Source organism: Strongylocentrotus purpuratus, unplaced genomic scaffold (assembly GCF_000002235.5).
Source record: "Strongylocentrotus purpuratus isolate Spur 01 unplaced genomic scaffold, Spur_5.0 spur5_scaffold_21, whole genome shotgun sequence".
Classification (NCBI taxonomy): domain Eukaryota; kingdom Metazoa; phylum Echinodermata; class Echinoidea; order Camarodonta; family Strongylocentrotidae; genus Strongylocentrotus; species Strongylocentrotus purpuratus.
In genome coordinates this window covers 11611080-11755258 of record NW_022145607.1, presented here as the reverse complement: position 1 = coordinate 11755258, position 144179 = coordinate 11611080, and the positions used below count along the sequence as shown (strand labels likewise).

The window sequence follows — 144179 nt, the reverse complement described above, 5'->3', positions numbered from 1 at the left end:
GTGAATCTTGAATCTTGAATCTTGAATCTTGAATCTTGAATCTTGAATCTCAAATCTCAAATCTTTCACCAAGGGTTAAAAAAAGTCATGCCATCTCTTGCTTGGACGTTTTTAGGATATGGGAAGCAGATTTAATACACGGAATGAAGTCTAAATCTAAATAAACTGCCTATAAAAACAAGTGTACATGACATTTTTAAACTACCACTATTCGAAAATAATCGCCCATTTCGAGCAACAAGATGGTTTCTTGGTAAATTCATACTCAAGTGCATGTAGAAACAGTAAATGTTACTATTAAAAAGAGTGTCCTTAAAATAGTTGCTCGCTTGCTTCTTCTTCTTCTCCTGTTGTAAGTTCATTCCACCCATGGTGTATTTTTGTACTGCTGCTTGAGTGCCAAGTGCTGAAGTATCAACAGTGAATTTTTAAAAAGAGCTACATATTACAAGGAACTACGTGCACTGTGTGTTTTACCCGTAATCATCATCGACAACGTCGTTTGAGAATAATTGTAGTGCCATGTGAAACTAAGTGACATGTATCATCCTGGAATATCCTTTATTGATATTTTCATGAAATGTTCACAGAAGGTCCAGCCCTTCCGGGCTGTATACGTAGATATCACCCCCAGCGTCTTCATGGATTGCAATGCGATTCGAGCTCAACCAGAGAAAGGATGGGTAAGTCACCCCCGTCCTACTGAAACTCAAGATCCTTTGCGCAGATAACTCTCCACATGATGAAATGACATCAACAGCAAAGTCGTCATGTTCGCGGTCCCTGTAAAAGACTGGGATAAAATTATTTGCCTTGTTTAGGGCGATTCCATACACATCCTTGTCGTGCAGGTGTATGGTATGGACGATAGCTCCAGAGATAGTCAAGATGCGGATATCCTTATTATCGGGACTGCAACTTGTCCTGATGGCAATATTTCCGTCTGTCATGGCATGCATCTCATGAATTATCACATCCCCAGCAAGCTCAGTTTGTATCTCTGTAACGCTCCAATCATTGAGGTTGATCAGATGGATATTAGAAGAACCATAGGCAGCTGCCATAAGTGTACCGTCTGTAGCGACGGTTAGCAAAATATTCGCAGTTTGTGGAACTGCCAATTGAATTTCTTTGAAGATTTCCCATTCAAATTGCCTAAATTTTTTGATGATTACGATTTTTCCATTACGGGTGCCACACGCAACTAAGTGGCCTTCCGGTCCGTATTCTCTAAGATAGACACAACGGTATATGGTGAACGACGCACCCCTTGTCCCACTAATAACTCGAGTTGTTTCTTTATTTGCCAAGTCGGTGACAAAAATATGACCAGTACGAGTGTCCTTAAGAGCCACACTCTGTCTATCTACTGACCCAATTAGGTGATGACCATCGCCTCTATTTGTTTCGATGGTTTCAATTAGTTGCCACTCTTCTGCTATTGCTTCCATTGTACCTTTTTCCAAATACTATCACAGCTTCTTAAAGTATTATATATATATCTATATATATATATCTATTTATTTGAGAGAGAACCTATAAATGTTTTTTTAAGATAATCGCGAGCTAGCTTGTTCAGACTTGCATATATATGTTTATTTTCAAAGAACATGTTAAAAGATATCATTGAAGATTAGGGATCATGTGTACAAAGTGCATCAGAGGGTTGTTTCACAAAGATCCTAAGTCGAACTTAACTCTAAGTTGGACTTAAACATTATGGAGATATATTTGTAGTCTTAAAATAAAATACATTTAAGATTTTTCATAAATTCCACATCAAGAACATAAAATCTCCTTGATAATAGAAAATATGAATGATTTGAATCAACATTGTATGCCTTTTATAATAACTTTTACAAAATATTTTAAGAGATGCTAAAAGCTTTCCATAACTGTTAAGTCCAAATTTAAAGATAAGTTCCACTTAGGATCTTTGTGAAACACCCCCCCCCCCCCAGGTTGGTTATGAGGAGGTAACGACACTCCCAATGGGAAAGGGTAGCGCCAAATAAGGACATTTAATTATAAAAGGGACACTACCATTACCGGTGGGTGGAAAAGTCTGATACATTTTGTAGTGAGATATGACTATTCAAAAATTGTTAGTGTGAACTGTATGTAGCGGCACTATGAAGTTAAAGTTATTGATTGGAATTGAATTCACTTCATAATACAAATGTTGTGCTGCTGCAGATTAGTCTTTAGCGCTGAAGATATCAGGACTTTAACGATTATAACATGAAATTTAAAACCTTTATAACAGAAAATAATCCCTCACTTTTTTAATGGTATTTCATGATAAAGGTGGTCAATTGTCCCTCAACCAATGGAATCACATTTGCCTCTATGCGTCATGCAAATCTCGTCTATGAAGATATAAAATTAAATTAATTCAAGAGGAAATTGGGGTATGAATGTAAGACAAAAAGGGCACCTTCTCAATAAATTATCAAGGGGCAAGTCTAAGGTACTTGTTCAGTTGGTGTCCCGTATACGTCACCAAGCGTATCCAGACACCAACCCCCTGGACATCCACCCCCGGATAACCACCCCAGTCAAGTACCCCTAAGGACAACTACCCCCTAGGGCAACCACCCCAAGACAACTTCCCCTAGGACAACTACTCCCGGACAACTACCCCCGGACTAGTACCCCTAGGATATTTGTCCGGGGGTAGTTGTCCTAGAGGAAGGTTGTCGTAGTGGATAGGTGTCCGGGGGTAGTTGTCCTATAGGGGGTAGTTGTGCTAAGGGTAGTTGTCTGGGGGTAGTTGTCCAGGGGATAGTTGTTCCGGGGGTAGTCGTCCTAGAGGGTGGTTGCCCTAGGGGGTAGTTGTCCTAGGGGGTAGTTGTCCTAGGGGTAGTTGACTAGGGGTGGTTATCCGAAGGGTAGATGTCCAGGGGGTAGCTGCCCTAGAACCGCTCATCGCAGATTGGGCATGATATATATTTTAAAAAAGGTAAGTAGGTATATCTGCCACATCTAACACTCTTGAATCGCCACCCGAGCATTTCTACTATTCAGAAATGTTTGAATAGCGATTTGTTTTTTGTCATGACAAGTCTGAGAGACCAAACAAAAAACTAATTTGAAGTATTACTTTTGTCACATGAGTCGTTGTCAAGCGAGCAGAATAACAATAAAAATAGAAAAAAGTAAATAAAATTACAATTTCGTTTTATAAAGTGTTTCAAAACCTTGTTATCAGATTACCTCAGAGCTTTATAATTTTCTTTTCAATGATTAGGTAAACATTTCCCTTTCAATAGTGTTTAAAGTTCAAGGTCCGTCATGCTCTGAATTGCTCTTAAACAGCACAGTTTATGAGATAGCTATGAATAGCACCAAAGTCTGGCCTAGGAATTCAGAAGCGACAGACAAATTTACCTCGATGAACCAACCCCGAAGCCACGTGAAATATAAACACGACATTTCTTGTCATAATTATTCGTCCAGGTATCTGAGCCTGTCACCAGCTTAGCCTGCGGACGTCAGCGTTAGCCACACAGCTATGCTTCCTTTTTAAATACATTCAAGATTCCCCTCGATCTTGCATGTTTTACTCTTTAGATGCATTTTCAAACACTTTTGTTAAAAGGGGTAATTTTTAATAGTTCCCTTGTTATTTCCATTGTCCACTTTAAGTCCCTTGTATCCTTCGCCAGTTTGTAAACATTTTGTCAATATGCCAAAGTTAAGGGCAAGATTTTACTTGTTATATAAGCGGGTCCTTAAATTGCACGAGTTAAGCCAAAGGGCCTTTGTGATAGTGATGGTTATTTTATCTTGCCATGAAGACAGCTAGGAAAGCAATAAATGCTTGTTAGTAAGCAACCAGAAGACCGACGGCTTAAAGTCCTCTCCGAGGGACCTGATAATGAGTATTAATGCCTTACCAAAGGACACTAGCCCATCGACTTGGTTTCGAACCCGGGTCACCGGATAACGAGACCACTGCTCTACCGACTGAGCTATCGCGCCTCATTTTTCACTGTATTTTAAAAGATACCTAAATTAAGATGAAAATGAAAGGGGGCAGGTAAAGTAATTGGGGCAAAGTCATGCAGAGGCTATAGAGTTTGGAGGGAAAACGATGGAACATGAGATAAACGTAAGAAAGTGACAGAGAGAGAGAGAGAGGGGGGGGGACAGAGGAGAGGGAGGGATGAGTGAGAGTAACAGAAGAACAGAACACGACGTGGACAGAGAGGCAAAGGCCTACTGATACAGATACGACAGAGGGAGACATTTTTCTTATCATTCTGATCACGCATAATAGATTTGCAAAAACAAAAACTATCATAGTCAAATGTACTGTAGGAATGAAACGTTGTTTTACTTTGTTTTCATTTCACACACATAATTTTTGATTTGTTTCGAAAATGTGAAAAGCAAAACTTGGCAAGACCATAACACTCCTGAATATGAATAGATACTGTATATTAAAGTTTTTGGCTTGCGAGGACTAACTCATTTAAATCACTTTATATTCCCTCGCATACAGAGTAACATACTGAATTTGTCGGTTCAAACAGTTAAAAACAAGTAAAACCCACAGCCCTTGGATTGAGACTCGAGTGAATGACCAACTCAGTACACCGAGACACCGAGACACCTCAATGCAAATACATTTCTGTGAAAGGCTTTAATTTCAATTTTCCTTAAATTCAATCAATAAATTAAAATCCAGAAAGCCTTAATCAATATTTTCCTATTGATATTGCGGTTAAACTACATGTAGGTTAATGATATATGTTTATTTTGCAAACGAGTATTATTTTTAAACTGTTTTGTATAACCGTTATGCTTTTTGATGTAAATATGTTCATGTTTATTCAGGGCCCCGTGGAAGACCACTACTTATTGGTGAATAGGCTACCCTGTCAAAAGATTAGAAATAAATAAATAAATACATTTATTTTAGCATTAACAAAAACGCTCCTACTATCAATATTCAAATTTGTAATTACAACACTGTACTAATATAACAAATAAATGAATATGAATGGTTTGTACTTGACGATTTACGCTACTGGTGGGTGGGTTCTCAAACTATTTCCTAGAAGGTCCAGAGGTGATTTCCATGAAAGCTATAAGGTCGGAACAGGCGCGAACGCAGGATTTTTTTCAAGGGGGGGGGGGGGGGGTTAACATTTTTAAATCGGGCCGAAAATTTCGCAACGACTCAGCCAGCCGCTGAATAAGCGAGGGGGGGGGGGGGTAAGAGGACACTTTTTTTTTTCCCCAAAAAAAATTGCAACGACTTAGCCAGCCGCTAAGTAAGCGCGGGGGGGGGGGGGGGGGAGAAGAGGACACTCCGTTGGGGGGGGGGGGGGGGGGTAAGGTCAACCTATTAGGTCAGCCATTGGTATAATTTTTTTATTTAAAAAAAAAACAAATACCAAAGGGGGGGGGGTGGGTTTCTCCAAAATACACATATACAAATTACCGCGGGGGGGTTAACCCCCCACCCCCCCCCCCCTGCGTACGCGCCTGGATCCGAAATATTGGAATGCCATTCGCCCAAAAATTCTTACGGTCAATCGTATACTAAAAATGAAGTAGAACAATGTACAATTGCTGGAAAGTCGGACGCAACTCAATTATTTCTCAATTTTGTTTCAGACTCAGAAAATCTTCTCCTTAAAGGTACTATTTCCCATTTGCAGGCCAAAAAAATGAAAAAGTTAAATTCCAACTGCATTTGAAAGATAATACTAATTTAGAACTTCCCTAAAAAAGGTGGGGCTTAAAAATGTCTTCAAGTGGGAAAATAACGACTTTTAGTTGTCAAATCGACTTTAGGGCTATAGAGCCCAAAAGTAATAGTCTTGATTTTCAGACAATAATTGTACCGAATGGTCATACGTTTTATGCTGCGCAAAGATTCAATCAGTTTAATCTTGGCCATCACAAGAAGTGGGTTATTGATGTAGAAAAATGCTCATGTACCATTTACAACTCTTTTCATATATGTTATTACCAAAGAAGAAAAAAAACCAGTCAGTCACTCAATAGTGTCTGACAGTGAAGTCTAGCAAGTAAACGGGTTTCCTTGCATAATTTGAATATGAGGACACTGCTAACGTTTAGATTTCACAGATAGGACATATATACATGACACATTCATATATAATTCCTGCAAAGTTCTACAGCATTTGAGGTTGGCTGCAAAAGGGACATAGTACCTTAAGTTTACGATCATGACATGTATATATGTATATTCACTAAACTGGTGTATTGGCCAAACATACGCCCATACGCCCATCTATAGCGCACTTACGTCACAATCTCCGATGAAGACAAAAAATGGCGGCAGCCAGATACCGGTAGGATCGTGATGAGATGATCTTTTATAATTTGATTTTTCAAAAAAAATGATGATCAAGATCTGAGATTTTCTTAGTGATTTCAAATGACTCATAATATATTTTTCGAATGCACAATTATTATTTTTTGATTTTCATTCTCTTTTAAATTAAGGAAATGTTAAACTCTGTCCCGTGTGGTCCGGATTGGCGTGCCTTGCGATCCGGACTTTGAGAAGCCCTTGTATAGAGTTATTTGTGTGTGTGTGCGCGCGTGTGTGGTGGAGGGGGGGGGGGAACATTTTTATTTCTGAAGGGCATAATGTTTATGATCGAATATCTTTTTATTTCGGTAAAAAACCGCTTGATAAAGGCATGACCCGGACTTCAGTTGTTGAAGTTAAAGAAAAAGAAGCATGGGCGGCATGATACATTTCAGAACGTGGAAAGGGGGGGGGGGGGGGGGAGAAGATGGACCGGCATCTCCAGAATGATATACAATGGGCAGGATAAAAAAATGAGGTCGTCTTAAATAATAGCACTAAATCTGTACACATACATTATTTATACTCCATACAGTTTATTAATAAAACAAGGAAGAGAATATAACACGTTGATATCTAATAACAACAATTATACTGTCAACGCTTAATTGCACTTTCGAACTTCTATTGAGATTGATAACTAAAACTTAACTTAAGTCTTATGAAACCCGTCAATCATTTCGCTTTCGAGTGCTAAACAAGAACCCACTATTATTAGTAGTACTACATCCAGATAAATATTGGTCTGCGGGGATAAGGGACCCATATTTTCGACTCCAGAAATGATGATAATGTTTACTATGGATTATTCAAATTTCTCCCTTGTTGGAAAGAACAAGACAATATCAACTGTTCAACTTGTGCTAGAGTCTTCAAGGTATCGTGTTTTCTTTATTTTGTAGACATTATGTGCATTGAATTTGAGTATGCAAGTGATAGTAGAAATGAATCGTTCCTTTTTCCTAACATTTCATCAGAACAATGTATGATTTGTTATGTTAAGTGCCGAGATTGTTTCTCTCTCGTCTGTCTGTAATGCATAATGTTGTTTTCACTTTTAAAACTTCGATTCTCCTCTCTCTCTCTCTCCTCTCCTCTTCTCTCTCTCTCTCTCTCTCCCTCTCTCTCTCTCCCTCTCTCTCTCTCCCCCATCCCTCTCTCTCTATCTTTCTCTCTATATCTCCTCTCTCTCTCTCTCTCTCTCTCTCTCTCTCTCTCTCTCCTTGTTTTGCTGTCTCGCTCTATCTCTGTTCCTTCACCCCCAATATATCCCTCTCCGAATGCGCCTTTTTTTTCTCTCCCTGCTTCATCCCTCTATCTTCTCTCTATTATTTTAATCTGTAACCCTCTTTATTGCTCCACCCCTCTCTCCTCCATCGAACAGTCTCATTATCATCATGCTGGGAGCAATACTCTTCAACATCCTCGTCATCACCACCATCCTACGTGTACGGAGTCTGAGACAGAACTATCATAACATGTTGGTCCTCAACCTATCTTTTGCGGATCTGGGTGTAGCGCTTACCAGTATGACGTTCTCACTGGTATCTGTCTTTGATAGTGGACATTTCTTAACAACACATGATGGAGTATGCAAAGTGAGTTTATTGACCATAGGTATCGCATAGGCCTAGGATTCTTTAGACCTACGTACAAATTCCTTACACTGGCATATTACTGATCCAGAGGGGGTGGCGTCGGGACGCCACAACCAATCATGGGCTACTCAATCTAAATCGCCGCCATCTCATATGAAATTGTTGCTACATCTCTCATAGAAAACCACACCATCTCCCACAAAAATTGGCGCCATTTACAGCCATGAAATCGGCATCATCCCATACGAAATGGGCTCTACCTCCCATACAGTTGGCGCCATCGCTCATTATCCCGGTATTAGCCTTTACATCCTTACATCCTACGGAAAAAAAATGTCTTGCCAATTCAGTGCCGCAGCGAACTCGGACCACGATCCATGTGATCAAAAGTCTGGTGACGTATCTCTCAGACCACGACACCTTTACATATCTCTACGTCTCCCATAGGCGCCATCTAACTTCAAATGGGCAAAACGTGGGCTCAATTTCACGTAGATTTATTTTTATACGTGAATATATTTCATCGTTATCTGTCATTTTCCTCGTATAGGTTATCTCTGTTTCATTGTTTATTAAGACTCAATGTATTCAAGAAGACAAGGGCCCCACACTTGCCATTTCAAGTTTATTCCACTTCTCGGACTCTTTACCGTCACCATGCTCTGTTAATGTTAAGTAAAAGTCCTCGTTATAGAAGAATTAATTAAGAAGTGGTAATTAACTAAAGCTCACCGAACACTTTACGATCTGCCTACGATCCGCTTATAGTTAAAATAGTTAAATTTACAATAGCATTTGATATGAACATTCATATTGCAAAATTCGAATGATCGAGGATCTGAATGGTCATTATGGTTAATAAAAAATAGAATACAAGGGGGCTTAACCCTATCTTAACCGGGCTATTTCAGACCAGGTTTTTACCAAGGGGGGGGGGGGGGGGGGGGGGAGATCTCGCCGCGAAAATTTGCATGGAGGCCAATTGAAGTGTATAAAATACTATGGTAATTTCAATTGTTTGAACAAATTACTCATTTGCATATTTATGGTAATTTATGCAAATAAGGTCCTAACATTCACATTTTTACCCATAAATCATATATTCTTCATATTTAAGCATTCTTTTTCATTACATATATTCGTTAGACCATTTGGAATAATAATACGACCAAAAAAATGGAAGAGACAGGTTATTCCTTATGTTATAAGTTGTTTCAATAATTTCTTCATGTATTTCGTCATGTATTTCATTGTTTTTTTAACTTATATATTTTATTGTTTCTGTTGTTTTATTTAATTTCTTACTACAATTCTACAATTTTGACCCCCAAACAAACACCTAAACTGGTAATAAGACCAAATAACCAATGTTTTATCTCTTTCTAGGAAAAATGATATTTCCATATGTATTGTACACAAATCACAAAAATGAGCGATTTCCTGACTGACATGCAAAGAAAAAAGTTTTTTTTAAAAGATTTGTAAGACTCGAAAGTAAAAGAAGTAATGAAAGGAAAACTTTATAATCTGACGCGGTTCCGGAGTAGTCGCTAAATTACTACAGGGTGGGGTCGAATTGACCCCCCCCCCCCCCCCCCCCCCCCCCCCCGTTGACATGCAATACAATTCCGATTGTTAGTATTTTTATTATTATTTAGAACATAAAGCACGGAGATAATTTTAGTTGGGATTCTCATATCTAAAATAATTGCTATTTGTTTGAAAATCGGATCGAAGGAGATGTGTATAGTATGCAGTGGGCCTAATAAATGTAAGATTAAACTTTGGTATTTCCACCTTCAGGCGAACGGATTCTTCTCCACCATGTTCTCCTACACAAACTTCCCCGTTATTCTCTCCATCGCCACTGACCGTTTCCTTATCGTCGTTTTATCCAAGCGTTTCCCTCCAAATCGACGTCGTGTCTTCGTCATGATTGTCGTGTGCTGGCTCGTAGGAATAATCATCGCGTCCATCGCATCGGCCGGTTTAGTGATAGACTACGAATACGACCAAAGTACGAAACACTGCACTCGTATCTGGGGAATAGATATGTTCCGCATCATAAGCAGTGTCTTATATTTAGGAGTAACCATCCCAGGTCTGATCGCAATATACGTCATCATCGCGTACTTCATTCGGAAGGAGGGCTTGAGTCTTCAACGTCACCAGCTGTCTTCATCGATGTCCACGTTGAGGTCGCTGTCGAATGTGCCGAATAGAAGTGTGATGGACTCAGGTGAAGTGAGTGTCCTTACATTGCCTATTATGAATCCCTTTTTTCTATCCCCCCTCTCTTTCACTCTCTTTTACAATTTGCCTTCTCTTCTTTCCCTTCCTAATGGTATAGATCTTTAACATTTCGTCCTTACATATTTCCGTAGTTGCACACACAATCGTTTCTTTTCTTGACTTATGATATTCTAAGCTGAATAGTAAGTTATCTAGATATACGTTCTTTATTCAACTAAGCGCACTTATTCCTGTTGGGAAATTGTTATTGGTGGTCTTTCAAGGACCATTTTACTGTATTGAATAAGAGACAGCTTTCGATAGTAAAGAAAAATTAGATGTGGTTTCAGTACGACATACTAGACTGCACACAAAGTAATAATATATATATGCAGCTATGATCAGAATATAAGGTGTTTTAATTAATAATAACATAATTATTAGCTGCAATGATTTGTAATAACAATTGAAGTATCGACAATTTTATTATTGTCATTAATTTGATTGGAGTATTATCTTATCTCTGATTGTTAGTATGTCGCTTATTTTCTTTGACTGCAATCATCATTTCCTGCTCTTTACCTCACATACCCTTTCCTATTTAATAGTGTTCGTTCTTTTCTTTCGCTTTCCCCATCTCTCGTCTTTACTTCCCTTTGAGAAATTTCTTGCCTATCGAAATCATTTAATTGACTCTCACTGACTGTAGTCTATACTGACGCTATTTATATACTCCATGTTACTTACCACACCATTCTCATATGATATAAACACTACTTATCTTTAAAGGTATTTAAAGACCTGTATTGGAAACGCCCCAATTTCAAAAAATGAAATGGAAGCTCTTATTACCAATCATGTGAAAGAATATGTTTTGACTAATACATGATGATAACAATTTTGCTGGGAAACCGCCTACTAATTGATATATTTGGTAAATTAGTTTATCTACATGGTCTGTGAGAGATAAACGCACGTGTCGCGCACGTGTGCGTATAGTCCCATATACATCTTTCTGTGTACAGTGCTTGTAACTTTACGAAGACTGGGCCATATTTCTTATCATTTTGATGATTCCAGAACCTTGCAGTACACACCAATACTTATATGCTAGATGATCAACCTTTTCTGATCGATTCCACAACATTTCTTTCACAATGCAATCGCATGACCATAACTGGTTTTTACCTTTAATCTATTTCCACTTGATTAATATTTCTGAAATGTTAATTATCTCATATATATATATATATATATTATTTCATTGAACTATGTATCATATTTGAAAAAACCGTATGTGCCCTGCTCTGGCATATCCATTGTTCTGGGGCATGTATGCTATATTGTGATATATCTCTGTATAATTATGATCTGTAAGTACCACTGCCTACTTTTATTATGAAATAAATGCATTACAAATGACGGGGAGGGGGCAAGATGTAAATTATATATGAGAGAAGTTATAATTGGGTCATAATCGTGGCCTACAGTATACGAGGTATACCTCTGTATTGAATTCTAAATGATTCGGCTTGTTTCTGCTAGGTACGAACTTTAAAGGGAGTGTATCATGGCAAATACTGGTTAACGCCATCTGCGTCTTGTTTTTGACAACTGCATGTAAACGAATGGACTTGATTAATTGGGTCAGCGCGTGCTAGCACTCGCGAAACAGACCGAAGTTCTCCTCATGCTTTGGTTTCGCGTATGTTGCACGCACGTATGTTGGTCGCGTCGTCCGTAGTCGTACTATACCGATTGGCCCTGGGTAGGGCCACGGGAAAGACATAGCCTCGTCATGATACACTCCCTTTAATGTCAAACTTCTTTATATTCAGTGCGTTCTACATGTATATTGAACACAAATCGTCGTGTGCCCGGCAGAAGGGCGTAAACGCCTGTGCGCACGAAAAACCGGGATTCGAGAAAATCGCGTTTGAAGATTATGCTCCTTTTTGCACGACACATTCCTCAAGTAATTACTGTCCAAAAGTTTTCTAAATTTAACCAAATGATAACATATCTATTCAAGAATTATCGACCTAAATATTATAAGAAATGGTGCTAAACTTTTAAAGATATAAGCACTTTTTCCGTTCACGCCCTTCTGCTGGGAACAAATTTACGCTAAAGCGGTGTTTTTCTTCCCGGCAGAAGGGCGTAAACGGTGTTTACGCCCTTCTGCCGGGAAGGAAAACAACAGTTTAGCGTAAATTTGTTCCCAGCAGAAGGGCGTGAACGCGCTCAGCGCGTAGTAATGCAATGGAAGAAATGAACAATACTTAGAATTATTAATAAATTAGACTAAAAACTAAGATTATGATAAAGTAGCTTTAAATAAAATATGTTGGATTTTATTCTTCAAAATCTGCATGTCATTCGGTACCATAGATCAATGTGAATGCGAACAGAAATAGATAGTTGTTCCCCAAGTATTTATCGAAAATCGTAAGGTCCATATCTTTCCAACAAACTTCCTTTAAATATTCAATCAAGTAGTTAATTGCCTCTATTTAAAGTATGTTGCCGATCGTTATTTCACACTGTCTTGTTGTGTCTGTTCATGGGGGGGGGGGGGGGGTGACTGGTTTAAACCTCCCATACGTTTTTTCTTCTTTTTCTTCCTTAATATTTAGTTGTTGTTGTTTTGTTTTTGTTCCCAACTCTAGTATTCATTTGTTTTTGTGCTAGATTCACAAAAAAGATAATGGATAAATAAATGTTGTAATGTATTCGTTTAGAGTATCCATTAATTTGTTTAATTATTATACTATTATGTAGTTCTGTGTTAAATTTGTGTTTTGTAATAAATGTGATGTTATTTTATGTACCTGTTTATGTAGGGCTTCCTTGGAAAGCAGGCTATTATGCTGCATAGGAGGGCTGGGAGTTTATCTCATTTGAGCTTGATATATTAGATTCGAGTGGTCTTTATTTTTAATTAAAATTATAATCATGATTATTATAATTCTTTATTAGTAATAATAATGTTTTATTAGTAATAATGTTATATCACTATCATCATCCTCATCGTCAGAAAAATAATTATCACATTATCATCATTATCATCAAGCATATATACACAAATGAAGTACAAAAATGACACAAACATGCAATCTCTATTGTTTTTAAAGAAATTGGATATGAATAACTTGCATATTATTCACTTTATTACTTTTTTGATTTCTGGAAAATGGGCCAATCACGCAATGTCAACCAATAACCTGAAGCAAATGTCTTATTTTCAAACATTATATCAAAGCAATTTATCATCTATTTTAATCATTGTCTATTGTTAGATCTGCATTGTGGATTGCATTATTAAATCATTAATTAACACTATTCTATTTTTTCCATTTCTCATTTTTAACTCTTTATTTTCTTTTAAATGAACAAATGAAGTAAAGAAATTCTGTAAATCCATTCATTTTAACATTATGATAACTGTTTTCTGTAATGTTTCTGCTCTTATTTACAATTCGTTTTCACCTCATGCTTATGGATCACAGTCACCTCATATTCACAAATCAATCTCTCCTAATTTTTCAGGAAAATGTACATGCAAATAGTGTTAGCTTTTAGACGAGTAAACAGGTGAAACCGTAAAGACAGAAGGAAAATCCTGTTAGATATGCACAAAATGCAAATTTACAAGTCTTGCATAGTCCTTCATTTATGGAAAGGAACATAACCGGTATGATATTTTCTCATTAGTAAATAGCTCTGACAATTACACTTTAAGATCTTGAGCAAATGTAGATTCAAGGCATGAAACAAACACTCGGTTCTCAAGGTAGCACTTCTATGAGCTGGATATATTGTTTATGATTTCATAAACACTGAGCTCAATATCCTTACTGGTGTGTCCTAGAATATTTCTACACAATACCTTTACATCAACCAGATATGTTTTGTCTCTTTAAACAAATCTTACAAGACTTCCTTCGCTCTTGAAAACAAAGAGAGAAAACAAGTACCCAGTTCTCCACAATTATTGATTATCATACATGCATTTCTGCAGAATGGGAAAAAATGAAATATACGGAAGACATTGAAGAAATTTGTCTTCTGTGAATTGAATGACTATTCTTACATGAGACATTTATACTCCTGCCTGTTAACATTTCACGAATATTTATAATTCCTCTTCTATTTCATTAACAAAATTTAACTCATACAATAGACAACCTAATCATAAGATACTATCAACTTCAGATTTATATTTCAGTAAATATTACTCAAATAAATAATTATGATTCCAAATACTTCACAAGCACCTTGTCAACAAATATATTTCATGAACCTGATTATTACATATTGTAGAGTGAAAGTGTGGACTTGTCAAATTATCAATCTTACTCATGAATTTGCACGGTAGTTCAGGTAAAAAAAAAAGAGAAGGGTAAGTTGTATTTCCTCTGAACATGACTTCAAAAATTTACTGTAAAGAAAGCAAACAGCGACACTCCCAGGAAACATCTAATTATGTAGCAGTACCAATAGCAACAATACCAGCTTCCAAAACCTTCATACATGTAGTTCTCTAGAGGTAATAAATATTTTAGGCCGAATGATTGAAACACAAAAAATTCCTTTATTGAGGAATTTCTTTTTATCCGTTGCTCCGACAGGACTTAACGATACACACTCCCGTCTATAACATGTACTTAGGACTCAGTCCCTTCACATATTATTTTGGGGTATTTGTACAACATTCAGGTAAAATCACCAATTCATATCACATTTGCATCTCTTGAAAGCATGTGCAGACTGTGCCAAGTTAAAGTATTAAATATGATCAAGGTGAAAGTTCAAAGGTCAATGGACTCTCCATTAAACCACTATGTTCTGTCAATAATTAACTACAACTTTGAGGTAGTATAACCATATTCGTACTACTTGAATATCTTTTGAATGCCCTTTTCAAGTGGGAATATAATGGATGAAAGGTCAAAGGTCCTTGATCACTCTTTTAAAACCTGCATTTTATACTATTAGCCTACAAGAATCCTGTCATGGATCACCTATCTTGCTTCCATCAAGTGCATTTCCATTTCACAACTGGTAGGCACAGATCTGTTTAATCTTCTGGATATTCTACTGCCATTTCCGAGGCTGGGCAGCCCTTTATCCTTGCCTTGCTCTTCTGTAAAAAAAACCCACAAAAGACACATGGTATACGTAAAACAGTTAGCACGCATCTTATTTTGACCGTCTATAACTGACTTGTACAGTGTACTAATCTTTCTTTACAATCTATCATTACATCCATTTTTACTGTATGCATATCCAAGTGATTATAATTAGCCTTTTTCAGTACGTACATTCTAAATTTTCTTCAGATAATTTCATTTATACCTGACATCTAACATTCATTTAATATTTTACCTGATGCTCAAAGTCGAGGTAACAACTTACCCAGTAGTGATATCTAGGCCCTGTCTTACAAAGAGTTGCAATTGATCCAAATCAATCGCAAGTCCTCTAATCAATCGCAAGTTTGCAATCTCTAATGTACATAGTTGCGATTGAGATCATCACAAATAAATTGCGATTAATATAAACTCTTTGTAAGACAGGACCCAGATGGGCACATTAATTCTAAATACCAGTACATTTTGTGTTACTACAAAATACAATACCAGATTTATACATCTAATTATTTTCTCAATCTTTCATAAATACTGCTTATGTGTTCATTAAAACAAATTGTATCATTCAGAAATTTTTATTTAGCTCAAGCGTTCACTGAAATGTTCCTCTTATTGTTCTGCTTCTATTAAAACCAACTTAACATCAGGGTGGACTTCCCCTTTATGATATTTTCATGTTCATGTTAAACACATATTCCCCTTTAATGGTTTATTTCAAGAAACAAAGAAAACATTATTTTCCTCATCAAACTTAACAGCGGCATTTTACATCACTGCTCTGATGGTTATTTTTTATCTTATTTGTGGCTTTAAAAAATAGAAATAGAAATAGAAATAACATGTGTACCTCGTCATAATCAAGCTCCATTGGCTTTTCATTGCAAAGATGAGATTATGTGACAATGGTAACAGCAGTGTAAAGCTGAGATGAGCTGCCAGGAGAAACTGCTCTGCTGGTGTTAACCTATCGAACCAAACATACATTAGATATTTATATCATAAGTCTCAATAATCCCTGTGATATGTAATTTCTGTTTTTCTTTTTTAATCTCTATGTTATGACATTAAATAGGTTACTGTGGATAAAGAAATAGAAAAATTAACAAATAAAAAAGTAAGTTTATACAGCTGATTACATTTTTAAGACAAGTGAAGCATTTTGTTCAAATTTTGAGATTGCAAAGATTCAAAATTACCAGAAATCCATCTATATTGATGAGGGTGTCACTGGGAACTCCGGTGATGTTCATCTTCAGGGAAGTGTTGGGCTAGGAGTACTTGCAACATCTGAATACAGTGATAGCTGGCTGATCTGGAAAAAAGAAATAAAAACACAACGTATTACAAATATAATCAGTTTTTTCAAAAATTGTCATTGTTTATTTGTGTGTTCTTTTTTTTCTGGAATAGTAAGAGGGTTTTGTTCTATCAGAATAAAGGAATAAAATATACCACCTATTGAACATATAAAACTCATTTTTCAGCATATTAATCATTTACAAAGTCACATCTAGGGACTAAATAGATGTTTTTTTTAAAGTTTTTTTAATACCAATCTTTAAAAAAAATTAAAGAAATTACCTGCTCCTTTCCATTTCCTCCTCCTCATCATCATCAGAGGTGGAAGTGGCAACACTGTCATCAATAGTCAACACAACCCCATGCCATGTCACCTTCCCCTTGGCATGCTGACTTGAGTTCCCATCTTTGGTCTTGAATTGATCATTGGACTTTATTTCTCCAATGACAACCACATTTTGCTCCCATCTTCCCATTCGACAAGAATGTCACTTGTTAGGTCCATGTTGATCTGTGAGACAAATTTTAAATATAGCTTTATACATTATAATATGGCTGGAAATGCTATAATCTAAACCTAGGCAAACCTGAGAACATAATTTAGGGAATGAATATCAAATATCTGTATAACATATATGTATCATCGTATAAAAAAAAGTGTCATCATATATTGAAATATGGTACAATACACATTTCAAAAAATATTTATGGATTTGGGTTAACAAAATTGAAATTAGATTTCATAGATCTAGAGGTCTACATAAGTTTTTTTCCTCATTTCTTGGTCCTGATTGCGAACTGGATCCCCCTTACAGAATGCGCATATTCTTATGTCGAGAAGTGTTATGTTTTCCTGTATGCTTGACTGTGCCTGTTGTAAATCATAGTGTATGGTAATACATGTACAATGATGTGATGCTAGTAAAGACTTCATTACTGTGTCTTGTTTTGACTCGATTGAGATCACTCACTTTAATATTCACTTACATCAGTAGTAGCAGGCACTGGCACTATTGGTCACTGTCATGTCTATGATTATGTTTGGATTCATTTATGAAATGAAATGTCCTGGGATATTTCCATTTGAGCTAGTAGTTAGTTAGTTATTAGACTAACGATAGACTTGGGGCTTTCCACTGCTACACGGCATGAGGTCTAACTAACTGTAATGAGTTTCACTCACAATCATAGCCTAGGTCTAGGCCTAGATCTATGTGATTTGTGTTCTATTTTAAATGTAATAAAACAACTTTCCTGAGAATTCAAAGAAATGCACAATATTAATTTATCCAGAGACTAGTTCACATATGAATCGTTTAAGTTTGGTCCCAGACGTAAACAATCATATCTGATAGATACACGACCGACAATAACTCAACACACACAAACACATACATGACAGACACAAACCAAAAACAAACAAAAAAGTGAACTAGTGGGACCGATCTAACAAAATCGGTACAATCAGTCAGATATATTAGCTGATTCTCAACATTATGCCCACATTCAATCAACATAATGTAATAGTAACATTTTTTTGTCTCAAAATGATGACAAATTTAACTTTTTTCTTGGTTTTTAAAACAAATAATTGCAAACACTTACCAAATTCGGGAGTCACAGCAGATTACAAAAGTCCAATGGCAACCGTCCGCCGCGTATAAATTACGTCACGCGCGCGTTCACGACCTTCTGCTGGGAAGACTTTTGATATTTGGCTGCCTACGCCATTTTCATATTGGTGTATTACGTAACAATTACGTAATTATATGAATTAAAAAGCACATCATTCGAAAGGTCTTGAGAAGATCTACACATTTTTACCGAAATTTGAAAATCAAAAATTTCCCCAAATTTTGAGTTAACGCCCTTCTGCCGGGCACACGACGAAATGTATGTTTGAATCAATGGCCAGCTAAAAAATAATGACAATCACACCCTCTTGATTAGGAATCAGAAACACGAATAACGCTTCCCCAACCAGCACCAATGAGACGACTGTCGGATTCGGCTGAAGACGACGGAAACATCAGCGTCAGTACGGAGGCTCACAGCGTCAAGAATGTCAACGCAACGGCAACGGACAGGAAGATCAAGATGAAACGTCGGCGTCAGCGGCATGTAGCCCACAAACGCGTCATTCTCGTGGGTAGGTAGTTTGATTGTTTGCACATTGCACACAATGCGTCATACTGGTGACGTAAGACTTCTGACGCGGGCTCGGACGTGCCATACGAGAGTGACAATGTACAAAGAGTGAATGCAAAATTAAAAGGGCAAATACTGCTTTAAAATTATTTGTGTGTAGTCAATAACCTCCACATCTTTGATTGGCGCTGTTAATAACACAATTAGCACAATCAACGTGTCGGAAATGATAAAGAGGTTTCATTTCAGTTTTGGTTTCACCCACCCAATATTCAACAGTCTATGGCTTATTTAGCAATGAACTTAACAACTATCATTAGATTTGCACGTCGACAAATGGACTGCAACGTCACACGTAGCATTCACTATGTCGACGTGGAAATCTTAAAGTCCCTAATGTTGAATGACATCTTTTATGCCCGTTGTACATGGTGGCTGGCGTAGGACTGCGTGAGCTACGGGACTTTGGTGCGCTATTTGAGATTGGTACGGTCAACAAATTGAGTGCAAAATGTATATTCTTTTGAATTACTGGCCGATCCGCGAATTACATTAGCTTAGGAAATAGCGCAAGTGAAAGACATGTTGTTTACAACGTCATTTTTATCATTGGATATTGAAAGCTAGTATAGTCTCAATTTTAACTGTCCGTTTACACTGGCATCTCCTATATATCCCTCTTATTCCTTGACTTCAGGTGCACTGCTTGTTTTCACGACGATCATCTGTTGGACTCCTTACTTGATGTATCACTCAAACTACATCCGGGTCAGTGAGGGGGAGGGTCACTGGTTTGGTGTTTTGACGATGTGGCTGGGATACTGTAACGCCCTCTTCGATCCACTCATATATGCTTTCCTCAACAGACGTGTGAGGGCGGAATTATGGAAACTGAAGAGGAAAACATTTGCATGCTGCAACTCCTGAATATTTAGTGTGTTTAAAAAAGAACACAAGTGGAAAGAGTAAGAAAAAAGCAAGGATGGATGATTCACGTTTGTTCTTATGTTTACATGTTTTTATCTACTTTACACGATCAATGCAACTTATATTTTAATCACAGTGCAAATCGGCGGTTATGACGAATTAAATAAATATCCTTTACCACTGGACATGTAAGTAAAACAAACAAAAAGGATAAAGGGACAGCAAATTTCCAGTACAGGCTCACAAACCAGCCAACGTAGTACAGAATAAATACTGAGCAGTGCAATCAAAGAAAAAACAGATGAAAGTGTCAAAGGTCGAATTTCCATTTTTTTCAAATGGGCGATTAATTTCCTTTACCCTTTAAAGGTACTATGTCCCTTTTGCAGCCAACCTCAAATTCTGTAGAACTTTGAAGGAATTATGAATATGTCATGTATGTCCTATCTGTGAAATGTAAACGCTAGCAGTGTCCTCATATTCAAATTATGCAAGGAAACCCGTTTACTTGCTAGACTTCACTGTCAAACACTATTGAGTGACTGACTGGCTTTTTTTCTTCTTTGGTAATAACATACATGAACAGAGTTGTAAAGGGTACATGAGCATTTGTCTACATCAATAACCCACTTCTTGTGATGGCCAAGATTAAACTGATTGAATCTTTGCGCAGCATAAAACGTATGACCATTCGGTACGATTGTCTGAAAATCAAGACTATTACTTTTGGGCTCTATAGCCCTAAAGTCGATTTAACAACTAATAGTCATTATTTTCCCACTTGAAGACATTTTCAAGCCCCACCTTTTTTAGGGAAGTTCTAAATAAGTATTATCTTTCAAATGCAGTTGGAATTTAGCTTTTTCATTTTTTTGCCCTGCAAATGGGACATAGTACCTTTAAGCAAGCAATGGAGTTTCCCCTGAGTTTTTAAATGTCTTGAAAGAATTGAAGATGGGTTTGTACATACAACAAAATACATAGATAAATATTCGTTACATCAATTTAAAAAAAAATGGAAGGAAACACTCTAAAATAGAGGGTAATTCGTAGATAAACCACAGAACGAAAATAATTACGAGGGTGTGGTTTGGCCGAAAGGGTGCGTTGACTAGTCTTCCTTATCAGTCATTTATAATAGAATATAAGGAATATAAATTTTAGTCGTTTAAATTCAAATAATCACAATGGAAACAGATACAAAATTATAAACAATGCGTCCCAGAAAAAACGAAACCGAGAGTTATCGATGTTTTATCATAACTTAATCACAATTATAATTGATAAATGACACATATTTGGAAAGCTTAGATCCTCTTTCATTTGATGCAACTCATATAGTGCATATTTCACGCATGAGTGATTAAAATGAATTTGAAGAGAGGGAAGCAAAAAGTTATTTGACGGACGGTATCTGCATTTCAAAGAGAAAATCACATTTCTAGAAAGTCGAGTTTCTGTCCTTTCATATGACACCTTAATAAGGGAAAAATGAGCAAGAAATTACCAAGTTCTGTTTGTTTAAGGTAGTGCTTGCATTTCCATAATTTTATCAAACGAATTCGTTTTCACTGGCTGCAGACAACAGACTTAACTCCGTTTCGCTGACAATCAGCCATGCATGAAGTCTTTCATCTACGGCTAAAGTCTTTTGTCCACGATATGCGCGTATCGCTATTATAAAGGCCTCCATAGATAAATACCGTATAGGTGGCATGCGCAATGTTTATGAAATTTAATTCCTGTGAACTTACCTTTTCTTTGAATGGAATTGTATATGTGATTTAATTCACGTTTTTATTATTGTTATGTTCTTTTGGGTTAAAAATACAAACCACGTTTACTCCTTTGCTGCTTTTTTTTTGAGGGGGGGGGGGGGCGTTTTTTTTTTTTGGGGGGGGGGGGGGCAAAAATGCGTTTTGTCTTTCAAATGCCCTTGGAATTCAAACTTTTCATTTTGTTGGCCTGTTAATGTGACATAGTACCTTTGAGAGGATTAGAGCTTGTTTGATAAGTTTGTATGAATGCGCCTATAATAATTACAATAATAATAACAATACTAATAGTAATACTTCTATTACAACTATTAAAAAAATTATGATAGTTAAAATAATAACAATAATATATTCGATTTTTAAGGCGCCGAATCAACTTGAAATCAAATACTCGAGGCAAAATGGTGAGACAAAAACACAAAAAGAGATCACATAAAAGTATTTGCATTATACACAAAGGGAAAAAAGTAAAATAGAACATACAGAAATGACAGAATAATTAATTATATGCCGAATTAAATAAATATGTTTTAAAGATTACTTTTAAACACTTTAACTTGTCTTCTCTTATGAATCGCCTATTTAAAGTATGTGGCTTGTTACTGAAATATTAAAGAAAAATGTATGTGTAGCACGATAAGGGTTAATACAAGAATATTGTTATAATAATGTTATTTAATTGTTGTGTTAATGAATGAACATGGGAATACAATTTCAGATATTCTCGCATTCTTAATTGTGTGTACGTGTTCATACGTGGCAATTGGGTTCATGACATACTATATGTGTGTTATATATTCATATTTTTTTTTAATGGGGAACGCGAAACACTTTCTTTCTCGAAAGGGTGCCGTGACTATATAACAAGGTTGAAAAACGCTGGTTAACATGGAATCGCCTCTATAATTTGTTCACCCCCGAACAAAAACTTTCACAAAGACTGCGCTATGGCTCAGTTGGAGAGCAGTGAACATAGGGTTCGAAACCAAATCGATGTCTATAGTAGTGCCCTTTCATAAAGCATTTAATCCTTATTAATACCAAGTCCCTCGGAGAGCACTTAATGCCGCCGATCCCCTGGTTTCTTATTACAAGCAGTATCATTCAAGTAAACCATATTATTAAACCATCAGCCGCTACCATGAGTGTATAGAGAAATGAGTGTTTGGGGGTATTGTGAATGAATATTGTAAAAGCGTGTTCACTGATCCACGCAACATAACTCTTATTTTTTTTTAGCTACGAGGAAGCAAGGTTGCACTGGCAATACAAATACATGGAAGAAAGTATTCCCTTTTCGTTATGTTTATTGGGTACTGATGAAGCTGACTGTACACTTGCAAAGTGTAGTCAAGCACAAAACGATGAATCGGAATATGAATGACATAAAAGAGAATTGGTAATATTGCACGGAGTTTAAATGGTCATATAATGAATAAGAACGAACATGAATAAATGCGACGGACATGATGAATAAAAGCTTACGACTGAATGGAAATGACATCGAAAGTCCAATGAAGATGAAGAGATGTGAAAAACGAAGGAAGGGGCTCACGCGATGATGGTGCGGAGGCTTGAAGAGGCGGAGATGTAGCTTCATTGTCGTGGCTGAAGAGCCGTGAAGAATCTCGACGCTGACTCTCGTGATGAAAATGATGAAAAAGCTCTAAGGCGAGAAAAGAAGAGAAGAAATGTGGCGCTCAATGACAAAGCAGTGAATCGCTTGATGTCGGAGGCGAAGAGTAGAAATGTAGACATCAAAGTCGGTGGTGAAGATGAGCAATGAGTCGCTGGATGAATGATCCGGACTTTGATGGAGAAATTCATCAGAGTTACAGTGATTCGAACTCGTTGATGAAATAATAGACGAACTACGATGAGTCGAGCTCGTGTATGTAAAGAGCAACCGGAACGAAGAAACTGGCAGCTCCCAGTGGAGAATCAAGCGCCATGTCGGGAATGATTAAAACTTCCAACTGGGAGACGGCCAGCCCGATGGAGACGGCAGAAAAAAGTATATGTGCCATAAAATAGGCGAAAGGCACAGAAGAATCTCGAGTGTGGAGAGAGGATCACAGAGACGTGTGGACTCGACTGAAGATGCAGGAGTTGTTGACTCGACCGAGGTGGAAGCGGGAGTTAAAGAAAAACCTCGTGGCGTTAAAAATACGCGTGGTGAACAGTGCGGAAACACGATGCGCGATTGGAAAGAAATTCACACGTGGTCCGAATAACTGAATATAAATAAGTAGCGTGATGGAAAATAACTGTGAACATGAATGTACGATAAAAGTAAGGCGAATGTAAGAGCCGCTACAAGTACTAACCACGGAGTAACGGAGTTTTATCTTGCAATGCTTCTTCAGATGATGATCTAAGGTGAAGGATCTTTCCATGGAGTAGGCTAAGCAAAAGAACTACGATGCTAAATATATCTACACATCCGAGGAAAAGAAAAGCTGTGCCCATGGAACCAGTTAGGTCAAATATTCGTCCTGTAGAATCGAATAAAAGAAAATGAAATGTGAGAGACTTGATCCGGCGTTGATGTTATATAACAGCACATTTTAAATGTGACTTAAAGGTATCATGTCCCATTTACAGGCCAACACAAATGAAAAAGTTAAATTCCAACGGCATTTGAAAGACAATACTAATTTAGAACTTCCCTCATAACGAAAGGGCTTGAAAATGACTTTTAATAGGAAAGTAACGACCATTAGTTGTTGAATCGACTTAAGTGATTACAATCACCTAAGTAATAGTTTAATTTGGATCTGTAGGACTAATGCCCTAACCACTTGACCACGGAGACGGATTGAGTGGTTTCAACTACAGGCCTACTCTAGATACAAGCTACGACAGACAGCCTATTCAAGCTCTTAGTAATTAATTTACACTTGTTTTGTTGACGGTCAGGGGTGTATTGAACAATGACAAGCCCCATACCTAGTTAGATCCTTGGTGGATTCATGTATCAAAATTCGATTAAAACCTTTGCAGAAACTGCCAAAAAGGTTGGTTATCAATGGGGAATATTTATTTAAGGTACGCAGCCAATCTTCTTCTCTCATTTCCTAGCTTACCTATCAACCATCCACCTGTTATTTCACCTAGCCCGAAACAAATCATGGCGACAGGAAGAACCGTTGGCGAAAAAGATGACGGAACTACGTCTACCACCGTGGTATACTTGACGATCGTCTTCGCTCCAAATGCTAGACCATTGAGGGCAGCAAAGACGCATAGCGTCGAGAAACGAGACGCTATCCCATTCAAACAAAGCGGTAACGCACCAATGATACCGAAAAGAATGAATAAATTAATTGAAGCAAAAATATCTTTATTTAGATAGTTCAAGAGTCCTGGCATAATGAGTCCTATGATGTTTCCTATTCCATCAAGAAGAGAGAGAAACACAGCAATTGATTCATCAAATCCTTTCGCTTCTGCATTTGAAATAACGAAGACGGTCCAACCAACAAACGATATGCCATGGAGATACGCAGCTAGTAATGCATACATGATTATAGGATATTCACTGAAGACGCCAATACCCGCTCCTTGACGAGCAGCCCTAAACAGTTCCACCGCCTTGCGGGAACACCGACATGGGAATGAATCGCTTTGTGAAGCGTGGTGTTGCACTCTGTCGCCATTTCCCACACGTTGTAAATCGCTCGTTGAATAATCTTTCTTGTACGAGGCATCACGAGTCTGAGGTGTTTCTCGAAGATCACATAGAGAAGGTGGCGATTCACTTTGCAATATGGCTTTTTCAAACAATGCCCCAGATACAACCACGTGTAGGTTTATTGCCCCGAGGATGAGGAGAGCACCTCGCCAAGTGTAGGCCTCCAGGAGTTTCTGGGTGAGCAGAGGTAATATCATCATTCCCACCCCGCCACCCATTAAGCCGACTGAGAAAGGCAACATGTATTTGTCCCCAAAGGCATACATCACTGACACCATGGCCGGGAAGACGGCCATTGATAATCCAAGCCCTGCATAAAAAGGATGTTATCGTCAATCACTCATAGCGTTTGCACACGAGGCGTCGCACAGTGGGCCAAGGAGGGACCAAAGTGCGCCAAATGTCATTTCTGGTGATTTATTTAATTTCCTGATCCGAACACGATTTCAATGTACAGTAAAATAGGTATTGAATTGACCTTCTGATAATTTCTTGTAGGTTTTAGTATGTAATCTTTTTCATCATTTATTTATCAATTTACATTATTAAAAAAGGTTGGCCCCTTTCAATAAAAATTGGTTTTCAATGGGATCCTTTACAAAGGTACATGAACATATTGATAAAGAGGTAAATCAAATTAAAAAAACAAGATGTAAACACACACACACAAACAATGACAGGGTAATAATATACAAAATAAACAACAGAAATTAGGAAGTTTAGGGACATTATATAATATGAAACAAAATAATGAACGTATGTATACCAACAAACTGGCTGAATCGTTAGTTCAAACCTAAAGAAATTGATACAAATATAAAAATGATACATCTGGTTGAATTAATTTCAGAATATCAAATCCCTTGTTCCGTCTTTGGACAATTACTTAGTCCGCGTTTAAATTTCGCCAAATCCCCTGAAAATCTAATTTCAAGTGGCAATTCGTTTCACATATTAACTGCCGCATTCTTTTGTTTAAAGCAAAATCGTGTTTATTTAGCTTATAAAGAATCTCTTACCTGAGAAGAAAAGACAGACTGCAAAGTAGATAGGTTTGGTAACTGCAGAGCATATCATAAGGCCTAGAGAGCCTATCAATCCACCAAGCATAGATAGGGAGCGAGGGGAATACCGGTCAAGAAGAGCCTTTACAACAATACCTGTATTAGAGATAAACAACATTGCTCCATTCCTTTTAATACTACAAATGCTATTGTTGGTTAAGATTTTGTTGCAATACCTGTAGTTAGAGAATTGATGCCATTCATTATCCTCAAATGACAAATCCTTGTTTTATTTTTGGCTGGTCTGCTAGTAGCTGGATAGCGCATATCACATTATGATATAACATCCCTATGCGCTTCCAAAGAAGTTTCGATGTTATTACCCCGGCTTTAGCTATACGAGGGGGTTGTAGATAGTGCGTTTGTAATGTTATATTTTTGTAATATTTTGTGTTTTATTTCTATGTTTGATTATTTCTGGACCTCTAGGAAGAACAGAGCCATTTTAATAATGGCTCTGAATAGAGCTTTCCAGCCATTTTTTAATTCTTGATTTGTATTATTTGTAAATTGTATTCTTGTATGTATTGAATTTTTTATACAGAAAATAAAACCAAACCAAACCAAGCCATAACCAGCGCAAAGTGCATTTCAAGTAACACATCCTGTCAGGTGACCATTTAGTACCTGGGTGGAGAGTGACAAATGTGGATTTATGTCTTGCCAAAAGGCGTGAGTGCCGGGCTGGGATTCGAACCTTCAACCCTTGGATCGAGAGTCAAGTGAACGTTTACTACTATAATATACCACCACACATCTAGCCTTTGTCCACCCTTTGTGTATGATATGAATTTTCTTAGGTTCGAAATTCCACCAATGGCAGGGAAATTTATTATCGAGCCACTGCCCAATGGGAACCAGATATTTCCGGTATTAAACCTATGGAAATGAGAGACACCAGTATCCATTGGGTAAGCTATATGGCCTAGTGAGAGAGAAATTTGTTACACGCACGCACATACGCAATCAAAGGCTCATACCAGTTCCCTCCCATATACAATGATAATGCGCATGTCACAACTATCTATCTCAATACGCTATGGATTAAGATATTTAAGACAATTGAATCAATCAAATTCTGTCTGTTAATTACCTGACATAATGATGACTGCATGGTACAGTCCAATGTACATCCCTAGTCTTCCTGTGGTGGATTCGAGGTCTCTGACAATATGACTGAGAAGGACAGCGAAAGACTTAATCGTCCCTACTTCCAGAAATTGTACCAACCAACCACCAAGAACGATAAGGAATTTGTTTGCCATCTTTTCCTTCAATCCGTCTCTTTGCCTCCTCGATATCCGAAGCTTGATCCGAAGCAGTATGGTTGCCGAGCTGGGCTGTCGACTATACTCACTACCTTGTTGATGTACTCAATTTCCTTGCAAAGAAGGCTGAAACCACAACCTGCATGTCTACAGTGATCTACACTGACTTCAAGACAGCATTCGATCACGTGAGCCATACACCTGCTATCATTGGCGGATCCAGGGGAGGCCCTCCCGCCCCCCCCCCCCCCACAACCAATGAGAAAGCTTGTTGTATTGTGTGGATAAAGCTGAATTTCCGCCGTTCTTTTATTTGCTGGCCTAGCATGCTTTTCGTTTGCAAAGGTGGTGGGAGGAGGGGCGTTAATGGGATATAAGGGAGTGGGATAAAATGGTATAACAGGTGGGGCTGCTGGGTTAGAGGGGGGGGGGGGGCGTTAATGGGATATAAAGGAGTGTACATTACATACTTTGATTTAAAAGGTTTTATTAATTATGAGCATGGGCAGGATCGTTTGAGAGTGATGAAAAGAGGGTGGGCTTAGTGATGTAGCGAATGGTTATGGGTTTAGTGTAGGGGTGGGGGTTGTTGGGGTGAGGGGGTTTAGAGGGAAAAAAGGAGTATATATCATACCTACTTTGTTTTAAGGTTTTTTAAATTTAATTATGAACAGTAGATAGGATTGTTTGAGGGTGATGAGAAGATGAACCATGTAACCTGGATGGTCAGAGGCTACCGGGGGTGGGGGTGGCTGAGAGGGGCGTTAATGGGATATAAAGTAGTGTATATTACCTACTTCGTTTTAAGGGGTTTTCTTAATTTTGAATAGAGGGCAGGATTGTTTCAGGTTGTTGAGAGGGATTTGGGCAGATTCGTGTAGCATATGTGGTTAGGGGCTAGTGTAGGGGGTGGGGTTGTTGGGGGGGGGGTGCTGCGGTAAGGGGAAATAAATTACCTTCATCTTTCTAAGGGGTTTTATCAATTTTGAACAGTGGTTAGGATTGTTTTAGGGTGATGGGAAAGGGGAGGGCATAACCATACACCCTCGATGGTTTGGGGCTAGCGGAGAGAAGGGGGCACGGGGAGGGGCGTTAATGGGATATAAGGGAGTGGGAAAATGAGATACTAGTAGGGGTGCCTGGGAGGGGCGTTTAAAAATGTGATATAAATGACTGAGTTACAAAGGAATAATGGGATATAAAGGAGTGAGAGGGGGCCGGGGAGAAGGGTTGGGTGCCGGAGGGGCGTTAATTGGTTATAAAGGAGTGTATATTACCTTTCTTAGGGGATTTATTGATATTGAACAGTAGATAGGATTTTTTTAAGGTGATGGGAAGGGGGAGGGCATAGTCATGTAGCCTCGATGGTTTGGGGATTGCGGGGGGGGGGGGAGGGGGGTCGTGAGATTAAAGGGAGTGGGATAATGGGATACTAGGTGCCGGGAAGGGGCGTTAATGGGGATATAAAGTATTAATTGGATATAAAACAGTGGGAGGGGTCGGGGAGGGGGAGGGGTGTTAATGGGTTATAAAGAAGTGTATATTACATTAATTATGAACAATGGATAGGATTGTTTGAGGGTGATGTGAAGGAGTTTGGCTTAGTGATGTGGCCTGGCTGGTTTGGGGCTAGTGGAGGAAGATGGGGGTTGTTGGAGCGCGGGGTAGAGTCTATGATAGAAGGAAGGTTTGCTCGCTCTAATACCTCTTTGTTGGTCACCTTGTCCTTCCAAGTTCCAACTGATTCTCATAATTGCTCGGAGGTGTCTCATCATGAACGCGTGAAGTTTCTTTACTTGACTTTTGTAGAGAGTCCAGCTTTCCGCACCGTATAAGAGAGTGGATAGAACGATAGCCCTGTAGATTTTGCACTTCACGTAGGGGCCAACAAACATCCTTGTTTTACACCGTTACTTATATAGGGAAGCCTAGGTCACATATAAACCGGGCCCCGTACGATTTTCCCTACCCGGCGGCTTGCCGTGGATTTAGAGACCGTACGGGAACCGTCCGATTTTCATTTCTACGGCATGTGTGGTCACATATTCTGCGGTGCCCGTGAGGTGCCCGGAGAAAATTGGTCGAGTGAAATGCAAGGCGCCCGTAAGGGTGTCGGCAGGGTGCCGGCCGAGTGCCGGCCGGTAACCTTACGGGCTCCGTCCGATGAGCAGGTGTACCGATGACTCCCGTAAGGTGCCCTGCCGGGGCCCGGCCGGTGTCCTCAAGGCGCCCGGCCGGGTGCCGTGCGGTGCACTGAACTACAGAGTGAGTAAAAAAAATGTCCCACTTTTTAAAAGTTGTATTGTTTGAAGTATGAATATTTTAATCATGGGTTTCATGATAAATCTTGATAGAGTTATCCTCTCAGTACATTAAGGTATCATTTTCATTTGAATCTCTGCATGCATCACTGAATATCAGACAATCTTACAAGATTGCCAGATCTTACTTACGCCAAGTTACTGGGTGAGGAATAAAACAGTGCATTGAAAAATGACAGTCAGACACGCGCACACGCACACACGCACACACACATACACACACGCACGCAAAACACACATAACACACACGGTGACAATTGTTTCATAATTACCCCTTTTCTGATTGAGCATTGATTTTTATCAAGGTCGCTGAATGTTTAAGTGGCATAACCCTAAAAATCTGTCCCTTTTGTACACATTCACTACCACCATCATGTCATCATCATCATCAGTGTCATCATCTTAATCTTCATCATCATCATCATCATTTTCATCATCTTCATCATCATCATCATGAAGCACAACATCCACAATATCATGAAACTCATGATTAAATATTCATACTTCAAACAATACAACTTTTAAAAAGTGGGACATTTTTTCTGACTCACTCTGTATGTGTCTTCTGGTACATTTCGAGATGCCGCCGTGAGGGACCCGCACGGGCAATATTCATTTTAAATGGCCCCCGGACGGCAGACGCCTGTTGTTTTGCATATCATCCGGGGCTCTTGAGGGGCCCGTGAGGGCGCCGTAGGGTACACGTACGGTACCCTTGAGCACCGCAAGGCGCCCGTAAAGATTTTTCATGAGAATTGACCCCCAAAATCGTGAGGGGCCGTCCGGGCACCGTCCGGAGCAGGCGGGGGACCTGTAAAGTGCCCTACGGGCCCTTTGCGGGCTTTCTACGGCCTCACGGTCAGATAAAAACGCCTGGAGAATTGGGAGCAGCCAACTCAGCACCACGGCGCCCGTACGGCTTAAAAAAACTGTATCGGCGCCTGTAAGGACCACTATTTTTTCTTGTTTTCATGAGAAAATATTTTCAGCATATAAGCGGGGGGTGGGGTGGGGAGCACTTAAATTGTTTCTTTTTTTAAGGTAAAATTGTGGTTAACATCTTTTTCCCTCCTTTTTTGTCAGGGGTGACGTGGGCGGGCACGCCCCTTCCCCCTCCGTGGATCCGCACCTGCCCTCCACTAAGCCCGCAACCATCGAGGCTACATAACAATACCCAACTTCTTCTCATCACCCTCTAACAAACCTGCCCTCTATTCATAATCTAGAAAACCCCTCAAAAAAGGAGCTAATATACAGTGCTTGTTAAACCTTAAACCCCCTCCCCCTCTCCACCAGCCAATAACCATCGCGGCTACATGACTATGCCCGCCTCCTTCTCAAATAAATTTCATAGATTTTTGAATATTTTTTAGAACAATTTTGTCAGACTTGCTAAGCTCCACCCGAAAAAATGCTCCAGATCTCATTCACCTGTAGCTGCACCAGAGCTAAACACCTGTTACAGTATAGACCATACAATACCAACATAGGAGTTGCTATGTCAGACGTGCTGTAGCATAACCAGGAAAGGAAAGATAATGTGGAGATATTGCATGAAAGAATGCAATTCTTATTAAAGTTGCGACCATGTGCTGAGCTGGAGGAAGTTACTGTACATACCTTTTACAAACATTTTATATTGAACATATTGTTCAATAAAACGCTAGTGGATAAAACTGCCTAAAATTGCAATAAATATGAACTGAGAACACATTATTTGATTATTTTTTATTCAAACTTATAAACATTGTCACCGTCATCATTCTGGCATTCACCCGCTTTATTCACTTTTTTGTCTGTGTATTAACTACAGCTAGATTTCGTATCGTTTGATATATTGAGTAGATACCACAACCTGCCGGTCTTTACCGACAAAGTCACCGCATTCTTGTAAATTGAACGAATAAATCAACCTCAAATAATTGATTTATCATCGCTCTATAATTAATTATTTCCCATTTGAACCTACCTGCATTCGTATACATTACGAGTGAACAAGTAGCAGGTATCTTAAATGTTCGTTTTGATCAATTTCCTCCCCACTTCGTTTCCCTGTTTGATACTGAAATAATGTTCAATTTTTCTTAATCAAAGCAAAAAATCATATTCATATTTTCTTTATGCAATAGAGAGAGGGAATGGAAAAATATGGTAAAGTTTATTTCCACTCCAAAAATAATTTGATTTTAATAGATGCAGAAAAACAAGAGAAACAGAGCAAACAAAATGTTAGTAAAATCGGATAACTAATAGGGAAGTAATGATTTTTTTTTAAAGTATGAAAAACAATGGAACTTAGAAAATCACTACCCAAATTGCCAATTTGGTTATCAGTTTGTGACGTCCCCCTCCCCCTCCGTGGATCCGCACCTGCCCTCCACTAAGCCCGCAACCATTGAGGCGACATGACAATACCCAACTCCTTCTCATCACCCTCTAACAAGCGTGCCCTCTATTCATAATCTAGAAAACCCCTCAAAAAAGAAAAGAAAAGGAATTAGGGAAGATCAGTTACGATTTTCATTGGTTCTTCTATCATCATTGTACAACTATCATTGTACTATTTGTATATTCATTTATTCCTGTTTGATAACAAACATGAATATAAACTCATAACAGCAACAAAATTAAATGTAGAAGGAAACTATCTTGCTGGGAGCAAGAAGCGCAAAAAATGATCATGCATTTGCATGTATAATGTAAGTGTATCATTAATATAATTCATATTGTTTAATTACATCTTGTGAAATAGTAGGCATTCAAGCTTTTGGGATTTTTTTTTGGTGTATTTGTATGAAAGAAAGCGTTTGGAGCTTATAATGCACATGTTGCAATTTCAGGTGCAACTTAGTGTTCAAATATGGGACACGTATATGACTAAATTACTTGTCTGTTGCCTTACGAAAAAGTTTATATTTAGTCAGGCCTGAATTGAGTCGCAAAACAATGAGTGGTGTTAAAATGATTTTTTTTTTTTTTTAATGATATTCGAAATTCCCCAATAACCAATACGATTGGAGAGCGAGTACTCGTTTTGTTTTTCTTCAAAACTTACTCAACTATAAATAGCTGACCCGATACTTGAGCCTCTCACAAAACGCAAGTATAGGCCTGATGTGTCGCTGGACCTTTTTCAGTGGGGAGGTGGGGGGGGGGGGTATAGAGGCCACCAATTACCGACAAAATTAAATGTTCAAATATCTACCTAGTATAAACCCGGGGCCGAAGCCCGGCCAAAATGTCCTTTTCGTAACAAAAGAAAAAGGTCGACCCGTATTGACTTTACACACCGGACTTTTACTGAAAAGGGGGGTGCTGAAAAAGGCTCGTATACAAAAGAAAAAGGTCGAGCCGTATTGACTTTACACACCGGACTTTTGTTGAAAAGGGGGGGGGGGTCGGTTGGAACACGCACATGCGTAATCTAAATAACACTGAGTGGGGGGGGGGGGGGCGGGGCCGAAGGCTAAATTGTTATGCGCAAATTGTCATTTTCGTCGACGACATAAATATACAAATTATTTCGTCAACTAAGTAAGCATCATAGCTATATATTTTAATGCAGGCGCGTAGCTAGGATCTTATTTTAGGGAGGGGCGGTATTGAGCAAGCGAATCACTTAAAGAGCGCGCAAAGCGCTCCCTAAGTGGGGGAGGGGATGGGTGAAAGGCCTCCCGCGCGAAGCGCGGTAGCTTAGACGTTTCATCAAATTATTATGAAAAGAAGACGATTTGTTGTACCGTTCTCGACTCTTAATCCTTGTCTGAATTCAGTCTCCCCATCCCACGCGAAGCGCGGAAGCTTAGACGTTTCATTAAATTATTATAGAAAGAAGACGATTTGTTGTACCGACTCTAAATCATTGTCTGAATTTTCAAAAATGTTTCTTTGTCCGATAAAAAGTCACAGTTCGAAGGGGAAAAAAATTGCTGGCCGACCGACATAAAAAAATACCACCGAATTCAACCCACCCCCCCCCCCCACCCCCTTTAGCGACGCCCCTGAATGTAGAGTGGCCTGAGCGGGTAGGCACAGGGCGTGGTTCTAAATTTACAGAGACACTTCGATGAAGACACCCATATTTCATGATTGCGTGAGTTGAACTGCCATGGGCTTTCAACTTTAAACCTCCAGTGTTTATTTTGCATATATAAATATCATAGGTAGCAAATAAAGGATGACTAACAGAGAAATGAAAACAAACAGATAGGAGAGGATGATCAAGCATAATGATGTGCACCAATCTACAAATGTGAATTACTAAGTAGCCTCTTCACACTACATCTCTATAGTAACAAAGCATTTTGTAGCCTTACTTTTAAGCAGTTGAAGAAATTAATAAAAGTAGGCCTACTTGAAGAAATCGTTGAATTGTAAGATATTCAGTTTATTTTATTAAGTAAGACAAAGTACTAGGTGTTAAAATAACACACATTTAACACCTTTGGAAAAAATAATACCCCAAGAACGTGAAAAACAAAATTGTTATTGTCATACATGCCTATAAGCGGACATATTTAAAAACTGAAATGTGGCATCACCCAAAAACATAATTCTGAGATCCTCCTTTGTCTTTAATTTGCACCTGGAAATAAATTCTTTGTTCCTCGTCTATGTCAGCGCGGAGAAAAATGTCAGACTTTTCTTTTTTTGAGGTGCACATGCAGCCTCAGACAAAATATGTACTAAAGAAGTTTTGTCTTCTTGTGTTCCTGGAAACAAAGTTTTGGGCAATAGTTTTCAAGTCCAGTTTATCTATACGAGATTTATATATGTGTAATATTAAGCTTTGGTTGAGCTTTCTTTGGGTCATTGTACTCATCAGATAAGTTTTGATCCATTTCAAGACAGAGAATGTTCTCTCGCAAGTTGCCGTTGTAACCGGGATTGTAAGGTAAATGAGAAGAAGGATGTGCACCTCTGAGAATGATCTCTTATAGATTGGACTGTTGTTGAAAATCTCACAGATTGTTTTAATGTATTTGACAGGTTTCCTCTCATCGTCACACACGTCTTGGAGGCTTGTTAACTGCCGAGTTAATGCTACCCCGGCTCCCTACTCCGAGAACGGACGAACCGCATGCGTGTTACCAAAATGTCCTTTCGTAACAAAAGAAAAGGGTCGACCCGTATTGACTTTACACACCGGACTTTTGCTGAAAAGAGAGGGGGGGGGTGCTGAAAAAGGCTCGTATAACAAAAGAAAAAGGTCGACCCGTATTGACTTTACACACTGGACTTTTGCTGAAAGGGGGGGGGGGGTCGATTGGAACACGCATACCCTAAATAACACTGAGTGGGGGGGGGGGGGCGAGAATGCTACAAAGTCAATATCTCCGGCATACACTTCCCTCAACTCATCAGCACGAACAAAATATTAGGGGGGGGGGCTCATGATAACCGAGCCGGGCCGAAATATTGGGGGGGGGGGGTGCTCAATGATATCCGAGCCCCTCAAAAATATCGGGGGGGGGGGGCTCCGTGATGTTATCCGAGACCCACCAAAGACAATTGGGGGCTGATGATATCTGAGCCCCACCAACATATGGGGGGGGGGGGGTGCTCAATGATATCTGAGTCCCGCCAAAATATTTGGGGTTTCAATGATATCCGAGATCCACCAAATATATTTTGTGGGTCAATGATATGCGAGATCCGATGCCTGAGCCCCTCCCCCTCCTCCCCAAATAAATATTTATAAAATGTTTATATTTGAATGGTAAGTCTGTAGGTATACATGAGTTTCATGCCTAGAATATAATGATTGGGGAGGAGGGGGTTAATGATATCCGAGCCCCGCAATAAGTATCGGGGGCGGCTCAATGACATCTGGGGGCTCAATGGTATCTTAGCCCCAAGGACTCAATGATATCTAAGCCCCACCAAAAAATTGGGGGGGGGGGTCAATGATATATATAAGCCCCGCTAAAAATATTGAGGGGGGGGGGCTCAAGAGCCCCCCCAATATTTTTTTTTTTTTTTTTTTTTGGGGGGGGGGGTAGGGCTGTGCCTTCAAGCCCCCCCCCCCTCCGGTTCCTAAGCCTACGTACAGTTCAATGAAGTCTACTTTTTGAAACTTAAAGGGATTGGGTAACTTTGTCTCAGGTTCTGAAACAAAATCCTGGAATGATAGTTAGGGCTAGTTCTGATCGGAAAACGACCCAAATATCGGAGTATGGCTAGCTGCCCCGGGCCTTGTCCTATATACGGATCAGGGAAAAAAAAATACTTAAACAATTTCGGGGGCTTCTTTTATGACTTTCGGGGGCTCTTTTGGCATTTCGGGGGCTAATTCACCCGAGCCCCCGTGTATCCCCCCCCCCCCTGATACAGATACGTGAGTGCCCTGATGGGTCCACTTCTAACTCGTGTTTTAGCCCTTCTTTCTTTACTTTTTCCTTTCCTTTCTTTTTCTTTCCTTTCCTTTCTTATTTTTTCAAAGGGGGGGGGGGGGGCGGGTCCGTCGCCCCCCGTATATCCGCGCCTGGGTGACACCCACATAAACTAACCTTATTTATTACCGAACAAAAACAATGAAGAAAGAGCCCCTCGACACCATAGGTGTATTCAGCCAGTTGCTACCCACCCCCACCAAAATAAACTTTTAAAGTGATTTTTTTTGTTTGTTCTAATTTGATACCATTGATTTACAGATGTTGGTGAAATGGCCTAATTTTCCAGGATTTTTCCTCACTTTTTAGTAAATTATACTTTTTATGCGTTTCCTGGAGAATGACAAATATCAAAATTTACAATCAGGCAAAAAATGTGCCTACATGTCAGCTCCCGCGGAACGGCGGGTTTGGGGGCTCAAGGCCCCCTCCCCCACACTTTTGAAAAAGTATATCAAAGAGAATTAAATAAAAATAAATAGAAAAGAAAGTATGCTCATGTGACCGTAATTAAATGCCCCGGTACCCCTGAGCTTCCGGGGCTCTGCCCCCTGGACCCCAACTTGGGCTCTAAGGCTGGCCCCTGGATGCTAATCTGACCTTAATTTTAATGCCTAAAACTCCTGCGCTTCCGGGGCCCAGCCCCTTGGACCATACGCTAATTATGTCAAGAATAAGGTATTAAAATATGCTCATCTGACCGTAATTAAATGCCCCTACCCCCTGAGCATCCGCCAATTTGTGCTACGCTCTACCTTATCTTAAATACTCTAGCCTCCCCCACTCACTTTCGACCCCATTTTTAATCACTTTTATTTCCCATTTAATAACTTCATTAAACCTCGAAACGCCCCCAAATACTTGGGGCGGGGCCTGTATCACGAGTATATACTAGTAGTGAGTTGGTTGAAGTACGAAGCCACGTACAAAAGTATAATCGATTACAACAGTTGTGGTGCCGATATCACGAGTATGCCTTCATGGAATAAAGGTTTTAAGGAAAATATTCACTTCTACTTCCAAAAGGACTGGCCCATTTGCTTTAAATTTGTTTAGAGAGTTATTATTATGTAATTTCTAGAAAAGAAGTCAACCACATGATTTACAATGAGTCTAAATACATTGATTTGCCGAGTTGCTTCCTTTTATCAAATATACACGTAAAACAATAGGGGGACAGACTGTGCGGATAGCAAACCGCATGGATCGTCCCTCTGACGATCCGTGCGAGCAGAAAACCCGCATATTATGTCTGACGGACAAACGAAACTGGTAGGACAAACGGCGCGGTCACACCGGCCGACTGACATACATCTCACCGACTTCAAACTTCTGCATTGATATAGTACACGATTATCGAGCAAGAATATCGACACAGCGGACCAACACAGCAACATAATTATCTATGCGTATCTATCTTACTCCCTCGACGTGACGACTCCAACCAACATCCCCCTTCTCTCTTTCTTACTCCACGCCTCTTCTCTCAGAATCTTACCCCCTCTTTTTCTCCTCTCTTTCATCCCCCGTTTCTTAATGTTGTTTCCTTTTTCTCTTTTTTTCTTTTTTTTCTTCTTTTCTTTCTTTTCTTTTCCCCCTTTCTTTCCCCTTCCCTTTTCCCGACAGCAGCGCAATTTTACCGACAATACCCTGACAGGCCGGGGGGGGGGGGAGTGTCACACCCATAGGCGTTGGAAGTGGGGGTGGGGGGCAAATGGCATGTTTGCCTCCCAAAGCGCCCTCCTCTTAAAAAATAATAAAAGGAAAGCAGTAAAGAAGTAAAGATGGTTCGTATTTTTTAACCAAAAGAACATTAAACAAAAACTTGAATTGAATCACATATAAATTATATTCCATTCAAAGAAAAGGAAAGTTAAGAGGAATTAAATTTCGTATACATTCTGGAAAATCGTCATAAATCCTCAAATCTGAAAAAAAAAAAAAAAACTATACTGTGATGTAGCTGAATAATTTGTGAAACATATGAGGATATAGCTGTAACGGTGATCTAAGTAATTTCCATCGCCATTTTTTATTGGCATTGCAAAAAATTTGGAATTTAATGTTTATATTTGGTGTAAATATGATCTATAAATATATAATTAAAAAAATGCCAACAAAATGAACAGTTTGACTTTCCTATAAATATATAATTAGCTGAAAAGACCTAATTTGCATACTTCATGAATATTCTTTTTTTTTCTTCATAAAATATATATTTCCATACCTGTCTGATATACATAGGTTTCATTGATGTATCATGTTCGGTTTTGATTTGATTACATATGCGCATATTAATTAGGCGGACTTACTTATCTTTACAACTTTTTCATATCTGCAGATTCGCAAAAATGGCAAAAATGACTTATTTTGTTGGCTTCTGTTTTCAAAACGGCAATAGATATATGAATCTTATTTTTTTGTATTTTTTACCATAAAGATGATATTTTAGTGTCTGATAATTTAATTTATTATTTGTGTCCAAGAAAGTGATGAATTAAGTTGTCAACTTTGTCGAATTTGGGCATTTTTGCCAATTTGACCATTTCTGGCAGGTTTTTCGGTGATTTTGCGATATTAAAAAAATGGTATAAAATCACAACGCATTGACCGATTTCAATTCTGTTTTTTGTTTTTTGACGATTTTATAAAGCTTGATCATTTGCAATCATCAAATAACATGTGTTTGTTGTACTTATTTTTGGTGTGCTATACCTAGTCATAGGTATGTGCGAAGGTTTGCGAATCAGTAAAAATACATTTCATACTAGAGTCACCAAAATCGTCTGCTTTTCAACTTTGCTGCTCCCCATTGGAGATGCTTTTATTTAAGACACACTCTTACATAGCACACCATCCAAACAAAACCCAAGAGAGGGAAACCCCATCTTTGTCAATGACCGAAAATGCTTACGCAGTCGTTATTGTTAAAACAGCTGAATGTTCTCATAAAGATGCTCATACTCAGAAGGCGGCGACTATCATTGGATCAAAGAAAGAATCACGTTGAATGTCTATCCGTAATAGGTCCATGCTATACCAGCCATGTGGATCAATGTCTGACTAAGGGTGTTATTGTCATGGCAGGGGTTCGAACCCCGAACTCTTTAGTCCATATTTTATGAATGGAATATAAATACATTTCTTTGCTTTGATTTATTGTGTAGACGTCAGCATACTAATGCAGATAACACAAATCATAACATATTATTTATAGCGTAATATTATATTAATATTTTGTATTTCGATTCTTTCTCTTTCTTTTTCGCTCTCCCTCTCTCACTCTTTCCTTGTTTTAGCTTCTGCTCTTTCAGGTTTTCTCCCTCCCGTTTTGCACTATGCATTTTTAATTCTGGGTATGACCAAGTATTTATCGCTGATCTTAATAAAAACATGATCATGTGTAAAATCTGGAAAATCTTGAATTCTGTACAAGGTATGAAATATCGGAAAGAAAATTACCACACCACACATTAAACCAAACCACAGAATTTTTTAATTTTTAATTATCATTTATCAGTTGTTGAGAATGATCACAATCAAAAATCTAAGATCTGCACTATTTAAAAGCCAAAATATCAACATTATCTACTAAATATGACATATGTTTCACTAAAGCTTCTGACTTACATGCCTGAACTATTCAAAAGCATGGCAGTACACTTTGGAAGATGTAATATTATAATACGGTGCTTTTTTCAGGACCTTAATGTTATCATTATTGTAATGATTATCAATGTTACTATAAATATCGATTTTAACCGTTTCCATTTGAGCGAACATGTATTCCTTTATATTTCAATTTGTGTGATATTTATTTTTCTCGTTTACAGGTTTACAAATATTCCTATTGGAATCACAATGGCTTTATAGTAATAATGACCCTGTCACTGTTTGTTTTTATATCCCATTTTTCATATCTACTTTCTTATCTTATACAAAAATCGAATTAAGTTATTGATTCCATGTAACCTTTGATCAATAACTAGATTGTTTAAACATTCAGGTATTATATTTCTTATATAAAATTTGTTTTTGTTTTTAAACGCCCATTGTTTAAGCTATATATTCATGTCTTTACATGTCTGCTTTTATGGGGAGTTATTTCACATGATATACAGCCAGACCAAATCGTCTTAAACATTTCACATGTATGTTACCTTAATCAAGAGTATGACGTTCTTATCGACCCTAAATGGCGATTCTGAACGAACAATGTTTACAAAGTATGAATTTGTATGCGTATTATAAGCTTGAGCAAGGCACATTTTCGAGTGGTCACGCTTTCCCATCTTTGCGATGCTCCTCTGCAACGTGCAGGGTAACTCTGCGAACCCATTCGATAGTGTGGTTTGCTCAATGTTGTCCCACCAAGAAATGTCCCAACATTCTAACATAGAATTGAACAAAATCGTTGTTTTGACAAAAGCCTCTTTCGAAACTAGGCTTCCTAATTCGAGATTGAAGGTTTTCCTTAATACCATGTGCCAAACTTAATATATCATTTCGTTGCAAATTCCTGCTTACGCGCCATTTAGAGGAATTGAGGAAAGGGAAATAAATTAATATGGAATTAACTTATGTTACATTAAGCACTCACTACATGAGAACATTTTTGTTTTTGTTTTCGGTGTTTGTTCACCAAATAAATGAGGAAAAAGGGAATATTCGCCCATTTCGGGCAGCAAGATGGTTTCTTGGTAACTTTATGGTTTAGCAAGTACACGAAGACATAGTAAATGTCACTATGAAAGTGTGCTTAAAATAGAAGTCCGCATGCTTTTCATACTGCTGCTTGAGTCCCTCAAGTATCAAGAAACTCAAGATCCTTTGCGCAGACAACTCTCCACTTGATGAAAAAAATACATCCACAGCAAATTCATCATTAGAGCAGTCCCTATACAAAACTATAATGGAATTATATGCCTTGTTTACGGTGATGCCATGCATGCACATCCTTGTCACGCAGGTGCAGGGTATGGACGATGGCTCCAGAAACATTCAAGATGCAGATATCCTGGCAGTATGTCCATCTGCATTGGCATGCATCTCATGAATTATCACAGCCCAAGCAGGATCAGCTCCTCTCTCTATAACGCTCCCATCATTCGGGTTGATCAGATGGACATTAGAAGAAACATAGGCAGCTGCCATTAGTGTACCATCTGTAGCGACAGTTAGCACAATACTCGCAGTTTGACGATCTGCCAATTTGAATTTCGTGGATGACTTCTCATTCGCATTGCCTGAAGTTTTTGATGATTATGATCTGTCCATTACGGGTGCCACATGCGACTAAATGGCCTTCCGTTCCAAGTCTTGCGAGAGAGACACAGCGGTATATGATGAGCTCGTTCAGACGCGCTGCATCCCTTGTCGTACTAATCACTCGAATTAATTCTTTATTTGCCAAGTTGCTGGCAAAAATATGACCACTCCGAATGTCGTTAAGAGCCATAGTCTGTCCACCTACTGACCCAATGAGGTGATGACCGGAGCCTCTACTTGTTTGGATGGTTTCAATTAGTTGCCACTCTTCTACTATTCCTGCCATTGTACCTTTTTCCAAATACTACCACAGCTCGTTAAAGCAAATAATATATATATATATCTATTCATTCGAGAGAGAACCTATAAATGTTATTTCAAATAATCACATGCTAGCTTGTTCAGACTTGCATGTATTTACACATGTTTATTTTGAAAGGACAAATTAAAAGATATCATTGGAGATGAGGAAGTGTGTGTACAAAGTGCACCAGGTTGGATATGCGGAGGTAAGGTCTTTCATGTATAAAGGGGCACCCATATTAATGATGGGTGGAAAAGTCTGATAATTTATTTTAATGAACAAGGATGTACATAAAGGCCCGAATTCACAAAGGAGGTTTGTCGACAAACCTTGGTTTTCGTACGTCATATGACGCGTTTTTACGCGTTTTTTACAAACCTGGTTTGTAAAAAACAAAAGACGTTTGGCGAAACAAAAGGAGGTTTGTCGACAAACCTCCTTTGTGAATTCGGGCCAAATCGTTTGCCGGTTGACTTCGAATGTTGTGCTGTTATAGATGTGCTTTTGGTTTAAAGCTCTGTAGATATTAATATATCTACGGTTAAAACGTGGAATATAAACCTATTTACCAGAAAACATTCCCTTATTTCGTAATGGTATTTATGATAAAAGTGGTCAATTGTCCCTCACCAAACGAATTACTTTTGCCTCTATCCGTCATGCAAATTCGTCTAAGACGATATGAAATGAAATTCATCTAGAGGGAATTTGGTCATAAATATAGTACACATTAGTCATTTTTTTCAATAAAATATCAAAGGGCACGTCTTAGATATTTTTGCATTAGATGTCCCGTACTTCACCAAGTATTGAAGAGTTCTGGACATATATTGATATCAACTATGGCTTTCCACTTCTTAATTACATGTAGGTGTGACAAAAGCTCAGGTATGGTTATAAACTTAATAAAATGACTAAAAAACTGAAACTTTAAATGTGGTCTGTGACGTTTGGGACAAAGAGCCTGTAATTGCACTTTACGGTGACATGTCATTGTCAAGAAAATCAATTCGTCGCAGTTCATCAAAAGGGCCCTCCTTGTCAGAATAATGAAGGTGTTTGCCCACTTCTTTATCGCCAAAGGGGCGTGGTATCAGAAAGAAAGGTTAAGGCGGTTCAACGGCCACATCTAACCCTCCGGGCCACCACCCTTGCATTGATACCATAACAAATGTTAAAATAGTGATGATTTTTTAACATAGTTTTACTTCATGTTGTGACAAGTCTGAGAGACCAAACAAACAAATATTTGAAGTATTACTATTGTCACATGAGTCGTTAGCAAGCAAACAGAATAACAAGAAAGAGACAAAATAGAAAAAAAGTAAATAGATAAAGGCATTGTTATCAAGTTACTTCAGAACGTTATCATTTCTTTCGATGAGTAGTTAAACATTAACATTTTAACAGTGTTTACAGTTCAAGGTCCATCGTGTCGTTGTGAATTTCTCATTAAAAGCGCAATTATGAGATATAAGATAGGGATTGCACCGAAATCGTGCAGCGACAGGCCAAATGTATAACTAAGATGGTGTTAAAATATTAAATAGATATTTAACAAAAATATTTAAATAAAAGTACTTAATTATTTTGCTCCAATGTTGAAAATGTTTTTCTTTTTTAAAACTTACTTTAAGATATAATTTAAACAAAACGATTGTTATTTATGCCCGCGTCACACTGTCCCGAAGTTGACATAAGATGGACACGCGATGAAGGAAAATTTCAAATTCAGCTCTGATCGTAAACACATCGGGCTATATCGGGCCATTCGTGAGGGCATCTAGGGCAAACGTATGATCGCCGGTGGATTTTTCAGGCTCCGGCAGTAACTTCGTGAGCGATGGCAAAATCTTTTTGCGTGCCAAAGAATTGTCCGAAGACATTGCGAAGGTTCGCTTTCGGTTTGTATACGTGTGTCCATGTTGCCCTTCGTAAGGCCATCGTGAGAGCATCTTGTCCCCGTTTTCCCCAATAGACCGTAGTGTTATGAAAACCGCTTGGCAAACGGTTTTCAAAATTTGTAATTCCAATAAATATCTTGATAATCAGACAGGCGATCAGCTTGTAAATGTCATGGGGTTCCTGACTGACCTAAAGGTTTATAATTATCATTGCAGCATGAGCTAAATCCAGAATTTTGTTTCAGAATCTGAGACAAAGTTACCGGATCCCTTTAAACATACCGTTTACATGGCAACTGTCTTATTTTGTTTCCTGAAATGTTTCAAATTTTAAACATAACGAAACAGACTTCTGAGGTTATTGGAAGCTTACTATTTGCTTCATGTTGTTGAAAATCATAATATATCCTGAAAAATTCCAATATTTCTTGATTCGTTTTCATTACAATAGCCCTTCATCTACCTTATGGCAACCAGAAAGATCATTATACCCGAAGGTCATAGAATTGAATTGATTCGATTAATTTATTTACCACTCATGGGTTGATATGCCCTTGTCAGATAATAGGCCTAGCTGTTTTTCTAATAATAATACTGATACGATTCCGCTTCTATATAGCGCCCAATACATCGATACAACGGTGTGTGTGTGTGTGTGTGTGTGTGTGTGTGTGTGTGTGTCTAAGCGCTTTACAGATATTACCCCGGTCAAGCCAAAGAATAAAATGAAATATTGAAAAAAGTCAGAAAACATTGGAACTGGAATGAATAAGAGATAATGCGTTCATGTAAACAAGTGCATTTTGTCCATGTTAATCATCTCATCCAGTACTAAATACCCAAGCAAAACTCTAGTGAGGTGCATAAAAAGGTGAACTTGAAGACATTAACTTATGACATTTTGTATTGTCATGATTGTATTCTCAGGATTATATTCTCTACTTTTCTATTTTTCCTGTGTTATTCTATTTAAAATGTATTTTTTTTTATAATGTTCCCTTGTATTGATTATATTCATATATATATATATATATATATATATATATATTTTTTAATATTTTTTTTTTTTTTGGGGGGGGGGGGGTGGTTAAAAACAACCACTTCTTTAACATACCGTTTCCATGGCAATGGCTGAATTTTGTTTCTTGAAATGATTCAAATTTTAATCATAATCAAACAGACATCTGAAGTTATTAGAAGCTTACTATTTGCTTCATGTTGTTGAAAATCATCGGTCTTGAGCATGTTCATCAGGTCTGAATGATACATAAAGGTGTGTGCCATCTGCATAGCAGTGGCATGATATCTCGGGGAAATTCGTTTGAACATCATTGAAATGAGATTAGCAGTGTACAGAGTTAAATATCAAAGGACCCATCCGAGAACCTTGTGGACCTCCAAAAGGCACTGGGAAATCATCAGAGATCACATCATCTATTTTGATCTTTTGATATCTATTCGCCAAGTAGGCGTACGAATCTTTCCATTGAAACAGGTCTTTAAAGTTTCTAATAAGCCAGAATGATCTATGGTGTCGAATGCACTACTTAGATCTAATAAAAATAAAAGAGTGACTTTCCGGGAATCCATAATCATCAATAGATCACTCTTTATTCTTAGCAGTGCAGTTTCAGTACTATGGAATTGTCTATATGCAGACTGAGTACATGGCAAAAGTGAGTTGCTATTGAGGTGATCGATAATTTGCCGGGTAAAAGCACCCTTAACCAACTTCGATATCTATTTCAGATTGCTTATACATGTAGGTCTTAAAATCTGCGTCAAGACCAGGTTTTGTCAATAATGGTGTGATGAGGGCATTTTTCCATTGCATTGGAAAATGACCAGTCGAGAGAGAAAGATTAATCAATGATGTGAACACAGGAATTAATAGGTCGATACATTGTAGAAGAAGTTTCGTGGGCATGGGATCTAATGAGCATGACATTTCACTGAGGGTTAAGTATAAGTTTTCAACCTGGTGCTCAGAAAGAGATTTGTAATTGCTCAAAACATCGACATTATGGTAAGTTGCTAATAGAGAATAAGTCCTGGGTTCATTCATTGCATCTAATCTTGTTTCAATATTCTAGTGGATTTTTACGACTTTGTCACAAAAATAATAATAATAGCAATCAAAATATACTATTTTTCACATAATTGCCGAATCAAGTTCTGTTTTAAAGCACACCAGATACTTTTATGTGGTGATCAGATTCTGAACAGATTCAACGCTATCACTGCATATGATAGCGCATAAGCCGTGAAATTTGCCCATGAACATCGTTAACCAAAAACACAACGGTTGCTCAAAGCAATCAAAATAAGTATCATACCATATTTCTGTTCGTATTCATTACATGTCAATAATATATTGAATAATTTACGTTCTTGCGAATCTTGCACAGCATGTTATAAATCACCCGGTTTATAACGGGTTTTTTTTAATGGTGGTGGGGGGGGGGGGGGGGGGGAGGGTACATGTATTTTGAAGATAAACCAAACTTTATGGTTATATTTGATTGTATTTGGGTTACTTGCGTACTTGATGGATATTTAACTTAATCATTTTGTACACAAATTACAGCGTTTGTAAATATATATTTAAGATAATCCAAACTTAAAGGATATTATTTCAAAGCAATTTGATTTGATTTGAGTTGTCTGACAAACAAAATGCTCTTACCCCCACCACCATATACAATCTACCTATTAACATGCTTTAGATAAAGTGCTGTGACCCCCCCCCCCCCCCCCCCCCCACCCCCCCCCCCCCCCCCCAAAGAGCTACGCGCCTGAGCTGAACATCGGCGTTCTTGATATATCACTCTCTTCCCGGCGGCATCCTCGTCTAGGGTTAATTGCTTTTAAAAATGTAGGCCAGGATACGCCACTACATGAGAGGTTCTTCTTCTCCCATTTCAAATAATCAAGAACACAAAATAATTCATAATAAATCTTTTCGTATAATTGTTTCTATCACCCCTTTCACAGATCACATCATAGAAAATTTATATTTGTTTGTGTATGTGGGTTTTTTTCGGGGTGTGTTTTTGTCCATTTAATCCACCTAGTAAGAATGTACTGCCCGCCCCCCCCCCCCTTCCTCCTACCCGCCAATAACATTCCCCACGCAATTTCTGGACTCAGGATACGTCACTACGTGAGAGGTTCTTTATCTCTCCCGTAACGAACCATCAAGAACACGAAATCAGTTATAATACATCATTTTCCATATAAGTTTTTCTATCACCCCTGTCACAGAACAAATCACCGTCTATGGCTTAGAGCTGTGTCAACGACGATGATGATCGGATGTTAATATCGATCAAGCACACTAGCTGTCGTTCGTCACGGATCGTTAGTAGAATATTGTTATGTGAACAGTGGGTGAATACGATTGGTGATCTAAAAAAGTCAAGACTTTTTGTCATTCTCCTCGTCATCATCTTCGGAAGTGGATCATGGTTGACGACGTCAGGAGTCTGGTCTGAAATACCTGTCCTGGTTGCCCTAGGCCTGCCCGAAAAGAACCAGATCACTTCTTACATCACCATCCTCGTTCAAAGTGGATTCTTCGTTGGCGTTGTTCCATTCTTGATCTGTAACAAGTTTCTCGCATCCACCCGCTTCTATAGACCAGAGATCCCCTTTATCTACCCGGTCACCTTCATAGGAACCATTGGGACATTTTTGTTGATATTCTTCTGGGACTCAAAGACATATTTGTCCGGTCAACCCCACAGCGTGGCTTTCATGATCATTATATTTTTCGTCGCGACGGTTGATATGATAATGGATACCACTTGCATGGGGTATATATCTCTCCTGAAGCCGGAGTATTTGAATTGGTTGTTGATTGGTCAAGGAATGGGTTTCATTCTTCCTGCATGGGTTGTACTTATCCAGCATTCAGGGGGTAGTAAAGAAACATGCGTCGCTAATTTTACATTCATGAACGAAACTGTAGTCGGAAATTCATCATTGTCGTATAGCTGTATCTCTTGGCGTGAAGTAGCTTCCGAATTTCTTTTTGGACCCGAACAATTTTTTGCTTTTCTGTTCGCGATGATGCTTTCATGTCACATCTCATTCATTTGCCTGAATACCTTGCCTTGCGCCAGACGGGAATGCACGCCTCAGCGAGACGGTCACCATCTTAAAAAAGATGGCTGCGGAGGGCTTTTCCGATCACGGGACACCTCTTCGGGAGAAATGAACGAACTTGTGGGTTTGACACAAATTCCCGAGGCAGAGGGAATTGCCAGGTCGGGACCAAACAAGGGGGACTTTGAGATGAGAGAACTTACGAATTGGCAGGTTGCATTCCTCTATACAATGGCCATTATAAACGGCATCATGTACGGCATCCTATCTCCTAAACAAGGGTATTCCGCCAGCGCATACGGAAGCCAGACGTATGGCTTGCTGATGCCTCTCCGATAAATAACCAGTGCTCTCGCTTATCTACTCTTTCTACTGAAACCTATATACAGCTATAAAGTGGTAGTTGGGACCTTTTTATTAGGGTTCCTGTCGAGTCTGTACTGCATTCTTGTGGCCGCAATGAGTCTGTATCCTCCATTTAGTGGACTTCTCATAGGAAAAGTACTAATTGTAAGTATTATCTATCACTTTATATACTTGACTACCTACCATCCCCTCCACCCCCTTCCTTTCATCCTGCATTTCCTTTTTTTCCCACCCCTTCCTTCTCTTTTCCCTGTAGCTCCTCCGATTTTGCCTCTTCCAGACCTCCTTTCCTCCTCCCCTTCCTCCTCCTCCTCCTCATTCTCTTAAATCATTCATTCCCCCACTCCTCTTCAACATCCCCCCCCCCTCCTCCCCTAAGCCTTTTCCTTATTCACCTCATATTTCCCCTCCTCATCCTACTTTACTACTCCATCTTTCACCCTTTCATCTGAACTTCTAACCCTTCTCCATTCACTTCCTCAACTCCCTCTTATATACCCCCCTTTCACTTTTTTGTTGTTGCTTTGTTGAACATATTGTTGATCATCTCTGGGATTCATAGACAATAATAGATTATTATTCCCAAAGTCAGACTCTTATCTACCGAAATATGTTTTACTGTAGCTGCTTTGAAAATATAGAACAATGTCCAACTTTTCATCACAGAATTAACCTATCTTGCTAATTTCAAAAGATCCTATAGGACACACTTCTTCCCTCAGTATAATGATTTAATTATTTCATGAGTTTTTTGTATCTCTTCAAATTTTGTAAGCGCTATGGTATTTTATTTTAACGCTTCTAAATGAACGATATTATTATTATAATCATTATTATTATTATTAGTCTTATTATTATTATTATTGTTATTATTATTATTATTATTATCATTTTTATTATTATTATTATCAATATTATCATGACCATTATCATTATTAAAATTATCATGTTATCATAATTACAATTATCATTGTTATTATTATTATTGTTATTATTATTATTATTATTAATTTTATTATTATTATTGTTATTATCATTATCATTATTATGATTATGATTATGATTATCATTATTATTATTATCATTATTATCATTATTATTGTTGTCATCATTATTACCATTTTTATTATTATTACTGATGCTATTATTATCATCATGTTTTATGTAATTCTTCTTGAATATTCCTCTTCTTTAGTCGCCTCTTTAAACTCATTCTTCTTACATAATTTCTTTTTCTTTTTTTTTATCTCGATCCCCACCTTATTCTACACATTAAAAAAAGAAATGATTTACGTTCCTTTCTTTTTTAATTCTTTTTTCTCCCCAGGTTGTTGCTTGGACAGGCTCCGGTGTGTTCCATAACTACTCCCGCGCGTCTTATACCTGGATATTACGTCACAGCCCAGACAATCGAAATCATTTGATCCAGTCCAGTGCACTGGGTGAGGTTGGGGTGACCATAGCCACCATAATCATGTTCCTTCTCGTCAACGTTTTCAACGTTTTTCAGGCATACGACGATCAGGAGCAGTGTCCAGTGCAACCAACTCGTACCAGATCCTAATAGCAGGTACTTGTAATTTCACACGGGCCTTCGTTGCGATTTGCGATCAACTTTTCCTACCTTGGACTACATTTCCAAATGACGCATAAGCATATGAAAAACTAAAAGGTGGTCTGATTGCTCAGATGTAGTCATGTGGTCTCGAAGCAGGGGCGGAGGGGGATTTAAAGTGAAGTTAAGGCGGTAGTGCCCTTTGGCTAGTTAATGTTTCTCATGAACAAGTTCACCCCTCCCCGGCATGACTTATAATAATACTAATTTTGATTACCAAGGTGTTACATACATGTATAACTAGTTAATGAGACTGCCTACTGTTTAGTATGACATCTTACTAAAAGTAGGCCATAGCCGAAATGAAACGAGACAGAGAATCAGAGTGAAGTAGTTTAATCAAGACAGTTACTGTCTGTTTGTGCGCAGATCAGATGCGCTCATACATTTTTTCATTTCTTTTCATTGTTTTTCATATTTCTCATGTTTAATTCAAACATTTCAAAATAAAGTACAAGTTTGTTTGTATGTGAACAATCAATGATACATAATAAATAACATGCATATTCACCTGTTCTACACTTTTTTACATAATAGCAGTGAAGGGATGTTCCTTTGTCTACCACAGCAATTGTTGAGGGTAGAATGAGGAACCGTATATTTTGTCCTCTTTCTTTGTCCGTCATGTTCATAGTGTATTAGATATGATTTTAATCTGCAAGTCCCCCTTTTGAATGACTAACTACAAATATTGAAACTGTAACTTTTGCACTTTTGTTCGAATAATATTCAGCAAACGTATGACCTGAGTAAGAACAAATTAGGTATAAAAGTTATTTCACACGATGTAATTTTCAATAATGATGATAGTGGATTCTTGTATACCATCCATGCAGATAAATGTCTTGCTAAAGGATGTTTGTATCATGACATGGATTCGAATCCCGAACCCTTTGGTCCGGTTATTCAACCGTAGAGTCTCAGAGGCTGTTCACACCGGCACAGATAGCGCGCGCTAGACCGCGCTATCTCCGCGGTTTGGAAGGTACAACGTCGTTTCGGTCCGCCCAACAGCGAGCCACGGCGAGCCAACACTGGAGCACCTCTTGGGGGTGGTCCACGAGAGATAGCGCGGGCTAGCGCGCGCTAGAAAAAAGGGGGTGCTACGATAGACCGCGCTATCTCATTGCGGTGTGAACAGCCTCTCAGTCAGCATCGGCGGCTCTTCCCTCCATAATATCCGTCAGCGCGTTTAAGAAACTATCCAACTTTTTCTCGACTCCATTAAATCGATCTCGAAGAAGCCGCTGATCGGCTCGTATCTCCGCTAATTCTATGTTCCTCTTCTCGCACTCCTCCGCTGCTTTGCTCTCCATCACCTTCAAGCGATGCGTCATGTCTGAGAAGAATCGGTTGTTGGAATCATCTTCCTGAGTCATGTCGACCTGTAGACAAGAAAAGTAAACATTGATTTAAAAAAATAAAGATTCTCTTGAGAGATGTTATGTAAGGTCTTTTTAATAGGCCTACTTCAACTTAAAGTCGCACCATGACTATGATATAGGCAGTGTGATAGACTTTACAGTTAGCCTGCTGTATAAATATTAAAAGTGCCTTTGCCTTGCTTTGAGAACTGTCACATTGAATAGTAAAAGGCTATTTTTGTAATGTAACCAAATTTGATGCAAACGTGTTTGTGAAGTGCCTCAATACAAACTATTTCATTCACCTGATAAGAATAATAGTATTTCAATAGACAGAATCCGAACTGCATACATTAGTAGTTGCCAGGTAGGACGAACATAATTGCTTGTCCTACCCAGCGACACTAGTATGCAGCTTGCATTCTGACTATTGAAATTCTATTCTTATCGCGTGAATGAAATGATTTGTATTGAGGCACTTCACAAAGACGTATGTATTTAATTTGGTTACATTACGAAAATAGCCTATTGTGGTGATGCCCAGTGTTCATACCTAAAATTGACAGCATGCTTGGCAGCAATTTCAAGAATTTGAAAAATACTCTCTAATGCAAAGGATGGTGTCGCACCAGTGAAGGAAAGTAGTCCACCTAATATTTTACCACAAATAGCGATCAAAATCAGAAAGAAGAAAAGAGGAGTAGGGGGGGGGGGGGTCGAATGACCAGTACACCCCTTCCCGGTTTCTTGTTTTCCTTCTTAATCCACTGTGGAATTAAGCAATCTGGTGGCTGCCCCTGCCCCTTCCCATTCTTTCTCACGCACTCTCGACCCACGCTGTCTGCCCCTGCTTGAATTATAATCCTTTACCATGTTAGCCGTTTCCTCAGCTCGTGCAATTGCTTTCTTGACATGTTGAGAGTAACCGCGGTAGGCCCGATAGTACTTGCTAAGCCCCGTCAGCTCCTCATCCATGTCGATTACCTTCCGGCAGATCACTGCTGATCTCCAAATCCGCATCGGTAAGGCCTGCTGGACCGTCATCACCAACTCGGCCTGCATGCAGAGGGTAGACATGGTAAAGGGGACCAATAAATCACAAACGTTTTAATCGTTTGGAGATCGATATATTCATTAATGACCCTACGAGAGACGAGACGAAGATACATTAACAATTGTAAACTGGTTAAGGAACGAAAGGCATATTTGAGAAAGCTAATTTCACAGCAAGGCCATCACAGATAATTATCTACAAACTGAATTGATAACAGAATTACATAATTGGAGAAGAAAGCTACATGAGAACAAATTTGAAGCCAAATGATTATATTAACATGTATGGGACACTCATTCTATCTTGCAGGAAAGGATAAGCATGACTAATAATACATGTATTGATCACCAATGGCAAACGAACATTATTGGCAGGTCCCGGACGACGTAAAAGTATGTCTACTACTACATTGTATATTCCGAAAAATTAATCGACCAAATACTGTATATGGAAGGTTATGCATTCAGTTATGAAATGGTGTAACTAATGTACCTGCATGACAAGACGGTGGAGCTCTGCTTTCTGTTGGATAGCATGGATGTCGTCGACTGCAAGCCCAACCTAAGGTGTTGAATGATTTACAGAACATTTTGTCATGATTCATGAGTATTTACCTCCATATTACTTAAAGAAATGTTAATGTTTTGTAAAATGTAATTTGCTTTGTTACTTTTCTTTTTATTGAATATGAATAAAAGCAACCAATCAATCATTTAGACATATACAAAGATTGCAAATCCGAATAGGAAACAAATGATCTTGACGACAGAATATCAATACCTACTAACGGTTCCTCAGTTTCGCGTTTACGCGATGGCAAAATATATGGTACACTCCAGGGATGGATTTTAATAAGGGAGCGGGCCCTTTGAAATCTGATTGTCATTCTGTAAGCACAAAGATTATGGATCAGCCCCTGGTTTCACCTACCATCATATTCATTATCAGGATCGACATGATGACAAAGAAGAGAGCGAAGATGGTGTACGTGATTCCTTCATAGAACAAATTGGTAAGGAAGAAATCCTCTTCACCTCCCGCTAGTGTGTTCTCCGTGTTAAGGTAGTTCTGATCGTGGAAGATATCACCAAAGTCTACTTCACCCAGCATCATGACAAAGGTCTTGGCGAAGGAATATTGTATCCGATGAAAGGGTTCCTGAGAGCAGAGAGAATAGAAGAATAGTTTATTTAAATTAATTAATTATGATATATAAAGTTGATGGACTATATATCATTTTATAACGCGTATGTACCATCACAGGAAGTGGGCGGAGAACGGGGATGCTGGCCATTTTACCCGTAAAGGGTAATGGCGTGGTAAACCATCACAAGAAAACGTGTAAATGTCCGAATACAGTTTTCTACGCAAGCAAGTGAATAACACTACTTCTTAAGTTTAAGTACTGACATCATTGTCACAGAATTGCATTCGAAATCGTTCACATTATTGCATCCTCAGATACCTGTTGGGTAGACTAAATTTTGTTTTTGTTTTCCTTCACGGGATATTCCATTTAGAAATAGGGATTTTGAATGAAGTATCCTTTTCTACACGAAAGTGGCCTACCTGATTCATAAGTAACATGTAGAATGCCATTGAGAAGGCAACGATGAACAGAGCAAGGATGAGCACAAACTTCAGGAATGTCCGTAAAATATCTACATTGCGGGATAGGAAAGGGTAATAATGGTAAGATGGTATTAGAGGCAGACATCATTTATGAACATAAATTATAACAATTTATACAAATTTACATTTTAATGATTTTAAATTTCCTTATAATTTTTCTTCTTTTTAAAAACTGTATTTTTTTCAACCTCTTCTACAGATCCAATATTTGTAGATGAGACAGATTATATAAAAGGAATATGAATACTTCCTCAAGAAATTTAGAAAAATTAAACGGGTGTCACTAAAATTATTCAGGGAAAGGAATAACTTTTCCTTCTAACTTGAAATGAAAGCTATAAATGGATCAATTTACCAATCAACATGATCACGTAGATGCCCAGAGCAGCAAACCGACGAACGAAGAGAATAAGATTGATCCATGCGAGAAACACTGCTACTGCTCCACATTGCCATTGCCAATCCTGTCAGTCAGAGGGAGAGAGAGAGAGAGAGAGAGAGGAGAGAGGAGAGAGAGAGAGAGAGAGAGAGAGAGAGAGGAAAGAGAGAGAGAGAGAGAGAGGGAGGGGGAATGAGGGAAGAGAGATGGGAGGGATAAAGAGATATAGATAAAGAGGAGGAAAGCATGGAAGGAGAGAAGAGAGGTTGAATGAGGGAAAGACAGAAATCAGTGGGGTAATTGAAGAGAGAGAGAGAGAGAGAGGGAAAGAGAGAATAGAGATACAATAGCAAATAAGAAGTGGCAAAATGTTTGCTATTAGCGAGTTCAATAAATTGTTTCACGATATCCTTGAATTCGTATATCAAGTCAGTTTCGAATCGAGCTTGTTAGACAAGTTTGATTTAGTTTTTGATATGAAGGCATGGCCATCACCGTCTTCATATGCTTACTTACCATTCTGATATGGATACCAGTGATATACTGTATATCACTCAGTGGAAGAACGAAGAGGACAGTCAGTGTATACAAGACCCACTCCAGAAGATTGCCGAAGTTGAAGTATGACAGACCATACGACTTGAGCTGCAAGAACTGTAGAAATAACGTGATCATTGAATTACAACATCATCATTATCTAACAAGATTGCAGGAAGAGGAGAAACGATACAAACGTCCATATAATGTGTATAGGTAGAATGAATGCAAATAGCGCAAAAGTTAATTGTTGAGTTTAAAAAGATCATAAATTACACATCTTTTGTTTTCATTCGTGTCAAGTAATGATCAAGGATATATTATTAATGAAAATGTCTGTGGAGGGATAGTCAGTTCATCATGCCCTTGTTTCATATTTTCGTTCTTTCATGAAAACTTCGTATATGGCCTGAATGATGTAAACCACGAGAATGGATGAACAACCATGTATCACTAGACGTCTAGTAGGAAGAGAACTATGTCATTGATGGCTCTGAATAAAGCTACTCGGCCATCTTTTCAATTCTTGATTTGTATTTAAAAAAAATTATATTCATAAAGGTATGCATCTGGTATTTATACTGAAAATTAAACCAAACCAAACCAAACGGACCTCGCGAAGGAGATTGATGATTGAGAGTACAAGGACAACCCAGTCGCCTAGCAAACCGAATATGATGACCTCTGGAGTCAGCCCATCCTCGACCCACCTCTCCTCGCCATCGGCGAACCACCTCACACCCGTGGTCGTATTGGCCGAGCGGGCGTAGAAACTAGGCGGGACGACCACAACGTAACCCGTCAGCATGAGGAGGAAGATGAGGTAGAAGGAGAGGGAGAGGAGGATGAAGAAACGGCCGTTGCTGGTCCACTTGTGGTGAAGGAGGGAGGTGACCAGGGGGTGAGCGAGTAACTCACCACGTTTCAATGATACCTGTAGAGAGGGGGGTGTGGGAGATAAAGAGACAACATGAAAGAGACGACGGGAAGATTAATAGAAAATAATACAGAGAGAGACATAGAGAGAGAGGGGAAGATCGAAAAATGAAAGCGAAGAGAGAGAAAGAAGAGGGGACAATAAGAGAGAAGAGTGAAAAGGGAAAGAAGGAGAGAAAGAGAACAGAAAGAAAGTAAAGCGAAGTGAGATACATCGAGAGACTTCTTCTTCTTCATTTATTGTTTGTTCGTTTGTTTATCGTCTGTTTCTTTCTTTTACGATTGCGAAAAAACGTTACGATCATAATTCATATTTTATAAGCTACCTCGAAAAAAATCCTACAAGTCGTTTAAATAGAGAGAGGCAATTTAGCGAACAGATACGCGATCAAAAAGAGGGATGGGCAACATGCAGAAGAACAATTTACCTTACATTTCGGTTACTATATAATTTACAGACTTTCATCATACCATAATATTCAAGGGATGAGCGTCTCTGATCTCACTGGCTTTGGTGGTGTAAGGCATTGCATATTTCTTCAACCGTCCATTTTCTTCATAGGGGAAGTCATCATCTTTGCGTGCGCCCTCTGGCGCGACCCCGTCATCATCGACCTGCGTCTTGTCGTCAGTGGAAACGTCGGCCCCGTCATTGGTCAAGCCGTTCGGCTCCAGGGAGACCGAAGCAACCGTAATTACATGGTGGTCTTCCAGTCCGTTTGCCGTACTAATGTGTGAGTCGTTCGCATCTTTCTCTGATACAAGAGGGAGATAATACGAAAGACTCTTGTTGAAACATTATGCACATTTATCAACAGATCTCTGTAATACCGTAAAATTCCATGCGATTTTATGATAAGATTCCTTAGCTTGTGAGGTTAATTAAGAACCGAGTTAAAAAAATACTACAAAACAAACATGCTCATAAGAATATTAAATGAGTAAAACATACCAGTTTTTGGTCTTAATCTCCAAGGTGAAAACGTGTCATCCAGCAGTTCGAAGTCAAACTCTAATCTCGTCTTGTTTTGCCATGAAATACACCTGTCCATGACGTAAATGGCGATATCTGCAATGGTCAAACACAAGTCAAAGAATATTAAACAATGAACCATGGAATATTCTTGCTCTGTCTCATGTTATAGTCATATTATTTCTATTTTCGTCTCACCTCATCTTAGCTTATTGGCTCTTCAACTCTCATTTCCTCTTATGAAGAAGGTCATTGTTCCCCATCCCACAGTTGGTGAGGCACGTGTTAGTCCGGCTTCCAAAGTACGCTCACTAGGTCTAACACTGGATTCTAACATGTCAATGGAACCCCAAATCTCTAGCTGCATCCGATCAGCATATTATCACATTAGGCACATTCGTCGAATCCGGGATTATCTGACTCCACATGCCACGAAGCAGGCAGTCTATGCACTCGTCACGTCACGATTGGACATGTACAATAGTACCCTGAATGGACTGCCCGACACTCTCATCAAACGACTGCAGAAGGTCAAAAATTCTGCGGCTCGGCTTGTCACCCGATCAAGGTTATTTGATCGTATCACTCCCGTTCTCGAGGATCTACACTGGCTGCCTGTGAGGCAAAGACTCAAGTACAAGGTACTTTCCCTGGTTTTTAAAACCAAAACCAACCAGACACCATTGTACTTGTCAGATCTACTGGAGGAGAAGAGATCCTCTAGACTTGTTCTGCGTTCTGAAAATGTCCACCAGTTCCAGGAAGCTCGAACGAGGCGGTCTTGGGGCGACAGGCCTTTCTCTGTAGCAGCCCCGCGTTTGTGGAATGTACTCCCTTCATACATTAAACTAAGCAAAACAATTGAACTATTCCACAAGAATCTAAAGACCTACCTTATAAAGGAAAAATATGATTAACTCTCATGAACATTTCAACTTTTTACTGAATCTGTAATTTGCATTTGTTTTTTGATTTGTTGATTTATTATTAGTTTGTTAACTTTGATTTGTTTATTGTTTGTATTTGAAATGTTAATAGGGAATCTTTTTGGTGCGCCTTGATTGCCATTATAGGCAGATATGTGCGCTATACAAATCTTGAATTATTATTATTATATTCCAGATTATGCCATCTAATCTTCAAATCATCACATCGAATCATCACTCCATTCATCTCACTCCATGATATTTAAGTTAAATTCAATCTTAGGTTCTAATTACTAAATTAATGTCTTGCTATCTTGTTCCATATCAGCTCATTTCTCAAGTCAGCCTCATCATAGACCAATTCATCTTTAATATATCACATCCGTACAATATCATTTAACTTCATCTCAACATAAAAATTATATTGTGTGGTCTTTATTCATAATATCAGCAAAGCAGGCGATTCGATCTGATTTGATTAAGTAAAATCTCTCCTTTAAATCCAGCTCAAATTCGGTTCAACTTATCCCATCTCATCTCCGCTCTAATCTCCCTTCCTTTCTTCCTCATTGAGATTACAAACCATCTTTCTTGAGCGGCAGTTACGAGGTTCGGGGTTCGAAACCCCCACTCACCTGGCATATGTTCAATGAGGACTCTCATGGGCGTGGTCGTATTGTCCGTGGAGGAGGGATGCACACACGTGATCGTCATCAAATCTCGCCATTTCTCGTGACTTAACAGGAGGCGTGCAACATTTCTGATAAAGATGAGAAACTTAGATATGAAAAGACTGATAGAGGTTCGTTGATCAAGAGCTTAGATGTGTTCTCAGCAGTGAGGGGGAGGCCCGCCAGGACTACGGAAACCAATACATACCCAGGATTGGAGCAATGTCGGGTTAATCGCATCAGCCATCAATTGGAACATGATTTGAAAAATAGACATAGACACTTTGTGTGTTTGAGTTCGAATGAGATTCAGTATCATGGACATTAATTGACACACTTCCAAAGCCTTCATTCGATAGGTAATACTGATTTAAAAAATATCTATCACCACAAAAGTCATGTAAAATACTTCAAGTTCAAAGAATATCGGCAGTAATTTCAGGATATATGGTATATTTCGTCCGTCAACATGTTGACACTAATGCCTAGGTCACATTTGTTCTACGGCTGGGATACGGCGGCCGTACGCCCCCAAATCGAGAGACACTTGCGGGGGCGCAGAGAATCTGCGGTGGCCTCAGGGCCGTACGGGTCGCCGTGGGATTATAGCGCGAAGTTATAACTGCTTTTATTGCTAGGTTCGCCGTAGCGATTAGACACGCCGTAGCCATGACGGAGAGCGGTTCCACGGCGACTATTCGTACGTAGGGCATACGGTGGCCTTGCGTTATATATACTCCAGGGGTGAAGCCGTAGCATCAGTCTGCCCGCACGGTCGCCAGAACTCAAGTTTATTTTTAAACGTTTGATAGACTTCACATATTTTTCCTTCTATGTGAAAATATTCTTTAAAATTCTACTTACTCATGGCCTTCTCGAATGGCGTGAATCAAGCAGTTCTCTCCATCGCCATCCAACAACAATATATCAGCGTCTTCTTTAAAGATAAGTAACTGTGCCATCTGGAAGTGACCTGACCCACACGCCAGGTGTAGGGGAGTTCTCTGAAGAGAAAATTGAAATAAGTATTCAAGTTTTATTCACTGATTTGAAAACAATGTCGTCTTGTGCTTACAATATCAGTTATTGTTATTACAATAACAATTATCAAAACAATCGAACGTCTTAAAATTCAATGTGGTAACTAAAAGCTGTAACTTATATTAGAAAGTGTAATGCTGATGATGATGATGATGGTGATGACACCCAGAAACAGAAAACCCTGCTAGTATCATTACCCAAGTAGCCAATCAATACATCTGGGTCGAGAGTGATCGGCAAACGTGAGGAAACTCCTTGTCCAAGTCTGAAGGCCTCCCCAAGAATTGAACCCAGGACATCTCGTACGAGAGTCAAGTGCCTATACACCAATAAACAGTAGCGCCTCCCGCCACTATGCTCATTTTCATGAAATCTCCATAAATTTCCCGTTTGACTTTATACATGTAAACACGGTTAATGGTTAATCTGATAGAAGATACGTACTTGATTGTCGGTGGTTTGCTTGTTGATGTCGTACTTGGATCTGATAAGGACCTCAGCCGTTCGAACCCATCCATTCTCTGATGCACAATGGAGTGCTGTGAAGCCATTCACGTCACTGGTAACAAAAGATCAGTGGATAGTCGAGAATCAATAAAATAGCAAAGCGATGCACCACTCGCACACCCCTCCATTTACCATTCTCTTCTCACTTTCTTTCTTCTCTTTCTCAATCTCACCCCCCCCCCCCTCTCTCTCTCTCTCTCTCTCTCTCTCGATATACCGATATAGATATATATATATATATATATATATATATATATATATATATATCTTCGCCTCGTTACCACCCCCGGCATCTCTCTCTCTCTCCCATGATATACGTCACGTATCATTAGGCCTCGTATTATATACCAGGTATACAAGTAGCTTGGAACTGACACGCAATCATTTTATGGACCTAGTGGAAGAAATACTTTATTGATAGTATAATTCCATTTAAAATGAAATGATACACGATCTTAACCCGTTCATTGAATAGGCTACACTTAGGAATAAAGTGAGGGGGAAGAAGGCAATTCAAATAAAGCTTCGGTAACTGGGAAGAAACAGGACAAGACGTGAACTTACGTTTCATCTACATGTGGTCTGGCCTTAAGAAGCTCATTGGTGGTAGCTTCACGACCAGCCTCGGCAGCCAGATGCAGCGGGGTCCTACCCCGGTCATCTCGCTTCTTTAGGACCTCACGATTCCAGTTAATCAACGCTACAACAGTTCTAAGTAATTAAAAACGATTGAGAAAGTTTGATGCCATATAACATGTTTTTCTCACTCCATTTAAAATCTTCTTTTTGCTGGGCTCTTACTGCTCATGAAATAATCACTGTGTATCTGTAAAGCAAATGCGCCATACCAACTACTTTATGCATTGGATTGGCTCGGAATGGAACAAGACATTCTGAAAAGTCGCCAAGATAGAAGCACGTTTGTATTCAAGAGTGTTGTAGACATAATATTGATTCAATTTATTCATACTTGCACTTAGTATCAAAGGTATAACAAAGTTTGGGTAAATTTTGAAAAATGGGTGGATAATTATTCTTTACAATTTTGATATATTTGGATGCCCCAGTGGATGTACTAAATGCACTAGAAATGTTAGCCCCTAAAACACTTCTGCTTTCGAGAAAAATTGAATATAAACATTTACCGGTGCTCCCGGTAAATTTTGATAAATTTCAAATAGCTCCTACGGCCATACAATGGTAGCTGCGACCATGAAAATCTCAGAATATGTAGTTGTGCTATACAATTTCCAAACGGGAATAGCTAATCGGTCGATTTTAGTCAAGATACATTGTTTTATAGCTTAATTAATATCTTGACCTTGAGAGGGAGCTATACAACATAATGTGTTTATTATTTACAATTTCATAAATTTAGAGTCGATTTCGACCTCGACAACGATCATTGAATATTGTAGGATCGCATATGCTTCTAATATGTTCATTTGAACCAAATTCGTGACCCCATACCAAAACTTTGTATTACCTTTAATGCTTTCCCCCATTTTTAAGGACAAATCAATATCATTTACTCGTCTCCTCCAAAATTCTGCAAATCGGTTGACGTAAATCATTTGAAGCATTAACTCAATTCCTTTGCAATCTAATCTAAAGTCATGTTAGGGCCTTTATAGACTAATTTACTTTCTGTTCAATTTTTTAGAGCTGATGCATTAAAAAACAAACAATTTGCTTGGCTCACTCTGTGTGACCTTTACTTGCTGCATCAAGGATATATCCCAGTACATCATTTTCCTTGACTCCGTGAAGCTTGGTGCCATGTTGAAGAAGAATCTGTAAAACAAAAAAAACAAAAAAAAAACAATTATCTCCGTTTATCTATGAATGTGGGCCTTTGTATTGCACCCTTTTAAGTGAACCGAGTATTCGCTTATATATTGTGTGTGCACACTCAACTATCATGTCATCATCTCAGCCAATTTGTTATTATCATAATCATCATTATTATCATCGTCATCATTAACATTGTTATCATCATTATTATTATTGTCACCATCATCGATTATTATCACCATCAAATCATCAAATCATACGAATAAGTAAACGAACCTGCAAAGCATCTGCTTTGTTCTCTGCTGCGACCCATTCAAGTAGCTTTGGCCCTAAGCAGTCGTTCCTTCCCCCGGCTGTCTGTAGGTCAAGGTTCCTCAATCGTTCCAGGAGGGCCACGATGGTGTCGAGACTCTTAGAGTTTGCTGCTACTTGGAGAGGCGCCAGACCATCATCATCGCTTGCCTTCAGGTCAGCACCACTGGATATACAAAAAAAATAAAAAAATAATTATAATATATATTTTTCGGGAGGTGTAGGGGTGGTTATTTTACCTGATTGCTAAGAAAGCATAAATGCTTAGCAACCAGAAGACCGACGGCTTCTCATAGAGACTCGGTAATGAGGATTAATGCCTTACCAAATGGCACTAATGTATCGCCTTGTTTTCGAACTCCGGTTGCCGGATTACGAGACCACTGCTCTATCGGCGCCTCCTTAAATAAGATACTGTTTGGCAGAGTGGTCCAAAATTTTGCTTCGGGCTTTACCTCATCAAAAGTTATGACTTGGTTTGTGGTTATGTTTAGAGTAGTGCTAAGGTTAGGTATAGTGTTGGGTTCAGGATTGTATTGAGGATTTTGACTCGTGATAGAAGTTGACCCCAGGGCAACTGTCTTCCTGGTTAAGGGTGTGTGTCGTTTAACAGCGTACAATGTATAATCGATCATACACTCGCCTGGGTGCATTACTTTCTTATCTCCATTTTTCTTTAAACATGTCAACGACCTTTTTGTTTGTGTCCCCAGGGCCTGAACAAATAAATGGAATAATGTGTACGTTAAGTGATATCAAGAAATTAAGTGACTACATTTCGAATAGTATATTATTACTTAGTGCTGTAAATATTATCCAAGAAAAAATGTCACAGTGGATAACGGTATCAGTCAGTTATTTAAACAATTGTGTAGAGGATTATGGAGATTGAGAGCGACATGTCTAAAATAAGAAGAAAGAGCTAAATACAAAGAAAGGTTGTTGTTATCTTATGTATTTTGGCACCGTATTTTCATTCTAAATTCGTTTTCTTGTTATTCGATTGGATGTATATTTTTAAGAAAAAGTGAAAACAACTTTGTTCTTACTTCTCTACAAAGAGGACGGCAATCGTCTGAAAGTTCCCTGCGCATGCAAGATGCAGTGGTGTCCGTCTGTCCTTGTTCATGCTGTCGAGGTCTGCACCTTTCTTCACCATCATCTTGGTGATCTCGTACTGACCACAATAGGTCGCTATGTGGAGTGGTGTATCTGCGTTTCTGTCCCAACGATTCAGTATGTCACTCACGTCGCTACCTGCAATTAATTACAATTAAAAACATGAATGGTTTTACATCTGGACTGTGTGCTTGTGCTGCTTCACTATTATGTCCAAAAGATAGTCCCGAAGGAACAACAACTTGAAGAACGGCTATCACCATAATCACGGGTCGAAAGATTATGTTCGTCACTGTTTGACGAAGAACTTGCAACGCGATGAATGAGAAGCCTACAAAAATGTTTGCTTGAAGGTACCTGAATCGAACTGCTACAATACCGCATGACTTTCAAGAAATTAATATGAGGGTAATTCTATTTGAAGAGTGTATCACTTATCGAAAATGTGCAAACATAATAACGTAATAAAACAGAACATGGAAATTGCCGTTAAAGATGATTTCTCAAAAATATTTCCCATTGTTCTGTACCACCTTGTATGTTCCACAAACATGGTAAATCAATCACTTGTCCGTGTTGTTTCATACAGTAGCTAATAATTATGAAAGAATATGAGTGTAGCCTTAGCTACCCCAGTTGGGCTATTTTAACGATGAGTTGCCATAGTTGCCTATCTTCTTCTTTCGTGTCCACTATCTGTGCTCAAATGTTCTGCCAGGCTTTTGCACACTGAAGAGCCTTCTCATTTGCAGCCACTAGGTCTTCCAGGCAGCATTGGTCATCTAGGCGTGGGCATCTTAATAAGTTGCCAATTGCCAATTGCCAATTGTACTTTATACTCACATTCTTTGAATACATGTTTGAGGATATCCCGATGACCACCCTTGACAACTTCGTGGATAGGTTCAACGCAGTTCCTGTTGGATTCTGTCAGCAACTGGAAAGGTTGCACATAGAGGGAAAATAATAATAATAATTTTGATTTATAAAGCGCTTAATCGGTATAAATTATCTAAGTGATTTACAAATATTATTACCCAGATCATTGGATTCATTCACACACAATGTGTACCATCTCCACTCCCTGGGGAGTATTCCTACCATATGGTCACCGTACAAAGAGCATAGGCAATTACTAACACAAATGCTTTCGTCATCCTATCAGCTCCCATTTCTCTCTTAGGTACTGAGAGGCAAATGTAGATTGATGCCTTGCCAAAGGACATTAGCGCCGTGTCGGGGATCGGACTATTGAATATACGGATCGGAAGTGGAACATGTATATGAGTCTCCGTATGAACATTGACAGATTGCAATATTTAACTGTTATCTAGTGTTGCCTTTGCTAACAAAGATAACGCTAATAGTTGAATGTATACAATCTTTTGCATTTTGAATATGCCCATACTATATCAGTAATAGAAAGGAGTGAGATGAGCACGATGAACACGAGGAGGGTGAAGGTGGAGGGAATATTGATGATGGTGATAGTGAGGTAACGATAATAAAGATAATGAATACTAATGATGATGGTGATGGTAATGAGGACCGAAATTACCATGTCCACAAAAAGTTTAATCAAGACCAAAAAGAAGGAAAAAAATCCTTACAGAAGTTATGTTCCCATTTACAATGCCCTTCTCCACGATACACTTGGCAATCTTGAGATGTCTCTCCCTTAGAGCGATATGGAGTGGTGTATCCATGTTCTCATCGAATCCTCTAATCCCGCTAAGTTCGGCATCGAGCTTGATGAGGACTGCCGCCACGTCAGATCGCCCATAGTAACAAGCCAGGACCAAGGGCGTCGCCCGATGATGATCAAATTTCTGTTAATTTTGAAAAAATAAATGCGTGCATATCGACATAATTATCATCAACTGTTATCAGTGAAACTCATATCGGGAACTCAAAAGATGTTGGACCCTACATATTATTTTGTTGTTGTTGTTTTTGCCTCAGTATCTTAAAATGATATTAGGGAAATTTGCCACCCCCTACTGCCCCCCCCCCCCCTTCCTAGCCTTAATGGGGTGGAGTTAATTACGTCGTTGTTTAAATGGGCTGTAGCATGACGAGACTATACGTGTCTTCCCCGTAGCCTGCAGGACTCTGGGCCAATCGGGTACGACTACGGACGATGCGACCACAAGAATTATGGATAAGTGTCAATTTAGAGTATATGATTATAGACTACCTCAGGTTGGTATATGAGGACCTTGTAGTATCTTTCCAGAGATCTTGGGGATACATTTATTTTTCTGGAGGGCAACTGTTATGGGGTCGTTGTGTTCGGGCGGGGAGGGGGGGATTTATTGTCCTTTGGGTAGTTTTCCATACTGTCCGACGATTACAGTCCGATGAGTAGTTGTCTAGCTCCTTTGAATGATAGTAAATTTTTTTACCTGACTCCGAAAAAAGCATGCGTGTGCTTGTAAGTTAGCAACCACTTCTTAAATGACAAACTCTAGAAGTAAGGGTAAAATATAAATGTTGTGTTCTTGTTTCTATAATTTTGCATTAACAAGCTCTTAATTTTTAACCGTCTCGTTACTCGACGACCAGTCTTTTATATAACACGTTATGCAGTTAAAAGTCATTTGTTTGTCCCACAGGCACTCATTGGATATAGGAAAGGTTGCTGTGTCTACTATGGTCCGTTCTTGTGTAACAAACTCCCACTTTCTGTTTAGTCCTGATTACATTTGTTCAAAAAGCAATGCCTTTTTTTCCATTTACTGTAACTCTTTTACCTTCTTGTAAACTCTCAAAAGTGCAATAGGTCTTCTGCACTCTATTCCTTCTGTAATTATTTTAGTATTTCTATTGTTTTGGGTTTTGGTTTTGGGGTGTTTTTGTTTTTGTTTTTGTTTAGGTGTGCTTTTGTTATTGTAATAATTCAGTTTTTCTTTAGTTTTTTTTTTAATTGATTATAAATATTGTATGATTCAAATAGTCTTATTTTTAAATGATATATGTTTAATTTGATATTTCACATTTATGTACAATGTTTAATTGTTGTATTATTATACTTTTGTTTTGATACCGTCATTGTATTATGCAGGGCTTTCTTGAAAAGCAGATCTACTAGCACTAGCTTCCAGTGGAACTGAATGAAACGACCCTGTTTAAAGAAATCATGAATAAATAAATGAAAATAATTTTTAGCGACGGCTCATAACGTCCAAGCTACCATGGTTACGAGGCCACTGTTCTGTACCACCATGACCACTGAGTAACCACACCTCTTCTGACGTGACACGGACTTGATTAATTAATACATATTAAATAACGGTATTGCAAACTCACATTGATATCAATATCGTCATTTGCCAGCAGTACGCCCTCCGCGGTTGAATTATTATGAAGGATGGCGATATGGAGAGGAGTCCGTCCTAAGAAGTCTTGCGAGTTGATGTTGGCATTCTTTGACAGTAGGAGCTTCACGACTGACGTCTTCCTCGGGGAATCACCCTAGAAAAAGGAAACAAAATGTTTTGATTTGTCACATTATAATATAATAATCATGATATTACTAATTGTATTCCGTCAATATGATGATTTCCTCGCCGTGGATTAATGTTCTTATTACTAATAAGCAGAGCTAAAAACAGAGCTGCATTCAATAGAAAATAATACAGACATAATTAGACAAAAACAAATAATGAGAATGAGGGGTCAACATAAAAGGGCAAATAGCCTTATAGTAAGTTGACCCCAAAATCAATAATACACACATGATTATATCAAACAAACGGACAAACAAATAGAGGAAGAAAACAATCATGCATTATATAGTTCAGTTCAGTTCAGTTCATTTCATTTTATTTTATTTTTGCACGGCACCAACTTCAGCCAAAGGCTGTTCTTCTTTAGGATATGTGGTATGCATCTCTTGTGAATTGGAATGAATCCCGTTTACACAAAGTATATTTCATGCAATAGGCTCAGTAGCTACTAAAAAAAATGTAATGACAATATATATTCAAGCCAATTAATCGTAGCTTATTCAAAAGAATTGAGTGGTCCACTGTATCAAAAGCCTTTTGTAAGTCTAGGGCCACCACTCCAACAAGATTACCTTTATCTCAACTAACAAACTAGCCACCCGTGACGTTCAATTAATAGAGCTGTCATTGTAAAGTGTTTCGGTCGAAAAGCTGATTGATTACAATTTATAATTAGGTTCTGATCCATTTAACCGCAAAGTTGATGAAACACCAATTTTTTAACAATTTTAGCGGTCACTGGAAGAATTAATATTGGTCTATAATTGTTCATATCACACTTTTGCCCCGATTTAAAAACTGGAATAACACAAGATATCTAACATGGCAGAGGAACAGCACCTTGCTCAAAAGAAAAATTTATGATGTATATTTGATATAATATAAGTCACTGTAAGTTTTCAAAATTCAGCTGGTACATTATGTGACCACAAAGCCTCTTATCTTTCAAGTTATTAATAACATTTAAAACTTATTCTTCATTAATGCGGTGGTCACATCCCGCCGTACTTGCAAGTGCGTGCTGTCCACGTGCAAAAACGTGGGCAAAATTTAGGAATCGGTACGTGGTGAGTACCGCCTCCGTACGGATTTGGGAGCACGCAGACACACCGTAGCACTTTTAGTGCACGAGGAACTTTCGCTGCGTTCGGGCTACCGATTCACCCCCAGTGCGCGTGACGTGCGTGCCCAACGAGCGCACAACGCACTGACTCCGTGCGTTTTTAGATTTGTTTCCCACGGTCACTTGCTCTACGGAAGGCGCACTTAGTACGTGCGTGCTGCGCACGTGATAAGTGCTTGGTCCGTGCTTACTCGCCACTTCCCCAGTTCAACTTTCTAATGAGCACGCAGAACTCACGTGGACCTTACCGAGTAAGCACGTGCTCCGCACTTACAACGCACGTTGTGCGCACTGATTTATGCAGTATACAAAAGCCGAGCCGACGAAAGAGTGCCAACATTTCGTCTCCAAGATGGCGCCGAAGAAGACACAAAATAAGGGGTCAGCTGCGTCTGCAGCTCAAAAGGCAGCGGATAAGAAGGCCAGAGAGGCCCAACAGAAACGGACCGCGGAAGATGAGAGGGCCAGAGAGGAAGAGGAGAGGAGGAGCGAAAAAGAGTCAGATGGTGACGCCAAAGAGTCTGATCATGAGGAGGGCCGTGCTGCTGGTGGATCGGAGAAGGGGTCACATGAAGAAGGGAGTGTGACAAAGGAAAAGGCCAACTGCTCGTTCTCGGTGCTGGGAATCCAATGGTGTTGTCCTCCAGTGCCCCCCAGAGGGTGGACTCGTTGAACACGCCTGCGTCTGAGGAAGAGCCGTTGGCCCACCTTGCACCACAAGAAGGAATAGTTAGCATCCACGATGGCCAGGAGCACCACAGAACAGAAGCGCTTATAATTATTGTAATAGAGCGATCCACTTTTATTGGGCTTCTTGATGGCGATATGTTTCCCGTCGATCGCCCCACAACAGTGGTGAAAGTTCCATCGCGTTCCAAACTGGCGGGCGACGGCTTTCCACTCGTTGGCCACGTTGATATGCTGTTGTGTGCCACCCGGAAGTCGTAGGCAAGGGACATATAGCTGTTACCCGTCGCCAAGAAGCGAAGGGTGATGGCCAGCTTCAGGTTAGGCTCAAGAGGGCGGCGACTCCTAAAACATATAATGTATTAATATCGTTTGGGTGGCCCAGAAAGAGTGCTACAAAACTTACCCTTAATTACAAAGACATGAATGACTGAATACAATTATTGTTTATAGTATTTGATAGAAAGACACTTCAAGTTTTATTTGCCACCAAAATCATCAATTTTCATGAAGGCGTTTTGATTCTATGGCCATTTTACTGTAAAGTTGTGATTTGCAAAATTTGCTCCTTTTGTCAGAGAGCGACGGGAAACTTCCAATAGAAATAAGACAACATTTTAAAGCAAATACAAAACAAAACCAATAATTTGTTATGGCAGAAATGAAGACACACACCTTGGGCACTTGGTAATTCGAGGGGTCACTCGGAGCAGGAGCTCGGCGAAGAGATTGGGATCCATTCGGATGTATCCGACATAGTCCCCCCCCCCCCCCCCCCCCGCGATTCACGCTCTAGCTCTTGGAACAACGTTTCGTACTGCCCGAAAAGCCTCCTCCTCTCGATCCATGGGCGAACCCACCATCTCCTGCGTCGGCATCTCTGTTGCCTTTCTCTCTCCCGTATCAAGGCAAGTAATACCACGTCGTGCTCATACGCTGCCACTTGAAGCTGTTCTTGCAGCATCAGAACCCGGAGTCTCTGCAGTGGAATGGGCGGCATCTTGAGGCAGCAGCAGCTGGGACTTCTAGAGAAAATGGGAATGTCGTCCTATATACTCCGACATACCCCGACTCACCGAGTTCATTGCACGTGCACGCACTTACAACGTGCGAGTGAGTAAGGACACCGTACGTGAGCAGCACGTGTAAGTACGGCCTCCATAAGATAACGTGGCAACCGCACGGAGACCGTACGTTGTAAGCACGTTGTAAGCACGTACAACGCACTTACCACGTGCGCAACGTACGATGCACGCAACCGTTCACGGCCAGGCGTGGCGTGCGGGCCACGTACTTACACAGTGCGTGTGACGCGCGTTGCCGGTACTCCCTCCCTGCCTTTGCCACTCCCTCCCTACGTTTTCAGAAAACGTGGCGGCCGTGGCCTCCCCCAAAACCGTACGGACTAAAAACACGCACGGTGGGATGTGACCAACGCTTCACTAGATCAAAACGGAATCCATCTCCAGGCATAACAGTATGCAAAACAGGATATGAATCATTTTGACTATGATCATCGAGGGGCACAATACTTTTCTGTACTGTTTGCCATATATTTATAAACTGACAATTAAAACAATCAGAATTTTCACTTTTGTCATCAATCACATTATCTTCTATTTCAATGTGGGGGTATTTTCACAGAATAATATTTGTGTGGCATTAAGCATTTTAACGGTTTCTATATAATTCCTGATTTACCATTACTTTCATTAATACTACGAGTGATGTAATTTGTCTTTGATATTAGACAAATACATGCAGAAAATGATAATTAGTTTGTCTCACCTTTTTAGATTCCTTGGGTGGGCTGGCGGCAGCGGCTAGATGAAGAGGCTGTCTACATGCAGCACCAACACTGTTTACATCTGGAAGAGGTAAAAGTACATGTAACGGATTATTATTAAGTTATAATGAATACTGATATCAAATTTGTTAGAAGACAAGTTTAAGGCACTATGTACCTTACTCAGCGAACATCAGAGGGTTTCGTATTTCTGATAGGTGCATCAATTTAATATTCATGATATCGAATAAGCCAGTTCATAGTTGCAGTTTGAGCATGAGCAGATAAAGGTCTTTGCATACCATTTTGTGAAATACACGGAGACAAAATGCCGGATACGTGCTCATGAAAGTTATGTAATTATTATTCATTTATGCACAAAATTACAGTGCACTCCATGATACACAGGTGGAAGTATTCTTTAAACAGGGGAAAAGCTATTTACGTAGCACCTCCATCGCTGTAGGAGTGATTATTTCAAGACGTACAAAGTGGGACCTTATTATGTTTTGAAGATATGTGGATATTCGGGGTCATTTGGGACTTGTGCTAAGCGTGAACTGGTGTATTGATCAGAGGAAATATCATGGTTAATGATACTTTGATGATAATTATATTAAATATTTCATGAAACTTGAAAAAACGGGACACAAAGAAAGGAATTAAAAAAGTGTACTTGCCAAGACATACATTTTTTAATAATTAGTAAAGATAATTAATCTAAGAGTACATACCTGCCCCATATTTGAGAAGGAGCTTGACGGTTGTCACGTTGTTGCTGGCGGCGGCGTAATGGAGGGCGCTGTAATTCTTCCCGTCGTGCTCGTTGATCAAGTCAACGACGTCGTCGGGACCAACACTCTTCAAGAGCTTCCTTAGCTTGTCTACGTCACCCGACTTGACAGCCTAAAGATAAAGGTATATGAGGTGAAATGAAAATCAAAGATATGTTCAAATTTCCTTGGGCTTGCTATTTACCATCCTACCGTGTCCGTTGTGCCTCTTATATATTATGTTGCTTTTGTGATGCTTTATCAAAAAGGTCTGTTAAATGATGTTTAAAAAGGAGGGAGGGGCTATAGTTTAATTGATATCATCGAAAGTTCTCAAGATAAATACAGCATAATCAAGAAAAACGAACACCGTATGAAGTGTATTTGTCAGAATTAAAATATAGCCTATACATTTACTGTGTTTATCTATCTAAGCTTGGTAATTGACTCCGTTCGTTGCCCTCCCCCCCCCCCCGAGATGTTGTGTTCTTTATGTCATTTTAATAAGAAAGGATCAATCAGGAAGCGTCTTTGTTACATGAAAATTAAAATTCAATGAAACCTAGAAGGAGTGGTATTTTGTGTCTTAATGACAAATATTTAACCTGGCGTAAACTTGATTTGGCCTAACTAAATAATTACAGTTCGTAATCAAATCTGTCTTTCACGCTCTTACCTTTGCTAGTATTCGTCTTTGCTCTTCCCTCTCTTTCTCAGCCTTGCCTAGCTCATCATCGAATCCAAATCCTCTCCCTTCCCACTTGAACTGCTCATCGTCGCTCTCATCCAGCAGATGATCAAGCCCCTCGTCATCGAGGCGGTCGGCATACGACGTCGTCCGATACATTCTAGGGCTCGAAGACGCCATCGAAGACCATAAATTTAAACAGGATCACTTCTATGGTAGCCCGATAATGGTTAAGGTTTGACAACGGCTTTTGTTATCACGACCTTGGTGAAAAGTATAGGTATCAGCTGAGGGCAGGGTCTTTAACCATGTAATACATTAACTCAAACTCAATCCAAATTATGCAGATACAGGAATAGAACTAGCTTTGTCGCGTGAGCCTCTAATTGAGTCATTTCAATGAATCATTCAAAACAAATAATTCCCAGGAGTATATTCCGATAATTCATAGATTTAAAAGATCATTATTGTTGTATGACTGTATCCATTACTTCCATTAAGGGTTGCCACAAAACTGAAGCATCATACTAAGCACAACGTGGACGGAAAGAAGATCATACCCACACAGTTCATTCCTCAGCTCTCCGCGTCCCATGTTCCAAAACAAAGACATAGGTTGCTCCCAGAACTGTTTCAGTCAGTGAAAATTATGAAAAAGGGGCTGACTGCTCACCAAAATGTTGATCTCAATATCTTGAATCATATCCCTTGGTAGAAAAATCAATTTCGAGATGTCTTCACGAACGGTTATATTGCATCTTTTAAACCTGAAAGCCACAGTCCGCCAAAAATATAATGGTAATATAGACTACATCTCGTAGAGGAGCTTGTATGTATCAGCAGAAGCAGGCGACGTTAATATTTCACACTGTCACAAGAAGCTCTAAATGATACAAAACATGAAAACAATACACTTCCAGTATGATGAAATCTTAATGAAAGCTAACAAATAGCACACATGATAATATCCCTAGTGCTAAATATCTTCTGCTAAGCATGGCCAGTTCATTGCACGACCCATTTCTGTGTTTATTGTGTATTCAGCATGACTTGTATACGTTTTCTCATCTACTATATTTTTGCCGCATCGACACGGTGGTTAAACTGCCTGTTAAGAAAAGACACTTCAGATCCACTCAATTGTTGAAGCATTATCGATCTGCCGTAAAAGTCCTTTTAATCCATTGTGCGTCGTGCTACGTTGAGCTGCCCGTGCCCGCTCGGGTGGATTTTCTCATTCTACCAAACGCGATTCAACAGATATATTATGATTATAATAGATCAAACTCCTTATTTTTTCATTTTCACAATATTTGATCAAGAAAAACAACAGTGGGGGAACAGATTTGCTTTTGTAATGAAGCAAGCAATGGTGATTTACTTTGCAGGCCCCGTTTTTTCTTCAAAGTGTGTGGGGGGGGGGCTAGAGTTTTTACGATCAGGTCATCCTAAACACCTTTCTTTACTTTCTGTATACACCACAAACAATGAACATCGATAATGAAGGTTAGTCGAGCGTAAATTAGCGTGGGGTCCAGAGCCCCGCTTTAGGGGTTTTAGGCTTTCAATTCTGATTTGATGAGCATATTTTGATACCTTATTTGTGACACTGACAGGTCACTCTATTTTTGTTTAAAGACGTAAATCATGGTCTGAAGTAATATTTCATTAAAATGAGACACTAACTAAAGATCAGAAAATTTAACGTTGTCCTTTTATTTTAGGAGTACATTTTATAGGTGAAAAATAAATCTATATTTAAAATATAATATAAGCGAGTAGCGTACCATCTCTTCCTATCACATATGTCTTAAGTTTTCAGAAAGGCTGGAAGTTGAATTTTGGATTGAATTTATACGAATAGGCCTATTTTGAACAAGAAAATATTCGCTAGTGAGTAAAGCGTGGTGCAACACGATGACTCTGTCATAAAGCGGTGCCACAAAATGTCTAGAACTTTTACCTAAGCGTATAGAACGACAGGTGTCATTAATGTCATTGTTCAATAGTTTAAAACACGTAATGTCACTAAATGAAGATTTTCAGGCATTTTAGATAATAATTATGAACTCACACGATCGACTAAGATTATCATTAATATTAGTACCTAAAAGTGAGATTTGGGTATAGAACAAACCATTTTAGGCACTTTAGATAATAATTATGAACTCACACGATCGACTAATAGGATCAATTTACGATCGTTTTAGGTATAGAGCAAAATGTATCATTTTGTATTTAACAATTAAAGATATAGCGTCTTTCTTTCTTTCCTCCTTTCTATTTCTCGTTAACATACTTTTTTCAAAAGATTGGGGGGGGAGGCCCCCCCCCCCCCAGACCGGCCGTTTCGTGGGCCCTGACTTGGCAGACCACATACCCTGCCAATTGAAAGTGTAAAAGCTGTGATTTCATTTTAGTTGTCCACGGCTTTACTCTTATGATTGCATAATTTGTACGTTGAGCCAGGAAGAAAATTCTTTTAAAAATTCTGCATCCTATAAGAACATTTAAATAATCATAGAAATGTAATACACTATGCTTGCAAGTTTACTCGATTGCCAGTGCTCACAAGGCATCAAGCTTCGCATATCTTGTAGCCCTGGCCAGTTCTCTTTAAAATAAGTTCATATTTCTTCATATATGTTTTTATGTAATTTACTGATATTTGTATGTATTCAGAAGTGAAATAATAAAGACAATGGCATCAAAATGTACTTGTTAATAATAAAGAAACATAAGTTTTATAATCTTTTATTATCAATATCAAAGGGAACTTTACCGTTCATCATGCTTTAAACTGATATGCAGCCAGCACACGATCAATTACTTTTCTCGGGAACTACTTTCGACATTGAATAAATGAATAAAAAGATTAGAAACGTGACTGTGATGGAAATAAATATTTATTTCACACTGACCTGGTATCTTGATCAGTGGTGAAAGGTTATGACACTCGTAAATAATCTACTTTCGCAATAGTTAGTTTCATGCCAAGTTTCATCTCTGTCATCTCCATAATATGCAAATATAAAAGAGAGAGACCTTTCCTTACTTCTACGATGCAATTTATTTCACAAGACAACATCATGTCCAGTACTCAACTTTATCTTTAAAGGGGAAATCAATCGTAATAATTAGCTGGTATTGTTGAAAGCAGAAAAACGAGAGAAACATTTAGTGATACTTGTATGCAATATCCGATTAAAAGTAGGAAAGTCATTAATTTATAAAGTTGTGATCAGTGAAACACCGATTGGGCGCTTGGCAATACTGTGACGTATCTTGCGAGGTCCTCTCCAATTTGTTCTGTACAGGTATTTCATTAACGTTTATTTCCCAAGTTATTGATGACGGAAATTATTTTTTCCATATATTGGGTTGTATAGAAACATATTTTTAATAATTATATCAAGGGCTCATGTTCAATGGGACATTTTCTTTCTGCTCTTATTAAAGGTAACTCAATATTATGACCTTCTCGATTAATAGGTCTCAAGTACACCAGCTTAACGAGCTTCATGAACAAGGAAATAGATAAACAATGAACTTAATGGAAAACAATGCAACTGATACAAGAAACGATACATACCGCATCCGTCAAAACCAACGTGTCATCAGATAATAGGAATAAACACAAATTAATCTAGGATCTCATGACACAAATAGCACTAAGTGTTCATCGCAACTCTTACTCCTATTACCAAGAAGATTGCTGTGGTAACTCCTGGCTCATTACCCTAAACATCAGACAGACATGATTGTATGTCACAAAATACAGACAACTAATGCAGTTCTTTTCTGCAAAAATAAAAAAACAGATTGCTTTCGAGTGAATCTAGTGCATCCGGAAGCCATTTCTTTCATTGCGAAAAAAGTAGGGTCTAACTTTATTTCCGCTTTCTTCACGTTTTTATAAATCGCCATGGAATATACAATGTATCCTACTGATATAACGCGGGAGATTTATCCAACTCATGAAGCTACTGATCATGACTTGCCGGGAATAGCGGACCAGGTTCTTCAGTCCCTTAGGTATGTATTACTAGTAAAATTATGAACTCCGTTTATTTTTTTTTAAATAAAATTATATATACTTATATTACCTACCGAACATGGGGAATTTTTGTTCATATTGGGGTCGCAAATATTTGGAGACGACTCGATCAGGCATCCGACAACGAGACGACTATTTTTTTAACGGTACACTTTGACAGACAGGATCGACATTGACATTCAAGGGTTTTTATTCTGTATGTCATTGTTAAATTGAGTGAATAATATATTTTATGAAAACAAGTTCAGAAAATGATATACCGACATGTTATTAAGGACGAGAAAAATTATGTTGTTATTATTCTAACATATCGAAAATAGTTACTTACATTTCTGCCTCCAGGAGGTCAGGGACATGGCAGTGGTTTCTAATAAAACTATCCTAGTTGGGGAATTGGACGTTTTTATTTATCATGCTACATATAAACAAGGCAATTGTTAATGGATTCATCAAGGAAAACAAGTACCATCTTGGATTGTGCCATTTTAATATTATAGGTCGGTAATAATACAAAATTGGGTAGACATAGATTTTAAATTAAATGTCCTCAAGCTTTTCGGCATCATTTTGAAAGTTTTCAATACTATAGAAATGATACTCATAGCGGTATCGTTGGATATTTTTTCGTGAAACCAGGTTTTGATAAGATAAGTTTTGATAAGTAAATTTTACCCAATCCGTAAGTTACTCATCTTCTTCTTTACTCCTTCTGATATCAAACAGTCTTGGATTGATCATGGCGGGAACTCTCATCTTCAACACCTTGACAATTTTCATCATTCTTCGCGTGAAATCTTTGAGATGCATACCTCACAACCTGTTGATCTTAAATCTGGCGATTGCGGACCTGGGGGTGGTTCTGTGTAGCATGTTGTTTTCTTTCGTCTCCATCTTTGACAATGGATACTTTCTCAGCTCTCATCGAAAAGTATGCATGGTAAGAACAAGAATGATGATGATGGTTGTGGTGGAGATGGTGGTGGAAGAGTTGGTATTAGTGGTGGTGGTGGTGGAGTTGGTATTAGCGGTGGTGGTGGTAGAGTTGGCATTAGTGGTGGTGGTGGTGGTGGAGTTGGTATTAGTGGTGGTGATGGTGGTGGAGTTGGTATTAGTGGTGGTGGTGGTGGTGGTGGTGGAGTTGGTATGATTGGTGGTGGTGGAGGTGCTTCTGATGTGTAGTATGGTATTTTGCCTTGTCTGGATTTTTGACGATTACTATTTTCTGATCACTTTTTGAAAAGTATGCATGGTAAATATGAGGATCGTGGTGGGGTGGTGATGGTAATGTTGGTATTATTGCTGGTGGTGGGGATGATGGTGGTGGTGGTGATGGTTCAGATCTCTTGTCTCCATCTTCGACAATATACTGAGCTCTCATCGAAAAGTATGCATGGTAAGAATGATGATGATTGAGGTGGTGGTGGTGGTGACGGTGGTGGTGGTATTAGTGCTGGTGGTGGGGATAATGGTGGTGATAGTTGTGGTTCTAAGGTCTAGTCTGGTCTTTTCTTTCGTCTTCATCGTCGACTATAAATACTAAGCGCTCATCGGAAGGTTTGCATGGTAAGAATGATGATAGTGGTGTTGAGTGATGGGATGGCTATGGTGATGGCAGTGGTGATGGTTGTAATTGTGATTGTGTGGGTGAGGGTAAGGGAGATGAAGACGCTTGTGATAGTGCCATGGTAGTATTGGTGCTGCTGATAATGGTGGTGGTAGTTGGGGTGATGGTGATGTGCCTGTAATTAACATGACTGGGTGTTATAATGATGATGTTGATGTTGCGCCATGAGGATTTTACAAGTGGGCAAAAGGATGTCATTAGAATGAAGTTGGAGTTAAACAAAGAACATATCAAACTGACTCGCCGTGAGGTGTTTAGAATTGGTAATCATGGTAATCGGGGTGTATTCAAGAAGTGATAGAGGCTACACTGTTGATTGATTCTGTGCTAATGCCTCTCCTGCTGCTGCCAATGATGACAATCCCTGGAATCTTTTGGAGAACAATGGGACATTGGGAAATCCGCAGGCTTGTAAAACAAGACAGGTTTCTCGTGAATTCAACTTGATATCGATTCTCTTTGTTCCTAAAAACAGGTTCAAGGCTTCTTGGTAATCACGGTTAGCTTTACCAATCTCCCCACCATTCTCTCGATCGCCGTAGATCGTTTGCTTATCCTCGTCCTGTCCCGCCATTTCCAGCCGAACCGAAGCCGGGTGCTCGTCATGGTCGCCATATCCTGGCTAGTCGGTGCGACCGTGGCGACCGTGGCGACCGTCTCCGCAACGATCGGGCACGCTACTTACATCAGCTACCATCCGGGAACTCTCCACTGCTCAATGATGTGGCGGGAGAATGAATCTTTCCGCATCAATACGATTATATTGAACTACGGATTTTTCGTTCTCTCCTTGCTCGGCTGCTATGTTTCCATTACCTACCATCTCTGGAAGGAAGAAAGACGCCTGAAAAGTCATTCTTTGTCGAGGTCCAAGGCAACGGACAGGGTGACCATGTCCACAGCTGTGACAGAGGGTGCTACACCTAAACCAGATGAGGGTGCACAGCAAGATTCGGGAGAAGGCAATGAGGTGAGAAATAAACCAAATTATTCACCTTCTGTATTCATTAGTCGAACTTTGTGGTTTCTCTAGTCTCGATTCCTTCTTCCTCCCAAGTTGGTTCGGTGAATTCATATTTCCATTTCATTTAGACATTATAGAGTATATCAAGTTTTTTAAGATGATGACTTGGATCCTAATCAAATGATTGGTTGAGGGCGTACACGTGACCTGCAGGCATTTACTTTGCCTAACACGTAATTTTTTATAGTGACTGGTTATTATCAAAATCATGTTATAAAACATCATTTATAAAGCAAATAAAACATAATCTTATACAACAAATAATACACATCATTTTGTTCGGGCATTAGTAACATTACCCACACTCGATACCTTCAAAACAGTTCAAACACCCTCGGCTATCGCCTCGGGCGTGTTAGACTGTTCCAAAGGTACCTCGTGTGGGTAATTCTTACTAATGCCTTCACTACTGTGTATTATTTTAATACTAAGTTATGAAATGTATAGGTCATTAGGGTAACGACTTGAGATAATTATACACAAAGTTTGATGTTGGTTAATTTATCATCTTCGTCCAGCCCGTACCTAATCCACCAAACCATCGAACTGAATCTAATTTCCGTCATAAAAGAAAACTGTGAATTATTTTAGTTTCAGATGAGAAACAGTGTCACAGTCCATTTGATGACGACAATTGTGTCAAATAAATCCAACATTTAAGCGAGAGGAACTTTATTATTCTTTTATATTAATCCCCTTCAGAGTTGGATATTTTCACACAGTGCCTTAGCGACCAAAGACAGAGTGGAATTCAGTGAAACTCACTCAAATCACCACTTGCAGGATGAGCAAGATGGCGCCCATACCACCAATGTGACCACAGCGAAGAAGAATAGACTGAAGATTGAGAGGCGTAAACATATGGCACACAAGCGAGTTGCAAAAATGGGTAATGAGATACATAACTGATACTTGACAACTTGGATTAAAATTGTCATTACTTAATGATGCAATTTAAAGAATTATGAGGTGACGGGCAACTGAAGATAAAGTCATATTTCAGTTATTTATCCAATGATAATTTACGTTACCCTCCTATACACATCCTATTAAAATTCGACACGAAATATTCCACGCAAAATTTCTCCAATTTAAATGAAATGAACAAGATATGACATTATTTCTTCATTAAAACTTTGGGCATTAAATGCCCCACATTTCAATGGAAACAGTAACCGTGACAAGTAACCGTATTGTACTTTGAATTTATTTAAATCATTTAAATGAAAAGTAAATTAATATCATGTTTTAATAGTGGAAATCAACCACTGGTACCTAATTTTCATAAGATTCCCAAAATTATGTGGGTCATTCTCAGGAAAAATTGTTGTGAACAGGATTTTACAATCCATGAACCTCCTTGTATAGAGTGTGCGATTTATTTTTACATACATGTAAAAGATGACAGGAGAGAATGTGAGATAGAGAGAGAGAGAGAGGGGAGGGCGAGAGAGACAGAGAAAGGCAGAGAGACAGACAGACGGACAGACAGAGAGTGAAAAAAGAAGGAAGTAAGTGAGACAGAGACATGACACACAGAGAGACAAACGGACAGTATAAACCTAAATAATTTAACGTGAAAATGCTTTTTTTTTTTTGCACTAGCCATACTACTGGTCCTCGCGGTCGTTACTTGCTGGACACCATACATGCTCTACCACTCGAAGCTCATCGGGAGCCACGAAACCGCTCGCCTGGGAGTCTTTACCATGTGGATGGCGTATTGCAACGCCCTCATCGATCCACTCATCTACGCCTTCGTCAACAGGAGTGTCAGGGCTGAGATGCGTCGAGTTGTCAGGAATATGCGTCGTATTATTTCATCGATTGGATCAAAGGTTCCTTGAAATTGAACCGAAAACTGTTTTTCTTCTTTGCATGAGCGCTTTGAAGGATGTTGTTACGATAACCCGTTGTTTAAATGTCATTTTGTTCCTACCAGTGGCGGCTATAGAGGGAAAGGGCGATATCATTCTTCAATTCTCCCACACGAAATTTCAAACACCCCCTCTCACACACACACTCATCAAACTTGTTATCAACGCGCCGACAGTCTTTCAGTACAATACACAGACGGGAATGAAGCCCTCTATGGAAGCCCTCTTATTCATTTATTTATTCATGATTATAGATGGACTAATAACATTTCTATTCCACATACAAAGAATCTTGCACTACGATTGGTCAAAAGTAAATCACTTGATGAAAGATAGTTCGCCCATCATTGATGGGAGAAGAAAAGTTCGTTGCACTGTGTAGATAGTAGTACTATTTTAGTGCAACGCACTTTCTTGTATACGTTGCGTATATGTACGTAATACGTACACAACAGTACTGCATGCACTGTACGTGTCGTACACCGTTTGCTAGCTGTTAATTGATGATTTGTTGCTCTAAAATGACGGAAGAAATTAAATGTTTCCGATGTGGAATATAAAGCAAATAATCACCTTTTGATTTCAGGCGATGGCAAACTACCACTTCCTCGGTGATCTGAATGTATACGCTATCTTTCCTCAGCTTCGTTTCGGAAGATAGCTACATCCAGATCGCCTCGGAAGTGATAGTTTGTCCCATCACCTTCACCAACGGTAATTATTTGCTTAATATTATGTTAGCCAACAGGTACGCTAACATGATACCATATAGAGAATGAATCAAGATTGTACTAATATAAATCGCTTTATATTTCACTTAAAGGCTCGTTCATATATGCCGCTGTAAATCGATACGAAGAACAAATAAGAAAACTGCAAGACGATTTATCACTTTATATCTGAACGAGGCTGTTTAAGTGATACTACACGCCAAACAACTCTTTAACATTTTTGTTGAAGTTGTTATTTGTGTAAATTTAATAATAGAGATGTTCGGAAGTCACATTTAAAGCTATCTCTTGTCATAAACCATAAATTCCAACATTTCCTCTGCCATGCTATTACGTACAAAACTCCTTGCTGTTTTGTTGTTGCTGATGTTTGTTTGTGTGTGTGTTTCCTTCCACGTACTGTGACTTTTCTATAACTGAAGGGACTGTTGGTTTGTGGGATAAATCAAAAAATAACATGTGAGTTTTTGTATGTAGTTGGTGTGAAAGAATAACCAGAAAAAAGTCTCCTGAACAGGTTTGCTCTTCAAATGCCATCACATTCGAAATATGACGAAAAATAGTTGAAAATTTTGAATGAATCTTACAGCCTAAACATATTTATGTTCTCCCACAGTTTTGCGTGTGACCTTTGGCAAGACTGGGTCAACTTCTCATTATTTGATGATTCCAAAACCTCACAATATGCACCAGTTTTTATATTAATATGTATATGTTAAATAATTAACATTTTCCAATCGCTTCCAGACAGTATCTGCTACAGTGTAATCGCATTACCAGAGCTTAACTTTATCTTTTAACTTTTCTTCAGGCATGATATAGGGGCTATTTATGTTAGACTCCAACGCAGAAGCGATACAAGGTGTGATAAACGCCTATAACCGAGAAGAAACAAACAATCACCGAATACAACAAGTTATCAATCCTAATTCGCATGTGCATAAGTGTCTTTCCGCAATCCGCATAAGCCCCACATTAAAATTAAATTAAAGCACTAGAAGTAAATGTAAAAAGTAATTAACGCACTTTCATAATCCACCACGAGATGTTGAATAGTATGCCTAACTTAAATGCAATCCAACACCATGTGTATCTTGATTAATTGATATTAACTGCAATGTGTATAATTATACAAATACTGTTTACATATCTAAAAGTCTTTTTATGATAGTGAAAATAACAATCTGAAGAACAAACTGAAACTTATTTATCACCGCATAATGACTTGTCTTGAGTCAATGAGTTAACTTGTTTCACTTTCTATGATCATCATCATGTCTTCACACGCATTGCCCATCTGTCATTAAATCCCCAATAGTGGTTGAAGTAATCGTGTTGAGAAGATTGATTGATGTTGTCATGTTTATTTTTTTATTTTTTTAAAAATAATGTACATTATCATAATGTATCATAATACAGGACATTTTATCTTTATGTAATAATAACCATCATCCTAACAGTACCAGTAGTAGAAGTAGTAGAAGTAGTAGTAGTATTAGTAGTAGGAGTAGTATACTTATTAGTATAAGTTGTAGTACTCGTAGTAGTAGTAATATAGAACTAGTAGTCGGAATGGTAGTCGTAATATACTAGCATAACAGTAGTAGAAGTAGTAGTATTAGTAGTAGTAGTAGAAGTAGTAGAAGTATTAGTAGTAGAAGTAGTAGAAGTAGGAGTAGTCATAGTAGTAGTAGTAGTAGTAATAGTAGTAGTAGTAGTATAAGTAGTAGAAGTAACAGCAGCAGCAGCAGCAGCCAAACTTGTTAGTGGCTGAACCAGGTAGGGACCGAATCGGCCACTCCTTCGCCCCCTCTCCACGTTTTTATGCACCAATTTGTATTGTTTATAAATCCTTGATCCGCCGCTGGTATATGTAGTAGTAGTAATAATAGTAGTAGTAGTAGTAGTAGTAGTACTAGTAGTAGTAATAGTAACAATAATAGTGGTAGTAGTGGTGGTAGTAGTAGCAGTAGGGGTGGTGGTAGTAGTGGTAGTAGTAGTAGTAGTAGTAGTAGTAGTAGTAGTAGTAGTAGTAGTAGTAGTAGTAGTAGTAGTGGTAGTAGTGGTGGTAGTAGTATTAATAGTAGGGGTGGTGGTAGTAGTGGTATTAGTGGTAGTAGTAGTAGTAGTAGTAGTAGTAGTAGTAGTAGTAGTAGTAGTAGTGGTAGTAGTGGTAGTCGTGGTATTATTGGTAGTAGTAGTAGTAGTAGTGCTAGTAATAGTAGAAAAAGGAGTAGTAAAAGTATTAGTAGTATTAGTAGTAGCAGGAGTAGCAGTATCAGCAGTAGTACCAGCAGTAGGAGTGTAGTAGAAGTAGAGTAATAGTAGTATGTAGCACCAGTATATCGATGTCTTTATGGTTGTTTTAACAGATTTTACTGAAAAAATACACATAGAAGGAAAAACCGAAACGGACTTTGCCGAGGCTTCCCGTGAAGTGGCCTAAGTACAACCCAACCTATTGATAACCAATGCATGCATTTTGGCGACGGGAAATCCACCCCCACAATCATCCTCACTCACAAACACACACACACACACCCACACAAATGAATGTATGACTGCATTCAGTGATCATAATTCGACAATGTTTTGTGCGAGGTAAGAGGTCCGAAGGTCGTTGTTGTTATCAACTAAGGGTGATATCTCTCATTCAAAATTTTAAATGTAAACATAACTTTGTAACTTCGTGATTAAACATAGTATATCAACTATAACTGCAAAACAGATAATGCCACCGACCAGCAAAAACTATTGGAAATTGGTCACCATCACTCAACCTATAAGAGGCCCGTGCTATTTAATAGGGTCGATAGGCGGACAACATGTCGTTCTCAAAGACACGTTTCTCGGTCATATTTTCGTCAAGAACTTGGAAAATGGTCAAACAAAAAAGGTATTTAGAAAGACAGACATAGCCAACCTATACCGCTGTGTTTCGCTTGAAGACATTGGGACAGAAGGGTTAGTTGCATGTGGCACTCGCAATGGCACGGTCGTCATTATCAACAACTGGAAGGAATGCGAATGGCGAATCATCAAGAGTATCTCAATAATTGAAGAGCCCGGTAAAGATCCATCAACGGCTAGCATTTTGGTGACTCTTGCGGCAGATGGAAGGCTCATGGCAGCAATCCACGGCTCTTCTACTATTCACCTAATCAACCCAAAAGATTGGACACTTGACGGGAATCTCGACACTGGGGATATTGGAATCTTCGAGGTGCATGCTATGACGAACGGAAATATCATGGTCAGGTCCAGGTGCAGTCCATCAGCGAACGGAAATACCAAGTGCAGTCCAGAGAAAAAGGATGTCTGCATCCTGAACGCCTCAGGGTCTCTCATCCAAAGGATCCATCTCCATGACAAGGATGTTTATGGAACTACAGTCAACAGGGTCGAAGACACCATACTCGTTTTGTACAGGGACCGACGTCGTGATGATGTCACAGTGGATGTGTTTTCATCCACCGGTGAGCTACTCGCACAAAGGATATTGAGTTTCCGGCAAACATCATTGACTTACCCGACCTTTCTTTGGCTGAACTCGAAGCACATTGTTATTCACGAGGACGCTGAAGGGCAACTATATGTATTCAAATCACAGCAGTATAGTCTAATTTATAGAAACATATTGAAATTTCTTATCAATTGGCATGATTTCTGTCAACGTTTACGTGAATTTTGTGAATGGTTCGTTTTTTTAAGGACTCAATTTGCTTCCTGCCCTTGAATTCTCTTTCTCCATTTGGAATAATGGAAGGAGGGCATATTGAAAGAGTACATATGAAGAGATTGTATTTTTAGACAAGTTTCTTAACAGCCATGGCAAGACCTAGAAACCAATGGAAATCTGCCAATAATAATACATGGAATTAAATGTCTGGTTTTGAGAATGGAAACTGAGTAACTTGAATAGAATTTGACTTGTTAAGTTTGTCCTACATAAGTTAGACTATACGTTTGATGGTATGAACATGATGAATGGTATATTCAGTAACTAACAATCCCCTTCTCAAAATTATATATTATTTATGATGGATATAGTACCTCCTTCCACGATTAATACACTTGTTAATACAATGGACAGATTTTAATGCCCTGTTAATTTATTTTCCTTACTTTCAAAATGTATATCATACATTTTATAGCCGACACTGTTCCAGTTGAATATCCAGTGTTTGCTTTTCACTTCCACGTCTACATACAAACACTGGCGTATACAGGGCGGGGTAGAGACTGAAACCCCTCCTTTCCCCAGAAATTTGACATTATAAATGTTCTGGTAATTATTTGGTCTATAATTATGTTATTGTTTGATTATTTGGTTTACTTTGTATTATCTTGTATATTCTAATAATGAAAATACATTGGAGTTATATAATAAGCACTCAACAAAAATCACGTCCGTCAAATCGTACCCGTACGCCTATGTATAAGAGAACAGTACCACGTTGTTTTATTACACTATTTTCAATATAAAATATACTCTGGTTTTCATAATGATAATCCTAGGTAGATTGGGGAATTTAGCTTCTTTTTTTTCCGCGTTCATCAAGGTAAATTTGGACGGTCGCCCCGGAATTCTCAGGCTGGATTTAGGCGTTATATACCCCCCCCCCCCCCTCCCCTTCAACATACTGCTCTGTTTATGCGCATTTTACAATAGAATGATAGACCTTGAACCTTAAACACTGTTAAAATTGTAATGTTTGCCTACTCATAAAAGACATCATCAAATACTGAATTGATTTGATAACAAACAAATTTTGAAACACTTCATGGAATGAAATAAGCTGTACATTTTATCTACCCCCCCCCCCTTTTTTTTTTCCTTCTGAGTGCTTGCCCGAGAATCATGACATATACTAATGCTTCTAAATATTTCATTTTAATCAAGACCTGTCATTAAATTCCTATCTTGATTTATGGCAAATTTTGATATATATTATTAAAATACAGCGAGATTCGGCTGCAGTTAATTTTGATGTATATGAAACCCACCCATGCTTATCCAAAAAACAGAAGAAATGTTCTGGATTAAAAGAATATTAATAAATGAAATGTTGCAGGCATGAAACGACCATATCACTGCAAGTGATTTCATTTATGACAAAACATTACAGTCAACAGGGAGGGCTCTACCACGGAAAGTAAATAAGGAAAATTCATGAAAATAATGGTAGCATGACAGAAAATAAAAGAACAATACAACACAGAAAGACAAATATATTATCAAAATGTTGGGTTTCATTCAAAAAGATTTCTCTATTCAAAATAATAACAGAAAGCTTTACTTTTGGTCATACATTTTCTCAGGCAGTCTCCCATCCTAGTCGACAGAAATAAGACTAACACATCATGTACATGAAATTAGGTTAGTGTTTGTCGCCCTCAGTTTCAGGTTTTATTAGGCATTACGTTATGTCTCTATAAATTTCATCTGAAACCCAATCCAGCTCATCCATAGGACTCATCTGAAGCACTAATAAATACTCTCTCCAAGGTCACTTCAAAACACTGTTATATTATGTAACAATTATTTTATATGATTATTGTTTTCAACAATGACGTCATCTTCTGAAGGGAACATGAAGAGAGAACGAATCATTACAAATGGTTAAATCCAAAAGGGGCTCTCTGTTTCTAAAAAAAGCAACAACGACAACAAACAAAAAAGAGAGGGAAAAAGAGAGGTGTTTGCCCAGATGGTCTCTCATCCAAGTGCTGACCGGGCAAAATGCTAACGTTGACTCTGATTTTAGGAAATGGAGCGGTAGATAATTCATGGCTCGGCAATCTTGGCTGTATTTGAAATAACTATCGATAGGTATCTTGTCAATGAACATAAATAACTGAATAAACAAATAAACAAACAAACATGTTAATTGAGTTCTTTCCCAAGGTCTTTGTTGAGCACTAGCTGATTCTGCTCTGGGATGCAGGCCCCAAATTCGAAGCTCTTCTATTTTTCATTTAAGAGGGAGGGGGGGGGTGCTTTTAATAGCCTTGAATGTAAAATGACCTTTGTAATGCCTCGTGCAAGTAAAGCTCCCTTTCATACGACAAGTAAAACTCTGCCCATCATTGTTTACAGACTGCAGGGTAGGATGGGACTGTGTTCAGTGAAAAAGACAAAAGAACTAAACCAAATACTTATACAAAAATTTTGGAAACTTCATTTGAAAACTCGAGAATCGTTATAAAACTGGCAAAAGGGGAATTAATGTACTCATAAATGGGACATAGCTTTCTGGCGCTGGAGAGAGAGCTATAGACTAGAGACAGAGCGAGAGAGTGAGAGGGTGGAGGGAGAAAGAGAGAAAGAGAGAGAGAGAGAGAGAATGAGAGTAAGATAGAAAGCGAAAGACTATAAAGGGGATAGGGAACATCCTAAATATGGGTACTAACAACGAAGAAGCCCAGCTCTTCTAAGCCCCCCCCCCCCTTTCCCTTCATCCTCCCGCCCTTCAAGTTCTCAAGTGTGAGAGAGAGAGAGAGAGAGAGAGAGAGAGAGAGGAGAAAAATAGATAGATAGATATAGAGAGGGGGGAAAGGGGGAGGGGGATAAAAGGTATACGAACATAATGCATAGAAACACAAATTAATTCCCTTACTACAACCTCTTTCCTTATAAAGTACAGTGACTGTCTAAACGCCACCATGTAAAAGAAGGATTATAATGGGCATATACATCAAGAGGTGGCTTTTAATTCACAATTCCAGCAGTATCGTTTCCAAACAGTATCAATGCATACCTTTAATTTACTAATTCTTTTTTTTTTCTGACTGGCAAATTTCTTTTAAAATTACTGATTAAACACTTAGTTTGCAACACGGCACGGATCTTTTTATGTCACTTCTATACATCTTTGCAAATCGCATAATAAACATACTCCGTACACTTAAAGCCCCTCTGCACTAGTTTGGCAAGGAAGGATTATACCTCCCTGGAAGGTCACTGGCAGGTGTTTATCTCATCAAATCAGCTCTCAATTAACATAAGAAAAACGGCACCATGTGGGATCAACGGGCACCGCTTATGTATTGTTTGCTATATAGAGGGCACAAGTAGCTAAAAGTTACTGTAGTACAATGGGGCTTTAAAAAAAACTATCATGAGTAGTACGACTACCTTTTAATAGTCACACTGATCACCCCTTTCCCTTTTATTTCTATACCTATTTGTCTGTCTATCCGTCGAACTACCCCTCTTCATCTCTGTCCGTCTCTTTCTCTCTCTCCCTCTCTCTCTCTCTCTCTCTCACTCTACTTTATCCCTAGTTTTCTCTAAACAATCTCACCCACTCTACATGTAGTATGCCTATCTTCCCCACCCATTCTCTCCGGCTCTCTCCGGCTCTCTCTTGCTCTCACTCTTTCTCTTTCTCTCTCTCTCTCTCTCTCTTTTTTTTTGTCCCTGTCTGCTGATTGAAAAGTGAAGTCAGTCCCCAGATTCAAAAGTCAAATCTGATGTATATAATATACGTATGTGACTTTTTTTTTAAATGGACAATACATCGGTAATACCGATCAGGTTATGTTTATTTTAGTGTACATTACTTAGGCCTATTACTAATTACTCATAGAGGAAAGGAAGCAGAACACATGCTCGATATAGAAAGACTACCCTGAAAAGGCTCTATTCACTGAAATTTACACAAGTATCATTTGTACAGCTATGACGAAATTAGTAAAACTATCCATATATTGTAAATGATCATTAATTTTGATAAATATAGGCATACAAACGTCCAACATACTGTAGGATACACCGGATAAGAGTGAGATGTATTAATTTTCAAGAGATCAACATAAGGTTACATAACTACGATCATGCAAATGCTTGGAAATCGGCGCCCCTTTTGAAATGTGTGATATCTTGAGAGCTATGAAACTATTTCCACGAGAACCAGTGAAAATAATGACTTCAGAATAATACTTAACTTAGGGCAGATATAAACTTTCATTTTTTGTTCATATGCCCTCTAGGTCTACGTCTGAGGCTCAGAACCCCCCCCCCCCCCCCCTGTCAGTCAAGCTCCCTAGATACATATGATCTGAGTAAGACAACAATATTCACTGTAAAACGACAGATTTAGTATTAGTAACGAAGTGTTACGCCGATGTGAGAAATGGAGGGAGTTCAGAATAACTTCTATTCTAATATCAATAACAGATTTTATGTCGTGCAAATAGTCTCTTAAACACGATCGCATAGACTTTCAAGAAATCAACTTAGGGTTATTTAAATAGCGCATTGTAGTACCTACATAGGTTATGTCCGGACTTTGTGGGTCCATATACAATTCATTATCATTGTCATGCATTTCATTTGATCTTTTTTAAAAACCTTTGCGATCAAGTTCATATCCAACTACACGTATGACATTGTCTCTACATTAAAGGTCATACAAAGTTTTGGTATGGGGTCATGAATTTGGTTCAAATGAACATTATTGTAAGCATATGCGATGCTTCAATATTCAGTGATCGTTGTCGCGGTTGAAATCGAGTCTAAAGTTATGCAATTGTAAATAATAAACTCTTTATGTTGTATAGCTCCCTCTTCAGGTCAAGATAATAATGGAGCTATAAAACAATGTTTCTTCACTAAAATCGACCGATGAGCTATTCCCGTTTTGAAATTATGTATCACAACTACATATTCTGAGAATTTCATGGTCGCAGCTATCATTGTACGGACGTAGGCGCTATTTGAAATTCATCAAAATTTACCGGGAGCACCGGTAAATCTTTATATTCAATTTTTCTCGAAAACAGAAGTGTTTAAGGGGCTAAAATTTTCAGTGCTTATATTACATTCACAGGGGCATCCAAATATATCAAAATTGTAAAGAATCACTATCCACCCAATTTTCGAAATTTCCCAAAACTTTGTATTACCTTTAAGAATGAACTTGCAAAACGTGAAAAGCATAGGAGCCAAACAGGTTACTAGTTGAAGAGATTTTCATGAATTTAAACAAAAATCTCACGACCATTACCCTGATGACCCCCTGGAAATTGCCATTGGACAACTTCACTATCGAGACTATCCTATCCGTGAACTCTTATCCCATTGGGGCATCTAAATGTACAACAATACATGTTTAATAAAGGGGTAGTTTTGGGGAGAAATTGTTCTAGGGATAGTTGTCCGGGGCTGAGGACGGTTATACTCGACTACCGATGTACATGTTCGAAGTCAAACGACTACAATGTATGGTTTCTGTTACACATAATTGGTTGAAATGTTCCATGTAGTTCACAAAGGTATTTCAAATAGAAGTAAAACCGATAAGAACATTACTTGTCGCAGCAGTCAACTTATGACTGCGACGCACAAGCTCAGAACCATACATGGTTTGGCCATCGTCGTTAAACATGTAGTTGGACACACAAGTATGGGGAATGTTGCTTCGTTGGGCAAATACAAAACAAAAGAATATACGCCATAATGGCCCGATTTCACAAAGGAGGTTTGTCGACAAACCTAGGTTTATGTGCGTCATATGACGCGTTTCGACGTGTTCCAAACCTAGGTTAACCTCCTTTGTGAATTCGGGCCACTGATTCCAAATGAAACTAATTTGGCTAAACTCAGTGTGTAAGTGGCTCTGAATAAGCTAGAACTTAGAAGGCTTTTTTTTTTCTTCCAGCATTATGTTGGCTAGCTATACGTATATGACTATTCTTCTTTATTTTTGCATGGCAAACTGTTGGCGATGGTCTTCCTGTACATCTTCAATTCCTTCTTGACCCGTCTGTTCATGAAGGCGTACACCATAGGGTCTGCTATCGTTACACAGTATGTTAACCAGAATGCCAGGACGCCGTACCAGTCTGCAGGAGAATCGAAAAAACTCCAGACGGCAAGAGGGAGAGAGAAAACTATGTTGCAGCAGACCAGTAGTACACCTTAAGGGGAAAAGGAAATAAAAGGAATCAACAGCGTTTGATCACGATGAAATGACAAAAATCATAAACCGCATAGTAAGCAAACTGCAAAGAAATGGAACGAGACTGTAGAGAACCACCACCCCTTCCTCTCTCTCTCTCTCTCTCTCTCTCCAAAAAGACATGGTTTTGTTTGTTTAACGAATCATGATTTCGTCATCGGTAATGATATTGGACAATACATCGACAAGCAAAAAGTACTTTCATAATTTAAAAAATGTTAAAAGCAATGCAAGTAGTACAGGAAATGATTCATCATATTTGTTTGTTTCAAGTAAGAACAATTCCTAGATTCTTTTTATTTGTTACCTGTTAAGGCGACTCTCCTCTGCCTAATATTACGCAGCTTCTCGAGCTTCGTCTTGCGATTTCTCCTACGGACACGCGGCGACCTCACGACGTCATCCATGTTTTCGTCGTCCTTGCCGGTGGCGCAATCCACCATCGATGGTGACATAGAGTGCGTGGTCATTGTTTGAGATGGTTCAGAGTCAATGTCACAGGTCTGTTCGTCGTCTCGGTCGCTGTAGTTCTCCGTGAATTCGTCATCATCGTCGTCTTCCCTTCCGTAGTGTCCTAGTCCTACGATCCCCTTGAGACTGCCGAAGAGGTGCGACAGTCGTCGGGTTCGCGTTTCGATGACAGTTCTGTAATTCGTGCCAGTGTCGTCCTCACCTGTTCCTGCCGAGTATATACTGGTACCAGGGGTGAAACCCGTTCCATGTGCAGATTTGAATCCTTTGATGACGCAGTTGTCTTCTTCACCATCCGCAACGTCTTCATTTACGCTAGGTTCTTTCTTAATGTTTAGCAATGCACTCAGTCGAGCACCTAGGCCATACCTAACCGGTGCAGCGCCATCATGAGCCGACTGGTGTCTGTCCTCGAATATTACACTTTTTCTATTACGTTTGATCGGTTTGTTTCGATTCCAGGCAAGTGAGGCATCACAATCTTCCACCTTGCTGATGCTTTTCACCTCAATTCTATTCGTATCCTGTGATGCGTGTCCAAATGAGTTCACTCCTGGAGGGGCCTCATATCCCTGTTGATCGAGACATTGTGAAACCGGTTGCTCTTCGTTAATTCCGAATTCAACAGATTGTCTGTCTGGTATAGTTACTCTCATGTCAAACGTCACCTTCCGGAAACCGACAGGACTTGTGGGAACCGGTACTGCAGGTCTGGCTACAATGGTTGACCTCAGTCCACGTCGACGTCTTCGCGTAAGCTTCCGGTCTCTTTTCCAGAGTAAAACTGCGATGATGGTGTATGAAACCACCATCGTGGGCAAGACAATACCAAGCATGATGACCTTTGTGAAGATATTAAATGTATCAACGATATGCGGTGGTACACCGCATATTCTCCACGCCTCTATGTATTTGATGGTTGATATTGTCTCTATTAAGGTAGGAAGCAGAGAAATGCTTGCTGCTATGAGCCAGGCGGAAGCCACCATGACACGAACCCGTGTCCAATCAGAGATGTTGCACTTGTTGCAAGAGGTCACCACGATCACGCGATCTATTGCGATGAAAGCTACCGTGATGAAGTTGATGAAGATGAAGAAAACGGTGAAGAAACCAACGATCTGTAAAGGACATGATTCAAATTTGTTTCAGGCTTTCAAGAATCTGTGTTTTGTTATTTTTGTCATGATTAAAATCAAACTTTTAATATACAAAATAATTTATTTAATGTAGACGTACATGTACATTGTACAGTTCAAGAACTATATGCATGCATGACCACTCTAGCTACCCATTTTACTGCCAAGGCCTTTGTATTGCCAGTTTACTTTTGGGATATTGGCTCACCTTACATGCTGGAGGACTATCCGTCAAGTATTCACCCCCATCAAGGACCGATTTGAGAGAGAATGGCATGACGAGGAGGGCCCGACCTAGATCAGCTACGGTCAGGTTTAAGATGAGCGTGTTGTGGGGAGTATTCCTAAGGCTCTGTACCCGCAGGATGGTCACGAGCGCTACGATGTTTGCTAGCCACGCGAAGACCATGATGAACACCAAACTGCAATGACGAAGAACAGATAAGAGGGGATCGAAATCAAAAGTTTATACAAATCTCTGCAAGAACCACATCAAACATTGAAATCCTCCTGTGATCAGATTCTCAAAGAAAAGGCAATGATTATTTTTTTTATGAAAATGAAAGTCTTTACAATTTTAAATGTTCATATTAGTGATAAAAATAATAATATAAAGCGCTAACTAGCGTTATACATATGTTACTATTTTTGTTATTATTATCATTATTATTATTATTATTATTATTATTACTATTGTTAACGTTATTATTGTTATCATCATTATTATTATCTATATTTATATTAGCGTTTCTTCCTCCAAGAAAGTTTGAAATCTCTTGAAATTTAGATTACGTTAATCATGTGACTATCCAAATCCTGTTTTACATCTTCGAATGTTCGTATGAATACTATAATAGCAAATTCTTCACAAACGGAATCGCAGTCCGATCGTGAAGTGTGCGGTCGGCTTAACACACCAACGGACATTCGTGACGGGGACGGGTACGTCAAAGGCAGGCGTCCACTGGCAGGTCCAAGATGAACATGTTTTATTTGAAAGGAAAATTGAAACGGACCCCCCCCCCCCCCTCTCTCTCTCTCTCTCTCTCTCTCTCTCTCTCTCTCCCGAGTCCCGAAAGCTGCTTCCAGATTTGTCAGCGAAGGGTTTATTAGACGTTTGAAGGCCCTATTAACCGTTTGACTACTGAGTTCTCCAATTCAAATAGGCTTAATACATGAGCAATCCGGTTGCAGTAGGCATTGGGTGAAAAGGTCCATACAACCAATCTGCAATTGATATATGGTTAATTTGCTAGGCTACCGGGGTGTATCCCAGGTCGTCTTTCCCTTTAGGAAAATAATTTTGGGGGTTATTTTCTTTATATTTGTTTATGGTATTCACTAGAAAACTAGACGACTTTAATATCTTCTATTTTCTTATTTAAAAATGGAAAATAAACAAGAACATTTTTTAAAAGATACTATGTCCCTTTTGCAGCCAACATCAAATTCTGTAGAACTTTGCAGGAATTATGAATATGTCATGTATGTCCTATCTGTGAAAATTAAACGTTAGCAGTGTCCTATATTCAAATTATGCGAGGAAACCCGTTTACTTGCTAGACTGCACTGTCAGACACTATTGAGTGACTGACTAGCTTTTATCTTCTTTGGTATAATAACATACATAAAATGAGCTGTAAATGGTACATGAGCATTTGTCTACATCAATAACCCACTTCTAGTAATGACCCAAATTAAACTGATTAAATCTTTGCGCAGCATAAAACGTACGACCATTACAATGGTCTGAAAATCAGATTATTAATTACTGGCTCTATAGCTCTTAAGTCGATTCGACAACTAATAGTCGTTATTTTCCCACTTAAAGACATGTACAAGCCCCCCCCCCCCCTTTTTTTTTTTTTTTAGGGAAGTTCTAAATTAGTATAATCTTTCAAATGCCGTTAGAATTTAACCGTTTCACTGTTGGGGCCTGCAAATGGGGCATAGTACCTTTTAAAGGCTAAGGATTGTGAACAAAATATATAATTCAGAGTTGGAATTATTCAAAATGTTTTTACTGTGCTGTTTTCCCCGCCATATTTCGACTATTTTAGACTGTTTTATTTTGACTAGGGATGTCATCCACGTCCCGGAAGGTCTCTGCCCCCCTCCCCCTCCCTCCCCCTCCCACTTCCCTTCCTCCCCTTCCTCCCCCTCCCCCTCCCGGACGTCAATTTGAAAACGCCATTGAAATGCAGGCACGTAGCCACGGGGCACGTGCCCCCCCCCCCCCGTGCCCCCTAAAATTTCCAAGATCGGTTGAACTTTTTTAGACCCCTTTTTTTTTACCTCGATCGATTACATGTATGTGCCCCCAAACATCAAGTTCAAGTTTCAAGTTTTATTTATCTTTCTTTCATAACACACTTTACAAATATGACATGAATATAACAAGTTTACAGAATATGGCGTTACAAAAGAAAGATGAGGTGACCTTGGTTGAAAGCAAGGCTTGTGGATTTAAGGTCCCTCATGAGTAGCTTATGAATATGTCCTAAAAGAACAAAACTCGTCAGTTAAGAATAATGCATACATTTAAGTGCTGACAAAACTAAACTATAAACTAAACAACTGATAAAATATAAACATAAATAAGTATAATAAAATCTACTGACTACTAAATAAAGGCTATAAACAAGAGAAACAGGAAAATACAATGAGCAACAGGGCTGAAACACAGACAAAAACAAAAAAAGACAGACAGATGAATAGATGTGAGAGATGGGAGTAGAATTATGCTGACCTATATAATAATTAATTTTCTTAAATATTGATCACAACTATAAATCTAGACGATATCGACTCAAATATAGTAACTTCAGTTTGCGCTTAAATACATAAATACTGACTGATTGCGCTATTCATCGAACTCTGGCTAAGGGCCTTTTGAAATGGAGTCCGTATAATAAAAAAAATCCAATGATACCAGTGCTTTCCTCGTTCATCCTAAACACATAGCCTAGTCTTGTTTATATTCGATTCGGGTATGTGTCATTTATCAAAATAAGTACTTTACATTATTAATTGTATTTAGAATCATTTCTTGACCAGAAAAAAAAAGTACTTCATTTCACATGAAGGACTTATCATACTCCATACATCCATGATAAATCAGTTTGAAAGGTTCAAATATCGTGCTATCATTAAGTACATTAAGTGAGCTTAGTAAGATTAGAAAGTGAAAGATCGCAGAAAAGAAGGAAATCATGTCATATCAAGGACGTGCTGGTACCTCCTTGGTCAGACAGATGACAAGAGAAAGAAATATTTGTTGTTGTTGAGTTCAATAGTATATGACAAACAGCCAAATTTGACTATTATCTCCAACCGCTATTTTTTCTTGGTATAAACTTTGATTTCAAAGAAAGCAGATCTCAGGTCTCTTTTATTATTATTATTTCCATTTTCGTCCCTGTATTTTTTTAGTTTATTACTCGAAAATCTGTGCGATCATGCTGCACATAAATTGCTCATGGCACACTGTAAATGGTAAATCCGGTTTGGCATCGAGTATAGGCTGTAATAGCATGACGATACCAGTCACATCTTACTATACTCCTATCTCTATCCTTCGTTTTACTTCCCGCTTCATCTCTCTGCCCCCCCCCCCCCCATCCACTCTCTCTCTCTCTCTCTCTCTTCTCTATCTCTCTCTCTGCCCCCCTCTCTCTCACTCTCTTTCTCTCTCTCTTTCTCTCAATCTACCCAACTATCCATATATCTACCTATCTATTTATCCTTTTGTTCTCCCCCTCTATTTCGGTACCACTTTTAGCTGTAACACGTTGTATTTTGTTTCATTTCTCGTGTTGTCTCCATCTAGTGTATACATGTATTCTGTTTTTTGTTTCTGTACATGTAGTTTAATATAGTGAACCTACATACACGTAACAAGCCTAGCTTTTAAGTAGGTTCACTTTTCATTTCCACATTCCATGATTTACAGAACATTCTTTCATGTTATTAATCACGCTGTTTCACTTTGTATATCATCTTATGTTAAGGCCTCCATGCCCACCTATTATTATTATTGTTACGTCCTTCACCATTGCAACCACTTCAATCAAATGTTAGTTTTATTTATGGGAACCTATAATTTACAAGCTGAGCGTTTTAATAGGTTCCTCACATTTCACCCTGTACAACCTACTATTCATTACAATTAATTTCGACGTCTTTTCAAAGAATTTATCATATAATGTGACACGTTTAGTATATTTCATATTATGTTCTAATTTTGTCAATTATGTGAATTCTTTTTGTGTGAAATGTGAACAAAATAAACTTGAAACTTGAACTATGATTCAAGATTACTTACTTCCATACATATTATCTTATAAATTATAGATAACGAGGCATAATACATTTTTATGAAACATTAGGAAATTAGGAAATGTCAATGTTTCGTAAAATGTATCATGCCTCGTTATCTATAACTAACCAATCAATCAAACAATTAGAGAAGAAGATGTTTGGAGAAAGGACAAGTGAGTTATGCATTTGAAATTTGTAATCGAGAAAACACAAATGGGCTCAAAAATATTACTCTGTGACTTTCCTTTTGAGCACCTCTCCTTAATTTTCATGTCCTGAAACGTTCCTATTTTTCTCCTTTTTTGGAGAGAACAATTGCTTTATAATAACTGTGACCTAGATTTCATTTAGCACTTATTTTATCAACAACCATGAGAAAGGATTGAATTTTCAGTGAAAAACTAATAAAAGAGGAAATCCATAACAGTATCATGAAGTAGTGCATGTTACCAATATACGTTTGATCAGTTACAACTTTCTAGAAAAAAAAGGCTTAGTTATTATTGAATTTTCTTATGGAGTGTCCTTACACTTTCACTGATCATATGTCTTTCTACTTTCTGCTTTTGATAAAATGAACTTCCTCGACACAGAGCTCACTTCCTGCTTAATATAATACCTTAGCGTAGATATAGTAGCTCAACTCTATCTGAAAGAAATGTATATCAAAATCAATATCATTTTGCTCTTGTTCATGTTTTATATTTGAAGAAAGTAGTTATACTTTCAAATCACAAAATAATTTTGTACCTCGTATTATATTAGCTGATATTTGTACGTACCTTGTAGCATAGAGAATTGTTTCATACCCATCAGGTGGATTCGGCCGTAGTGTGCCACTCGAAGAGTTATTATACATATTTGTCTTTCAAGAAACAACAACTAAAAACTCGTCATAAAAGATATTTTTAACAACACATGTACAAAATGAAGACATAGCCTACAGTATCCGCTTTCATCTACAGTCCAAAGTGAAATTGAACGTGTAAGAGTAGAATATATACTATTGGTTGACAAATGAGAAGTGAGATTTGTCCGTTACTATATTCATGCTACGAGCGATTTCTAATTGCAGCTAAACATCGTTTTGTGAAGAGTGTCAGGTTTAGTCCTCATTGTTCTAGACTTACAGAATGTTTCGATGTGCAATCAATCAGAGTCTCCTTTCAAGACATGTATCTTTTTATTACATACAAATCTCCGTCTCTGTCCATTAAATTAATGATGTGTTATTAGGACAAAGGCCATGCTGGGGCGTATGGAGGTTTTTTTTTTTTTATAAATGTGGGGCGGGGGATAATCTAGATTTGTGGTCACCCCATTGCTATAATATGTCCTCCTTCCATATTATTCAAGAGGATGAAAAAAGGAAAAGGGGTGAATGCCGCGATTGTCTTTCTACATTATAGAAAACATTGATGATGGAATTCTTTTTCAAATTGTTAGGTACTGTTGATATGACTTATTTCGGTTTGGTAAAGAAAGCCATGCAGGGTAATATTTGTGGAGCGCCATGCAGGAGTGTCAAATCTGACAGACATGAGCGCTATACAAAAACCCACTATTATTATTCATGCACGAGATCAAAACGAGGGAGCTCATGCAAGAAATATTTGAGAGGAATAATTAAGGAATTTTCATCTCAGAGAGGCAATGATAGTTTCAACGCCAGTCTGAAAACTTATCTAATGGCCAACTTTGACTAATATCATCTTCTTCTTTTTTTATAAAATTATATCTAAGTATATTATGTAGCTCATTGTTAGCGCCTTGAGCACCCTCTGGGTGGATATGTTGCGCGTAACAAATGTCTGAATTATTATCATTAATGATTCAAAAAGAATATTTTGTATCATATAACCTCTTCCTCTTCTAATTCTACATATCTGGGATGAACTACATGTATGTACTGTGTGTGTGTTTTTAAGTGCGTAGAAGCATTTTAGAAGAAACATCCATTGTTCACTAAGCACCTACAATAATTTATTGTAATTTCAATGATTTTCAATTATTGTAATCTTTTAATGATATTGATTTGTGTTTTGTGTAATACATGTTATGGTTTAATGACAACGGTGGGGAATTTCATCAAAGTAAGGTTACATGTATATGACATTTTGTTTCGATACGTGATCAATGGTGTTTCGAGCCTTCATTAGGCATGCGAGCAAAGACATTATTTCGTTATAATGCGAAATTGAAAGTTATAATCACAAGGTTGATTGTAACGAGGAAGTATGCGTGTTCTCTCCTACAGGAAAAACACATCGGGAAATCAAACATTATATATCACTGGCGGATGGACGGAGGGGGTGAAGGGGGGGGGGAGGGGGGAGGGGGCAAACCCAATTACCATTCCTAAAATTCTACTCAACGCAGACAGAAAATGTTGGAATTATTTCGACCTTACAACATCTGGGTCTACCTCTGAACAAGTTCGTAATGTTCAGGGGACAACTCAGAGTTGAGAGAATAAACATGATTAACCATTCTACGTGCTTTGAAAATGGAAAGTAAAATAGCCTGATCGCAAAGACTTTAACTTAAAGGGCAATCTAACCCTTGAAAAAGAGTTAGTTTCTATGAAAAAAGAAAAATAACATACCATAGAATTGCAAAAGTTTCAAAAAAATAAGACAAAAATGATGTGAAAGTTATGCATGTTTGATCTGTGAGATCACTAAGTCGAATGCTTTGCAAAGCAAAACTTAATTTAAATTGTTGTTATGCCAATAATGATGATTTTGTGATTATGTGTAAGCTTGATTTGTATTATTGTATTTTTGAATGTAAACCATGTATACTTAAATCCTCTGATGAGGCAAAGAGGACAAAAAAAGTCGAATATCAAAATGTCAGTTTGGTCAATGCATTACTATAGGTCCTCTAAAGAGAATAAACACTCCTGAGTAATGCATTTTTGAAAATTTGAAATTGTAGTCACTTTGTGCGTTGGAACAAATGGGAACGTTGTCCGCCACTACATCACATAGACATTACCGGTTCAGCCAATTTGAAGAGCCCATACCTCAACAATTCATAACTTTTTCATTTCTAGTCCGATTTCAATCAAACTTTCACCGGTCTAATTCACTGATTTTTTTTCTTCTGTTTTTCTCTAGAGTGGTTGGCTAAGATTATAATAATTAAACGATCTTTTTTTAAAGAGGCGCATTACACACATAGTGGTGCATAATGGCAATGGTCATTGTACATTGTACCTGCCAATCCACAGAACAGTTGCTTCCCAGTATGATGAATAATGTCCCTCTAAATGTCCCTCTAAATTACGTCTTAATTACAATGTCTATTTTATCAGGAACCTCTAATTTAAAAGCATTGCTAATGCCTAGGTCACATTTGCTCTACGACTATAGGTAACGGCGGCCGTACGCCCCCAAAATCGAGAGATATTTACGGCGGCCGCAGGAAATCTGCGGTGGCCTCACGGTCATCCTAGGGCGTATGCCTATCTTTTCAGGCCGTATACGTGTCGCCGTAGGATTATAACGCGGAGTTATAACTGTTTTCATTTCTAGGTTCGATGTAGCGATTAGACATGCCGTATGATGCCGTAGAGTGGTTCCACGGCGACCGTACGTCGGGCGTACGGTAGCCTTGCGTTTTATATACTCCAGGGGTAAAGCGGTAGCATCAATCTAGCCGCACGGTTCCCTTTGGCCGCCTTGCTGGCACCTTGCGGCTACCTTGCGTCTGCCTTAGTATTTGTCAAAAAGCGACGGCCGCCGCAAGGACGCCCTAAGGCGACCGTGCGTCATCAGTATCACTTCAAAGGCCGTACATATGTTCTGTTTCCACAAATTAAAAATATGCCGAGCGGCTACCCTCACATAATCTGACCGTTACCGTATGTGACCGTGGGAATGCTGCGGCGCACAGTGGGCCAGAGAGGAACCAAAGTGCGCCAAAACTCATGTTTGGGGATTTATTTTTTATAAACCTAGAGGAAATGTTTGGATTTCCAGGGATTTTCGCTTCAATTTTATTACCAACATTTTCTCTGATGTCTAAGCTTTAAGTTGATACCAGATTTGGCTGCCCGATTCTGCCCGTTATTATGTTAGAGCCGTTTTCCTTGCAACATTGCCCCGGAAACTGTGTTTATTTTGGTCCGCGGTGTCAGAACAAGTGTCACGCGCCCCCTCGCGCCACGAATCCTTCATGATTCAGCCGCGGACCCCAAAAACCCACATTTTTCGGGGCAATGTGTTAAGGAAAATCGGCTCTAACATAACAACAGGCAAGATCGGGCAGCCTAAAGCTTAGACATCAGAGGAAATGGTGGTATTAAAATTTAAGCGGTACACCGCGGAGATCTAAACATTTCTTCTGAATTTATAAAAAACATGGATAATTAGTCCATTTTTCAGTAAATTACCCTATAATATATCATGAAGATTGTGTTTCTATTAATTTTAACCCATTCATTCAACGAAATGAACAATCAGGAATATGTGAGAGCAACTTCTTATCAATAACTTAAAAACTTCATGTTGAATTGAAAGATTTATAAAATAAGTCACTTTTGCACTAAAACTGTGAATATGTAGGATTTTGCTGTTTGAAGTAGTAAATTTATACCCTTATTGTGCATACCGGAATTAAATATTTCACTGAGGTAATCTTCTATGTAATATCTTTCAACTGGGCAAGAACAAAATTGAAAAAAAAATCACCCAAACTTAGTTTTGGCGCACTTTGGTTCCTCCCTGGCCCACTGTGCGGCGGTCCTATTGCTTTTGGCCGTGGATATTTTAAACCGCACGGCCGCCGCTGCATGTGTGACCTAGGCATTAACAATACTTTTTATCACCTTCCACTTACTATCTATCATATGCATTGAGTATCATATGAGACGTGGTCACAGTACATATTTATTTATATTATCTATATGTAATACCCCTATAGAGATATACTCTGTGTGTGTTATACCCCTATAGAGATATACTATGTGCTGTGTTATACTCCTATACAGATATACTCTTTGATGACTCATTAATAAATACCCACTCCACTTTAGTTAGTAAATACCCACTCCACTTTAGTTAGTAAATGCCCACCCCTTTGTTCCTAACTTTGTATTGTTTAGTAAGTTTATGTGAGTTTGCTATGTCCAGTGAGCACAGTACAGACTAAGGATTAATCCCCCCCAGTTTAGTAAACATTACCCTACCAGCATAAATGGACGAACTTGGAGATTAAGACTTGAGCAGGGATCGGTCAGCATGCATAGTGTACAACATGTGTCATTCTACATTTTGAGTGAGCACTGAGTACACCAACTGACTTGTTTCTCCTCATCTTTGATTATTTCCAGGTAAGACAATATTATTTCTGTCAATTATTTTGATATTAGTATGTATACATGTATATTGTATATGTTATATATTCATGCTAAAGTAATACATTTTACTGGTATTCCATCCTTAGTATTTAGTAGTATAGTTTGTTATTAGAGTAGTCATTTTGATGTGATGATTTAAAGGGTCATTACTACTTTTGAGATTCAGTTTAGTGTTTGTTAAACTACACTTTGAGGTTATTTCTTATAGTCAATTGTTAGTTTTATTGGCTGAAATAATATAACTTGTATTAAATAATCCTTGATTATTTAAGGGAGTTTACTTGGATACCGTTTGATGATAATGGTATGACTTCTTTATTAGTATGTATGTTCATGAGAACATAAGGATAGTTAAAGGAAAAGTCATGGTTTATATGAACATGGTATCTTAGATATAAACATGATCCGGGTTAGTTCTCGGGTTTGTATATTGTAATTGGTTAGCGTATAGAATACATTCACAGGTAGTATTTAGCAATTTCAAAGGAACATGCTTAAGGATGAAATTGTTAAGAAGTGTGATGTACAAGACGTTTGATATTAATTGTTTGGTTATGTATCCATTAGGATAAGAAGACGGAAAACATTATAATTCTAGAATGTTTGTTCTTACAATATTGCTATTGTATGATGATTTCTGTTATTCGTTGATTGTAAGTGCCCCCTTTTAATTACCGTAAGTGTCCGTTTTCAAAACTGGTCATTGCCCCTTTTCAAATGTGATACATGCCCTTTTACCTCTAATAATTCCCCTTTTTTCAGGTACGAGAAGTTACTTCAAATGCCCATATCCTATTTTCATAAGTGCCTTTTATCGTCCCTGGTGAGTGCCTCTTTTTGAAGGTGTAAGACGTGCCCCACGTTAACCTCTGATAACTACTCTTTGTACTTTGGATAAGTGTCCCCTTCTCCTTTCATCACGCCCCTAATTTCAAGCGACTAAGAGTACCTCCCCCTATATAAAGCTTGGTCTCAAAGCTCACTCGCTTTTATAGATGATATACTTATGCTATTTATCAAAGGGCTTTTCAGTCTTTTGTTATGAGAATGGGCTTATAACCCCACTAGGATTGGGATTTTTCTTATTTATAAAATGTAATTTTACGCACTGAACTCACAAATCTATAACAAATATTTTAAAAATCCTCGCACCCAAATTGATATTTGAAACCATCACACCCAACTGCAAAGTATGATGCTTAAGCAATATCCTGTTCTGTGTACAACGTTAAACAAATATTGAAATCGTTCCTGATAATGTATTCACAATATAGGGGTATATACCAACAAAAAATGTGCATTTTCGCTTTGACATTTCCTTTTGAAGGTGCCCTTTTTTCTCCAGAAAGTGCCCCTTTTTGTTGTTGCCCCCCCCCCCCCCACTTTGGAAGTCGCTTAATCGCCCTTGGCCAAAATTATGCGTAGAAAACTCTTATCACTCGTTAGAAGATCTTGATAACTCGTTGGTAGATAGGTACAAGTCGTATACAGGTCATCGCAACTCATACCGAGCTCGCGTGACTCGTAATACGATTGGTTCACTCGTACATCCATCGTAGGAAACTCGATGTTGGGTCGTAGGTCACTCATGCAAATATGTAAATGTAAATAAAAAATTAGTACATTTCAAGCGAGTTCACGCGAGTGTACGGGAGTTCAAGCTCGCACCGCCACAACTCGAGGCTCCAACTCGGCTAAGTGGGAGCCCTGCTTGACATAGCAACAAGTAATACATACAAAGAGAATTCCATCCGTAGAGATGATATTATAAATTATGCATAAAGGGAGATTCAAAGTTAACCTGAGGTTTCGGGACACGTACAAAATAGACATGTTTACATACATATTCAAATGCTATGCATAAAGTTAAAACAAAGTTGTTCTTGAAAATCTGAAAGCTTGCCCGAAGCGTGTCCGATATAGCAACAAATAATGTATGCAGACTGGATTCTAAGTAAAGTAGTTCATTCATTAATGTACATGAAATAACTCGTCACTATAGGTCCCAAGTAAAGAAACGTCCATAAATTTGAATGTAAACGCAAACGCATTCGTCGTTTATTAGTAAACAAGTCTATTGCTGACTACGCACAAATTTCACATTCTAAAACCTAACCCCCACCCTTCTCCACACGTTGTTGACGGGAATTAACTGCAAATGATCTATTTCCCCTTCTTTTCACCTTTTTTGGGGGTCCCTTTTAGCTCTCCTTTTTTCCTTTTCCTTTTTTCTCTCCTTTTTTAGCGGGGATGGGGAGGCGAGGCTCTTTCGCCCCCCCCCCGCCCGATCACTCCTTGCCCCTTTTCTTTTCTTCTTCCTCTTCTCTCTTTCCCCTTTTCCCTTCTTTTCCTTCTCTCTCTCTCTCGCTTTTCTTTTTTTTTTCCCTTCTTTTTTTGTCCTCCTTTTTTTTTGTGTTCCTCCTTTTTTTTCCTCTTTTTTTTCCTCCTTTTTTTTCCTCCTTCCCCCCCCCCCCCCCCCCCCCCCCCTGGATCCGCGCCTGGATGCATACAATGTCTCCGTGCCTGATTATTCCGAAGGTTAGCTGTCCCGAAAATGAAATAGTATCCATTGTGTTCGTAAATCTGACAACAAAAGAGAATTCTATATTGCATTCTCGGAATTATGAACCTTGGAATCATGAACCCTATTTCATTTTCGTATGCACTTGTCATTGGTTAGCCATAAAAGAAGGTCGTGTATTAGGCCCAAGTAAACATTCTTCTATTTGGACAATGTAATGCTTCCCTGGATATAACGGGTTTGTATTCCGGATTAGGAAGATCTGTGGGGGAGATAAGATCCTATTGTTAAAAACCAGCTTCGCACGGGGTTTCCTGTTAGCTGTACTAGCTCCTGTTACTGGTGCATCACGAAACCATATTTCATTAGGCCATACAGTTATAGTAGTATAATATTCTCACAGCCGTCTAGCTGCATTGGTCATATGACAAGTAGGCCTATATCCAGGCAGATTGAGAGACAATATCTACATTTTCAACTGAAAGGTATGTAATATTTCTGTCCTGTTTATTTGGTAATTTTGGTTTATTTGCTTTATTTGGTATCTCACGACACACCCCCAACCGACCCACAAACCGACTTCATATCGACCAACTTTTTGGCGATGGAGGCGGAGGGAAGGGGGGGGGGGGTGGTAATGTAATTTTGTTAGGTATTCAGTAAGTGGTCCTTCTCTGTATTGGTGTGTGACTGATGTTTAACAAGAATCTGCAGTAGATGTTTGAAGGAACATATTTAGATATCTGTTCCCTGGTACATGTATACATAATCCTTTTTTAGTCACGATCGAGGGCATCGAACGTTTTACGAAACCGTCATAACCAGAAGTTCACCGAGGTTAATTTACAAACACTAGCAGGCGCGTACACAGGGGGGGGGGGGGGGGGGGGTTAAACACCCCCTTTGGTAATTTTTTGTGTGTAAACCCCCCCCCCCCCCCTAAATTTCTCTAAAACCCCTCCTTTTGGATTTTTTTTTTTTTAATTTAAAAAAAAAAAAAAAAAAAAAAAAAAAAATTCCCATGGTTGACCTAAAAAAGCAGACCTTACCCCCCCCCCCCCAACGGAGCAAAATGTCAAATTTTCAAATTTCATGAGAAATATATAACACAGAAACAATCGTAACTTATTTATTCAAAAATACTAAAAATATAGCAGTTGACATATCTATATTTCAATCATGCTAAACCGTCACGTACCCCAGAAGAGCAACAACTCATTTCTTCAATTTGAGTTCCGACCGTGATTGTAGTACAAACGATAATGTAGTTTGTAACATGTGAATGAAATACGTCACCACCACACTCACGCGGGAAGGAAGCAGCCATACATTTGAATACACTTTACTTGAAAAATGACTTCGCACATACGTCACGTTATCAAGAAAATGGCGTTGCCCATGTCATCCTGAGAAACTGTACATTATGCTAAGAATATCTTGCTTATACCTCTCGCATACACTTTGATGGGGAATCTTGTAGATTAATGGGCAAGAATACAATAAATATCTCAGAATACTACTTAAGTTATTTCTGTGGATGAGGCTATATTAAAGTCTTTGTGAAGTGCGAAATATGAATTATTTAATTCACCAGTTACAATACTTGTACTCGTACCTCAATAGTCAGAATGCTAATCGCGTAACAACACGGGCAAAACAACATAGGTGATGTTATATCATGCACAAATTATGCACAAAGTATAGCTGTCATGTTTTATTTAATTCTTTAAAATATCTATATAAGTATATGCTATTCTGTTTAGATTCAATAATAGACAAACAAGATGGATCGCGCTCACGCTCCCCAGGATTCGTCCAACGATGAAATGCCCAAACTTTATACCATGAACAACGGAAAGAAGGTAGGTGAAATTTGATCATTTTGTTGTTGTTGTTGTCTCCAATTTCTTGGAATCTGCATATCATCGTTACAGCTGCAACAAACACGAAAGACCTAAGAAAAACCAACGTAACGATTTCAAAGATGTACAAATTTACATTTGATTACATTACAAAAACGGCCTATTACGTCAATGTTTCTAAACTAAACGAAAATCATGTAGTGATAGTCATGACGTTATAGACCCAACATGGAGTATTGACAATAGTACACGAAATTAACAAAATTGTACATTCTTTAACGTATTACAAAGCATATAGCCTGATACAAAGTAACATGATAATATGAAATATATGAACATAATTATAACAGGACAAACAAACGAACGCATTATCACAATGGGGCTTGCATTTTGCACCTCGATAGGTAACCGGGGGGGGGGGGGGTGTTTCACAGAACTTTTCATCAGTGACAAATGACAGTTTTTGTTATAAGCTACTGAAATCCTCGTTTCTGATTGGTTATCAGCAGATTTGTCACTGATTTTTGTCATTTGTCATTGAAAAAAGGCTTTGTGAAACGGGTCCCTGTTCCAAAGTGTCAGGGCTGCGGAGAAGGCACAGTCTCCACATATTCGGGTCCTGGAGCAAATAGCAAGTGAACATTGAAATCTCGAAAACTTTTTATTATCATTATTTTATTTTTGCTCTTGCAGGTCACTCCAACTTTTTCGAAAGCAGAGATGGACCGTCGGATAGCGATGGTGAGGAAATACATGGCAGAAAATGACATCGGTGGAATCCTCTTCACCTCAATGCATAACGTGAACTACTTCTCAGACTTCCTCTATTGCTCCTTCGGTCGTCCCTATGGCTTGATCGTCACTGCAGACAAAGTCACAAGCATCTCTGCAGGAATTGACGCTGGACAACCCTGGAGACGGACCAGTACTGGAGGTAACGTCGTCTACACGGACTGGCAACGGGACAACTTCTGGACGGCCGTTCAGCAGGAACTGGCCGATGTGCCTTCGGGATCGAAGATTGGTTGCGAGTTCGACCACATGACGCTGGAGAATAAAGTGAAGCTCGACAAGGCTGTTTCGGGAAAGGGCATCGTCGACGTCGGAACACCGATGATGATGCGGAGATTGATCAAGTCTGATGAGGAGATTGCGCTGATCACTGAAGGTGCTAGGATATGTGATCTTGGAGGCAAAGCGGTGGTCGACGCCATTGCAGAGGGTGTTGGTGAACACGAAGTGGCCCTCCGTGGGACTGAGGCCATGGTCATGGAGATAGCCAAGAGTTTCCCAGATGCAGAGCTTAGAGATAGTAAGTCACAAAATCATCTGTCCATTCTTTTCTGTAACATTTTTGTTATTTCTCTTTATCCCCTTTATTCATGATATTTTGTTTGCCTTGTCTGCCCCTCTTTAGGGGGCACCAGTCTTACTCAGATACTGATTTACTAATAAGATGCATTTTCGGAAGAAGGTGTGGGTGGTGTCTTCTCTCCTCGTCCTTTCCCTCATCTGCTTTTCCCTTTCTCTCTGTTCTCGCTTGTAATTCTTTTTATTTTTCCACCACTTGATTAGGGGGCACGTTCCCATTGTGGCTATACACCACTGGGGCCAGTTTCCCGAAACCGTCATTAGTCTAAGTTCGTGGACATCCCATAGAAACGCGTGTTAATTCTATTACACACGTTGCAATCCCGGCCCCCCACACAGTGTTATTTAGGGTAAGCATATGCTCGTTCCCTCTTTTTGAAAGCACCCCCTATCTGAGGACTGCCAACATTTTCGAACCCCCCTTTCGCGGGCTTTTCACAGGCTTTTCCTGCCTTGGAGACCCCCCTAAATCAGGAAAAATGCTCAATGTACCCCCCTACATTCGGAATAATTTCTCAGGAGTCCAAAGAGATGAGAGAAAAAAAGAAAAAACACCCCCTTTTTAAAGAAATCTCCGGGTGAAAAGTCAAATACACCCCTTTTTTTTTTTACAATTCTCGGGCCGGACTTTGTCGCACGAAAAGTACCCCTTTACCGGACATTTTGGCAACACGCATGCGGTCATTCCGACCCCTGAGTGGGGGGCCGGGGTTGCAATAGGATATCTAAGAAGTTATTTATGACAGTTTCGAGAAACGGCCCCTGGTATCGCAATTTGTATATGTTCTTCCTCCCTCAGCCTGGATTTGGTTCCAATCTGGAATCAATACGGACGGAGCCCATAACCCTGTGACGTCACGCAAAATCCAGAAAGGCGACATTCTTAGTATGAACACATTCCCCATGATCGCTGGGTAAGATGAGTTTACACTTTACACCAATACCACTGATATTTGATTGATTGATTGATTGATTGATTGATTGATTGGGATCAAACGCAACTCTTAAAAAGACGGGCCCCTCAGTGATAATATAATACAGAGATGATAACTATTTACATTTTTCGTATTAAATAATTCTCATAATATAAATTTTCAGCGAGGAAAAGGAAAAAGAAAGAAAAGATAATCGTAAAATAATCTGATAATTACAATCATGTAATTCGATAGTCTAATATATCACGCTGCCTCCTGCGTCCTTTATTCTAGATATTACACTGCTCTCGAACGCACGCTTTTCTGCGACCATGTCCCCTCAGACCGTCACATGGAAGTATGGAAGAAGAACTGCGAAATCCATCGCCGTGGTATGGCCCTGATCAAGCCAGGTGTTCGAGTGTGCGACATCGCCGCCGAGCTCAACGACATGTATCGCAAATTCGATCTCCTCAAGTACCGGAGCTTCGGCTACGGCCATTCGTTCGGTGTGCTATGTCACTATTACGGCAGAGAGGCTGGTGAGAAAATATGTTTTTGTTCTTTTTTTAATCAATATAATACATAAATATGCTTTGAAGCAACTTTAGAAGAAGGGGAGCTCAAATTGCCCAACGGCGATTTATATATTTTTTCTTTCTTCAGTGGCGTATCTAATATAATAAAACAAACGGGGAGGAGAGGGGGGGGGGGGGGGCGGTACGCCGACTCCACCCTATAACGGTAGTGTTTCTCTTTCCCTCTCCTCCACGCTCTCTCTCTCTCTCTCTCTCTCTCTTTCTCTCCCTCCCACTCCCTCCCCCTCTCTCTCTCTCTCTCTCTCTCTCGCGTGCGCTCTGTCCCCTCCTCTCTCCCTTTTGTTTCCTCTTTCTCTGTTTCTCTCTCTCATCCCCGTTCTTTTCCCTTTCTCTCCTAGCTATAGATGAGAATCCTCAGAACCAACGAATGCCCGCTCGTGTTTTATATAGGCACACTGGCATATGAACAGTATTAAGAGGGGGCGGGCTCTCTGTTTTTGAGGGCAGGTATAGGCCTTTTTTTACCCTCGAAATGTCGGAAGTCCCTCATTATTTCCGGTATTTTGAGTCCTATAGCTGTGCAGTAATCTCTACTTAACTTTAGATGCTGTGTTAACCTTGCTGAGTTATCGATTCTATAATTTAGCAGACTCATGGTCAATCCAATAATAATTATGTTAACTATCAACATAGAAAGTAATAGCATTACCTGTTTTCAATTCAGTAGTTTCAAATATATGAATGAGTGCGAATATGCTAGGCCTATATCGAGTTGTGCTCCAAAAAGACAGGACCGATCTTGCATTTGGTAAACATGATTAATATGTTTCTTCTATTGCATGAAGCTCTGGAGATACGTGAAGACATCGAGACAGTATTAGAACCCAACATGGTGGTCTCGATGGAGCCTATGGTCACCATACCCGAAGGAGAGCCTGGTGCAGGAGGCTACAGGGAACACAACATTCTCGTCGTGACCAAAGATGGCGCTCGAAACATCACTCATTTCCCATTTGGTCCAGAGCACCTTGTCGTCAAAAAATGATATTCTTACAGGGAAAATATTAAATATGGCCAATCTATTTGTATAAGCAAGTGTTATCGTTCAGTGTAATACAATGGGCATAACTCCATCTTCGGTGGGGGGGGGGGGAGGAGTGGGGTGGACAAAGGTCCCTCCCAGCAGATTAACTCACTCCCCCAATGTCAAATAAGTTTCGCTCTAAGATTGAGTAATCGATTAGTTGTATAAATATGTTTCAAAACTGGTAGAAAGAGGAAAACTAAATAAATGGAAGCAAGTAGAAGGGAGAGTTAATCATCATATTCGTAAGATGTAGACCGTACGTATAGTGAGAAACCATTTTTCTTAGTCATTCATCATCATACAAATACATATAACTCTACTAAATTGGTGGCATATCCAGAATATAGGACAGAGCTGTTGCCGTCGTACCCCAAAATAATTTCCCATCAAGAAGATTTTTTTTTTTAAATAGTAGCAGGCGAATAATAACACGGTATGAATGTCTCAATATTTTCTTTGTTGCATGCCATTACCCAGCTGCGGTAATCCAATGTCGCGCCCGGGACAAGCAATACAATTTTCGCATCTATAGGCCCTTTAAAAAAGCACCTGACTTTGGACTCCGTGCAAGTAATTTTTCCACCGATCAATTATCAACAAGAAATGGAAAAATTCGGTAAAAGACTCCAAATGTTATTGCCATCAAACATGTCTTTTAGCTTACTCAAACTGTATATTAGATGTATTTCCTAAAGATAGTCTAATTCTATCAGAATTATGAATAAGCATTAGGGAAATCATTTATTGTTTAAAAACTACTATCCTCATTCCTCCGGATACTTGTTTGTTTTATATAATAGCACGTAGCTACTTTGAGTTATAGACGGCAGGCCTGCATGTACCAGTGGCGGATCCAGCCGGCGGGAAGCTACCGGTGGGGGGGGGGGGGGGGTGAAGGAGGCACTTTTTTTTGTCCAATTTTTTAGGAAATATTTTGCGCCGACTCAGTCAGCCGGTGAATAAGTGGGGGGGGGGGGGGGGATGAGACCACTATTTTTGTTTTTTTCACCTAATTCGTGAGAATTTTGTTTTTTGTTTTGTTGTTGTTGACCCGCCAGCCCCCCCCCCCCCGTGGATCCGCGCCTGCAGAGGATCCAGACGGCGTCAAGGGGGGGGGGGGTAGCCAAATCTTAATACAACATTTCGTGCCGACTCAGCCGGCCGGCGAATAAGCGGGGGGGGGGGGCGCTTTCGTTTTTTGTTTTATAAAGGTTAACTTTACATTATTATCCTATTTTTTTTTATCGTTTTGAGGGGCTGGGGGGGGGGGCGGGCCGGAATAATCGCTACGTGGATCCGCCCCTGGCATGTACTGAGATTCAAACCATGTCAAACTTGAGATTTATATTATTCGTAAATAAAAAAGAATATATGTAATTGCAAAACTAACGTATCAAATTATTGCAACTTTTCTAACTTTGATTTCTTTTATTTTATAAACAGATTAATTTTTAAGAAAATGTTACTAACATACCGTTATGATTTATTATGTAATGTGAAATTTAAAATAAAATATACGATGAAATGTATCATTTTTATTAATTTATTGTTCAGTAGAAAATCATCGTGTATTAATCACGATCGCAAATCAGTAATTTCGAAAAAGCAACTCAATGGCATTTCAATTCCCTATTGTATATTCCAACGAGCTCATGTTCAGATTACGTAATACGTCATTTTAATGTTCGCGCGTTTCAAAAGGTGGTGGAGAGGGCCACTGAAGTTGCTTTAAACATTTTTGTTCGAAAGTAGGTGCGCGTGAGCGCCACTTTTTTTTAGACCCCTCCCCAGGACATCGACCAATAACATGTATGTGCCCCCCCCCCCCTCCCCCCCCCCCCCCAAACATCAAACTCTGGCTACGGCCATGGTGATCGTGTCAGGCGGGGGGGGGGGGGGGTCACACAGACTATGATCGACTTTAAGTTGGACTTAGCTATGGCAGGCCAATCATGCCACTGGTTGATCTCACCATTGGTCTCTTAATTATCATCGTCAGATAATATGATTAATTGCAATATTAAGACGGGGCCCTGGATATATAAATGCCTACATCGCTGGGATCAAAGTAGAATAAGCAAATGACAGACATAAAGAACAGACCCCAGTTTATACATATCATCATATAGAAGGTTCTAGATTCTAAATCACTGGGAAATCGATAACATGGCGTTGGATGTGGATAGAATAATCAGCACAGGCCATCAAGTACATGTAGGAGAAAGAGAGAAAGAGAGAGGGAGAGAGGGAGGGAGGGAGAGAGAGAGGGAGGGAGAGAGAGAGAGAGAGAGAGAGGGGAAGGGTAGAGAAAGAGAGAGAGAGACAGACATACAGAGGGAGAGAGAGAGAGGGAGACAGACAGAGGGAGAGAGAGAGAGAGAGAGAGGAAGGGTAGAGAAAGAGAGAGAGAGAGAGAGAGAGAGAGAGAGAGGGAGAGAGAGGAAGGGTAGAGAAAGAGAGAGACAGACAGACAGAGGGGGAGGGAGAAGGAGAGAGAGAGAGAGAGAGAGAGAGAGAGAGCAAGAAAGCGAGAGAGGGGGCGAGAGAGAGAGAGAGAGAGAGAGAAGGGGGGGGGGCAGCGAGTGTCGAAAAGGTGAGGGATAGAATCAAACATAAGGAATAAAAAGATAGAATAAGGGAGAATAGTCTGCTGACATTTTGTCTATCTCTCTCTATATTCAGTTGCCTTAGGATTCAGTAGACATGCTCTTCCACAACTCTCGGTAATCAGTTCCAATCGTGGTCTTCCAGATTAAGTGCCCCTTTTCCCTCTTTTCTATCATTGCTAGTTGACTTAGGTTGTCATAAAATTGTCTCCAAATCTCACCTGCATCCTCCTAATTTTTTTTTCCCCATGAAAAGAAACCTGCAAGTACTAACTTACAATCATCATCTCTCGCTGCATATCCCGTCATTCCCTCTCTTCCTCAGCATTTTTTATTTCTTTTCTCTTTTTCACCATCATCCCCACTTCAAGGTTTCAATAATATCTCCTTGGTTTTTTCTCATCTTGTCCATTTAGAATCTAGCTTATCGTTTCTACATCAAAGTAATGTTGGTCAACCATCAATGCAACTTCCCAAAACCATTCTCCCAGTATAGTTTACCGTATCAACTAAGAAAACGAACAAACAAACAAACCTAAGGCATTAATTGATTTCTTTTCTTTATTCAGCCCATTATAAAACTGCAGAAGTCTGATTATCTCAGACATTTTCTTGACCACAAACACATTTACTGTTGCCATATGAGTCCAATGAATTCCATACAAATCGATCCTACATTAATTTTGCATTTCTGAGATATAACACATATCTGCATAAAGAACTTGCATGTAAGTATAGTACTTTAAGAACACACTAAGTGCTGAATGGCACCTTATAGCATCTTAATTATGTAAATGCACTATACACCCTAGTTTGTTTTGCTCAAAGAATGAAGCACAGGGGAATTGGGCAAGTTGAAGGGCACAACTGAAGAAAAAAATCTTTAATTTAGAAATAAATCAATTATATCCTTCAATTTGAGCTATATTTGTTATCCTTATCATACATACATATTGTAATGTTGTTATTTCAGAGACACCATAATGTTGAGTGTCAGTCTGTTGTGTGAACCAGATTCTACAAATATAACCTTAAGATAGTTTCAGAAATATAATCCATCGTATTTGTGGTTAAAACCATTTGCTTTACTATTAGAAAATGTTGGGAGGCAAAAGAGATTATAATCTTTGTTCCTTATTGATCAAACCCCCTTTCTACCATAATGTATTTGTATTATGAAATTATTAGAAAACTTCTTTCACAAGTTACATTAATTTTTTGTTTTACAAAACATAAGCATAATGATCATTATAAATATGGAGAAAAAAAAACACTTGACAGATTCATAAAAACAATATAAATAATTGAGTATGTAGATTTAACAAAAAAAATCATTCATACCCCTGGTTAATATAAAGTTTTTTTGTTTTTTTCCTAACTCAAGAATGAAAGGCGGACGGGTTGAATTAGGGCCTTTGTTGAATACTTTTAGATATACATTGTAAGCTGTAATATGTCACATTTTCAAGAAACATATATCAGGAAAAATCTTTTTTTCACATGCTTGAAAATTACAAAACTTGGTAAGGGTATGAATAATTTAGTTTACTTCATATTAGATTAAATGTTTAGAAAATGACCAAAAAGAATTCATATAAATCTTTTGTGTTTATAATTTACATATGTGTACTTGTGTACTGAAATAAGTATTGTTTAAAGTACATGTTCAATAAACTTGTACAAGTGACAAAAGTTGACTGTGACAATCAATTGTTTGTTCGATTAGTCAAACCAAAGCAGGAAAAGAGATTCTCTGCAGCTGAAGATCCATCACGTAAATTTCAACCTTCATAATGGCTTGTTTCGTCTTACACTTGACTTTTTCCTGATTGGTGACAATAATTCCAATCCATGCTCAAGTTCATCCTGGTCTCCAGGTACCTCACCAAAATCATTGGTCCGCTTTGTTCCTCTAACCTGGTTCAAATTGCTCGCATTCTCTTGACCCTTACCACCACGGCTTCTCCCTCTAGGGGTCTTTGTGGAAGATCCTCTGCCTCTCTTGGAATTGCTCATGGTAGCTCCACTAGTTTCGCTGTCACTGTCACTTGATGTCGGATGGCTGCCACTTGCCTTACCCCGACTGCTTCTCCCTCGAGAGGCCTTTGAGGATGATCCTCTGCTCCTCTTGGTCCCCTTGAAATTGCTTGTGGTAGCTCCACTGGTTTCGCTGCCGCTTGCTCTTTCAAAGGCATCACTCCTTTGGACATCTTTCATGGGATACTGTCCCATTTCTGGTCCATTCCTTATTCCTGGAAGAACAGCTGAATCCTTTCCTCCCTTCAGCTGCAGAGCTAGACTCTGGCCTTTGGCAGCCCCACCCTTTAGTACCTCTTTGGGTTGGTGATCAGCTGTAGAGGATGACCCTGAGGGGTTGACTGGTCCTAAAAGCCCTGCCATAGACTGCAGGGGGTTCTCTGCAACATTGGTGTCCTCAATCTCAAGTGACTGCTCAATGTTGAGGATACGTTGGTGCATGGCACACATCAGCACCTGCAGCTGTTAACAGGAAATCAAAGCATATTATTCACAATGGCAAATTACAATAACAAATAATAATAATATTTAATTTTTATATAGCGCTTCTTACAAATGTCTGTAAGTGCTTTAAAAATATACTATTACCCCCGTCATTGGATTCAGTGCTTGCCCGCACACACTGTGTGCACAATCTCCACTCCCTGGGGAGCATTCCAGCCAGGCGTTACATGACGCTCAAAAAGAGTTTGACCAACAATGATGTCATGATGCATCTAAAAAGAGGTCTTGAAACTCTACATGGCATGATTTACAATAACAGATGAAAATAAAAAATAATTGTGAAAATGTGACCAGGAACATCCAACTATTTTATAGCTGGTACTTAAGTGAATACAGGATAGGAAGTCAATTAGTTGAACATGTACATACCTTAAGTGTTGTTTCTTTCAATGTCTTCAGGTTTGTGTATTGCTGGAAAGAACTTTCTGACTCGGGGAGGGCTGATGAATCGGAAGAACCAACTTGGTATCTGGGAGTGAAGATTAAGAAGGTGACAAAATCACATGATGGTAATTTTAATGTCTCATATTAAAGTGCCAAAAGCTACATATTTTCTACAAGAATGGACACTTGAAATTGAACTACATGTAAGGGGAAAAACAAACTTGAAAATTAATGAAAAAAGTATCACGGTTTAATATTTATGTTAAAAAAATTAATAAAAAATTTCTATTAAATGATAGTACTTGTTCTGAATTTAATTGTACAGAGTAGTCTTATTCTCTAACTTTGGGAAAACGAAGGTTTCATCCTAATATTACATTGTATAAATAGCAGTAAGGCGTACAGTAATTTGTTTTTAAATATGTAAAAGAACAATATAGGTCAACTACTCAACTTACACTGAAAGTTTGTTGACATCGAATGTGAAGTAATCTCGGAGGTCATCCAGAGGTCGTGGGGTCGTTCTGTACACTTTCCCCAGCACTGTTTTACACCCCTGGCAAACCAATGGGCTGAAGGTACTGTGTGAAAAATATGAGAAAAATAACTATCTCAGCTAAACAAGCAATGCAACTAGCTGAGTATCACAAGTCAACACATTTTTCAAGCTAGTCATTCTCCTGAAGACGATCAGAGCATATTGATTGAAATGTCAAGAACCAATCTTAGCTGAGCTCACTAGCAGTTTTCAGGGTTTTTGTTCCTTTGAAAGAAAGACACGATGTGACCCTGCCCTACAAAAATTCCAAAAGTGCATCAATGTCTGCCTGACAAGTCAATTCATGCAAGGCTTAATCCATATGTAGTGATCACTGATCAAGTGACTTTAGCAAACAATAGTCATTGAAGGTGAATTTGTGATTGAAATAAGTGGCCCTGTACCAAAGGTCTGCTACATTGTAGTCTGCATGGCTACTGTTGTATTTTATAGCAAAGGTAACTGAAAACAATTTCTCAAGAAAATAGCAGTGATTGGTATTGTTGGCAGTGAATGACTGCCAAATTAGACGGTAGATTACTTGGAATACTACTGTCAACAGATTCTATAATTCCAGCATCCATCCTATTTGATATATTGTTACTATAACCCAATCTTAATAGCGGGATTAATGTAGGTATTGGAAATTTCCTCAAACAGGTTTTGGATATAAATTGCTCCTAGGGACCCAAATAAAGTGGAAATGGTTACAATGGATAAGGCTTATCTAGCCAACAATTGTTTGTGTCTACAGCATATTTTGGTGGCAAGACGAGCAGCTTCATAAAAGTAAAACTTTGGCCATGGGGTTTCTTGAATACAAACCTTCCTTGGTCGATGCCATCTGTAGATGTGATGAGCTTTGTTGATAATTCTACAGATGAGTTCACTCCTGCATGGGCATGAGGCAGATCAAAGAAAAGAAAATAGGCATGGGATGATAACCGGTACAGCATCAGCAATACGGAAGCGAACGTAGTAAGGCACTCCTGTAAGTCTTCCAGTCGCTTATAATATATCTGAATGTATGTAGATCTAATACTAGTATATTTTTTGTACAAGTTGTAATCAGAAGTTCAGAACATAATTTGGCGGTGTCTAACAATACCAAAACAAAAGTGGTTAAGAAGTAACAACATGACCGCATGACTACTACACAGCGTATATGCATGTAGAGGTGTATTAGGAACCATCGATAATAAAACACACTTAATTATATAGGATAACCCAACATTGGTAAGATATTTTTCTATTTTTCCATATGAGAAAAAGGATGTTACATTGATTGTAGCATGGATATGGGTGAGGGTCTGAGGCCTGAGAGAACAGTAATGAAATATAATGATCAGTAGTATTTGATGAATAAATTAAATGAATGGACAGATAGTGAAATGTGGAAATTTGTCTATAGAGTAGCATGAGGGCTTTGACACTCCAGCAAAGCATAGACATTGAGTGATTTCATGTTGGGTGTTTAAGGCTGGTGTTAGTGTTTAATAAACACTAACATCAGCCTAAACACCGAAATGGAAATCAGCTGGTGTTAAGGCTTTGACCTCTGAATATCGTCAACTTCCGGTAGCTAGTGTTATCGATTTTGCAAAATTGTCGTCTGCTGAATCGACCTTTGTGGCTGGTGTAAATATTTTACGTAAAAATGTCCTATTCACTAACACTAGCCCCTAGGGATTAGCAAATTTTTATTTCCAGTTCGGTGTTAGTGTTGTACTCGCACACATTCAACGCACGAACGACGCCAATTTATTGTCTGACGATCAAATAAAAATATGTGAAACACGTAATTCCTATATTCTTTCGTGTAAAATTAGTTATTTTCTAAGACCAGAGAAATAGGTGTAAATTTATTCTGTACTTTTCATGATATCTTTAGTTTTGATGTACTAATTTTAAATCATGGTCGTAAAATCAAGTATGTAGTGACGTCACGGCTGGTGTTAAACTATCGATTTTGATATAGGTATCGGGCTCTTAATTTCATCAGCAAATTCTCCGCTCGATTTTAAGAGGTCTTGACTGCTCTAAACACTAACACTAACACTAACACCAAACTTGAAATCACTCATTGACTCTCTATGATAGAGAGCTCAATGCTAATGTGTATTGACCTCTAGTCTAGCACGGTACTACATGTACATGTTAAAAGAGGCAGCAATTGCACACATGAATAGTCAATACACACATTGCACACAATGAATATGATGTGGCTGATCGGCAAGTTTGACAGACTCACGATTTGAATTTTCAAATTACTCTTTCCAACATCTGTAAGTTGAAAAATTGTATTTTTACTCCTAGTACCTTACTAGTAGGTGTCGCACTCACTAGTCACAGTACAGATTTTGAGTGAAATCAGTTGAGTTACGTAAAGTGGTGTTTTAAAAGGTTGAGAATCAATAGAACAGTTTTCAATACACAGCCAGGATGGTATTAATGCAGCTAGACCTATGTGTGGTTTGACGGGAGGTTTTTTATAAACCGGGAGAGTACATCGAGGCGGGATCGGAGAGCTGGGGGGAAGGGCGTGGTGCATGGTGGCGGGCGTCAGGGGCCCGTTCCTAGAAACCGTCATAAGTCTAACTTCTTGACTATCCCATTGAAACGAATGTTAATTATATAATACACGTTCCAATGGGGTAGTCAAGAAGTTAGGCTTATGACGGTTTCTAGGAACGGGCCCCTGGGCTGGAGGTGGCGTGAGACTCGCTCCAAACATGCCAAATGCGGGAGGGTTGACAGCCCTGCTATGCTGGTATCAGGCTATATACTCACGGTTCACTGTGATGGACTTCAAGTCATCATGAGCAGCCGTGAATGCTATGGAATCACTGATTATCACATTGCAACGTTGACACTGAAAAACAGCAGGCAGATCCTTGTCAGGGCAATCACTTTCTGGAATTTCTGCAGTCTCCATGTTTTGAGTTTCGCAGATTGTGTTCATGTTTGCGTTTTCCCAAGTCCTTCTGATTATTTTAAAGGTATCGAATTGGTCGCTCAGATTGCTGTAATCATAAAGATGATAATATTTTTGAAAATAATAATATCTTAATTAAATCACATCTACATAGCTCAATAACCCATCATCGTGTACCCTATAAATAAACATATCTAGATGTTTGTGGGGGAAAAAGGGTGAGGTCTGATTTAAAGTCTAGCAACAACATCGTGTATGGTAAGCCATTTCGGGTTAAGGTTTCAAACGATTACGACCGATAAAGAGAAATAAACGCTACGCTACAATTTGCAGGATATCTTTATACATTGCGTAAGTTCTGTAATGTATATAGCTGTGTTCCATTTTTTTGGAGGAATTGTGAAAAACCCTAGTTGCTACTAGACGACTATATACCATAATAATTCTGAAATCAGTCGCTCTCGCGAATATCCACCGGAAAACAACAGACTTTGTCGCCTGACGCTTCGGCGCAGATTATTGTAGTGCAGCGCATCGTCGCCGTCGTGAGCAGTTCAGTTGCAGATTGAATTGAAGTTGGCATGGCAGCTTTTCTTTATCAGTTATCATCTCTCGTATTCAAGGGGAAATCACCGTTTCTATTATTTCCACTCAACTACAAACATGTTAACTTTCACTTTATGTTCTCTGCACGTTCTACTGCTAAAATATTGCCTTTCCAAATGAAAGGGCAATGCAGAAAACTTGAGAAGAGTGCTCCAACAAAATGTAACAAAATCGCCTGGAGCTGGACTGACCAACATCAATTTTTGGCCGTTGAACGTTCAGTATTTCAAAACCAGTGTGTGTGCTATTATTCAAAGAAGACGAAGTCAAAACAAAAACCTGTCAAGAGAGGTATGGACTCAGATGATGAAACTGATGATGAGGAGAAGGTTGACAGCGACGTTGATGATTCTGAAGAAGAAGATGAGATTGATGGTGCCAAGAAAGACTGGAAAGATTTGAAGATGAATGTTCCATCTTTGAGGATAGATGCTGTCTTGAGCTCTGGTCTTGGAGTATCTAGAAAGTAAGCTTCATGAAATAATTTTTACATTAATTGGATGGTTTTACTTCACATTTTTAAAAGGCTGGTGATAGATGGCTGGTGATAAAAGTGATAACAATCCTGGATAGATTAACTCTGTTCTTTTTATTTTATGAATTGTTAATGTTATTCAAGTTCATCTACCCAAAGTATTTTGGATTTTTTTCTCCCCCTTTTATAGAATAACTAATGGCAAAAAAAATGAAAAATCATATTCATTTTTTGTAATTGTGCAAATCTGATTCCGATGTTTGTATCCTCAGGAAAATTGAGGAAGCATTTCTCAAAGCTAAACTGCGACACAACGGCAAGAAAGTGATGAAAAAGAGTCGACAGGTGAGTTCAACAGACATTCCTTTTTTAAAACTTTTGTTCAAATGTTGCATGTGTCTTCATTGTATTGTATTTTTTTGATAAATTGGAATTTTGAATAATAATGATAATGACAAAATGTGCATTGTTGAATGCTCAAAAGTTAATTTTTCTTTTGAAAATAACTGAAGATACATTAACAATATATGTTAATACATTCTTTGGAAGAAAAATCCTTGCCCATATTGATTGTATACTGTAAAACACATAAAACCTTTTATGAGCAAAGTTACCCAATCCCTTTAAATACAAAGCTAATTAACATATATCATGGTAATTGTTCCTCTTTCAGGTACAAGAGGGAGATGTCTTGGATGTCGTGAAGGAAGACCGCATCACCAACAAAGAAGGAAACCACATCACGCTCGTGATGAGGGTGGAGATGAAGAAAATCAAAGAAGAGAAAACACCATCAGACAGGACGCCTGTAAAACTACGTAGGTGGAAGCACTTAGAAATACCTAGAGAAAAGTGATTCATCTGTGTTGCTTTGTACTTTTTTAGCGGTAACTGATTTTCATTTTAAGCTCCCTGGCCTCTACCTTACAGTTTTCTTACTATTCTTGTAGATAATCACAGCCCCATAGACCTTCCAGTTTTCATTAGATGTTTTTTTTTCTTCTGAAACCTTCATGTCATCCCTGCATGGTTTTAACTGTCCCAGATTATCCAATTCTATATTTTATCTAATATATTATCCTTCTACTGTACTTGGGTGTCAAAATAAGTGATGTGAATTCTAAAGATATTAATCATGGAACCATATTGTATCCAGCTCCACAATTAAACAATATTTTTCTGCCTGGAAATTTGTCTCAAAGATTTATTTGTGATGTAATTTGAAAACTTGGTTGCACTATAAAGCGTGGGAAATATTTACAACTTCAAGTTTTACAAATAGTTGTGTCAAGTTATATTAACTCTCAATTATGAAAGATAGAACAGGTACCAAGTAATCAGTAATGATATGCTGTTAAAGGTACTATGTCCCTTTTGCAGCCAACCTCAAATGCTGTAGAACTTTGCAGGAATTATGAATATGTCATGTATGTCCTATCTGTGAAATTTAAACGTTAGCAGTGTCCTCATGTTCAAATTATGCAAGGAAACTTGTTTACTTGCTAGACTTCACCGACACTATTGAGTGACTGACTGACTTTTTTTCTTCTTTGGTAATAACAACATGAAAAGAGTTGTAAAGGGTACATGAGTATTTGTCTACATCAATTACCCCACTTCTTGTGATGGCCAAGATTAAACTGATTGAATCTTTGCGCAGCATAAAACGTATGACCACTGATTCGGTACAATTGTCTGAAAATCAAGACTATTACTTTTGGGCTCTATAGCCCTAAAGTCGATTTGACAACTAATAGTCCTTATTTTCCCACTTGAAGACATTTTCAAGCCCCACCTTTTTTAGGGAAGTTCTAAATTATTATTATCTTTCAAATGCAGTTGGAATTTAACTTTTTCATTTTTTTGGCCTGCAAATGAGTCCCTTTAAGTATAAAGTAAATTAAATAAATCCTTAGTGGATGAGGAACGTCATAAACTCATAGATGACAGATAGAAACATACATGCATACAAACTGCACATCTTAAAAAAATGGAATAAGCCTACATGGTGCCTTTTATAGAAAATTATATTTTGAGAAATTTCTGTATTTGGGATATTATGGTCTTGAACATCTGTAAATAGTTTATTGTGTATTGTGGGAAAGAGGAGAGAAGTCTTACTTAGCCCATTTCCATAAACTACATGTAGGAAAGCAGAAATAATGTCAGTCTTATTTTGTCTTCAGTATTATGCCCCACCCCACAGTATCAAGAAGAAAAAAATGAATGTAAACAGTGGTTAAAGTGCTTTTGTTTTATATCATTTCAGTATGGATCAAGAAGAAATTATCAAAAATGATTGACTTTTTCAACCTTCATTATAACATTTATGTGTGTGGATATGTGCTCACTTTGAGCTGTATTTCTGATGGAATAAATGGAACTTTATATATCACTTTTTGTCTGTATTAATTCCTACTAAAAATAATTGAATCACAAGGCCAGATTTTTTCAAAATGTCATACCTATAAGTCTAAGTTTGTGAACATGATCAAGCCATCCCGTCAAAAATATACAGTTACAGTTGACCTTGAGGTGGCGCTAGAGGGGATTTTGCAGTATACTTTTAGTATAGCATGATTTTAAATCGAGCTGAAATCCAGCATCGAGTCGAAGCTAATTGGCAAATTGTGGACCACACGCCTATGTATGAGAATGATATATCATCAGTAGATTTTGCTGAACTGGAATGCGTACCGAGGTGTGTGCATAATGAACTTGTTGTTCAGTAAACAAAAAGATAAATGATTTTTCACAATCTTTAAAAAAAAAACTGAATAAAACTATGACCTCTGCATCATTCATAAACTACATAAAATGTACAAATATATTGGGTAAAATAGGTCGTTTGGAGGCATGATTTGAAGTGTGCTAGACTATCAATCTCACAAAGAGGGGAAGCAATATGAAAAGTTAAACATCACAAAAATAAGCAGAGGGCCAAAGTCAGAAAACGGGTTTGCCTGCCACTACCACACAAATTAAGCATACCTTGTTCATTCAAAAGATTTGATCATAATACACAATATTTCTGAGGTGCTTTTTTATTATTATTTGTAGCAGTCACCCCTAAATCTGAATTAACAACACAACAAAAAACATCAATGAAACATTTCAAAGAAAAGGGAGAGGAAAAATATACCTTGCTATAATAACGAAGAGCTTGTATTGATGAGTATGTTTTAACAGTGTTTCTTACGTGTTTCCACGGTACACACTTTACACTGTTCATGTGTGAAGACGAATGTCACAAAACAAGAAGAAGCAGAAAAAACAAGTAAATTTGGTAATAAATCCAATATACAGCTTATTTATTTAAGAAGAACATAACCTTGAGATTACGAATGCTTGATACAGGTGGATGATGAAAAAAGGTCAACAAATATAATCATTAAGTTGTGTGAGGCATTTTCCTTGAGACTGAATACACATGATTGCATGTATGGGTAATAATTATAATAATATTAATAATTAAACATTTATATAGCACACATATCTGCCTATAAAGACACTCCAGGCGCACCAAAAAGATTCACTACTAACATTTCAAATACAAACAATAAACAAAGTTAAATTATTAACAAAATAATAATAAATCAACAAATCAAATGACAAATGCAAATTAAAGATTCAGTAGCTTGCCACCTTCACTTAATGTCAGGAAAAGAAGGAAAAAAAAAATTGAAAGACAAGAGATACATGTACTGTTTAACTATACAAATTAGAAAGAAAGAGTTATTCTACCTACATAGCAATTCAAAATTTTGAAATGTTTGGAAATTTTTAAATTCCAATAATTCAAAATTTAGGAGGGTAGTTGTCTCTTCAGACTTTGTTCGCATTTCACTTTCACAGAGATATTTAATCTTTCTATCCTCCATCAAAGCAAAGTTTCATGTGTCTTTGATGACTTAAGTACTAGCAGATAAAGTGTGTTCAAAGTAAATAATAAAAGTAGTTCATTGGTTTATTGACCTTTCTTTCATACTTCTTGAATGAAATTTCAGATATGTAATGAACTAAGCCATAAATATGATTTAAATTGTAATCTAAGCATGAACAATTAAAATCTTTATCAGAAGTTACTTAAAGCTCAAAATAAAATACATGTATCAAAATCTACAGAAAATTATATTGACAAAAAATAAAATATACAAAACATAAAATTGCAAGAATTATTTCAGATTGAGAGACAAATATTTCTCAAACCGAATTGGCTCTTCATGAAATTAAAGCTTGCATATTATAGCAACAAGTAATAAGTGCAAGGTGAATTTGAAGTTACAGAGAAACTATGTGTGTCAAGCACGGTATATACATTTGTTATCAGTGATTTTTAAAATAAAAATTCATTATACAATTCATGTAAAAATGGTCTGTTGATACAATATATATCAATAGCAAAATACACATAGAGCAAGTTCAAAGTTAATTACATGATAGTGTAAAATTTACTAAAAGGAAATTTTGCCCTGATACACACAAGCGTGTGCAAGATAATTATTGCAAATGCATTCATATACCACAGTAACTGCAGCAATATCTACATGTACATATTGCTGTAACAGGAATCAACATTATATACACAATTAAGGCTTCATGATTACACATTATTTTGGGTCCTTGCTGAAATTCAGGCACCATTTCACAAGATATAGAAGGTGGCAGGTATCGATAAGAATTTTACAGAAAATTGATTTAGAACTTTGATCTGAAAAGCATGTTGTGACAAATTGTTACATTCCTGAATACATTTGAGCATCCCTTAGTATGTTAATTGCAGTTCACAGTAATACATGTATTACTATATTAAAATACCTGGACATATCAAAGTGTATCAAAGTACTTTCATTTTATATGCAAAGTATCGTTAAAAGTTTAAAACATTAAAAATACAGTTACTCAATGATATGTAGATAAACTATTATCTACAATTTCACTTAAATGAACTCATATGCCACATAAAATTCAAATAGAGAATCAATATCTGTTAATATTCATTTCATGATTGAAATAATCATTGTTTCCAATTCATTGGTACTTCCATTCATTTGAATATTGGAAGGGGTATGATACATTTTGGGGCTGTAAAAAATATCCATCCAAATTATATATTGGCAACATCAAATTAAATATGAAAAACACTGGTTGAACTATTTCATTACAAAAAATTTGCGTTTCTTTCGCAACTGCATACATGTACATGAACATACAATAAGGAAACAAATAAATAACACATTTAAATGAAAATAAAAACATTAACTTATCTTTAAATGGGATAATATTCAATTTTCATTTTGTCTGAAACTTTCCAATAAATATCCTTACAATCAAAGAAAGTAAATTTGCATAATCACATAACTTTGAAATGTACTAAACATGTTAAATAGCAGCCAGCTTTAACTGGAATGTCACAATACCAAATAAAAGGCTTCTCACTTAGCCTTGAGTAATTTATAAGCACACAAATATATCATAGCCTGGCCTTTGAATTTGTAACAGGAGTTACAGAACATCATTGAATTCATATGAGCTTTGGTATAATAGCATTGCAACATTCACAGGTGAAAAATCAAAAGTCTCAAAACAAATTGATTTATATACCTCACTTAAGTAATCCAGCAATCTGATTGGTCGAAATTGCATTCATAAACTTTAACTGTTCCCGAAAATTCCCGGTAACCATGGTTAAAAAACAGTTCAAAATCCCAATAACCATTGGGAAAATAGGTCAGTCTCCATGGTTACCCCATAGGTTTACATGTTCAAAAATGGTCTGAGCGATCGAGGATACCGTACGTGTGGGAAGAATTGGTCGGTAATTTCAATACAATTGAATCTCGATCGATCTTACCGACAATTTTATCTTGCATTGTTGACATGAAGACGAAAATAAACTTCCAAAAACAAAAAAAACAACATCTGCCGATAGATCTTGATCTAAGTTCGTGCCAATATGCATTGCAAAAGTAAAAAAAAGGGCCCGTTTAATGGAGCAGCGGCGAAGCATCGACCATGCGAAGCCGTTTTCAATTCATTTTAATGTATATATTAAAGAAAACTACTGTACATGGTGACAGAACGCGCTGGCCGAGCGGTTTGAGGCGCTGACTATAGGTACATTACCTTTTGTACGCAAGAGTTCGAATCCCATCTTCGACAAAAGTGTTTTTTTTTTTTTTCTTTCTTTTTTTTTTGGCATATAAAAGTATTAATGACTGCTTTAATATTCGAGAAATAGTTGTTTTTATACGCTCTCGGGAAGGTTACAATTGGGCTATTCCCCTCGGCACGCCTCGGGTAATAGCACAATTCTAACCTTCCCTTGAGCGTATAAAAACAACTATTTCTCTCAAAGCAGTCATTAATACTATAATATATGTAGTAATTGAGACTGTGGCAGTTAATGCTATTCCTGATCTACAATAAACTGCAGTGATATTTGCAGGGTGGAATTTCTTCATCTATAACACATTTTTTGTTCAACAAGCAGAATACTTGTTAATCTATTGCACACTATGCATTACAGCAGTGTTTGTCACAATTTCCAGAATGACTAATAGGTAAATGTCTACTTATACAGTCGAACCCATGACCACCTCTCTAATCTCCATAAAGGCTGCCTGTGTATAATGCCTATGTATTTCATCTCCCTTGAGAAAGAAATGTGTGTTGTAGAATCTGTCTAGAAAGGCCATCTGCCTAAAGTGGTCACTTTTTCTATCGGCCTTGGGTGACCTTAATAGACAGTTTTAATGTTAGTTTCGCAAACTGCGATGGCTTCAGGAAAGAAAGCAAGGATGATCAACAGTGATCACTTCCAATTTTCTACCAACTTCCAATCTAATGTGGATGTTGGAAAATAAATTGTGACATTTCCTCATCTTCATCATCATCTTCAAATGCATTATCCTGAACATCACCACCACCACCACCACCATCCTCATCATCATCATCATTACCATCTGAAGGGTAGTCACCTGTGCCTAGACAAGGACTTGAGCCACTGGAAGAGAAGGCAGTTTCATCCGATGAGATGGAGCAATCAGTCTCATCATCATCATCTTTCTGGTATTCTTCCAGACCTCTGAAAAGAGGATGAACCTCAAGGGCAGAAGGGGGCTGTAAGAGAAATTGGGACAGTTCTTGATCATTGCTGTCCTCGAATGGACACTCTTCTTTACACTCATTGCTAGGGGATGACGGCAGTTCCTCGCTTTCTTGACTGTAAATCCGCCGCACATTTTTATATCTTCCTACAAGTAGGCCTGGGACACAGATCAGGGTTTCTTGACTGTTTCCAACGGATTGCTGCTTTGGCTGTACCTTGGAGGTGTTTTCTTGTACATCCTTGAGCTTTGGAACCCTTAGGCTTTGATCTTTCTCCACACCCTGTGGGGATTTAGAGAGGACTGATTTCAATACAGCATAAGATATCAAAGCCAGACTTTTCAGGGGTGCTCTGGAGTCACTGGGCGATCTGAATCCTTCAGACAACTCCTTTCCATCCATCTTCCCTCTGGAACCTCTGAATGGCTCATTGTGGTTCTCTTTGCCATAGCCATGAAATGTCTCTGGTGATCCCTGCCCATCAGCAGGAAGTGTCTCGACCTTGACGCCCTTGGACATATTTTGATCATCTTTATTTTCGTTTTCTCTTGCAAGTTTCAAGCGTTTGCGAGAAAACGTGAAACCCGACTTGCGACTGGGCACGACAGGGGTACTTTCTTCCTTGGGTAGGATGGAAGTGAAAAGTAAATCTCCTTCACGCTGTTGTGGCGATGATGTCCCCTTGGCTTGTTCTGCTCCATTACTATCAGATACTTGATCCTTGTCCAGATGATCCTGCTCTGCGACAGCCATGGGACTCACTGCAAGAGATGGTTTCGATGTACAAGACTTTTTCTTGGGTACCTCTGAATCCATTGGGACAGTACTGTCACCTCCCTGCAGACATGGCACATCTTGGTTGACAGGAACAGTGTTCTTTACTTTCCGCTTCCTGGAGAGCTTCTCTCTGTTTGGCTTGGCTGTTCAGTGAAACAATGGATGAAAGACAAAACGAACATGAGAGACACGTCCTGAATGGTGCTGTCTACTAGTTGAATACAAAAGTACAAGAGAGGTTCACTATCTAACCATCTTGTTCAGTGCTTTGGCACCAAATTTCAAACTATTCTTCTGTTCAGTACCATCAAGTGCCATTGCCTAGTGTAATGCACCTTCACTAATTCAAATAGGATTTGATTCATGTAAAACTCGTCAATTGACTACCCCTATCCCAAAGAATATACCCTAATGGGTGCCATCATTCTAATGCATCAAAGTAATTTAAGCAGTTTCTACTTGTCTTGTTGCCAACCCTGATCAAGCCCACAAAATGAGCACCTACGATTCTATAGGAACCCATATTCTGGAATGATATATCTTGACACATGCTTTTGAAGATGCCATCCTTACCTTTGACTTCTAAAGGAGTATCTACTGTTGCCAGTGTTTTACTTCCAGGAAGACCTGCAGCCAATGACGTACATCCAGGAGACACTACTGCTGATGCCTCGTATCCAGAAGGGGCTACTAGTGATGTCTCACATCCAGGAGAGGCTAATGCTAATGCCTTACATCCAGAAGAGGCTGGTGATGATGCCTTACATGCAGGCAGATCTGGAGCCAATGATGTACATCCAGGAAGGTCAGCTGCTGATAGAGTGCATCCAGGAACTGGAACAGCTCTTTTAGGGGCAGTAAGGCTGCCACATTTTAGAGGTGATGCAATCTCATTCAGTCTAGCTAGCGATTGCACTGGAGTAGCACTTGAGATAGATGGTGTAGTGCATGTAGATATGTTCGCTTCATCTATAAATGAATGCACTGGAGTAGCACTGGAGGTCGATGGCCCATTGGATACGGATTTGTTGACAGGCACTTCTCGCCTTCCCCATGGGCTCTGCTGGTGTGGACCTCGTACAGGAGTAGCTGGATTTGAACTAGACGGTAGATGGAAAGGTGATCCCCTTACAGGCTGTTCTTGTGCTGGAGGAAAAAGAAAGACAAAGTGTTCTCACTATCTTCAAAGCTAATGCTCACTACCTAAACAGTTGTATTCATTTATACATGCTAAAGGGAAGTATTGCTTACTTTTGATGTAGGTATTACTGGGACAGTATTCCAAGCTGTATCCAGACAAATATCCTCTAAAGACAACTATCTCAGTATAACTATATTGCCTTACCCCTAAATTAATACGATATTTCTCAAAGATATAATTGAACTTCTATCAGTAATATCACTGGCTTAAATCCATTGCAGATTATTTATAAGGTACAATAAAATGCAACTTTTTAGTATTGGGTAAAAAGGGCTGGTTCCAGTTTACTTTTCATAAAGAAAGAAGGGGTAGGTACCTCTCTTGGAGCTAATGACGTTTCTTGGTACTGCAAGATTGGGTCTTGAGATCTGAAAGGAATCAATCATTGAAAGGACTTACAAATCAGTCGATCAAAGCAGAAATGCAGTGAACAGAGGGATAAAAACAAAGAATGTATTGGTATAAATTAGTACAATATGGAAATAAACCAAATGCATTCACATAGCAACTAGCTTTGGGCATATTTCTCCTTGAAAAGCTCCAAAAGTACACTGAGCTACTGGTAAACTCATTTTAATGTAAGACCAAAAACTTTTGCATTATGAAACTTTAATGGTTCTAAAGAGATGTTCATGCCGTGAAGTTTCGGGAATTAAAAACATTGAGAGTTGCGTCACTTGTTAATTCATTTCATGAATCTGAACTACTTGCAACATCCATAAACATGTTTAGAGGGCCAAACATTCTGGTTTTACAGTAATTTGCAGCAGTTTTCTGAAGGGGGTTTGTTACTTCACATCTGAAAGGGCTCTAACTGATCATGGAGGAGGAGTTCTTACCAGGAGTTCACAAAGGTTCTCTCCGAGGAACCTTGCCAGACTGGTTTGTCTTGGTCTAGGATTGGTTTTCACAACCTTTTGCAGGCGCGCCGGTGTCCCCACGATGATGCATCCCTTGCACCCCCTGGTGATGGCCGTGTAGAGGTGCTGCCAAGTCTCGTAGAAAGAGTTTGGGCTTATCACGTACACAATGTAGTCTACCTCGGAGCCCTGGAGTTCGAGTGAGAAGAGGAGAGAGGTAAGGGGGATGGTTAGAAGAATGGATAAGAAAAAGTGTATAGAGAACCAGAAACTTCATGAATTTTTGAAATGTTACTGATCGATCCAGCACAATCTTTGCATCCTTTTAACCTAGGGCCTATGGAAACGAGGGGTTCCTGTATGATCGCCTGGAGGGTTAAGAGAATTCAGAAGTCCATGGATAATATAATTGGCCCATTTTAGAAGTTAGACAGGTTGTGTCTAGTGGGTATTAGTTACCAGACTATGGATCACAAGGTACGGGTTCAGATCCCTACAAGAGAACAATGTCCTTTGGCAGGATATCAATCTACATGTGTCACTCTCCATCGAGGTGAAGTGCATGGGTACCAGGTATGAAGAAATTCCTTGATTTTTTTAGTACCTTATCATGACAGCTCAGATAAACCAGGGTAATAAGAAAATACTTTGCATTACGGACAGTAGAGTAAATTTAGATAGTAGCTATAATATGATGATGGTGGTGGTTATTTTACCTGACTGCTAAAAAAGCAAGTAAGCAACCAGATGGCTGACGGCTTTAGGTCCTCTCCGAGGGACCTGGTAATAAGGATTAATGCCTTACCAAAGGGCACTAGCACATCGACTTGGTTTTGAACCCAGGTCACCGGATTACAAGACCAACTGCTCTACCGACTGAGCTATCGCGCCTCCTCATCCTCAAATGCATCTTATTGTAATAATTATAATAATAATTTTGATGAGGGATAATTCTAAAACTCTCATATCCACCACACAAGGTGCTCAAGGCGCTCCAGAATTAACTCTAGTTAGGCTATAGCTAATTTTGGTGCTCACAGCATTTAACATTTAAGGAACTAATCTTTTACCAATACTACCCATTAAGCTCCCGAGTGGAGAGTGACAAATGTAGATCGATGTCTTGCCAAACGGTACTTTATAGTGCCAGCCTCGTCTGGACTCGAACCCAAAACCTTTCCATCTCCTGCCAGTGTTTTTAAGACAATCCACGGTAATGTTTGTGCGCACCTTAGTTTTGCAGGGCCAGCTGATCATGTATTTACTATGCATATATACCATGAGCTCTCGGCATCGTACATGGTGAATACATAACAAGCTGGCCCTAAGCAGTTAAGGTGCACACAAACATCCCTGTGGAACATTCTTAAACCACTCAACAATGACACCTCTTCATATTATTGGTATTTTGATCTTACCTGGTAGGTGTTGATGGTCCTAGCCCAAGCATATCGGATCTTGGACCTGCTCCTCATCTCCTTGAAGTTCACATCGAATAGAGTACCTTCTTCTTCATCCATTGACTGGAGAGTGGCGATCTCCTTTTTCTTCCCGTCATTCTCCACCACTTCTCTCAACTGAGGACATTGAAGATTTAAAAAAAAAAAAAAAATTTATTTGACAAGCAAACAAACTAATTAGTGTCCATTCTCTCAAAAGATTTTTTTTACTTATAATCACTTTTTGTTTATATAGAAATTGCTAGGTCATGATCAAGTATTTATCCATCTTCTAATGAAAAAGTATCATCTAATCTTATTAATCATGGCAAAGATTCACCAACAGATTTCCCAGCTGGAGTTCATGTTGTATCGGCTTTGTTCTTGCATAAAATCATGATTACATCAAAGATAACATTTCTTCCTCTTGACTTACTTGACTTATGCCGTCCACGCAGGCCAGGGGCCTCGTGATGGCTTCTGTATAGTGGTGGTATGCCAAGTATTTCTGTCTGCAGCTTGTCTTGATGCATCTGTCAGCCTGTCAATTTTATGTCAATTTTATAGGCATTTGACAGATAATTATAAATCACAACCATAAACAATATCATTTCTGACTGTCATACAGTAAAAGTGGGCTGTTTCAAAGTGCTTTTATCTATCAGGCATTATGCTCATGATCCCATGTGTAACCTCATTCAGAACATTGTTTCCTTTCACTTACATTTTTAATGAAGAAAGTATCTCCATTGCTGATGTGATAAGTTTCTTTGCCCTTCTTTTCCTTCTTCTTGCTCGGGCCTGCCTGACCCTCTCTTTGTTTCTGGTTGTCCACCTTGACCTCGCTCCCTCCTGCATCTCCCTCTCTTTGGACCTCATTCCCTTCTGCCTCTCCCTCTCTTTGGACCTTGCTCCCTTCTGCCTCTAGCTTCTTCTTGTCCTTGTCCTTGGGGTTGCTTCGTCCTAAGATCCTGATGGTGGAGTTTTTCCTAGCGCAGATCTTGTCTCCGATGTGATGACTATGATGTCGACCTGGCATGAATGTGTCATGCCCTGCGTAGTACTTACAGCATACTTTGTTGATGTTCTCAACATCGACGCTGGGAATATCAACCAAAAGAAATGCAAACATTTCAATCATAACAAATGCATGCGGTGTTCTTCAAGCATTTTCTTAGGAAAAAATTACCCTTTTCAATGTTGTCAGCATTTTTATCCAGATCTTATCATTATATTTACTTCATATGGAGGAATAATTAATCCCAATGGAGTTTAATTTCAGCAGAATCTTTGGCAATATCTAAAACAAGTATTGAATCACATTTATTTTCAGAGCATAAAACATTACTAGTATTTGTACATTTTTTTAGATGATTTAATTCATTGATATCATATGTAGTTTATTACTTCACTATGCATCAGCACTTATTACCCCTATAAACTGTACAAAGGCTTTAATAATAAGACAATCAGGAAAAAAAACTTGGTTCGACTCAACTAGCAAAAAAAAATGGCAGAGAAGCCTGCATTTTCGATCAGAGAGATTTCATATTTTGAAATAATGCAAAATCCTGAAAACTAAATCTGATGGATCAAGAACATAAATGAGATACACAAGATCTCTGCCGAATCTTACTTTTTGAAGGACACAATCTGGGACTTTTTGTGATCTTGGAGCTGGCGCTTGGTCCTAATCAGTCTGTCTAGAATTTGCTGTTGACCTAAATATTACCAAGCAAAAAAAACATCAATTTAGAGAGAAGGTTGACTTCTGGACAAGATGAAACATATTTTGAGCGTTTACATTCTTTTCATGTTAGTGTGGAAGGATATCACCCAAAAAAAATGTCCCCTGAAATGGTTTGCTCTTGGAAAGACCTTTTTATAGGGAATACATATTCAAACTATAACGAGATATGGCTAAAATGTTGGGTCTAAATTAAAACACAAAAAACATTGGTTGTTTGAAAAGCGCAAATATCCACCATGCAAAGTGCTCAAGGCACTCCAATATTACACTGGCTCTGCTAGGCTACAGATTTAGGTGCTCACATCATTCAAAAAATTCCTTCCTACTGGTACCCATTTAACACCTGGGTAGAAAGTAGCAAATGTACCTCAATGTCTTGTCAAAGGACATTACTGCCGTTACGGGACTTGAATCATGAACCATGTGATCCACAGTTGAATCCCAACCTGGCCCTAACATTATTTGGCAAGACGTTAGTCCACAGTTGACACTCTCCATCCAGGTGTAAATGGGTACCCAATATGCTAGGGTGCTACATATTTGGACCTTCGACTATGGCTGGGAACTGGGGTAACAATGTTGAAGTGACACTATAAAGAAGCTACCATTATTATCCTTTTCATCATCATCATCATCATCATTAGTACTACTACTACTACGAAGTCTACTCCTATTATCATTATCCTAGACTGTATACTCACCTTTGCCAGCCTCACAGTTTGAGGTGTCAATCATTTCAAACCTGTCACGCTCAAGGAGAAGGTCGCTCTTTCTCTCTTCAGCGATCTTACGGGCGTTCTCGACGATGAGTCTACCGCCCTTGTCAGTCCGGTGATTCTTCTCCAGGGTCTGGATGAAGCTAAGATTGGTAGTCTGGGAAACTGGAGAGAGAAACAAGTATGAAGTTCCTAATAAATCTTCTAAATGATGCTATGGACTGTAAAGCATGCAACAAATCCACTTCTTTGATATTTTTGAACTCCAAGGAAATCCAGATGAGTTTTAAATAAAATGCATTAACACAGTCAAATCTGTGAGTTAAGACCATCCAAGAAAAATGAAAAGTGGCCACTGTAGACAAGAGGCCTATCTAAACAGGTTCTTCAACATATGCATACCGGTAGCTGTCAACATCTTGAATTTTCAATTAGTAACATTTAAGTAAAACTGAATATCATGTGCATGAAGCGCACATCTATGTCAGACCTGTCAACCTCTGGAGTTCATAAACTGTATTCTTTTATCCCAAAAGTTGTATTTTACTGACAAAAATTGACTTAAAAAAAAAAACACAGATCAATGCCTTTTACAGTTCCTACATACAGGAAGAATTTTGTTTATGGATCATTGGTTGAATAAGGTAGATTTGGTAATGACTGGACTGGTGTGTTCAATGAACATCCTTAAATTGCCCATGTGAGATGCTTGTAGGATACTTTACAGGACAGAATGGGCATTTTGCCATTATAATGGCACACACACACACACAAAATAAAAAATCATATTTTTTTATTTTTTTTTTTAATTTGTAACTTGGTAACGAGGGTGGGAAATTCGTAACAATTACGATTTTTTTGTAACAGTTGGCAGCTATGCATATGTTTGCTCATAGAAGAAGGCAATTTAGCTGACCACTTAAGACCAGTAGCCTTTTTATAAAGGTGGTCACTAAGACATATTTTACCATACTCAACAAAATAAATTGAATACCGGCTTTGATGATATCTTTGAGAAAGTTTCCTGGGTCGATGGACGGGAGTTGATGTGGGTCACCCAAGAAGATGACCTTCTTTAGGCTGTGGCCCAGAAGTGTACTCAAGACTTCTGACAAGATGGAGATGGGAACTAAACTGCATTCATCCACGACTAGGATCTCCACCTTGTCGTAGATGAATTCCTCGGATTGGACTTGCGGGCGGTGCCCAGGACACTGTGCAGGGTCTTCGCTTTCATCCCGGTGCGCCTCTTAAGTATGGAGGCCGCACGGCCAGTAGGGGCTGTCAGAAGTATCACAGGACTTTCCCGGTCCTCATCCTTTTCCTCATAATTACCCTCCTTCTCCTCTTTCGTACCCTCAGAACAAACCGCCTGCTCACCATCCTGCATCTTTTTACTTGGTTCTTGAGGGAAAGTCAAGATTACATACTGTCAACATGCATCAAATAGGTATCACACCTTCATCTTTATTGTTAAAGGTATTACAAAGTTTTGGTAAATTTTAAAAATTGGCTGGATAGTGATTTTTTTACAATTTTGATATATTTGGATGCCCCTAAGGATGTATTATAAGCACTAACAAATTTAGCCCCTAAAACACTTCTGCTTTAGAGAAAAATTGAATAAAAAAATTTACCCGTGCTCCCGGTAAATTTTGATAAATTTTAAAATCGCCTTCGGCCATATGACGGTAGCTGCGACAATGAAAATCTCAGAATATGCAGTTGCAATATATATATTCCAAACGGTAATAGCAAATCTGTCGATTTTAGTCAAATTTTTTTATAGCTAAATTAATATATTGACCCTGAGAGGGCGCTATACAACATAAAGAGTTTATTATTTACAATTTCATCACTTTAAACTTGATTTCAACCGCGACAACTATCACTGAATATTGTAGGATCGCATATGCTCCCAATATGTTCATTTGAACCAAGTTCATGACCCCATACCAAAACTTTGTATTACCTTTAAGGTATATATAACTAGAATTAGTTAACATTCAATTTTTGCACTTGCTGTAACTTGTAGCATTATTTTTAAAAAACAATTTAATAAGTGGATTCAAACATGTTAATGCAGAAAATGGGATGTTTTTAGAGTTGCACAGGCAACACCTTCATGATTTAAATCCATGCACAATTTCACACTACAAGTATTATCAAAGTCATTTTACACAATTCTTTCTGTTGATATAATTTGTTGTCTGCTGTTATGATGTAATTTTGCTACAATAATTATTTGCTTTCTTAACTTAAATCGTTATACCATTATTACTCACATTTTGATTTGTTACAATTGTTCCCATCAATTGGATTTTAAACATTTGTATGTTTTTTTTACTATAATAAATAACTACAAATATCGCAATCTGTATTGCCGCGCAATGCGAATGTATCCCCCAGCAGTGGCAGCGATTTCGTGTCATCCTTACAGTATGTTCGAGGGAGGGACAAAGTTCCCCTCTCCCCTCCCTGAAACAAAAGGACGACGTAGAGAGGTCGCCACTAGTGGCTCGGACTATTGTCTAGACTAAAAGCAACATTACCTAAACAATGTGTGTGTAGATTAGAGTATAATGCATCTCTGTGAAAAAATTGAAAGAAATCTGTCAAGAAATGTGGCAGTTAGAGCACACAAAAGACAGCCACCAAAATATGGCTTTTTACACTATAAAAGACGGAACACTAGAGGCAGCATCACCAAAATCAATAGGCTCGTACATTATACCGAGATACACCTTTGTTCAAAAATATAACAAAATCCCAAGATAAATGTTGCCTATAGAGTGCACACAAACCATCCAAAAAATATGGCCTTTAACCCTTTAGAAGACGAACACTGAGGGCAGCATCACCAAAAGATATAGGTGTGTAGATACTAATACCAAGATACACCTCCAAACAAAATTTGAAAGAAATCCGTCAATGAATGTGGCAGTTACAGCGCATGCAAGAATATGATGCTGCTGAATCCAAAGTACCCCACCTGCATACTGCCTGGGGCTACAATTATATATCAGAGCTGGTGGGAAAATAGCCTATAATCTAGGCGGAGTGCCGAGCTTTTTTCTTTGCTGCTAGACTAACCCTAAGCAGAACGTCTGATACGGCGAGACTACGAACCGTGAGTCGCGAAGCGGCTCACCGCCTATATTCACTGGTCTAGCTAATCAATATTCATATATATTCAAAATGGCGAATCTATGAATCATTCAACAGCCCTACCAAATAAGGTACACCTATGTTACGTTCGACCAGTGATTGCTTGGTATATTGCACTCTTTCCAAAACCAGTAGGTAATGCAACAAAAATATCCCTGCCGGCTTCAATAACGCTACGAATAGCGGATTCCTGCAGTTCTCTGAATTTTCCATTAGGAATGCCTAGTTTGTTGGCCGCATATGATAAACTTTCTCGCAGAAGATTGTCGTCGCATGAACTACCCGCCATCTTGGATGAAGAAAATGACGTAATGTCACGTGATTTATAATATGCATATGCATAGACTCTTCTCCATACGTGTTTCTGATTGGTTGAGTTCATTTCGTATTCATGAGGTTTTTTCGTACGAAAAACTGGCACGGATTCATGGTCGATAATAAAAAAACAACGACTAAAGCTAGACCAGTGATTATAGGCGGTGAGCCGCTTTGCGGCTCCCGGTTCATGGTCTCGCCGTACCAGACGTTCTGCTTAAGGTTAGTCTAGCAGCAAAGAAAAAAGCTCGGCACTCCGCCTAGATTATAGGCTACGCCATACCAGACGTTCTGCTTAAGGTTAGTCTAGCAGCAAAGAAAAAAGCTCGGCACTCCGCCTAGATTATAGGCTAGTGGTAAAAGGGTGTACCCACATTACAATGCTCTTTGCACTCTTCTCAAACATGACTACCCCCCCCCCCCTACACACAGTGTAATCATATCAGCTGGTGGTGAAAGAGTGTCCTGCACCCACGTCACACAGCTCTCTACACTCTTCTCAAACATGACAACCCCCCCCCCCCCTACACACAAGTGTAATCTTCAGTCAGCTGGTGGTAAAAGGATGAACATGCACCCACGTCACACAGCTCTCTACACTCTTCTCAAACATGACAACCCCCCCCCCCCCCCCCCTTCTACACACATGTTTAATCTTCAATCAGCTGGTGGAAAAAGGGTGTACATGCACCCACGTCACACAGCTCTTAACACTCTTCTAAAACATGACAACAACCCCCTCCCCCCCTACAAACAAGTGTAATCTTCAATCAGCCGGTGGAAAAAGGGTGTACACATGCACCCACGTCACACAGCTCTTTACACTCTTCTAAAAAATGACAACAACCCCCTCCCCCCCTACAAACAAGTGTAATCTTCAATCAGCTGGTGGAAAAAGGGTGTACATGCACCCACGTCACACAGCTTTCTGCACTCTTCTCAAACATGACACCCCCCGCCCCCCCCCCCCCAGCCCCCCCTACACACAAGTGTAATCTTATATCAGCTGGTGGTAAAACGGGTGTTATAAACCCACATCACACAGCTCTCTGCACTCTTCTCAAACATGACACCCCCCCCCCCTCTAAACACAAGTGTTATCTTGTATCAGCTGGTGGTAAAAGGGTGAAGATGCATTCACATCACAAGGCTCTTTGCACTCTTCTCAAACGTGATAACCCCCCCCCCCCCCCCCCCCTCTACAAACAAGTGATATCTTATATCAGCTGGTGGTAAAAGGGTGTTATGAACCCATATCACACAGCTCTCTGCACTCTTCTCAAATATGACATCCCCTCCTCTCCTCTACACACAAATGTTATCTTGTATCAGCTGGTGGTAAAAGGTGTTATGAACCCACATCACACAGCTCTCTGCACCCTTCTCAAACATGATACCCCCCCCCCCTACACACAAGTGATATCTTATATCAGCTGGTGGTAAAAGGGTGTTATGAACCCATATCACACAGCTCTCTGCACCCTTCTCAAACATGACACCCTCCCTCCCCCCTTTACACACAAGTGTTATCTTATATCAGCTGGTGGTAAAAGGGTGTTATGAACCCATATCACACAGCTCTCTGCACTCTTCTCAAACATGACACCCCCCCCCCCCCCCTACACACAAGTGTAATCTTCAGTCAGCTGGTGGTAAAAGGATGAACATGCCCCCACGTCACACAGCTCTCTACACTCTTCTCAAACATGACAACCCCCCCCCCCCCTTCTACACATGTTTAATCTTCAATCAGCTGGTGGAAAAAGGGTGTACATGCACCCACGTCACACAGCTCTTTACACTCTTCTAAAACATGACAACCCCCCCCCCCCTTCTACACACATGTTTAATCTTCAATCAGCTGGTGGAAAAAGGGTGTACATGCACCCACGTCACACAGCTTTCTGCACTCTTCTCAAAGATGACAACCCCCCGCCCCCCCCCCCCAGCCCCCCCTACACACAAGTGTAATCTAATATCAGCTGGTGGTAAAACGGGTGTTATAAACCCACATCACACAGCTCTCTGCACTCTTCTCAAACATGACACCCCCCCCCCCCCCCCCCTCTAAACACAAGTGTTATCTTGTATAAGCTGGTGGTAAAAGGGTGAAGATGCACTCACATCACAAGGCTCTTTGCACTCTTCTCAAACATGACACCCCCCCCCCCCCCCTCTACAAACAAGTGATATCTTATATCAGCTGGTGGTAAAAGGGTGTTATGAACCCATATCACACAGCTCTCTGCACTCTTCTCAACATGACATCCCCCCCCCCCCCCCTCTCCTCTACACACAAATGTTATCTTGTATCAGCTGGTGGTAAAAGGGTGTTATGAACCCACATCACACAGCTCTCTGCACCCTTCTCAAACATGATACCCCCCCCCCCCCTTTACACACAAGTGTTATCTTATATCAGCTGGTGGTAAAAGGGTGTTATGAACCCACATCACACAGCTCTCTGCACTCTTCTCAAACATGACACCCCCCCCCCCCCTACACACAAGTGTAATCTTATATCAGCTAGTGGTAAAAGGGTGTTATGAACCCACATCACACAGCTCTCTGCACTCTTCTCAAACATGGAACCCCCCCCCCCCTACACACAAGTGTTATCTTATATCAGCTGGTAGTAAAGGGTGTATGTGCACCCAAATCACACAGCTCTCTGCACTCTTCTCAAACATGACACCCCCCTCCCCCTCCCCCCTCTACTAACGAGTGATATCTTATATCAGCTGGTGGTAAAAGGGTGTTATGAACCCACATCACACAGCTCTCTGCACTCTTCTCAAACATGACAACCCCCCCCCCCCCCCCTACACACAAGTGTAATCTTATATCAGCTGGTGGTAAAAGGGTGTTATGAACCCACATCACACAGCTCTCTGCACTCTTCTCAAACATGACACCCCCTCCCCCCTCTACACACAAGTGTTATCTTGTATCAGCTGGTGGTAAAAGGGTGAAGATGCAACCACGTCACAAAGCTCTCTGCACTCTTCTCAAACATGACAAACCCCCCCCCCCCCCCCCTACACACAAGTGTAATCTTATATCAGCTGGGGTGAAAGGGTGTACATGCACCCACATCACACAGCTCTCTGCACTCTTCTCAAACCTCCCCTCCTACACACAAGTGTAAGCATATATCAGCTGGTGGTAAAAGGGTTTTATGAACCCACATCACACAGCTCTTTGCACTCTTCTCAAACATGACTACCCCCCCCCCCCCTACACACAGGTGTAATCATATCAGCTGGTGGTGAAAGAGTGCCCTGCACCCACGTCACACAGCTCTCTACATTCTTCTCAAACATGACAACTCCCCCCCCCCCCCCTACACAAAAGTGTAATCTTCAGTCAGCTGGTGGTAAAAGGATGAACATGCACCCACGTCACACAGCTCTCTACACTCTTCTCAAACATGACAACCCCCCCCCCCCCTTCTACACACATGTTTAATCTTCAATCAGCTGGTGGAAAAGGGTGTACATGCACCCACGTCACACAGCTCTTAACACTCTTCTAAAACATGACAACACCCCCTCCCCCCCTACAAACAAGTGTAATCTTCAATCAGCCAGTGGAAAAAGGGTGTACACATGCACCCACGTCACACAGCTCTTTACACTCTTCTAAAAAATGACAGCAACCCCCTCCCCCCCTACACAACAAGTGTAATCTTCAATCAGCTGGTGGAAAAAGGGTGTACATGCACCCACGTCACACAGCTTTCTGCACTCTTCTCAAACATGACAACCCCCGCCCCCCCCCCCCCCCAGCCCCCCCCCCCCTACACACAAGTGTAATCTTATATCAGCTGGTGGTAAAACGGGTGTTATAAACCCACATCACACAGCTCTCTGCACTCTTCTCAAACATGACACCCCCCCCCCCCCCTCTAAACACAAGTGTTATCTTGTATCAGCTGGTGGTAAAAGGGTGAAGATGCACTCACATCACAAGGCTCTTTGCACTCTTCTCAAACGTGATAACCCCCCCCCCCCCCCCCCTCTACAAACAAGTGATATCTTATATCAGCTGGTGGTAAAAGGGTGTTATGAACCCTATCACACAGCTCTCTGCACTCTTCTCAAATATGACATCCCCTCCTCTCCTCTACACACAAATGTTATCTTGTATCAGCTGGTGGTAAAAGGGTGTTATAAACCCACATCACACAGCTCTCTGCACCCTTCTCAAACATGATACCCCCCCCCCCCTACACACAAGTGATATCTTATATCAGCTGGTGGTAAAAGGGTGTTATGAACCCATATCACACAGCTCTCTGCACCCTTCTCAAACATGACACCCTCCCTCCCCCCTTTACACACAAGTGTTATCTTATATCAGCTGGTGGTAAAAGGTGTGTTATGAACCCATATCACACAGCTCTCTGCACTCTTCTCAAACATGACACCCCCCCCCCCCCCCCCTACACACAAGTGTAATCTTCAGTCAGCTGGTGGTAAAAGGATGAACATGCCCCCACGTCACACAGCTCTCTACACTCTTCTCAAACATGACAACCCCCCCCCCCCCCCCTTCTACACATGTTTAATCTTCAATCAGCTGGTGGAAAAAGGTGTACATGCACCCACGTCACACAGCTCTTTACACTCTTCTAAAACATGACAACCCCCCCCCCCTTCTACACACATGTTTAATCTTCAATCAGCTGGTGGAAAAAGGGTGTACATGCACCCACGTCACACAGCTTTCTGCACTCTTCTCAAGATGACAACCCCCCGCCCCCCCCCCCAGCCCCCCCCTACACACAAGTGTAATCTAATATCAGCTGGTGGTAAAACGGGTGTTATAAACCCACATCACACAGCTCTCTGCACTCTTCTCAAACATGACACCCCCCCCCCTCTAAACACAAGTGTTATCTTGTATAAGCTGGTGGTAAAAGGGTGAAGATGCACTCACATCACAAGGCTCTTTGCACTCTTCTCAAACATGACACCCCCCCCCCCCCTCCACAAACAAGTGACATCTTATATCAGCTGGTGGTAAAAGGGTGTTATGAACCCATATCACACAGCTCTCTGCACTCTTCTCAAACATGACATCCCCCCCTCTCCTCTACACACAAATGTTATCTTGTATCAGCTGGTGGTAAAAGGGTGTTATGAACCCACATCACACAGCTCTCTGCACCCTTCTCAAACATGATACCCCCCCCCCCCTTTACACACAAGTGTTATCTTATATCAGCTGGTGGTAAAAGGGTGTTATGAACCCACATCACACAGCTCTCTGCACTCTTCTCAACATGACAACCCCCCCCCCCCTACACACAAGTGTAATCTTATATCAGCTGGTGGTAAAAGGGTGTTATGAACCCATATCACACAGCTCTCTGCACTCTTCTCAAACATGACACCCCCCCCCCCCCTACACACAAGTGTAATCTTCAGTCAGCTGGTGGTAAAGGATGAACATGCCCCCACGTCACACAGCTCTCTACACTCTTCTCAAACATGACAACCCCCCCCCCCCTTCTACACATGTTTAATCTTCAATCAGCTGGTGGAAAAAGGGTGTACATGCACCCACGTCACACAGCTCTTTACACTCTTCTAAACATGACAACCCCCCCCCCCCCTTCTACACACATGTTTAATCTTCAATCAGCTGGTGGAAAAAGGTGTACATGCACCCACGTCACACAGCTTTCTGCACTCTTCTCAAAGATGACAACCCCCCGCCCCCCCCAGCCCCCCCTACACACAAGTGTAATCTAATATCAGCTGGTGGTAAACGGGTGTTATAAACCCACATCACACAGCTCTCTGCACTCTTCTCAAACATGACACCCCCCCCCCCCCCCCCCTCTAAACACAAGTGTTATCTTGTATAAGCTGGTGGTAAAAGGGTGAAGATGCACTCACATCACAAGGCTCTTTGCACTCTTCTCAAACATGACACCCCCCCCCCCCCCTCTACAAACAAGTGATATCTTATATCAGCTGGTGGTAAAAGGGTGTTATGAACCCATATCACACAGCTCTCTGCACTCTTCTCAAACATGACATCCCCCCCCCCCTCTCCTCTACACACAAATGTTATCTTGTATCAGCTGGTGGTAAAAGGGTGTTATGAACCCACATCACACAGCTCTCTGCACCCTTCTCAAACATGATACCCCCCCCCCCCTTTACACACAAGTGTTATCTTATATCAGCTGGTGGTAAAAGGGTGTTATGAACCCACATCACACAGCTCTCTGCACTCTTCTCAAACATGACACCCCCCCCCCCTACACACAAGTGTAA

General features: G+C 39.1%; 8 protein-coding genes and 1 long non-coding RNA gene across 12 annotated transcripts; 4 read left to right on the top strand and 5 right to left on the bottom strand.

Annotated features, from left to right (window-relative positions):
* The first annotated feature begins 7752 nt into the window (after positions 1–7752).
* On the top strand, positions 7753–10740 carry LOC115927861 (neuropeptide Y receptor type 1-like). The gene is made up of 3 exons (XM_030994147.1): positions 7753–7953; positions 9757–10197; positions 10720–10740. Exons 1-3 carry the CDS (start codon positions 7753–7755, stop codon positions 10738–10740), a joined length of 663 nt encoding a protein of 220 aa, XP_030850007.1.
* Positions 10741–13580: 2840 nt separating this feature from the next.
* On the bottom strand, positions 13581–18500 carry LOC105443523. 2 transcript variants are annotated; one of them, XR_004066002.1, is made up of 5 exons: positions 18243–18500; positions 16920–17148; positions 16535–16650; positions 16186–16302; positions 13581–15331 (listed from the first exon to the last, which is right to left on the bottom strand). It is a non-coding gene; the product is annotated as an uncharacterized LOC105443523 (long non-coding RNA). The 2 variants fall into 2 exon arrangements; XR_004066001.1 differs by having other exon boundaries at positions 13581–16302.
* A 32435-nt stretch (positions 18501–50935) lies between these two features.
* Positions 50936–72631, bottom strand: LOC593070 (transient receptor potential cation channel subfamily A member 1 homolog). Its single transcript, XM_030994145.1, has 23 exons — positions 71590–72631; positions 70875–71046; positions 70143–70222; positions 66345–66509; positions 64646–64864; positions 63879–63972; positions 62966–63173; positions 61881–62082; positions 61513–61604; positions 60375–60521; positions 59748–59862; positions 59127–59266; positions 58227–58351; positions 56645–56761; positions 56164–56450; positions 55370–55690; positions 54736–54873; positions 54196–54304; positions 53778–53869; positions 53139–53366; positions 52701–52769; positions 51980–52210; positions 50936–51175 (listed from the first exon to the last, which is right to left on the bottom strand). Exons 1-23 carry the CDS (start codon positions 71779–71781, stop codon positions 50936–50938), a joined length of 3783 nt encoding a protein of 1260 aa, XP_030850005.1. The 5' UTR covers positions 71782–72631.
* A 2758-nt stretch (positions 72632–75389) lies between these two features.
* On the top strand, positions 75390–80704 carry LOC105445053 (5-hydroxytryptamine receptor 1-like). Its single transcript, XM_011680069.2, has 5 exons — positions 75390–75636; positions 76382–76595; positions 77758–78252; positions 79009–79195; positions 79912–80704. The coding sequence occupies exons 1-5, from the start codon at positions 75527–75529 to the stop codon at positions 80151–80153; spliced, it is 1248 nt and encodes a 415-aa protein (XP_011678371.2). The 5' UTR covers positions 75390–75526; the 3' UTR covers positions 80154–80704.
* A 9904-nt stretch (positions 80705–90608) lies between these two features.
* On the bottom strand, positions 90609–92898 carry LOC105445054. The gene is made up of 3 exons (XM_011680070.2): positions 92698–92898; positions 91187–92471; positions 90609–90838 (listed from the first exon to the last, which is right to left on the bottom strand). The coding sequence occupies exons 1-3, from the start codon at positions 92896–92898 to the stop codon at positions 90609–90611; spliced, it is 1716 nt and encodes a 571-aa protein (XP_011678372.2).
* Positions 92899–101957: 9059 nt separating this feature from the next.
* Positions 101958–111344, top strand: LOC115928201 (creatinase-like). 3 transcript variants are annotated; one of them, XM_030995139.1, is made up of 6 exons: positions 101958–102147; positions 106459–106557; positions 107251–107869; positions 108728–108842; positions 109137–109384; positions 110227–111344. In XM_030995139.1, exons 2-6 carry the CDS (start codon positions 106480–106482, stop codon positions 110424–110426), a joined length of 1260 nt encoding a protein of 419 aa, XP_030850999.1. In that variant the 5' UTR covers positions 101958–102147; positions 106459–106479; the 3' UTR covers positions 110427–111344. The 3 variants fall into 3 exon arrangements, with proteins under 3 accessions (XP_030850999.1, XP_030851001.1, XP_030851000.1); XM_030995140.1 differs by lacking the exon at positions 101958–102147 and adding an exon at positions 104915–105180; XM_030995141.1 differs by lacking the exon at positions 106459–106557.
* Positions 111345–114535: 3191 nt separating this feature from the next.
* On the bottom strand, positions 114536–119743 carry LOC581852. The gene is made up of 5 exons (XM_011668113.2): positions 119328–119743; positions 117363–117429; positions 116458–116580; positions 115985–116084; positions 114536–115573 (listed from the first exon to the last, which is right to left on the bottom strand). Exons 1-5 carry the CDS (start codon positions 119497–119499, stop codon positions 114863–114865), a joined length of 1173 nt encoding a protein of 390 aa, XP_011666415.1. The 5' UTR covers positions 119500–119743; the 3' UTR covers positions 114536–114862.
* Positions 119744–119939: 196 nt separating this feature from the next.
* On the top strand, positions 119940–121743 carry LOC581894 (uncharacterized protein C6orf203 homolog). The gene is made up of 3 exons (XM_781871.4): positions 119940–120544; positions 120826–120898; positions 121227–121743. Exons 1-3 carry the CDS (start codon positions 120054–120056, stop codon positions 121407–121409), a joined length of 747 nt encoding a protein of 248 aa, XP_786964.2. The 5' UTR covers positions 119940–120053; the 3' UTR covers positions 121410–121743.
* A 5319-nt stretch (positions 121744–127062) lies between these two features.
* LOC115927860 lies at positions 127063–135796 on the bottom strand. The gene is made up of 10 exons (XM_030994144.1): positions 135742–135796; positions 135401–135655; positions 134392–134571; positions 133577–133661; positions 132665–133040; positions 131920–132078; positions 130481–130690; positions 129958–130009; positions 129014–129586; positions 127063–128583 (listed from the first exon to the last, which is right to left on the bottom strand). The coding sequence occupies exons 1-10, from the start codon at positions 135794–135796 to the stop codon at positions 127397–127399; spliced, it is 3132 nt and encodes a 1043-aa protein (XP_030850004.1). The 3' UTR covers positions 127063–127396.
* Positions 135797–144179: the final 8383 nt, after the last annotated feature.

Coding starts and splice junctions, on each gene's coding strand:
- LOC581894 (XM_781871.4), top strand. CDS start 120,054: ATGGCAGCTTTTCTTTATCAGTTATCATCTCTCGTATTCAAGGGGAAA. Junction 120,545..120,825: donor GGTCTTGGAGTATCTAGAAA/GTAAGCTTCATG, acceptor TTGTATCCTCAG/GAAAATTGAGGAAGCATTTC. Junction 120,899..121,226: donor TGATGAAAAAGAGTCGACAG/GTGAGTTCAACA, acceptor TTCCTCTTTCAG/GTACAAGAGGGAGATGTCTT.
- LOC115927861 (XM_030994147.1), top strand. CDS start 7,753: ATGCTGGGAGCAATACTCTTCAACATCCTCGTCATCACCACCATCCTA. Junction 7,954..9,756: donor CACATGATGGAGTATGCAAA/GTGAGTTTATTG, acceptor TTCCACCTTCAG/GCGAACGGATTCTTCTCCAC. Junction 10,198..10,719: donor GTGTGATGGACTCAGGTGAA/GTGAGTGTCCTT, acceptor TCTGATTGTTAG/TATGTCGCTTATTTTCTTTG.
- LOC105445054 (XM_011680070.2), bottom strand. CDS start 92,898: ATGGTCTTCGCGTGGCTAGCAAACATCGTAGCGCTCGTGACCATCCTG. Junction 92,472..92,697: donor ATAGTCCTCCAGCATGTAAG/GTGAGCCAATAT, acceptor TGTCCTTTACAG/ATCGTTGGTTTCTTCACCGT. Junction 90,839..91,186: donor GAGGAGAGTCGCCTTAACAG/GTAACAAATAAA, acceptor TTTCCCCTTAAG/GTGTACTACTGGTCTGCTGC.
- LOC115928201 (XM_030995139.1), top strand. CDS start 106,480: ATGGATCGCGCTCACGCTCCCCAGGATTCGTCCAACGATGAAATGCCC. Junction 106,558..107,250: donor CCATGAACAACGGAAAGAAG/GTAGGTGAAATT, acceptor TTGCTCTTGCAG/GTCACTCCAACTTTTTCGAA. Junction 109,385..110,226: donor CTATTACGGCAGAGAGGCTG/GTGAGAAAATAT, acceptor TATTGCATGAAG/CTCTGGAGATACGTGAAGAC.
- LOC593070 (XM_030994145.1), bottom strand. CDS start 71,781: ATGGCGTCTTCGAGCCCTAGAATGTATCGGACGACGTCGTATGCCGAC. Junction 59,267..59,747: donor AGCAAACCACCGACAATCAA/GTACGTATCTTC, acceptor TTTTCTCTTCAG/AGAACTCCCCTACACCTGGC. Junction 58,352..59,126: donor GCCATTCGAGAAGGCCATGA/GTAAGTAGAATT, acceptor CATCTTTATCAG/AAATGTTGCACGCCTCCTGT.
- LOC105445053 (XM_011680069.2), top strand. CDS start 75,527: ATGGAATATACAATGTATCCTACTGATATAACGCGGGAGATTTATCCA. Junction 76,596..77,757: donor CTCATCGAAAAGTATGCATG/GTAAGAACAAGA, acceptor TCCTAAAAACAG/GTTCAAGGCTTCTTGGTAAT. Junction 79,196..79,911: donor CAAGCGAGTTGCAAAAATGG/GTAATGAGATAC, acceptor TTTTTGCACTAG/CCATACTACTGGTCCTCGCG.
- LOC115927860 (XM_030994144.1), bottom strand. CDS start 135,796: ATGCAGGATGGTGAGCAGGCGGTTTGTTCTGAGGGTACGAAAGAGGAG. Junction 130,691..131,919: donor GGACCATCAACACCTACCAG/GTAAGATCAAAA, acceptor CTCGAACTCCAG/GGCTCCGAGGTAGACTACAT. Junction 129,587..129,957: donor CGTCATTAGCTCCAAGAGAG/GTACCTACCCCT, acceptor TTTTTCCTCCAG/CACAAGAACAGCCTGTAAGG.
- LOC581852 (XM_011668113.2), bottom strand. CDS start 119,499: ATGAACACAATCTGCGAAACTCAAAACATGGAGACTGCAGAAATTCCA. Junction 116,581..117,362: donor GATGGCATCGACCAAGGAAG/GTTTGTATTCAA, acceptor TTTTTCACACAG/TACCTTCAGCCCATTGGTTT. Junction 115,574..115,984: donor TGAAAGAAACAACACTTAAG/GTATGTACATGT, acceptor TCCTGTTAACAG/CTGCAGGTGCTGATGTGTGC.